General features: G+C 36.7%; 3 protein-coding genes across 5 annotated transcripts; all 3 read right to left on the bottom strand.

The window, feature by feature from the left end:
- Positions 1 to 3,517: 3,517 nt before the first annotated feature.
- Positions 3,518 to 73,696, bottom strand: LOC147076981 (colorectal mutant cancer protein). 3 transcript variants are annotated; one of them, XM_085940594.1, is made up of 19 exons: positions 73,007 to 73,696; positions 70,709 to 70,840; positions 69,309 to 69,412; positions 68,507 to 68,619; positions 33,201 to 33,314; positions 32,365 to 32,518; positions 30,621 to 30,727; positions 28,764 to 28,966; positions 28,492 to 28,649; positions 27,002 to 27,126; positions 11,624 to 11,796; positions 9,781 to 9,910; positions 9,268 to 9,431; positions 8,712 to 8,839; positions 7,560 to 7,672; positions 6,404 to 6,481; positions 5,754 to 5,870; positions 4,857 to 4,924; positions 3,518 to 3,901 (listed from the first exon to the last, which is right to left on the bottom strand). In XM_085940594.1, the coding sequence occupies exons 1-19, from the start codon at positions 73,120 to 73,122 to the stop codon at positions 3,772 to 3,774; spliced, it is 2,427 nt and encodes an 808-aa protein (XP_085796720.1). In that variant the 5' UTR covers positions 73,123 to 73,696; the 3' UTR covers positions 3,518 to 3,771. The 3 variants fall into 3 exon arrangements, with proteins under 3 accessions (XP_085796720.1, XP_085796718.1, XP_085796719.1); XM_085940592.1 differs by lacking the exons at positions 68,507 to 68,619; positions 69,309 to 69,412; positions 70,709 to 70,840; positions 73,007 to 73,696 and adding an exon at positions 34,541 to 35,763; XM_085940593.1 differs by lacking the exons at positions 68,507 to 68,619; positions 69,309 to 69,412; positions 70,709 to 70,840; positions 73,007 to 73,696 and adding an exon at positions 34,541 to 35,763 and having other exon boundaries at positions 3,638 to 3,901; positions 27,002 to 27,120.
- Positions 73,697 to 76,392: 2,696 nt separating this feature from the next.
- On the bottom strand, positions 76,393 to 99,941 carry Ude (Uracil-DNA degrading factor). The gene is made up of 5 exons (XM_085940596.1): positions 99,900 to 99,941; positions 83,553 to 83,743; positions 81,423 to 81,794; positions 80,287 to 80,600; positions 76,393 to 78,401 (listed from the first exon to the last, which is right to left on the bottom strand). Exons 2-5 carry the CDS (start codon positions 83,707 to 83,709, stop codon positions 78,114 to 78,116), a joined length of 1,131 nt encoding a protein of 376 aa, XP_085796722.1. The 5' UTR covers positions 83,710 to 83,743; positions 99,900 to 99,941; the 3' UTR covers positions 76,393 to 78,113.
- Positions 99,942 to 121,084: 21,143 nt separating this feature from the next.
- On the bottom strand, positions 121,085 to 131,702 carry LOC147076983 (uncharacterized). Its single transcript, XM_085940589.1, has 2 exons — positions 131,569 to 131,702; positions 121,085 to 129,228 (listed from the first exon to the last, which is right to left on the bottom strand). Exon 2 carries the CDS (start codon positions 129,102 to 129,104, stop codon positions 127,818 to 127,820), a length of 1,287 nt encoding a protein of 428 aa, XP_085796715.1. The 5' UTR covers positions 129,105 to 129,228; positions 131,569 to 131,702; the 3' UTR covers positions 121,085 to 127,817.
- Positions 131,703 to 137,279: the final 5,577 nt, after the last annotated feature.

The raw sequence follows: 137,279 nt of genomic DNA on the forward strand, positions 1-137,279 counted from the left end.
ATTTTTAATTTTTGTCTCCACATGTCCCTTTCTGCCATGGGTACTTCAAATTCGGTTAAAGCACATTTGAGTGCGTGGTAACATCGATCTTGGGTAACTGTTTCTGAGACATTCTCAGTCATTTACCATAAGCTCAGCCAATTATAATACATTTGTTCAAATTGATCAATGACAATGGGAGAGAGTAGTTCGATCAATGTCAGTCATGATACTATCGATAGTAGAATCAAGCATTCTGAAATTGGACATGCCCGATTTAGAAAAAAAGTACATAAAGAAGAAGAATATGTATTTCTTTTACTATTGCCTGTGTCTTCGGTGTTTGTCTCCCCTTTGTTTTATTAACATAGACAGCAAATGTTTAATATATCGTCAGACTATCTTGTATATCTCGTAAATTCAGACGTATAAACCATCAAATTTTTGTTTTAAATTGAATGTCGAAATTTTAAAAATGATTTAAACGTAATATGAAAAATTGTTCCGTTGTATAAACACAGGCTACAAGATATTTGTGATTAAACTTTTTGAGCATTTTCGATCCAAATAAGATTATAAGGGCCGCCACAGAGAGGAGGTTTGTTTTTACGAGAAATGGATGTCAGCCACTTGCTCAACCAATCAGGTCCACACACTAACTCAAACAATATGTGTATTTTGTCAGACCGAGGATTCGAACTTGGGACCTACGACATTATAAGCTGACGCGTAAGCTACTCGGCCATGTATTATAATATATACATACACACATAGGTAGATATCTGAGATATAGGACCACAAAGGCCTAACCATTAAAATATGTGTTTTGAGTTAACCCCGGTTTCGATATTTATTACTTTATCATTTCATAGTAACAAATTGCGTTATTGCTATATTATTGTAGATAGGTCCCTGTGATTTTAAGCCCCCGATATTCGATAATAACAAAATGGGATTTACATGTTTCACAAGATAAACTGACGATATTTCATTTTATAATATATTACAATATGTTTCTTTTGAGCTCTTTCTGCGACATGCACGTTTCGATGCCGCGATGGATTGTTCTCAATTTTTTAATCTGACGGCACGGGAATAAGTTGGACGTGTCGTCGAGCAATAGAGAAATAATACATTCACACAGCGGACACCAAAACCCGGTGGAGAGAAAAACTAGTACAAGGAATAATAAAATTATATGGAGGAATTCAACAAGCAAGCACGCATAAAATTCATTACAACAATTTTTTAAAAAAGAATTGTAAAAAAAGATATATTTACAATAAAAATAATTAGAAATTAAAATAAATAAGTATAAAAGAAAAACAATTCTAATATTATTAGAGAATTTAAAATTTAACACAAATCAATTTGTATTTTGTACATCATTTTAATTGTTTACATTATGCATAATATAGTATAATATATAATATCTTGAAGATTATGTTGAACTAGCAAACTGCGGTGTATGGGTTTGATTCCCAGTAGAATTGTAGACAAAACATCATTTTTGTCAAACCGAGATATGTAATCGGCTTCAAACGATACGCATGCAGTCGACGTGACGACAATAATTCATTCCAAAACCACCTCAATGTACCGCGGATTTGTATTGACTATTTAAATTTTCATTACTTGCATATTTGAAACCGGTTCTATGCCTTCAGCGAGTTTTCTCGCTCTGAGGCCGTGATTGACTGTGTTTGGAAATTTGTACGTATGCAGTTCGCCGTATCACACTTCACCGTGAAATGTAGTATCAAAAATATATGGCCGTATATTTAAGACTGCCCAACCTCTGTGGGTCGTATAGTACTGAGGTTAAAATTCATGTCTAAATAAAACACGGTTCTTATCGGTTTACAGGAAGCCAGCGGTAAACAAATTTTGAAAATAGGCGATATACTGGATTATTTGTTAGGTTATCATTCTTTAATTCATTAATTTTGCCAAAATCGGTCAATTAATGTTCATATTGAATCTAATAAAATTGGAGACCATATAATATACGGACATCTCTTTCCGATAGAAAGCTCACGGCGAACTGTGCTACGGTGAAATGTTTTACGTATGATTTACATGTAACCGATCACGGTCATCGATCGATCATGACAGGCCGCACATACAAATCTCGCGAGTTATCTCGTCCGACTTTAAACTCAAATTACTAGTCACTGTCAAATGATTTGCATAATTTAAAAAATTAAACACACAGTGGACATGTGTTTGAATAATTATGAAATACTAAGCCACAAATTATCGGTATTACAGCGATTGTAGTAAGAACTTCGCTCTATATTCAACGTGTGTCGTTAAAAATCTGCAGCCTGTCAGATACTGCCATAGTAATATCGTGAGGCATAGAAAAGAAAAACGACTGCCTTTTGCCGGCATCTTTTACACATTTGTGTAAATGCATTTAAACAAAATTTAGCAGCCGTTTCCAAAATAATAAAGTGGTCTCATGCGAGTCGAATTACGGACGATGCTGTGCTCTCTCTTCTAATTAAATAACTAAGCAAGGGTATGCGGTAAATTATGGCAGCAAACTGAGGACCTGAAGATTAACGGGACCGTTTATCGAGTTGAGCAAATCGACTTCAAAGTTTGATATCCATAATTACAAAATAACCAACATTACAGCAGATGAGGAAAAAAAACTGAACGAGGCATTTTGTATTGAGTTTATGTAATGACCGCTGCAAGAAGATGGCAAAATAATCCACTGGATCAAAATCACCCATCCTTGATCAATTATTTTGAACGCACATTGCGGTCCGAGCAAGACGGTCGTGGCCGGCTACCGTCACCACTGGCCTGACACTGAGAGCGTACACGCTGGGACCCGAAAGATCCCACGATGGCCGAGCGACTATTGAGTTCATTTATAATGTTGCGGGTCCCAAGATCGAAAGCCGTGTCTGGCAAATTAATATTTGTGTTTGAACCAAATAGTTTAGTAGCTAACATTCATTTCTCGTAAAAAAAAAAAAGAAATCTGTTAATACATCCTCCAATCTGTTGAGACCCATAATAATGTGATCTTCTTAGAATCGGACATGGTTAAATATAAACCAAATAATATATTATATTATGTAATGATTCCAGTTCTATTTAATTTAAGGTGTCACATGAAAGTGTCACATTTTTTTACGAACAACAACTTTACGAATGATATAATTCTTATTTCATATGGTCACAAGGTTTCACAACCGTACATCTTATCGTAGAAATCTGCGTACAACCGGTGTAGTTGCACGGACATACAAACCAAAATATTTATAAACACGTATTCAACGCATGATATACTTTTTACTCGTAAGTCACTTATACCTCGCTAATCCTCAGTTCCTCAATTAATACTCTATCAAGGTAACATTGCTGCTATGAAGCGACTGATTTATCATCCACGAAATCCAAAATGGCAGCGGATACGTCGTGATATGTTTCACGTATTTCTCCATGTCGTAAATAATTCGTCGACTCAAAATCGGCTGTCGAAATATAATTTTCTGTTTTGCCGGACACGGCCGTTTTTGATTGCGTGGATTAAAAATGTGGCACTCTGCGATAGCATTTCTTAAATTAAAATAAAAACAACCGACTGGCATAGTGATCTATCCTGCCAAACGAAAGACATACTGTCAAGCTGTCTCTTTCACGTGTTACCAAATTCAAGCGGGTATATCCTACGGTGAAACCACAAGACGTTTCATCCACGCGTTATAGATCGACGTGCCAGCGATGAAATTTCGTGTAGCGTATTGAGAACCATTTCTTAAAAAATAATAATCAATTAGCGTTTGAGAGGGAGCGATCGCCGGTCGAGTCGTTCTTTGCGGAAGTTTGGGAGACGTTCAGGTTGGGGTTCGAGTCTTGGCTCGCGGACACTTCCTTCTCGATCGCCAGAGGGGGGGTGTTCCTGTGACGACAGACAAACAGAATGCTGTTAGCCATTTTAAAACACATGCAAATATCATCAAGTAAACTGAAGATTGTGACTCGGATAATTTGGTCGTCTGACAGCCTTCTCCATCCTTGTTGGTATTCTTCATCAAACTGAGCACTGTCAGTGGAAAAGCCGTCGCATTCTTGATTTGGTTCTGTCATCTGGAGAAAGCAAATAAGGAAGAGTTAATCTTGAATTTTGAATTAGTCTCTGATTATGGGACTCGCAGGTTCATTTAGATTCCAAACATCTGTCTCTAGCTGACCAGTCTCATCTGGCCCATGTGCTGTATGAAGGTCAAAAATTAAGAATTTGGAGTATCATTAGGACCTATGTTTGAATAATCTGTAAAATTTGTTGGAAAGGTATGACACATTATGTCATTACGATTCTCAGTCTTTTCTCATTCTAGAAATCGATAATCCATACACATAACATAATATTACAGTGAAATCCCGATTCTAGTTTTCTTCATGGGGAGCATTTTAGTTGCGACTTATAAAAATTCGTGATACAAGATCCGAGGCAAGCCTGAGCGCCGACCGACCTGTGCAAACAAAGCGACGCGACCGAAAGGTCTGTATGTATCATAAATAATTCTACGAAAGTGAAATGAAAAATATTCAACAAAAACGGTCAATCGAGATAATATTTGTGACGGGACCATAATATTTAGATGATAGATCGAGGTAAACGATAAATCGGGGAACGGTTAATGCACATTGGCTTTCAAAAATGAACGATCCGTGCGGGAAAACGATTTATGGGAGAACAGTAGATTGGGGTTCCACTGTACATATTTTAATGCCATTAAAAAGTATTACATATTGTAAGCATCGTTGTTTTTGGACAGTGTGCACTTATTTTTATTGGATCTCCAAAGCCTACATCCACCCTTCACCACTGGAGTATGTATAGTATTACTCACCTATTATGCGGTCCGCACCTCGGACATGACCTGCGCATATCATCCGCGTTTTCATTGCCTCGACCAGCCTGCAAATATGCAAAATATTTTAACGATAACTGCTAACACTTGCTTTACCTGACGGCTTAGCCACAGCAGAGATTGTAACCAAATCGGAATCGGCGAGCGGAATTGCGGAAACAGAAAACATGGTTAATTCCGCCGTGTCCTGCGATACATTATATAAAAAAGGCCACACTACAATAACCATATAAAAGGGCAACAGATCGTAGATCGTAACGTGTTGATGTTGACAATAGTTTAAATCGCAGGCCAGATAGATGTTCATTGCACAAACTGTCTGGACATGGGGAATGGATGTAGGAACATTATCGGATAGACTCCACCAGATATAATATACATTAATTTGTATGATTCCCATGGCATCATTAAAATTAAACTTTGTAAACAAAAGCTGGCCACAATTGGTCTCTATGGCGACCAGGTCGGACGGTCCAATGGGTCCAACAGTTTTGAGCAGCTCTCCAATTCCATACACATTTCAGGATATTCCCATAGAATGTGGTTTGCACCCAGTATTTCTCCGCATGTCCATGTTGAACAGGTAACATGACCACGCTCATAGAGCCTGCCAGCGAAGCCACCATGTCTACAGTCAAGAATAATTAACTGATGTAATGGTCCGGAGTCAAAGTGGTTATCTCCATTTGATATTTGTAAAAAAGTGTGTATGCCTTTAGTGGAGGCATACCATTATTTTTTGATAGGTCTTTAACACCGCATCCAGCATCATTAGATGGAAATGTGGAGATGAAATCCTCGCATTAGAGGAACATTGTAGATGCGCCGCATACCTGTATGAGTACAATAGTATATTACAGCACCGTGTCGACTGACCTGGTGAACCGAAGCCATTAGTCTCTGCAGCCTTGTCTTGAGGGTATTCTCCCGCGCCAGCGCTTCCAAAAGCCTCCGCTCGCTCTCCCCTTCCTCTCCGCCACTTGAGCTATTCGTCTGCAATTATCAAAATAGTTGGAGAACAATGATTTCAATATTGAATGCTCAATCTGCAAACCAACATCATGTCAAAATCACGTAATTTTGTTTTTAGCCGTTGGCACTATGTATTTTCTAAAAGAATGTTGTCTATTTATGGTTTGCAGGTTGGATTCTGTTCAAAATATTATCTATGGATGTCATGTTGCAAGTAATTTTAATGTACGCATACGTAGAAAAATGTTAAAATTAATTGCGTTTAGCTATTTCAAAATACTATTACATTAGAGTTGGCACTCTCCATCATTGAATTTATAGAGATATTGATCGTTCAAAATATTTTGCAAAATGACGAAACCATAGACTAAATTTGTCGCCGCGATAGCGTGACAGTAGACGACATGCACCTCAATTTGATCAGAACTTAACTGTCAACACAGAAAATATTAAAATTTCCAGTCATCGATTCAACCATTACAAAAAGGTTCTGCAATCGTATAATTGATCCAAAAATTAACTTCGGAAAAAGAAGAAGAAAGAATATGGTGTACCTGTCTAGAACCAGGAGGTCTTATGGCCCTCAGCCTGGCGCGCAATTCTGCTCTCTCTTCTCTCAGACTCATCACCTCCTGAAATTTCATAATGTTGTTAACTCATGTATTAACCTAGTTCCTTTACATAACCCCTGTGGTTCAACCTTGTAGCAATGCTGCGTCAAACATTTGCTGCCAAACTCCATTTAACAATTTCTCTGCTATAAGAATGTCAACCGGTGGCGAAGGGCGGAGGTAGGCTGTGGAGATTCGACATACATATAGCACACTACACCTTAGTCAGTCCTACTTATGTTTTCATTGAACTAAGAATACAAATTGCAGATAGTGTTGGGTTAGTTTTTAAATTCAATTAAAGTCTGCCTAAACCGAACCATAATAGTTTAGGTATGCTATGGGCGTTCTGACAAAAATAGTGCACACCTTTTCAGTCATAATTATTTGTTTTCGTTGAATTAAGAATACATAATATTTTAGATGGAATTAGTTAGTTTTTTTTAAATTCATTATGCCCTGCTTATACCAAACCATTATCGATAAAAAATATTCTTCTATCTATAAAATATCTAAAATTCTGTATGATTTAACGGTATAATTTTAGATATTTTATAGATAGACGAATATTTTTAGACTATTATCTACTAATGCTTTTGGATTGGGCAGGGTTTAATTGAATTTTAAAAACTGACAAACACTATCTGCATTTTGTATTCTTAGTTCAATGAAAACAAATAAGTATGACCGATAAAGTTTAGTGTGCACTATTTATGTCGGATCTTAACAGCCTACCTCCACCCTTCGCCACTGCTGTGCAATGACTCTACTGCGTGACTGTAAGATGAAACTTCGCATCAGTTTAAAGCGCGGGGATTCGCATACTATCTTTCTCTAACTCATGCGGCGGGTCGTGAATGATGCAATACGTATCAAGTGACACGATGAGGTCACACGGTCTTCCTCGTGATATGAATTTGAAAACTTCACAGTCACATAAGCCGATTTAAGGAAATAAAAATACAAATGGTTAATGCCCCTTCAAAATCACTTTGTACATTTTCACGACTCAATTCTGTTCATATGGTCCGATCGACGCGTTAGGTATGCCCGATCTAATATATTGAACAGACGGCAACAAATGGCGAGTTGTGGTTACCTGCATGAGAACGGCTGTCTCCATGTCCAGTCTCCGGGCGTCAACGGGGTCCAGACACTTGGGCCTGTCGTAGCAATTCCTCGACAAACCGCCGTCTTCCCCGCAATCCTCTTCTGCGGAAACAAACAGAAAAAACCATGCAATGAGAGTTTATACCAAAGCTAAAGGCATTGGGAATAAAACCTTCTCTACTAGATGGAATCTGAATATGTTGATAAGCCTAAAAACATCAAGGGCAATCAAGGGACATCTCAAGGCAACTCTTTGTACTGTTGGTATTACGTGGGAAATCAGATCATATTATGTTTTTGGACGATTTTAAATTTAAGTAAAACGTTTGTAAATTCTCAGCAAACTAAAATTTAAAAACATTCCTGATTTCCACAGAATATCAACCTTAAGGCCCGTCCTGTTCACACAGCGACGATTCGTCTTTTTTCCAGTATCGTGATTTATAAAGTATTTTTTATTTTAAGTGGCTTAAGAACTTCTACGAGTAAGTTCACACACGTCTACAGCTTTACGAATCGTGAAAAATAATGAATCCGTCCGAATGTGACATACGGTTTTCTCAAGAAATTGCAAATGCGGAATAAGGTAAAAAGACGGTTCCGTCATTGAAAACATATGGAGATATATTATGATCGAGCTCACACTATTTGTTTTTTTGCGATACCTCTTTCGTCGTGTGTTTGTGTCCGATTTTCTCAAATCCTTTTCCAGATCAGGGGGTCTATTCTATACTTATCAACCGCTAAAGTGATAAATACGACGGCTAACTAGGGTAGGTTTGTATCAAAGTATTAGCACTTATTGTAACAATTACAATAAGTTGGTTATAATTGTTGCAATAAGTGCTATATTTTAACAGCACCTCTCTTGTTGATCTTGCCCCGATCTTGTACGAGGTCAACAGAGTCTTCGTTTTCTGTCTGACTTATAGAATGTTGGTTTTTTTCATCATGCACTTCTCGGCCACCTGTAAATGGTGCGTGATTGCGTGCGCCTTCCGATTGTAGCGACATAATCAAGAAAGTGAACGAAGCAATAAGATCAACGGAGGAAAGGAGCCTGTAATTTAAGTGATCACTTTCGTTAGTAATGAAGCAAAATGTTGGCTCATCTCCTTATTAATTCCACAGAAGTACTCACCTTGCAGTGGCCACGGCGCCGGGTGTGCCCCCGACGCGGCTATGGTCCGCTCCCTCTTGAGCCGGGAAACGTGACCGCGCAGTCTTTCCTCTTCGTCAGCTGTCCAACCTCCGACGGCCGAGTTACCACTGGATAATATAATTTAACTTTTATCAGTAATCAAAATTTTGAGCAGAATATAAGATGGGACATTGCCCACAAGTACAGAATAATCTTGAACTTAATTGAATTTCTATCACCATGTTGATTAATTTTTTTCACCACCTGTATACCGTGGCGTAACGAATATTGGGTGCACTTCAAAGTTGTGCACACTAACATAACGTCTAAGATTTATCTCTTTTAAACGACCGTCTCTTGAATGTGTCTTTCTGTTTTACAGCCTTTGTGAGTGATTCATTCATAATCATTAATTTAAATAGCGGTGAATAAGCAAAGAGGTGTGATGAGAAAGATTGGGGCATTTATAATGACACAAACATCTCTCCGATAAGTTTCAGGTCTAAGCCCCAAATTTACCGTTATTGATCAATGCACGATGTATTAACCTACTGACCTGTTGGCAGTGTGATAGAGCATGACGTCAGCCCAGGGCCCGGGACCGGCCTGCGCCCCGGGCCGAAGTGGCCCCGACGCCTCACACTCCAGCCGTCCCAGTAGCTGGCGGGCCACGCGTTCTGACGCGTTACGCAGCTTTGCCGAATGCGACGCGCTCGACTCCTGAAATTCAATAAAAATGCATTCTCTCAGGCATCTGTTTCAGTCCATTTCTGCCCATAACTGCTTCCATAGAGTTGTGAACGCTTATGCAGGCGCTCCATTGTCGAGCCATAAGTCCTAGGACAATAAGTTGTCCGATTTGTCTATGCTCTGCTACTGACCAACGGACGATCGACAATCGAGTGCTTTTTTTGTGAGTGAGAATTTGTTATCTAGCACTGTTCTTCTTTCAAATTCGATTTCTAGACTACTCTCGCCATTAATGGACGGTCGCAGATACTAAAAATTGTTGATCTCGTAAAAACTCTATAACCGACTTGATCAAGTCAGCGTCAGTATGCATTGTTACCTGCTGGTGGGTCGACGTCTCGGCCAAAGCGAGCAGCACGTCGTAGGCCTCCACGGCTCGATCGGTGGCGGCCAAGGCCACCCGCAAGGCTCCCGCCTCTGCAGAGCACTGCGCGCACGCCAGAGACAATCTGTAACTCCAACAAGACACCGTGTCACTAATTACACTTGTAAGTCTGAAAACCTAAGTGAAAAATCTCTACACATTAACTAAACTTTTAAAAGTTGTCAAAATACAGTTCAAGTCGAATGTATTTTGGACGTGGTCACGATAAGTGAAATTTTGCAATCAATGTGGTATTTGAAAAACAAAACATTTTAAATTATGAGTCGCTTAGTCACTAAACCCGCTCTGGTGGTTTTTAACTGTTTTGTGCATTTACGATAATGTTGATACTAGTAGTGGTGATGTTTGTATAGCGATTGAAACGTATCCTAAAAATCATGGTTTGAATCATGACGTCTGATTGGTCGGCTATGTAGAGCGGATTTAGTAACATGTTATTTAGCTTTAGAGCGGTTTTGGCGGCTCAAGTCAATATTAATTTAGATTTTTTGAAGAAACGGCGGAATTTATAACTCGCACCTCGATAGGCTGATAGACCATGCGATATAGTGGCCAACCTTTTGCATACCATGCGCCAATTTTTTTCACAGACGAGTTAAGATGCGCCATACAACTCAAGCACCTTTTCTACCTTCTTACGTTCACGGTTGGGGTTGGAAAATAGGGATAGGGGTAGGATCTGTTTCGCTTAGGGGAGGAAAAGGAATAACTCAATCACGCAATTAAATTAATTAATTTATGCCAGTTCAAAAAACACACGTTTATTGGAGCACCAATCTACAAATAGTCAGAAATGATCTCTTGGACGAGAGTGTGATCGCTGTCGTAGACCCCGCTGATGGTGCTACAGCTGCCGGAGAGTCTCGTTTGGTTAATATTATAACTTTGGACCACAGTTGTTAGGTGTGATAATAGAGAGAGAGAGCTCGGAGCGGGATGGAGCACTGAGAGCTTATGAGCGTTAGGATTTCGCTAGTCTTTCAATGTTCAGTGTTAAATTTGTTACTGAGAGCAGCAGAGAATTCTTCAAATTTGAATCAGTTATTGGCGACCTTGTTTTGCTTTTAATCAATGTCATGGATGAAAATGCTTGTTCACATCCGTATGTCGAACCAAAGCGACATATATAACTTTTTGCAAATTTTTTTAGCTCTGTGAAATGTTCACAGGGTAATGAACGCCGGAAATTAATTATGTCGGAAGCGTTTTGATCTGGAAAGAGTTCATCAAATTTAATTTTCAATAATGAATTTGTTTTTAAATCAATCAGTTCCATTTGTATGTTACTAGGCATCTCCATTACATTTTTTGTTCACTGAGTGAAAATGGGTTTATAAATGCGAGCATGCAGTTTTCTTCTTTATCAAAATCATGAAAATGACCCTTGCAATATCTTGATTTTTTCACTGTCAAAGCTGTCCACGAACTGATGGGTAAGAAGGCTGTATGACTTAAACTGAGAGCACTCAGGTGTTGAAAATATGAAGATGTATTCGGTTATGACGCCAAAAGAATAAGTAGGCGCAAAGATGCAATGAGCCACGGTTTGGCCACCACTGATATAGCACATATGTACAATCAAAACTAATTTTATTGAAAAATCGCCCAGAGCGGGTTTGGCAGTTAAGCGAGTTATATGAAAACACTTGCACGACAAAAACAATATTATTAATAATCAATCGCGATATAACAACCTGTATTCCTGTTGATAGAAGTGAAAACACAATCACATATTACCCCTCTTAACAGAGAATATTGTAATATGTTGGAATGTCACCTGTCCGCGTGTTCCTTGGACTCCCTGAGGGTTGCGGACAGTAGCGTGTTGTCGGCCTCCAACCGGTCAATTGTGGCGGCCAATCTCTCCGCCGTGTCGCCGTCCCCGTCCTCCTGCCGGCTCCCGAGAGCGCCGCGCAGCGACAGGTGCTCTGCCACCGCACTGCTGAACACCTGCAAAACAAACAACGATCTGTTTATAAGAAGAAAGAACCATCGTGACCAACTATCACAAAAATGGTGCACACTTTTTCAGTCATACTTAATAATTCAAATGAATAATTCACAAGACTTTGAGAATGTAACATTCAATAATATATTGAGCATACATAACTTGAAAACACTTCAGACATATACCAACTAGAAAACTGGTTATACGGGTTCAAATCTCGTCGAGGTTTGTATTTTTTTTCAAATATGACTTTTTTTAGTGGGTATAGGTATATCTTAAGTTATTTATGTTCAATATTTTGTTGAATTAAGAATACATATTACAGATGGCGTTGGTTACTTATTTTAAATTCATTTATCTCCGCCTATTTTATAGACCGATGAATATTGTTTGACTATTATCTATTATGGCTCGGTTTACGCAAGGTTTTAAAAACTAACCAACAGCATCTGTAAATTGTAGTATTATTTCAATGAAAACGAATACGTTTGACTGACAAAGTTTAGTGTGCATTATTTATGTTGGATCTTAAAAACTTACCTCCACCCTTCAGCACTATGCCAGTATTTTGATGGAATTATATTTTGTTTGATTGATAAGATGTATGTTATCAAAGACAGTGCTATCTCGTGTTTCCTATTAAAATACACAAATTGATTGGACTTTGTAATATTAATCAATTTCGTCTTATCTGATTTATTTTTTAATAACATGATAATGCTATCATTTATGAGATAAAAAATAAGTTTTTTTTTTTAAACAATGTTTATTTAGCGTTCAAAATTCTCCATTTAATCTGTGAAGGTGTGTGTTACAAAATATTTACCACTGAACCATGGAACCACCTGTGGTTAGGAAGATAACCTTTCCAAATATTGATGGTAAGTTTTAGTGTAATTAACGTGCCGAGGATTAAACTTTAAATTACCACATTAGCGCGAGGATCCTTGTTGTAGTAGGGCCAGAGTGCTCTCATCAATATTATGTTACACACAAATTTTTCTTTCGATTACAAGAGAAGCGATTGGTCAGATTTTTTTTATTACTTTGGGCAGTGTCTGTCAATCTTTTTTACCTGACGGCACAATGATGTTCGGGAATTTGTTTCGTGGCACACCAAATAAAAACATTATTAACCTTTTCTGTACTGAACGTACATACCTAGTCTGTATTCTATAAACTGGCGTACACGTCACACGGAAAGCATCGTGCCATCGCGTTCGACTGTTGCAAGTTTTTAATGGGAGGTAACGAGATGGATGCTGAAGCGGGGGGGAAACCGGCACGGCAGCTTATAGAAGACAGACTCTATGTCATATGGACTTACTTAATAAATACACAATGTGTCGTTTGTACCGCCAGTTGTGCACAAAAACACGTTTAAAAACGTCAGTGTTTCCACAAAACTTCACGCGAACATTTTATGAAATACACAAACACAGACCGATGACACAAACTGCACAATTGCAGATAGGTATAAAACAAGTAAACGCACCGAAGAATTTCCGTAATAATGTTGTTATTTATTAAATATGCAATTTTCTTTTTGCAAGTAATGATTTAAAAACACATGGGAAAGAAATAGACTATAAAATCACAGTATTCAACCTGCAAAATATGATACCTCAATGAAAAATGTACCAGTTATTGAAAGAGGAATCCTCTTTGTTTATTCTAAATAGTGTGATAACTCTGCAATAACGACACACGTCGAATGTAGAGTGAAACTCTTAGCCAGCTCGCACATTTACACTCGTCTCATCTGCAACGTGTCGAATACGTCGATGTGACATCATCGTATTCACAGAACACACGTTGCCAAATGGAGCTCCGCACATTGGTGGAATGCGTTTTTTTAGTTTGATAAAAACACGCCGATAAAATGACGCCGCAAATTTTCAAAATGCAATAAAATTGGTCTTTGTGGCGACCAGGTTGGACTGCCTGATGAGCCCAACAGCTGGTTGAACCGACTTGAGCAGCTCTTCCCTTTCCGTACACATTTTAGGACATTCCCAGAGGATGTGGTTTGCATCCTGTATTTCTTCACTGCATGGACAAGTATGTTGAACGGGTAACTAGACCAAGCTTAAAGAGCCTGCCTGCGAAGCCACTATGTCCAGTCTAGAATCGACTGGTGTAATGATCTGGAGTCAAAGCAGTTATCTCCATTCACCATTTGATATTTGAAAAAATATATATGTATGCCTGCCTTTGGTGGAGGCATCCTATTTTTTCTGGTAGGTCTTTAACGCCGCATCCAGCCTCATTAGACAGATCGTCCGCTTCCTCATGAATAGTTTTACACTATCGAGGCGGCGTAAGATGAAAGTCACCGACATCCTTCCAACAATTAGTGCATTCGCTATTTCTAATGGACCATTAATGTAACCAATATTTCCCGGTTTCTCATTTCGTTAAACATAATCACTGTTTCTTCTACGGATATACAATGTTTGTGCGCAGGACAGACTTTCAACGTTATGGGCAGTTATGATTTATGGCCATGTCGGTGTCGAGACGAATTTCAGTGTGCATTGGGCCTTAAACACGTCTTGTTAAGACTAAAAGTTGAATATTTCTTATAAGGTTACCGACTTGAGGATCCGAGGTGCCTTTAGAGGCACCCATTATAACACCTATTATTGATGAAGTTTTTTTGTGTTTCAGACTCAAACAAAGAAGATTCAAACGACTGGCTGCAATGGGTAATAAGCGGCAAAGAAAGTTTTGTCGGCCTGGAAACATACCGACCGACAGAAACATTGAGTATTCAATGCACAGATGGTCCGCTTAGATTGAAAAATATCACTGCAAGCGATAATCTTCATATGGCTAGAATAGTAAAACATCCCTATTTCAAAACCTCTCCAGAAGACCCACTTCAAATAGGTGTGGATCTGTTTGAATACACCTTACAACACCGCGAACGTCTCGATGAAAAAGATTATGACATGGTCTTAAATCATTATCGATTGTACTTGAAGAATACAGGACTGAACGGAGGAAACATATTTTTGGCAGAGACTGAAGCAAATTTCCATATGAAATCGACGGTTAATCCATTGTCGAAGAAGTGGATCAACGCCTCAGCCAGTACCGATACACAAACTGATTTAAAGAGTGTTGAAACAAAATATACATTTAATGAAAACGGGAAAGCGAATGAAATCATAAAATCAACTGTCATACATATTGAAGGTGTGCCCTCCTCAAGCGATACCTACCTAAGAAAATGTTGGCTTCAGTGTGTTGAATTTATGAGAGTAATTAATGAAAAGTGTGCAGCCAAAAAAGTGTACCTAGTTGTATTTTCTTTGTATTTTGTGATTATACTTGTTATATACAATTAAAAATCGAATTACGAGACTTAAAACTTTATAGCTTATATAAACTATATAGGCACCCACACCAAAAAGTAAGTAGCACTTTGAAATTTATCAGTGCACCTAGCGTGAAAAAAAAAAAAATTGAGTACAGGGCAACAATTATTTATCGATAAGTAATATTATGTTGGTTGTCATGAACTGACTATTCTTATGCTGCGATTAATCGCCACCCACATTGAGATGCATGTCACGGTGCTTGTCGCCTGCTGTCACGGGCTGTCAGACTGATGCTCCCATCCCGTAGCACATTTTGAACCTTTAAACGAACATTATCAGTCGGCAAAATCTGCCATAAAACAAGAATTAGTGCACTTCCCGTTGAACTGCACTGCATCGGCACCTGCATGATTCAATGAACGACAATTGAACGTTTTTATCATATTCCACATGCCAACACTTTTCGTCTGTCACGTCACACTGTCAGACTGACGTTCTTTTTTGTTTTTAGCAGTTGGCACTATGTAGTTTCTATGAGAATGTTGTCTATTATCTATGGTCTGCAGGTTGTGTTCTATTATCTATGAATGTCATGCCACATGTATTTTAACGTACGCACACGTAGAAACTGTTAAAATTAGCATGAATAATTAATAATAATTCAAATTACTATTACATTATAGTTGGCACTTTTCATCAGTGTCATTATTCAGTGAATTTACGAGATGGTGCACGTTCAAAATATTCTGCGAAATGACGAAATCATAGACATTTTTATCGCCGTGAGTTCACGTGATAGTCTGCGACATACACCTCAATGTGCATCGCGCTTTGCATTGTGATTCACGTCACATGATGTCACATGCTGGCACGGCGACAAATTTAGTCTACGGTTTCGTCATTCCGCAGAATATTTTGAATGATCACTATCTCTTTAAGTTCAATTATTGAAAGTGCCAACTCTAATGTATTAGTATTTTGAATTATTAATCATTATTCATGGTAGGTAATTTCAATTACACATTGTATTCTTAGTTCAATGAAAACAAATACGCTTGACTGACAAAGTTTAGTGTGCATAATTTATGTCGGGTCTTAAGGCTATACCTCAGTTGAGGCATGGTCTAAAAAGATCGTGGCTACGCGATGCGCGGATTGCGGATCGCAGGTGCAAATGACGCATGCCGACCGAAATATAATTGTCATATAAATCCAACATGCGTCCATTTAATGTTGTTTATTGTTCTATTAGTAACAATAATAATATATTCATTGACATGTTTTCTTTTTAAAGTAAATGGGTAACGTTTCTAGTCATCTTTACACGATTTAAGAATTAATACCCCTGTCGCCATCACGAAACAAATTGATGTATTGACACCTCGACGTTTGCTCTCAGACTGCCAGCGAGTCCAAAATTTCATCGCACTTATAGTTGAAAATTATTTGCCGTTTCACTGAAGTATCGTCTTAACAGCCAACCTTCATCCTTCGCCACTGATAGATTGAGCAAGTGGCTATCGTCCATTTCTCGTAAAATCTCTTAATAAAAACCTCTACCTACTCTGCGAAGGCACATATTAGATCTTATTAGGATCGGGCATGTCAAAGTATACACTAATCAATGTCTCTTGGAATATGCAGAAAGCAATATTGATATAATATCGAGAGAATATCATTATGAGTTACGAAAGTAACGATCGGCAACTGACCAATTGTGTAGCATACGGCAGGTCATTGATAAATGTTATGAAGTTGACATTAGTTTTAATCTCTTCCGGCCAAAATCGTTCACCTTGACAATGGCAAGATACGAACTTGCCTGCAGTTGACGGTAAAAAGCTCCAGCAATCTTCATAAGAGTCGGTTCAGATCTGTGCGGCCGATTATTTCTCCAAATAAGAATGTTTAACACGGCATAGAACTGGTTGTTTTTCCCTTTTCGCTCTGAATAATTGGGTAGTAGAGAGTATTAATTCGTTGTTGACATCTTTTATCAATTTTTTATTATCTGATTATATTAAAATGACGATATTGTTATCATAACAATGCCAGATAAAATAATATATTATTAGACATGAGATTCTTCAATAATCACAATTGAATGTGTAAAGGAGTTGTATTGAGAAATTGTATAAAGGGGCACCTCAGGGGATATATTTCAAAATATTTTCAAGAAACGACGTCACGGTGAGTTTGAGTGCAATTGTATTTCATTTGCAAATCATTCTGGAGCCAGATGTCATGGAAGTCGCATCCACAGTCAGAACTGTTCTTTTTCTTCATGGCGCTACAACCGTATATGGGAGTAGGCCTCCTACAGCACCAGCCGCTTCCTTCCAGTTTAGGACGCCCTAAATCCAACTCTACACTATGTCTCAATCTTGTACGAGGTCGACCAAAGCATCGTTTGCCTTCCGGTTTCCGGACACGGGCCGCCGTATCCCGATTTGATGGACTGTAGCTACTGTACTGCTTTTGTAACTGAATCTCCATCCCGAGTTCTGAACCTTTTTGATCCATGCATGCAATCTTGCAATTTGTACGATAGTACGTGTTTTTGTTATGGCCGCGATAATACGTACTGTCAGCAGTAAATCCGTGCATGTGTAAGCGGGGTATATAATCATAGAGTTGTGTGTGAATATCACGTTTCTGTTTCAGACCCCCTGCAAAGATGCACACCGGCAGTAATCATCAAAGATGGCTGATGACATGATCGTTTCATTATTGACAGATTCCGGTGACGCATCCTGCAGTACCAATACACGCAGTGACTTAAAACGTATCGACGCAGAATATTGTTATATATTTAACGAATACAATGCAGATAATAATACAACCTACATAGACGATGAAACTCAGGACGAGACTTCTTTGGAAGACATCTGCGAAAACGACGAGTTGCGACAGCGCATTAAAGAATTAATAACGCAGCACAGAAAAACATTGGATACAAGGTCACTGCAATTCATCAACGATACATTCTCCATAGGGCCCATTGACGTCTCGGACAATACCTATCCAGACAATACCTTAGAAATGATTAAAGCACATAATGAATACTCGGAGAGTACCGATTCAGAGAGTGACTCAGATACTATTGAAACGGAAAATGAAGAAAATGATACAAAAAATAAAGAAGATTCAATCGTCGCAAATAATGAAATTCAGGACAAGAGTTTCTTTGGCCATATCGGTAAGAACAGACTGTTGCGACAGCGCTTTGAAGAGCACGGCTATTCACCAGATTTCTTTCCAAAAAGAGTGAAAATACAATCATTGCATTTCAGAGATGAGATATTCTCAATATATCCCGTTGACGGAGCGTACACTGCCGATACGCAAAGCGACACAATTGGCAATGCAAAGAAATATACATTCCAAGAATACGGAAAAGAAAATGAAATCGTGCAATCGACCATCATACATATCGATCATGAAACCGTACAATCGAACATCGTGCATACAGAACAGGGTGTGATTTTTTCAGACAAAACCTTCGGAAACAACCAGCTGCGACAGCGTATTAAAGAACACAGTGATTCATCTGATATCTTTACAAAATTACACAGTAAAAAATTGAAAATGAGATCAATGAAATTCATGGTCGATTCGATATCGGTAGAGCCTCTCGATGACTCGGACGGTGCACAGAGTAACTCAAACAGTATCAATAGAGAAAACGGGAAAAAAAATAAAATCACAAAACCGACTATCATAAATATTGAGGGTGCGCCTTCCTCAAGCGATACCTGCCTAAGAAAATATTGGCTTCGATGCATTGGAATTTGTTTACGTAAAAAAAATTATCTAGCCGTACTTTTTTTGTATGGCGTAATTGCATTTGTGTGTTTCAAATAAAACGCGAATCACGAGACAAATCAGATTTCTTGTCCATTCAACAAACTATTGAAAGATTTGAGAATGTAACATTCTTTATTGAATATTGAATTTATACATTATTTGAAAATATCTCAAGAGAAATATATATGGGGGGTCCTCGTTATCCAAGGGTAAGCGAATCCGCTAAAACCGGGACTAAAATGGATTTAATTGTGACACGTGTAGAAAAGAAAAAGATGTGAAAGCAAGATGGAAATAGCGTAGGAGTGTGGGATTGAAAGTGACAGTTGACGACTGTGAGTTATTACGCTTGTGTTTTTTATGTGTTTTAATAGTTCACGTTGAATGTAGAGCAAAGCTCTTACTACAATCGCTGCAATACCAATAGTTTGTGGCTTAGTATTTCATAATTAGTACTGTGTTTAATTTTTTTAGATTATGCAAATCAATTGACAGTGGCTAGTACTTTGAGTTTCAAGGGACGGGATAACTTGCGAAATTTGTATATGCTGCCTGCCGATCATGACCTCATAGAGCGAGAAAACTCGCTGAAGGCATAGAACTGGTTTTAAAAAACATAATTTTACGCTTCGGGTGACATACTTAACTCAAAACTGCCTTTTTGAGGGTTGATGACGTGACTTATGCCTGAACGGTGACGATATCTGATGTTTAAAAATCGATTTTAAATAACAAAGTTATCGAGAAAATAATTACAAGATAAAAAGAACTTTTTATATACAACGTTTTTAAATTTTCTGTTGAATTATTATGCTCAAACTGTGTACTTGATATGAAGTAAATAAAAAACAAACAAACAAACAAATATAGAATACTGAAATGTCATTTTGACATTTCATTTTGATTTCCATAGTAACGCACGTATATATTAATAATTTAGCTGCTAGGACCACCTCGCAACCAATAATGGTATCAAAATAACTTTTCATACAAAACAGAATTATCTAAAAATGAATTCAATTCTACTTAAAGATGGCTAAAAGTATTAAAAAAATGCATTGGCATCGTGTTCTAATATATTCTAAAAGTTTCAAATGTTTAGGCTAGTTGGGGAGTTAGTTAAAAATCGATTGCAAGATTTATACTGGACAAACAACCAACGGACAAACAAGAATACGAGCTAATAAAAACGTTGTAATAAAATATTATGAGTGTTCAGTATTGATTGTTATTATACTGAAAATGCAATATAACATTTTCTTTTATTCAACGAATAAGACAATATTTGAGAATGTAACATTCTATATACTGAACATAGTTAAATTTGAAAACATCTCATGAATGACGTCGGGTAACAAGAAATTAATTGATACCTATCTAAATATATATATAACGCAATTTGATAAGCATTTCATGTAACAACTACTAGTTAAAACCGTCATAATTAACCCATTGCAGACAGAATTAATTTTTCAGGAACACTTAAAAAGGCACACTGATTACTAAAATTGATATAACTCATGTATTATTCATTCAATTCAAATAAATCTTTTAAATATTTATAGATTTTGAATTTTTCTATTAAGTAGTTACATTTTAAGTAAACTTTGTGTATAAGTGGAATGAAAAAAACATGTCAAATATAGTTTTTTTGGTATTTTTAGCCATTTTTTTATACAAAATGACATAAAAAGTCCATAATAGAAGTAAATAATAAAAGGAAGATAAACTAAAACTGGAGCAGCTAAATATAATACTCTTCAAGATATTTAGAAGATGGAGGGCCATTTTATGTTTATTACTGTCTCAAACACCTCATACCTAGCGAACTGATCATTATTTTGACAAATTTAAATAAAAATTTGATTTTATAAATCAAATATTTCTTAAAAAATATATTGGACTGTATATAACTAACATCATAAAATGCTACATCTATTATTAAGGAATTTCAACTTAAAAAATAATCAAAATATGATTAAAATTTTTGATTTTCATCATGGTCTGCGTCCTGTAACACCGGCCAAATTGACGCCGATAGGGCGCGATGGGTTAAGTACAATGCATCCTGGCGCGAATCCAGCAGATACAGGTTCAAGTCCCATCGGGTGTCATATTTTTTCTACTAAATGATATTTTCTAGTGTAAATTATGTTATTATATATGGAGTAAATAAAAATTGGAAATTTATATCTATACTAGCTGACCCGGCAAACTTCGTACCGCCTCAGAATCAATAATCTTGTGTTAACTTATTAGCTGAATTAATATATAAATGTGATCATAATCATAATCATAAAATCATAATCAATAAATGTGCAAAAATCATATCAAAATGAAAAGTATTTTAATTATATTGAACTGTACACACTGTACACACACGATGACCACGTGGATTAAGCGCCGGTCTATAGTGTCGAGGGTCCCATGTTCGAATCCTGGGTCTGGTAAGTTCACATATTGTAATTCAATTTCAATTCAATGATGACTACCGAGCCAACCTTCAGTCGTAAATTGTGCGGTGGCAAGCCAGGCAGATCCAATGAGTTTAAAAATTCAGTTGGATAGTTGGTTGCTTCGTCTTCGTTTGCTACACAGTCGATAGATTTGAAGGAATGCAGTGGACCAACGATTTCATTTTGAATTGTGAAGTTTAAGTGATCCACATCTTTGTTCTTTACCGCAAGAATGCTCGTTCACTCAACCAATTGTCATGTTTGTGATTAGCAATGATGTTCGGTAACACTTTGTTGATGAGTTCATCCTTAGTTGAGACGAAATTGGAAAAATTCAGCGGAAACGAAATCAATCCGCTCGATTCATCGACAGGAACACGGCCGTTACCGATAGTCAGCAATTGCTTGGAAAAATCTTCGGCAGATGGATCGTTTAGCAATGCAACTCGCATGTTTGTCGTCAGCTGAAGTGTCTTAACATAGTACCACAGAGCCGATGATTTGAGGCAAGTATTTATTTCATCAGCAGCGGTCGATCTTGGAATGACTGGTAGTGTTTGGCGAAAATCGCCAGATAGTAGAATCATTGCGCCTCCAAAACTTCTTGAGTCATTGCGCAGATCTTTCATAGTTCGATTGAGTGCTTTCAATGCGCGTTTGTGCGCCATTTTGCATCCATCCCAGGTGATGATTTTACTTGCTAACAAAACTTTGGCCATTACTGAGTGTTTCGCAATGTTGCATGTCGGTTGTTCAGTCGGCAATTTCAACGTTGAATGAGGCGTTCGGCATCCTTCTAACAACGTGGCCGCTATCCCAGAAGAAGCAACTGCTACAGCATTTTTGGATCTCGCACGAACAGTAGCCAAAATAAATGACATGAGGAATGTCTTCCCAGTTCCATCGGGCACATCGAGGAAAAATAAGCCACCATTTCCATCATCAATTGCCTTCATTAACGTATCGTACACTTCCTTCTGTCGTTCGAACTGATTGGTTCAATGCATCTCGATCATATTCACGATCACGTTCCAATTCTCGATTGAAAGCGTCGTTCATTCCACGATGTGGCGTTGGCATTCCTAACTTGACTAAAAAACTGCCGCACATGAGGTAACACATGTATTCGATCAAAAGCAAAGCCTGGTTATGTGTCTCCTCATTCTCCTCGAGATCGGGATTCCCTGAACTGACACAAATTCGATGTAGGTGGATTCGATGGGAAGCATGTCGAAATAATGATATCAAATAATGTGCGTATCTGACTTGGAGATGCAGAAACAATTGCTTCAGCGATTGTCAAATCCCAATGAGTATCGTTTTCAATCAAATTGAGCTGTTGACATGAAACACGAAATGTTGGGCACACTACACCATACACCATTGACAGTTAGACATTTCGACTATCATTCTTTCTTTTGTTTGTTTGTTTCTTCTTTATTGTTACTGTCATGTATCAGAGATGGCGTTGTATACGGATTTAAATGTTTTGTGATTTTCTTTTGTTTTTGAATGCGCGAGCTCCATCGTTTAAATTCATCGATATCAATCAAAAGCCGTTCGATACAAAATGTATGACAAAATTAATTGTCTTCATAATTTTTTTCCCGTGAAATTTTCCGATGTTTTAATAGTTATTCTGCTATTCGGGGCTGAGACAAATCCAACAATGCAAAGATCGTAAAAATCGGTCCAGCCGTTCTCGAGTTATAAATAGTGTAACTAACCCGACTTTCTTTTATATATATAGATATTATATTTCTCACCGTGTAATCATAACCGTTTAATTCTGAATAAAGTTTACTTCACTCTATCAACTATTGTTTCATTAATTAATTCTTCACCCGCCTATTCATGTTCTGGCTTCCTAAAACTAGAATTGGCACCCATATCCCATTAAACTATACTCGTACATTTGATACCTTTCGTTAACATTGAATTCAGTTTATCAAATTTACTTCAAGCTATATAACTTCTTTCATACTGTACATCAATGGTCGCCAACCTTTTTATCGCCGCGGACCGGTCAACGTTTGGTAATTTTACCGCGGCCCGCTGAGGGGGGGACGTTGATTGTTTATATTTTAGATTGTTTTGATTTAATAATTTTAATTTAATTGTATTTAAACATGCCTTCAAAATAAAATACAGTTACACCAAAAAATTAATATAAAGTGATTTAACATTTTAACTCAATAGAACGCTAAATCAATGAGAACCCTGAGCTTGTTTCTTTGCAAGGAGACGGTTCCATCTGGGGGTAATAGGAGACAATAACACCCGAAGTGTGTTGCTCATGTCCAGTTTATTCCGTTGTTTTGTTTTGGTTGCTGTCATTGCAGAAAACCCCGCTTCACAGAGATAGGATGTCGGAAATGGCAATAGGGATTTAAATGCTGTGGTGGTAATGTCAGGGTATTCAGCCATGACTTTAATCTAGAACACCGGCAGAGTTGTTGTCTCGAACGTAGTTTCAAGGCTGCCATCATCTCTCTCCAGCAGTTGATCTTCTTGCACAGACATGCTAGATTCGCCTGGTTTGTTGACAAATGGGTCGTGGATCCATTCCTTACCAGGAAAGTTGCACAAACCAGAGAGAAATACACCATACTAAATAAAATGGAAATAATTTAATGTTCCTTGGGCGGCCCGGTATCATTTGATCCACGGACCGAGGGTTGGGGACCACCGCTGTACATCACCAAACACTCGGCCGAGTTCAGAATGATGCATTCATTGACAACAAAGATGTTGAAAATAAACCTGCTCTATAGAGATAGAGCCTAAATGTATGAAATTGAAACAAAAAAGGGACTGGAAGGAGCTGTCAAATAATATCGAGTGATTAATTTTTTTTTTCCGACCATGTCCGATCCTAATAAGATCATATGGGCCTCCACATATTGTTTTTACGAGAAATGGATGTTAGCCACTTGCTCAACCTATTAGGCCAATACTCTGACTCATACACAAATTGAGAAACAATATGTGTATTTGTAGGATTCGAACTTGGGACGACGCTATAGGCAGACGCAAGCCGCGCGGCCATCGTGGGTATATTAGTGACATAATATTTGTTTGACTACATACTGCAATCGCAATGAGATGACTAATAAAATAATTGTAGGTTATGTTGATATCTTTGATGTTTCAATACAATATTTTGGGGTTCGGGTGTATACACTACCACGAACACACCCGAATTCGACCGACATGACTACCAACCTAAATTTTCACCGTATTACGAATTTACCAATTATTGGAGTATAGTCAATAGCCGCCGATAACCGCCTTGTGTATGGAATGCCTTACGTGTTAACTTGGACCAATGAAAATAATGGAAACATGCTAAAATGCTAACTATTAAGAATAGCTGCACTGATACACTTGTTAAGTTAGCAACAAGTGACTTCACATTGCAGGTTCATTCGTAGAGTACTTCACACTACTCTTATGACATCTATTTACCAATTTGCACGGTGCGCAAAAAGACAATCTGTCACAATGTGTAGATATGCAACCAATAAAACTACACTTTGGCATTATTATTTAGCTGAAAAATCATCTAAAATTTGTGTAAAACTGTTTATAACTGCACTCGAGTAAGTAATCACAATGGACATAAGAAATGTCCGCCATAGCGTGTGTCATAAAATCGGAATGTCTATATTTGTACACCGACCTAACTAGGGAATCCAATCCCGAGCCAAAATTCTGATCCCGGGATTTCGGGATTACAATTTGACAATCCCGGGATCCCGGGACTGGTCCCGGGATTGGCATTTTTTCCATTGTTAATATAAAATGTTTATATTTACAAATAACATTGATAAAATCGGTCAAAAATAAATCTAGTATAATTAATTTATACTATTTAAGATATTTATTGTTAATATTGTATACATTCAATCTTGGAAATACACAAGTTTAATGAAGTAAATAATATTGTAATATAAATAATAATGTGAATTTAATATGAGATTGCTGTTTCTGATAGTAAAGACATAATGAATGGATTAGCGAGATTTAAAATAGTAAAGCAAATAATCATGGCGTACTTATGGCCTTTCCGCATCATAAATCTAATTTTTCGACCATGTCCGATCCTAATAGGATCATATGGGCCTCCACAGAGTAGAGGTTTATATTATCAGATTTTGTTTTTTTTTTACGAGAAATGGCTGTCAGCCACTTGCTCAACCTGCAAAATCTAATTAGTCAGCCAAATATGAAACTGCCGTAAAAGTATGATATCATGGTGGAATTACTTTGTTAAAAGTGCGAAGCATTGTTTTTTTCCAATCTTTCTCATTTTTAATAATTCATGTGAAAAAATAAAATGAATCCGCAACCTACACATGGGTCTAAATCAAACTTCATTCAAACTCAGTTTATTTCTAATATAGTTATTTTTTTATTAAAAGTATTTTTTCTGTTTTATTTTCGCTTTTATTTTATTCTCCATAAAATTGATAAAAAAAAATCGATCCCGAAATCCCGGGATTATGTTTATCAATCCCGGGATTCATAGGTATCGAAAATAGCTCGGGATCCCGGGATCCCTAGACCTAACCATGCTTCATGTTTATGCTAAATAATTTCAAATGTCAACAGAAAAAGACTCCTATTTATATTTCAAATTCTTTGGTTACAACACTTCAAAAAAACATAAAATGCAGTTTCAGTTGGTACTAATAATCTAGGATTCCAAGAACGGAAGGAAAAATACAGTCACGAACATTCATTTTTTAAAATGGTTTTCTTTACAGCAACGGGTCATCTTCAGCATCATCGGAGTGTCTGATAAGAACGCTATGAGGATTAATACCTTGCCCGCCATGCCACCAACAACCCAAAAACCATCAATAGGTTTCTTCTAGCAAGCGCTGCGGACACTTTTCTAACACTCGGCGCACGCATAATGCACAATATCGAGATGTGACACCTATCATTCCTCTGGGAATGTCCTAAAATGTATACGGAAAGGGTAGAGCTGCTCAGGTCGGTCTGGTTGCCGCCAAGGCCAATTTGGTTGCATTTAGAAAATTTGCGGCGTCATACTGCGAACACGGCTATTGTTCAGCAGTTTTGTATGTATTAGCTTTTGACAATTCCACATGCTGCTCTCTCCCATGGGTACTCTTAACTTGAAGTCATGTAAATCTAGTCAAAGCACATTCGAGTGCATGGCGACCACAGTTTTGCGGCCAGTCCTGAGACATTGAGTCATAAAAAAAAATGATTCTTCACATGTGTTTACTGCACAACCCATAGCCGTCCATACCTTTTATTGCAACTGTTTCCCAACCTTTTTATAGTCGAAACCCTGTTTAATAATAGTCGAGCACAATATGAAGTGATATATCTTTTAAAATACATCAAATGAAAATCATCGTTAGCTATTATTGAATGTCTACTTTTACATAAAAGTCCAATCATTTCAAAAATTAATCCTCATCCTATTTTAATCCTTTTTTATACAATAGAAAATTTTGGAAACCATTTAATTACTAGGAATTGCAGTGGTCACCTGAGACCCATTTGCCGAATTGCTAATGCAGATTGTAAATGAACAGTGATAGCGTTTGCAAGGAGAATATACTGGGCGTGTGACTCACCCCCTCTTGGCAGATGTCTTTTCCCGTCAGACGGGCGTCCTCGTGGGTCCGCCTCAGTCGCACCCTGGAAGCCATCTTGCTCTGTGGAGACGAGCTGCCTATCATTGCGCCGCTGCCCACTACTCCTTCGAACAAAACAACAGTCAATTGCATGACAGAACTGCGGAGAGAAAAGATTCATAAACACTTTTACTTTCGAGTTCAATCAAATAAACCTGAACAAATTGGCGTGAGTTTTTTTTTGTTTTTGACCATGTCAGATCCTAGTAAGATCATATGAGCCTCCACAGAGTGTTGTTTTTATGAGAAATGGATGTCAGCCACTTGCTCAACCTATTAGGTCCATACTCTGACTCAGACACAAATTGAAAAACATACTGTGTACTTGCCAAACCCAGGATTCGAACCTGGGACCCACAACGTTATAAACCGAAGCTTAAGCCGCTCGGCCATCGCGCAGGGTCTGACTGTCCAAATATGTATTGCTATGCTTTTCATTACACACAATGTAACCTTTCGACTGCGGGTTTTTATTTTATTAAGTAAAAATAATATAATTTGAAGCTCCTAGTTTCAAAACCCCCAAAAACGATTTTAGGTAGTTTTGAGAAAAACTCGTATCTAACTTTATGTATTTGTTATTTAATTTGTACATTGTACGTTCACAAGAGTATTTTGGGTTATCCATTTTAGGGGTATGTATATGAAAAGCACACCCAACCATTTCAGCTGCTATTTGAAATTTATCCTAATTTTTGATCATACGTATTGACGGATTAAAAGTTCAATCTTTGGCCATCATATAGGTAACAAAAATATCCATCTAAATACATATCCAACTCAAAGAATTTAAACAAACGGTTTAAAGGGTACTAACCAGCGAAACTAGGCGCTTCATAAATAAGCACGTATATATTCTTTTCAAGATCACAACAGGCCATGAGTCCCAATGACATTAGTGCAGTGAAACAGTAGTGTATTTAGTAATAGAAGTGAAACAATCACAAAGCCTTTGAGAAAATCACATAAATACATTGTGACCTCAGCGAGAATCGAAACCAGGAAGGCCAACGCTTTACGCATTGTACAACAAAGAGCTACGAATTGGGATTTTATTTCAAGGGAGTGGAGTGGTAAATGATAACAAATTCAAACACAGTTGAAAGAAATCTCACCGAACATATTTTTTTTACATAAACAGAAGCTTATTCACTGATGGAAGGGGGGCGAAGAGTGTCGTTGAACGTTTCTCTAGCCTTTAAACAAAATAAATCATCAAAAATTTTACTGTCCATCCCACAGTCGACTACAAAAAAAAAAAAACTAGGGCAGTCAGGCAAGTTGACCCTCTGCGATTAGAAAGGCGTCAGTCAATTTTGAGTCGAACTTTGCTTGTTCCAAAAATTGCATTGCGTTAGTAACAACATTTACATACACTTTGATATTATATACGGAAGATAACAGTGTAAAAGGGAGCAGTGAATACATACCTCTTGTCCTGGGAGATCTGTGCACACTGCGGACCCTGTTCTGGGAGTGATGAGTCGCTCCGTCGCACGCCTCGTCGTCCGCGCTGGCCGCCGTCACGTCACCCTCGCACGATGCCCGTGGAGACGCCCTTCGCCGCCGTCTGCCACTGGAGTAACCCCTGCACGCACCATACGTGATAATGATATACATACATATCAAAATATACAAACTGTTTGATTGCAGTCTACCAAAAGTCTGGAGTATGAAGAAAAGAATTAGATTCATTACAAACCTTCGGTCGATCTCGAGTGTGTCGTCCTCCAGCGAAGTGGAATCGAAGTTATTGTTCGCGCAGTTGGTGTTATTGGTCGCGCGGTGGACTCTAGGAGAGTCGGCCGACGCCAGGCTTCTGCCCTCGTGTCTCCTCGGCAGGAATTCACCACCGCCCGGGATGGGCAGGGCTGCGGGACTCGACGGGCTTTGCAGTTCCATATCCTGGAACAACAACGTTTGATTACACCAGCAGCATTATTATTCACATTTTCCCGCGAGTGTTCCAAAATATCATCGGTATTTTGTAAAAAGGACGAATTAATCAAAATGCTATTTTACAGGAGTTTTAACTTTTGACATTAATTTATTAATTACCTGTGGATGATAAATGTCTAACAAGTTTATAATAAAGCTTAGAAAGAATACTGCCTTTATGATAGGCTTTATAATACAATCGAACTCGGTTATTACTATCTCGGACATAGCGAGATCTCGGATGTAATGAGAAAACATTCGTGACATTTGGTTTACGATTTTCTCCATACATTTATTCACTGTTATAACGAGCAACTTATCGGATATACCGAGCTAAAATACTGTTAATGTGTCGATCGTTTAAAAACATTTCGACCCTACGCAATAAAATCCGATCGGACAGGATGCCGCTGGGGACGGATTACGTTTATGACACTAGTTAAGTGTCTAATTATTGTTTTTGCCGACAATAATGAAAAAGTATCCACGCACATGGTTGAAAAATCCAATGTTTGTGAAGTCCGTAGGTACCTACCAGCGTTCATTACAATAAACAACTTCTTTTGTAGTTTATGAAGGGCATGCTTGTTTCGGAGGTTTTTACATATTTTGCCTTTTAAAATATTATACAGTCGAACTTGGTTATTACGAGGAAGATGGGACCGACTGAATTTGCTCCTTATAAGCGGTACTCGTTACATCAGAGAATAGGTATTTTTAAATGAGCAGTCACATCACAAAAAAGTCGAAAATAAAAAATCTGAAAACCATCGTAAAAATCCCCGAAACAAGCATGGCATTCATAAACTACAAAAGAAGTTTTTTATTGTAATGAAGTGCTGCGCTACCGGCGCGTACCTACTGACTTCACAAAGCTTGGATTTTTTACATGCAATTTCAACCAAATGCGTGGATAATTTTTCAATGTTGTCGGCGAAAACACCAATTAGGTACTTAAGACACTTAACTAGTGTCATAAACGTAATCCGATCCCGGCGGCATCGGTCTAGTTAACTGCTCGGTCAGATTTTATTGCTTAGGTTCGAAAATGTTGTTTTTAAACGATCGAAACATTAACAGTTTTGCTCGGTAGGTATACCCGAGAAGTAGCTCGTTATATACGTAAATAAATGTATGGAGAAAATCATAAACTAAAATATCAACGAATGTTTCCTCATTATATCTGAGATCTCGCTATTTCCATGATCGTAATAACCAAGTTCGACTGTATAATATAAAATAGGAATTCATGGTCTTAGATACATATTTGCAATAATGTAATAACCCAATGACGTTTCGTATTCTCTAGTGCGCATGAGCATTACAAAAAGTCATAATTAATTTGTTAGAATGCGCATGCGCATGTATAAGAGAAGTTGTGCAACTAATATACTCTGTTACAACATCAGTGGATCTTCCCGCGATACGTTACCGTGGCATAGATTCAAAATGCGTTAAGTAACCAAAGTGATAACTACTCGCGAATCACAGCGCGATTGGAATAAAGACGCAGAGGTAAATTGAAGGCTCAATAAATATTGTACCAGTCAATACTACAGACTCATTTAATCCTCAGCATCTCAATTATAGTACGGTTGGCAAAGGTTTGTAGTGTTCAAACCTGATGATCTTGGAGAGATGCGGTCTCGTCGGCGTCTCCCGGCGAGGTGGTCTGTTCACTGCCCGCACCGCCCGTCACTGAGTTTTCACGGCACGACGTCTCCAGCTCTGAAAAATGACACACATCAATAATCTTGATCGGTGGGCATTAATTTGTTTTATGGTTAGACCAAATTGTGATTGCAGTCATTCTTAGTCCCCACCTACTCAAAGACCAGATGATGAGCAAATACGAGTCATAAGACGACCGTGATTGCGAATAAGGCAGTTAGCTCAAATGATATGCAGCAAGCGGACATGGGCAAGTATGTTATAACTTTACCGTCGCTACCTTCAGTCACTTCAAGATAGCCGTCACGCGTGAGTAAGCTCAAGAACGAACTGGTACATGTTGCCCCACCACATTATACAAAGTGATTCAAAAGTAAACTCAAAACATATCTGTTCGACCTTCTTACGCTAAATCTGATACAGTTTGAGCAAACGTCGTGTCTATAACATCCATCCTGAACTTATCATCATCATTCATCACCCTCATATAATATCATCCATCCAAAAGTGTATCGTCCGTTTACCAGTGTGTGAGCGCGTGAACACCGAACCAGTTCCAGTGCGCGCCAGCCCTCTTAACATCAAAAGTCAGTGCCTGGTGTTATCGTGTACCCCCCCCCAGATATGTAAACCACCAATCCACCATATATACAGTCCACTGCTAAAAGCGCCACCAATTTATTTACAATATAAAATATGTCAGTCTAGACTAGGCTGACTAGTGCTAAATACTGATTCGAAGCTAAACTTTTCTTCAACATTTTGAAATTGAAGGGCTCTTAGGTAAATTTTGCCCTTAACCCTTGCCCCATTTTATTCACCATGCCAATTTTCATAATTTTAAACATAGCCACTGGATTATAATACAAATGAGCCGATCAATAAACAGTCTCAAATGTTTGACGAAATATCAAGAATGCTTTAAGCCTATGCGAAATAAAGGACTACCTATCCTAGACGATAAATCAACGGTTGAAACACTAAAGAGGCGATTACATTATGATCACGTCACGTGCTGTCACGTGAAAAATTTTGTCTATAATTTCGTCATACCGTAGAATATTTAGAACGATCACTATCTATATAAATTTAATGATGGAGAGTGCCAACTCTAATGTTTTATAATTTTGTATTATTATTCATTATTCATGGTAATTTCAATTAATTTTAAGTTTCTACATGTGCGTATGCTAAAATTACTTGCGATATAGCACCCGTAGATAATATTTTGAACAAAATCCAACCAGCAGACCATAGATAATAGACATAAACACCAGACACAGATAATAATTTAAAAGAAAATCAACAGAGAAAACCACTAAAAACAAAGAACACGCGATTTTGACATGAGTCGAAAATGTGTAGGACTGCAGAAAATAGAAAAAAAAATTCACTGACTAGTATAATGTAGATGTGATGTAGCGTGATATACGTGAGGTGACCTCATTGTTGTTCTGGCGATTTTGCTGATGTTGCTGACAATATTCGTTTAAAGGTTCAAAATGTGCTACGGGATGGGAACATATTTTAAATAGATACCAAGAAAAACGACTTTATACATTTTTTTCACGTAGCGGCAGCTTACTGTGACAGCACGTAACGCGATGATAATGTATTTGAAGCATAACTTAAATCTCATACAACGAATGAATCTACAATGCCGAATGAGTCAAGTAACTGCGACTCGACCGTACCTGATTCATCCTCTCTCAGTTCAGGAATGGCGGACCTGTCGCGAGCGGCTCCGGCCCTCCGCAGCTCGGCAATGACCCCGTGCAACTCGGTCAGCCGTTCTTCTGACGCTCTGCCCTGCGATGCCAGACAAGACCTGAGCCTCGAGCATTCGTTCTACAAAGAAAATCAATCGATCACTATCGCAACCTTTGAAGAAAAATGATAGATTGAATTGAAGGAATATTAATTATTTACATAAACCGACAAAAAACACGGTGTAAACCTGAATACTGAAGATACAAGATACATGAGAGTGAGCAAGTTGCGTAGATACGGTAATCAGATTACAGAAATACACATTCAATTCCCGGTTGTTATATTTTAATTTCTTGCGATTTCTTTCATTTATTATGTTCAATCCTAAGATCAGATGGACCTCCACCGAGTGGTGGTTGTTATTAACAGATTTCTAGCCACTTGCTCAACCTATTAGGTCCATACCACAGAGCAGATTAATAAATAGAATTCCGATAGGCTATACCCCAACCCTATTGCTCTACTGCTCCGTGGTCCTGCTCCGAGTGCCCACACCAAGCTCCGCTTCAACGCACTGGTCAGAATGACAGAGAGTGTTTAAGTTTATCCCATATTCTTCCACACTCGAGACCGGTTGCCTCTTACTCCACACTCATTTCAGTTCCCATTATTTCCAAGTTTCCTGGTCCTTATTCTGACTCCAAGCACATGTGTATCTACCAGACCCAGGATTCGAGCCTGGGACCTACGGCATTATATGCAGATGCGTAAGTAGCTCGGTCAGTATAGGCATTAAAAATGAGAAACTGGAGATAAATACCTGAGCCGTGCAGAGGGCGTCTCTGGCTGAATCTCTATCTCGCTGCGCTGCGTGCAACCTGGCCGAAAGCTCCAACACTTCGTTTTTCAGAGAAGATACCGCCGCAAGATGCAACTGGAAAAAATAATACATTTTATCAATATTACGATGTTCATCGAAAATCTCATCATGTTGCCAATGAAGAGACGCTACGTTGAGGAATAAACCAACATAACCACTGATAACTGCCTGTCATTGTCTTGGCACATATGCAAGAAAGCTGGACACTTTGAAGGTAAGTTCTCTAATAAGCGTCATGGTCACATAATGGGTAAATGAGAAATTAATGGAAACGGGTTTCAAATTTTGGTGCAACCGCAAGATGTTCAATAATTGATTTGACTGACCCAAGGTAACTTTATTCCTCGTCGTGTCTTTGTACTTGCCGCTCACATATAGATAAAGCATGAGGCTCAGAAATGGTACGCACGGTGCCTCCAGAGACACGTGACCGGCAGATACAAACGCAGCCAACCACCCGTGGTGATGCCCACCTATCAGTTGTTGCGACATGTTGCACTAACTGACGGTGTCATACGTGAAAATCTCTTTACATTAATTGTTCGGCAGTTTTGAATTCATCATCATCATCACGACAACCCGGTGTGGGTCTTGGCCTCCTCCAACAGCTCCCTCCACCTGTCCCTATCCAGTGTGGCCGCTTTCCAATTCGGTACCCCCAGAATACGGCAGTCACTGACAGCTCCATCCAACCAGCGAATCTTTGGTCTGCCTCTTCTTCTACGCCCTATTGGATTGCTGGACTACACATATTGTTTTGCAATTTGTGTATGGGTCAGAGTATGGACCTAATAGGTTGAGCAAGTGGCTGACATCCATTTCTCGTAAAAACAAAATCTGTTAATACAAACCTCCACCCTGTGGAGGCCCATATGATCCTATTAGGATCGGACATGGTTGAAGAGAAGAAAAGAGTATAGACGTATCCTCAAAATTGACGGACTGGTTGACAAATGTTGACGTTCTCAAAACAAATGGGAAATGACCGAGAAAATCTGCCTAGTATAACTACAGTACCTCGGCCACATTACGTGGAGACAAAAGTACAGCATTTACCAACATCCAAGGAAAGTTCAATGGTAAATGTAGCAGAGGACGATGTCGCATTTCATTGTGCAGCTGCTCCAGAGGATAAGAAGATGATAGAGCAAAGATCGTCGTGATAGAAGATAACCTCCATCAGGAGATGGCGCGATTAGAAGAAGATGGTTTATTGGCAAGGGTGTATTTGATGAATGAAAGGATATTTGGAAAGGAGCACATGTGTCTGTAAATCTTACATATTGCCCCTCCCCGGGCTGCGGTGGGCTGGTGACGGGCGGTGGCTGCAGAACACCAGCGTGAACATCACGCACTCCATTCCCTCCGGCGCCGTTTCCGTTCCCTCCGCCCGGACAGCACAGGTACCAGCTGCCGCTCCTCGTGACTCCCACGTTGCCGGGGTCCGGCTCGTCGTACCACCTGCAGGGCAGCTCCCCGTCGGAGGTCGTGTTGTTCGGACCGTTACCGATGATAAAATCCCCATTTCTCGCGCTCCTGTCGGGCATCGGGAAAGTCCCGGCCGTCGAATACGAGCTGACCCTCGGCTCGTCGTAAGTCACCGAGTCGCGGTGATGATTCTGATGTTTCTTCCTCGTCCTCACATTAAAGTCGATTTCGTCTTCTAGATCAAGATTTTTACCTAAATACGCTTTCGATCTATCGGCCAGAGCGACAGGACAGTGTCTCTGTTGGTAGATGGCCGTGGAGAGAAGAGGAGAATTTATCCCGTTGTCTTCGAAGGACGCGAAGAATCCGTCGACTTCCGGCAGACAGTCATCCTTCTCGAACGCGTCGACGAATTTACCTTTCTTCAATACGTCCAGTTCATCGTTGTCAGCCGTAATATGCTGATCTTCCTTCATGAGGTCGTGAGGTTTCTTCACGTCGCCCGAACCGTCATCCACATCACCGCGAGGAATTGAATCGTCAACGGCGAACACACTGACGATTCTCCCGGCTCGCTTATTGGACAAGTCGTCTCCGAGATCGAGCCTGAACCCGTGTCCCTGAGCGTTGAACATAACCTCATTTTGATCGCACTTTATTATTTCCCTGTCGTTATTCTTGACCAGATCGAAGTCAAGATCGCTTTCTCCATCACTGTTGCCGTTTCTGACCGGGACGTCGACGGCAATATTCCTCCTGGCGCCTTCATAGGTGTTGGTCCTGCGTCGCGGTCTGCAGTTTTCCAACGCCTGATTGGAGGCGTCCTCGTCGCGTCGGTTCGTGCTGTGTCTCCTGTGGACCCCGGGGACCTGTTGGCCCTTGTTGAGGTCGCCGTAGTAGTAGGGGCCCCGGGCCGCGGCGGGCCCCGACATCAGGGGGCCCGGCCCCCTTTTGCGGAGGCTCGATTGGATAACGTTCACTTCTTACTAAACTATCGAGCCGCGTGCGAAATAACGGCAACCGTTTGAAAGGTCACATGGTTTCTTTATGTTATAATACAGCTTCTCAAGTTGGATTGGCCGATTATTTTTTTATTATTTATTTTTGTTTATAAATAAATAATACGACTGATTCATGGTGACAATTTAGTATTCAAAAATATCCTAAATTATATCGAAAGAAAATATAAACATTAGTAAAATATGGGGTCCCGACAAAACCGCCCGGACATTGCCGGCAAAACAATTTTTATTTTTGAAACGTTTTTATTAGGTCGTATTCTTATTTGTCCGGTGGCTGTTTGTCCCGTACAAATCTTGCAATCGATTTTTAACTAACTTCCCGACTAGCTAGACATTTGAAACTTTTAGAATATATCAGAACACGATTTTTTAATACTTTTTTTTAGCCATCTTTAAGTAGAATTGAATTATTTTTTAGTTAATTCTGTTTTGTATGAAAAGTTATTTCGATACCATTATTGTTTGCTAGGGGGTCCTAGCAACTAAATTATTAATAATATATACGTGCGTTACTATGGAAATCAATATGGAATGACATTTGACACAGCGAAATAAACTTTTGTTAGTCATAAGTACGTATTTATTTTTATTGAACTAAGACTACGATTTGTTTACAGATGTTATTGGTTAGTTTTTAAAAAGTATATTTTCGGCGATACGACAAAATTGTGCACACTTTTTCATTCATACTTATTTGTTTTCGTTGGATTAAGAATAGATACATATTACACATATTGTTGATTCATTTTTTTAAAAAATCATTAAGCCCTGCCGAAACCAAACTATAATAGATAAATAATATTATTCTTCTATAAAATATTCAAAGTTATGTATGATTTAATTACATAATTTGAGATATTTTATAGATATACCAGTATTTTTTAAGTTTTATCGATTATGGCTTGGTGTTTTCGCAGGGTTTAATTGAATTTGAAAAACTAACCAACACTATCTGTAAATAATTGTAGTCTTATTTCAATGCAAGCGTACGACTGTTTAGTGTGCACTATTTATGGCGGATCTTAACAGCCTACCTCCACCCTTCGCCACTGCAATATAACTGAAGGATGGACACTATCGGATTAGGATTAAACACGTATTATCGGCAAATTAAAAAAAATGCACTTGTTTGATAGATTGGATATTTTTATAAAATGAGTGTCAGTGTATAAACCAAGAGCAGTTGTCAGAACGAAGGACAAAGTTAGAATGACGTATTCTTGACACGTGTCTAAGTTTATCCCATATTCTTCCACACTCGAGATCGGTTGCCTGTTACTCCACACCCGTTGAGTATTTCAGTTCCCATTAATTCTGTGTTGCCTGTGACAAATAGAAGTTTTTTACTAGACTTCGTAGAAATGATTTAGGTATATTATACTGTTAAAAATGGAAAAATGTTTGATGTGAATCACGATAATATAAAATACATGGCGCCGTCAAACGGAACAGTTTGAAAACCACTGGATTAATCCACTATGTAACAATGTTGGGTTTCACAGAATATACGGTGGGTTGCCTGCCTATCTATTTGTCAAAAGAGATACCGACCGCTTGCGTAAGATAAGATATAAATAATAAATTCAGTTTCGCGCCTTTTTCACTCGGAACACCCGCCATTTTGAGCGCTGCATTTCCGCCGGATGTCGCCTTATATTAAAATGGCTTCCTGTTCACGCTTATAATAAATCGACACGGGGAATCCGTACAAGGGATGAGAGCAAATGAAATATTATATCATAATAAATTAGATATTTTTTAAGATAATCGTATGAGTTTATGATTTAATTTAAACTTTAAACAGAGCTTCACGACCGGTATATCACAACACAACAGGTGCCACACGCTGCTCGCCGTGTCAACATATACACAGATGGCCGTATATCATTAAAATCAAATTCATGTCTTCAAAAACTACCGGAATACATAAGACAGAAAAAAATAAGTAGGTGGGTAAGTAAATAAAATTAGAAACACGATCATATCGCATATTATATTTATTAATGGATTTAAGTTTTGTACTATTCCATTTGAGTCGTTTTTTGCGGCCCGGGTTTCGCCTTTCGTCATCTTCAGGCACCGTGTACACTCACCAAAAGGCAAATACACACGGGCAGGTAGATAGGTACACGTCACTAACATAATGATTCGACCAGTGCGTATTTACCTTTTGGTGAGTGTACAGTGATTGAAGATGCCGAAAGGCGAATCCCGGGTCGCAAAAAACGACTCAAATGGAATAGTACAAAACTTAAATCCATTAATAAATATAATATGAGAATTTTCTGAATATACTTTATGTTTCGACTATTTATTTAAATTGATCCATGTACTATCTATATATACTGTACGAAAACATTTTCTTGGCTACGTGTTAAAACTTTGAACTAACATGTTCCGCCCATTTTTAACCGCAATTCCATTATAAGCTCCTTCCCATTTAGTAAACAAAAGCGCCTGGAAACGTAGCCAAGAAGATGTTTTCGTACAGTAGTGAAAACATTCCTCAATTTTACATAAGGAGTTTTAGCTTTAGGTCCAAATATATCAGGATCCATTTTGATGGACTTGATCCATAATCATTGTGAACCACCCATATATCTAAATTATTTTTTCATACAATTGAACATTATTAAATTGTGGTTTGGTTTAGGCAGGGTGTAATTGATTTTTAAAAACTAACCAACACCATCTGTAAATAATTGTAGTCTTATTTCAATGAAAACAAATACGTACGACTGACATAGTTTAGTGTGCACTATTTATGGCGGATATTTACAGCCTACCTCCACCCTTCGCCACTGCTGTATTTAATATTGTCAATCTCACACGGTAACCCAAGGTGATATCACCGGAACGGACGAAATTTATTAGCTTCGTAAACGGAAGGTTAAAAAAACACATAATAAGTAGGTATCGTGTATTTTTACAGTACGTACGTCGTTAGCATCGCTATAATATTATGACTTCGTGAATACTGTACAGCAGGGATCGCAAACCTTTTTACGTACGCATGCCAAAATTTCCCAAATATTATTTTCCGACTGTCTGACGTACCGAGCAGTTTTTTTATGGGAAAAATAGTTTTTAAAAATCCTATTTAAAAATGACGATGTTCTAGATACCACTCACAGAAAATAGCACGCATATAGCTCTATCACTTTTTTCAATTACGCCATACATTTCGGTAGACAAATTTTGATACTGTCTGCCAGAATTACTACTACTAGCTTTGTTTCTTATTTGGTGCAGCCATTTTTTATGGGTATAAATGAAATTGTTTGTTAGTGTATTAATTAGTTTGGTTCAAATTGACACCAGAATTGCTCCGATCAGATCAGGCATTCTCTCGCTACATTGGTCTCAAGAATTGTAAATCGATCAAAATTAAATGTTCGCGGCACGGCATCCCCGCCGCCTCATGAGGTTAATGCGATAATATTATGTACTTATATACATGACGCATCAAGCCTTAAGACCGACATAATATGCAATTATATATTTACATTAAACGTAATGCTTATTCATGAAGAGTATTTGCCTGCTATTTTTTACAACGTTTTTATTAGGTCGTATTCTTATTTGTCCGGTACAAATCTTGCAATCGATTTTTAACGAACTTCCCGACTAGCTAGACATTTGAAACTTTTAGAATATATCAGAACACGATGCCAATGCATTTTTTTTAAATACTTTTAGCCATCTTCAAGTAGAATTGAATTCATTTTCAGTTAATTCTGTTTTGTATGAAAAGTTATTTCGACACCATTATTGGTTGCTAGGGGGGTCTGGGGTCCTAGTAACTAAATTATTAATATATACGTGCGTTACTATGGAAATCAATATGACATGTCAAAATGACATTTCAGTATTATTTCTATCAAGTACAATTTTTTTTTGATCGTTTAAGCTAGTCAAGTCAAGTTTATGTGATTAAACAGAAAATTTTAAAACGTTGTATACAAAAAGTTCTTTTTATTTTGTAATTATTATACAATGCGATCTGTCATTTATTATTATCATAGATATTTTTTCTCATCAAACGCGTGCCATGCAAAATCATCTCGCGTACCATAGGTTCGCCACCACTGCTGTACAGTGTCAATACATTTGACATAATATTTTATATTCTGTAGTCTCGAGTCTTATCTTAATTGTTTAGCATTTCCTGAGAGCAACATGTTCTTATTTTACCTTATAAACGCTAGTATTTATTTAGTCTGATTAAAATAATCTTACTCGACAATTTTCGTCACAAGGGCCCTTTATCTGCATTAAAATCTTTATTTTTTTGTACATAGGCCTTTAGGCGTAAAACTCACTTAACGCAGCGAGTGGGGCGCTCGCGCAAAATTCCACAAGTAGCGCGTAAATCATCGAAAATACAACGTAATCAAATACGCCAGCGCACACTGGATTTGACGACGCATTGTGCCCGCCTGCCCCATGAGTCACCGTCGTGTGGCTTCTCAGCGGCACGAATTAACGAAAATACAACGTAGTCCATTTATTGAACACGGCAAGCAAAATCACGCTGCTGGAAGCGTCGTCGATAGACGGGCGAGAAGCCATTATTCAATAACAGTGAACTTATTGTTTAGTTATTGCGTGTCCGATATTTTGCTGGTAGAATGATGTCATCGTGAATATTAATTACAAGCCCCGAGAAATAATATAATATTTTTATTGCTTTGTTATGAGAGACGCTGATAATAATAATTATTTTGTGCTTCTTGGGCCCGTTATTACATAGGTGAAGGGTAATGCGCGGGTGGGAGGGAGCCTACCCAGTAGTGAGTGCACCGAGCGCCGCTTTGGTGGGCTTTATGCCTTACACATTTTAAAATTATTAATCACACATAGTGCCTTTTTCGGTACAAGTATTTTACCACGTTTTTCTTAGCTCGTATTCTTGTTTGTCCGGTGGTTGTTTATCTAGTACACATCTTGCAATCGATTTTTTAACTGACTTCCCGACTAGCTAGACATTTGAAACTTTTAGAATATATCAGAACACGATGCCAATGCATTCTCTTAATACTTTTAGTCATATTTAAGTAGAATTGAATTCATTTTCAGTTAATTCTGTTTTGTATGAAAAGTTATTTCGGAAGAAATCCGTAATCCAATCCACTATTATAGGTTGCTAAAGAGGTGGTCCCAGCAACTAAATTATTAATATATACGTGCGTTACTATGGAAATTAAAATGACATTTCAGTATCCTATATTTGTTTGTTTGTTGCAAAATAGCAAAAAAAAATGATTTGTTGACAATTATTGCCTTATTTGTCCTAAATTATTAATAAGTACATAGAATTGTCAAGATTATATCATTGAACAGAAAATTTAAAAACGTGGTATGTAAAAAGTTCTTTTTATCTTGTAAGTAATTATTTTAATTTTAAATCAAATTAGGTATTACTTAATTACTAACCAACGTCACGGATCACTCCAAGATATTTTTGTATTGTAACTTACTTGAACTTGCTAATAATTTTTAATTAACTATTTTTTTTATTCAACGAATAATTAACAAGATTTAAAAATGTAAAAACAATTAGTGTTACGAATAAAAAGCGAATGTGACATATTAGGCCTTTTAAAATACCTACTTTATTGTATTGATTTACTATATAAGGTAGAGTTAAGAGTGTTCGTTGTCAGTGTGTGTTTGCCTTTGGTGAGTTTACACGACGCCTGAAGATGCAGAAAGGCGAAACCCGGGTCGCGAGAAACGACTTAAATGGAATAGTACAGAGCTTGAATCCATTAGAATTTAAATTCAAATTCCATCAAGTACCTTCGGTCGAAAGTATTAATATTATTATAAAGATTATTTGAAAGACAGTTTTCTTTCTAAGCTATATTTGTAAACTCGTCAGACATTTACAATCATCCACAGGTAATTAATAAACAAATGCCAAAAGTTAAAAACCCTCCTCCTGTAAAATAGCATTTTGGTTAATTCGCCCTTTTTACAAAACAACGACAATATACATACTGGCAACATCGTGTAGATATTGTTACCTTCTTGTTCTTACGTTTAATTGAAGATTAGTTTACAAAATACACAACTGACCATTATTTTCTTTCGTAAATTGTGATTTCATTTTATGGATTTTTTTGCCTATAATGCACACAGATTGAAAAAAATGCGATGACACGCCTTACCACTATATGGAAGGATCGGGGAATTTCGATTGCCACAAAAATGATGCTTGTGCAAACATTAGTGTTCTCGATATTTCTATACGGAGTCGAGTCGTGGACCCTGAAGGCAAGAGAACGGAAGGCAATTGATGCCTTTGAGATGTGGTGATGGCGCCGAATGCTTTGCATTTCTTGGACGGAACACAGGACGAACCAGTCAATCACCCAGAGACTGAAGGTAAAGGAACGGCTCTCGACGATATGTCTGAGAAGAATTCTGCAGTTTTTTTGGACATATTGTCAGGCGCGGACCGGACAACCTGGAGAGACTGGTAGTTTTGGGTAGCCTCCAGGGAAGGCGAAGCAGAGGAAGAGCGTCTGCGCGATGGAGCGACCAAGTGAAAGAGCTGACTGGGGGCACCATCCATTCTGCCCTGAGAGAAGCAGAAGATCGAGAAGGTGGGAAAGTCTTGGTCGCTCAAAGGATGGCGAAATTTAAATGTTGTGACGTTGCAGACGTCACCAACGGGCTAATTAACAATCATAATTAGTGGAGAGGTTTTTCTCTCGCGGGCAACACTAAAATCCTGCGGTTGGCACTTCAAGCTTCCGGGTTGGATGAGTGGTGGGGGGATCGATGTCAGGCGATCGAATTTTGTTTGGATCTCCTTCCTTTTCTGGTTGACCCTTGGGAACGAGAGGACGTTGGGAGGAGCTATTCCCGCTTGGCAATTTGCCAAGCGGCTGTAAATACATTTCAATTTAATTTTTTTAGTATTAATTAATTTTAAGTTTTTGTTTTAATTATAACCTCACTCACATGTGGATATTTTGGTTTAAGTTTAAGTTAGTTGCTGAGAACTTATTGTGTTAAAATTTTAGTTTGCAGACGCTGATATTGTGTCTTTTGTATAACGTAAATATTTATGTATTATAACATCGTCGTTTGTGAACGGTGGTGATTTTTCTATGGCATCATGTCGCCATTTTTGTACCATTGACTTTTAATTACATTTTCTTTAAATACAGTGAGGTTAAACTATCACGGTGTTTCATTTAATTTAATTGTATCCCATAATATTATGTTTTTTTATGTTCTTTTCTTTCATAGAAAAGGCTTTGGCGTCCAATAGAGTCAAGTTTTCAGTGCTCGCAATTAACTCCTGCAGCGGTATGGTAAACGTTATCCATCGAATACCAATTGATTTCGATGGTCCTTTCCGTAACAGGATTGGAATTCATCAGAGAGATAGTGTGGAAACCCAGTACCCTGAGCTAGCGGTGCCTGTTATCCACATAGCTTGGATAACAGTGTTAAATGGTGGTCGGATGTTATTTTTCATTTAACAATGTGGTCACGATCCTCAGCCATGAGTGCACGACCAAGAAGAAGAAGAGAGTAGAGAAAAAAATTACGAACAAAAACACATTCATAACTCAAAACTGTAAAAATGTCACAAGTGCCCTTTTGATTTTGAGAGGACGATAATATTATGTAGGTATCTAAATAAGTACTTTAAAAACCTTGATTTCAATTTTAACTGCATTGTAAAATTGTGTTACGTAAAAAAATACAGTATTTGGTGCGAATGCATGAGATTTGATAATGTTACAGAGAAGTTAATGGGACAATAGTTCGAAATAACATGCTTTCCCTCTATACTAGCGAATTCAGATAGTAATCAGGGGGGTGGGCACACAATTTGAAAACGCAACTCATACATACAAACACCAGTGGCGGAACTGCATTGCGCAAGTGATTCTAAAGACATTTTAATCTAAAGAAAAATAGTCAGGTATCAAAAGTCATTTTATACCATGTGAAAATCGTTCTGCATTTCTAACCAATCAGGAAGCTCTATTTCCCCATTAGTATGCTGTGTGTCTTCAGCTTTAAGCGTCAATTACATTGAGCTACTTTACGAGCTGTTTGTTGGCGAATTTAATAGCGGGCGATTCAGCTACTGCGATTATGATGATGGCACACAAAATTTTCCATTCGCTGAGAAGCCACAAGCCAGCGACTATTTTGACAGAACGTAGTTCGTTTTTTACCGGGAGGTTGCTACTGCGCTCTACTGCGCAGACGCAGTAGGCCCACACGCCGGCGTGTAGTGTGTAAAGTTGGCCGGCTTTCAACTTTTCTTGGTAGAGTGTTCACAATCTGCTTGTTAGCTTGTTCGATGATTACACTGGGCGACTTTACAGGCAGATTGTAAATTCGCCAACAAACAGCTCGTAAAGTAGCTCAATGTAATTGACGCTTTAGGAGTATTATACTATAGGTATATACATATTTTAAAAAAATCGACTCACTCATTAATATTGAAGGGAGTTCAATACCCTTTTGCTCAACAGTGCTCTGGTGGTTGTTTGCGATTATCTCGAAACTCGATTTTTTGAATATTTGTGCTATGACTCTTTTTCTGACCATAATAGGATCATATGGGCCTCCACGGAGTGGAGGTTTGTATTACTTAACAGATTTTGTTTTTACGAGAAATGGATGTCAGCCACTTGCTCAACATATTAGGCCCAACTCTGACTCATACACGATTTTTATTGAAAAACAATATGACGTGTATTTGCCAGATTCGAATCTGGGACCCAAAACACTATAGGCCGACGCTTAAGCCGCGCGGCCATCGCGGGTTTATGACTTTAGGCAACTCTATTAATCTTCTTTTTTTCAGTACTTTGCACTCCCATCAAATTCTACCACGAAATCCACCGGCCACCACTGCTTGTCACGATACTCACAATAAATCAGGAAATGACGATACCCAATAGTTGGTTACGCCCCTTGCAAACAATGGGGCCATTTTATTGGAAGGAGGCCACGGAATCGGGTGCACGCTTCGCCCGACTTCTTGGAGCGTCTTGGGAATGGAGCGCGATCGATCCGCGGCGCCCTTGACCGCTATCCAACGCGCGAAGCCTTTAGCAGAGCTACTTACATGGACTTGCCACAAACACGGCGGCGATAAGACCCCCTATGCATTTACGAGTCTAGCAACACTGAGATAGGTAATCATCTAAACGTTACCCCACGGAACAGATAATAAATAGAATTCCGATAGGCTATATTCCAGTGGCGAGGGGTGGTGGTAGGACTGGTAGAATGTTAAGATTCGACATAAATAGTGCACACTAAACTTTTTCAATCATACTTATTTATTTTCACTGAACTATACAATATGTGGATGGTGCTGGTGAGTTTTAAAAAAATCAATTAAACCATGCCAAAACCAAACCATAATAGTTTATGTATGCTATGCACCGCGATTTCCTAACTATCGACTCGTGTGGCACCAGACGACATGACGTAATTGTGACGTCAGCCAATACACGCTCGAGGCATGCCGCCCAGCGCACAGTGCTCACCATAGATATTAATACGATGAAACACCTATATGTGTATGGTGACAATGAATAGCGCCACTGTCTGCGTAGCGTTATTTTCTCGAATGCTATTATCACTCCGGTAGTACGTCACAATGATGTCATATGACGTCATGTCGACCGGGCAGCTGGCACTCGCAAGTTCTAACATAGGGGGCATGGGCGATCCGACAAAAATAGTGCACACTTTTTCAGTCATATTTTTTATATTATGTTCTCGTTGAATTGAATCTACATATTACAGATGGTATTACTTAGTTTATTTTTTAAATTCATTAAGCCCTGCCTACGGTGGCCGCGCGGCATAAGCGTTGGACTACAAAGCCGTGGGTCCCAGGTTCGAATCCTGGGTCTGGCAAGTACAAAAATTGTTTTTCAATTTGTGTGTGTCAGGGTATGGACCTAATAGGTTGAGCAAGTGGCTGACATCCATTTCTCGTAAAAAACAAAATCTGTCAATACAAACCTCCACTCTGTGGAGGCCCATATGATCCTATCAGGATCGGACATGGTCGAAAAAAAAAAAAAAAAAAAAAAAAAAACAAACCATCATCGATTAAAATATTCTTCTATCTAAGAAATATTCAAAATTATGTATATTTTAATTGGATAATTTTAGATATTTTATAGATAAATGAATATTTTTTTACTATTATCTACTATGGCTTGGATTATGCAGGGTTTAATTGAATTTTAAAAACTAACAAACGCCATCAACTCATTGCAGTCTTAGGGCGCAGACACACGTCCACTGCAATACCGTGTGTCTGTACCTTAGTTTAATGAAAGCAAATTTGTTTGACTGACAAAGTTTGGTTGTGCACTATTTATGTCGGATCTTAACAGCCTACCCCCACCCTTCGCCAAAGCTATATTCAATACTCTACATTTTGATGCAGGGTTTTGAATGTGTGAGTGTCCTACGAAAATAAAACACGCATTATGCACGTGCAAAAGTGTGTGTATTGCACACAATGAGAGAGTAGTTTGTCAGTATTCGACGTATGACGTATGTTTATCCCGGATTTTGGCTTACTCGAGATCGGTTACCTGATACTCCTTACCAGTTAGGTATTTCAGTTCCCATTATTTCTGAGTTCCCTGTTTTACCCATTTCTCAATCTTATCGTATTTAGTGACTCAAAACCGCACTGGCAAAGCACATTGGCAAGGATCTGATGGTCCTGCCCGGCACCATTTTTTTTCAAACATATTTTCTAATATGTATCTACATAATTATTATAGAAATAACATAATTTTGAAAAACCTCAGAAACACACATATGTATTAGAAATTAGAAATTAGAAATTCACTTTCCGGACGAGTGATTTGGCCTTTAAGCTAAATACGTGGCTAGCGCCCAGACGACTGTTACAATTAAGCAGTAGCGAAGGGTGAAGTTAGGCTGTATCCGCCATAAATAATGCACATTAATCTTTATTAGTCATACGCATTTGTTTTTATTGAACTGTAGCCTTATTTCAATGAAAACTAATAGGTATGCCTGACAAAGGTTACTGTGTACTATTTAATGCGGATCTTAACAGCCTACCTCCACCCTTCGCCGCTGCAATTAACTTAGTAATGTCATTTACCTTAATTGATCACAAAGCAGATTGCGAATCTGTATGGCGAAATTTGAAGAAGGTACCTACCTCAGTTTGAACGTAAATATAAGAAATAATTCGAATGAATCATAGACGGATCAATAGCTCATTTTTTCTAATATGTATGTTTCTGAGGCTTTTCCAAATTATATAGTCTACAATAAAGAATCAAACATTCTTAAAGCTTCGTGTATATTCAATATTAAATAAAAAAAAAATATAACATAGTATTTAATTAGTATGTTTAAGACTTTATGAGGCGTTTCCATATTATATGTCAATTATTACAAATTGGCTGTTGTAGAACACCCATTTTTAGAACGACAATTTGAAAACCACTGTCGAAACAGACCTGTTAATTACAATGTGCCACTTTACTTGAAAAAATGTGCAATCATAAGATGACCATAATAGTATGGGCCTTTACAGAGTGGATGTTGTATTAAATTGACATATTTTTGTTTTCATGAGACGTGGATGTTAGCCACTTGCTCAACCTATTCCACGTCCATACTCTGGTCCAAGCACACACTGAAAAATAAGATGTGAATTTGCCGGAACCGAGATTCGAGACCCACGGCCATATTGGGCGTCGAATGAAAAATGTTACCATTACAAAAAAATAACTTAACTTCGGACAGGATAAGTACGGCAAAAAATGAGACAAGGGTGGGTTTGAAAACACCACAATTTATAAATGAATTAATAATCAACATGGCTGCGACAGAAAAAGGACAACAACACCTCCATTCGCCGAATGCATAGTTGATGTGATTGAATTCGGCTACAGTTCGCTATATAGAGAACAGTGGCGAAGGGTGGATGTAGGCTGTTAATTTCCGACATAAATAGTGCACACAAAACTTCGTCAGTCATATAAGTCATACGTATTTGTTTTCATTTAAGTAGGTACTACAAATTGCAGATTTTGTTGGTTAGTTTTTAAAATTCAATTAAACCCTGCACAAACCAAGCTATGATAGATAACACTCAAAAATATACATATATATATAGGTTTAAAAGAATACTATTTTATGTAACAAAAATACATAACGGCCCACATGCTCAGCGTACGTCAAAATGAAGATTTTATGCTATTTTCAGAGCATGATCCTGGACATTCCTTAAACGTTGTAGATAATCTATTTATATAATTTTGAAGCGTTATTATATTTTATATTTATTTTAAACATTTGATGACTGCATAAAGTATTTTTATTACATAAAATAGTATTCTTTTAAACCTCTCGCTCTAATGTTTTAGAATATAGTCATATTTCAGTACATAAATGTGCAGTGGTGTTAAGATTTTTTACATTTATTAATTTTTAAACGCATTTATAAAACCATCAGTATAATTTATATCGACATGAATATAGTGAAATATTTACGATAAAAAATTATATTGATAATCTCTGTGATCCCAAATTTGACAAGAATTAGGCATTTTATTATTCAAAAAATGGGGAAGATTTACACATTTGAAGATAATTCTAAAGACACTGATTATAAGCTATGTCTTTGACCATTCAAGTTTGATAAACATCCCACGAATAATGATTGTTTTATAATTTAAATATATATTTAAGTATAAAGTAATAAAAATACTTTATGCAGTTATCAAATGTTTATAATAAATATAAAGGATAATAAGGCTTCAAAATTATGTAAATAGACTATCTACAACGTTTAATGAATGTCCAGGATCATGCTTTGAAAATACAATAAAAGCTCAATTTTGACCTACGCGGCGCACGTCCCCCCTCAATGGATTTTAAAAAAACTAACCAAAACCATTATTTGTAATAAGTATTCTTAATTCGGCGAAAACAAAGCTAAGTATGACTGAAAAGGTGTGCACTTTTTTTGTCGGATCGCCCATAGCATACCCAGACTATGATGATTGATTTAGGCAGGGTTTAATTGAATTTTAAAAACTAACCAGCATCATTTGCAATTTGTATCTATTAATAGTTCAATCAAAACAATAATAAGTATTACTGAAAGTGTTGTACTGTCGGATCTTAAGTGCCTACCTCCACTCCTCGCCACTGATAGAGAAAGTGCTAGCGTTAATTTTAAGCTAAGGTCTGCCGACGTTTCGAATGCATACAACAGCTCTCTCTTAGATAGTATTCTTAAAATTATTCTGCAGTTTGATGTCAGATAAAAAAGTAGTAACAACTCCAGAAAGCGCGCGAACTTTAGTGACAAGTCAACGTCAGTTTGACTTCCTCCGGAGCCAGTCCAGAGTACCGACAGCGGCGATTTTATTTGACGCAGATGGTGTAATCGATTTGTCAGAAGACTTAAAGAGAGGCCTTGAAACAACACAAACATCGACTTCGTCAAACCAACCCACCCCGCACCACACTCGGTCTTAATAATTGAGCGTATCACAAGGCCCTACGTTTAGATGTGAAGCATCAGCAGTTTTTACTCCTGAGAATATCTCAAGACTGAGATCGCTACGCACTCAAGTATGGTTCGACTGAATTTACAAAGACTTTTTAATTAAAAGTGCCCATGGAAGAGAGGAGCACGTGAAGAAATATTCACATCCACAATAAGACGCTGCATTTTTTCAAACGAAACAAAATTGGCCTTTGTGGCGACCAGGTTGGACGGCCCGATTGGCCCAACACTAAACTTGTCACGGGTCGAACTGACTTGAGCATCTTTTCCCTTTCGGAGCAAATTCTCGAACATTTCGAGATGATGTGGTATGCATCCTGTAGTTCTCCTCCACGTAGACATGTTGGTCGGAAACAGTTCAAAGCAGTCATACAATTATTAAATTATATAAAAATCTCCCGTACCACAGTTCACCGTGAGCTGTGAACAGATGGCCGTATCGCAGTCTCGAAAGGATTTGATGAGCGGTGTCAAAATTAATCTAACCATCCCGTGATACTCAAGTTATCGCCAAAATTAAGGTTACATGTAAATTGTACGTAAAACATTTCACCGTGGCACAGTTCGCCGTGAGCTTTCTTATCGGAAAGAGATGGCCGTATACTATACGGTCTCTAATTTTATGAGATTCAATATGAAAATTAATTCAATATTCATAGCTGATTTTGGCAAAGTTCATGAATTCAAGAATGAAAACCTAACCAAACATAACCTAACAAATAATCCAGTATATCGGCTATTTTCAAAAACTGTTTGCTGCTGGCTTCATGTAAAGTGTAAACCGACGAGAGCCGTATTTATTTAGACATGAATTTTATGTCAGTAGGTACTATACGACCCAAAGAGGTTGTACGGTCTTTAATATACGGCCATATATTTCCGATATAACATTTCATGGTGAAGTGTGATACGGCGAACTGCATACGTACAAGTTTCCGGACACGCAAAATTAAACCAAAGATAGTAGGTAGGTACCTCAAATAGAAACGGACTGCACACATAGCTCGAAGAGGTGAAACTCGCTGGACAAATCTTGCCATCCATTAGTATCCAATAGATAATTATAAAACATTTGTAAAGGTAGCATGGCCCCCACAAGGGGGGGGAGCTGACAGGGATCTAGCCTGGGGGCCCGAGCTCAGGAGGGACCCGGCGTGACAACTCGACCAAATAAGTGATAAACACAATTATCACAAATTTGCTCTAATAGCAAAAAAATGGCGCTATTCTCCTTCAATAATGTTATTATTTTAAATTATGTGTTGGACGATGCAATTTTTAATTGTGTATCGATACCCGACAACTCCATAATTCAAATGGATGTAGGTGCATATTGAAATACACAAAAAATACTTGCTATATTATTAATTTTACCGCAAACACCATTTGGAAGACGCTACTGTAGAGCATCACACTCCCTTTATCCTTAGAGATAGGTAGGGGGCCCTCCAAAGATCCTAGCCTGGGTCCCGCTTCAGGATGTGGGGGCCATGAAAGGTAGATATAAGTTCTGAGGAAGTACGTAATAATGCAATGTAAATAACTGAAATGAGTGGAATTAGCTTGTAGATGTATTCAGCAGTGGAGAAAACTCAAGCTGATGTTAACGTAATCACAAAACACAATGGATTCGGCGTGTGCCCCGTGCGAAGAACGGGCGCGACGTATTGTACTGCATAATAGAGAGTGTACCGTATGGATTCGCTGAATAAAGAAGGACTTCATGAAAATGTAATATGAATCGGTCAAGGGTGGGCGAATCGATACCCCTTCGACAAATATGTGGAAATTGTACCCTCCCACAGTGTGTATAGGTACATATACCTAGTGTTGGCTTGTATGTACCTAACTAGAAAAAAAAATAACCGAATGTGGATACTAGAACAGAACAGGCCAATATACCTACACAATATTATGTCATACAAAACAATATTATTTGAAACTGCATATGGTTCGATATTATGATGTCTCAATCCATTTCTATGGTGGTTTCGTTTCTGGACGATTTGTGGACGAACAAAAATACCTAACGGATATGGAGTGACATGCAACCGATCTCGAGTGTGGAAGAATATGGGATAAACTTAAACACGTGTCAAGAATACGTTATTCTAAGCTTGTCCTTCGTTATGAGAACTGCTCTCGGTTTTTATGCACTTTAGCTACGTATTTTTTTCGACTTATACGAGGTATAAATGAGAACTCTGCCATTCTGGATAGTGTTGACTTGTGTGTCCCTGATAACCATCTTAGAAATAGGGAGCACCAGTTGTTTAGTTCCCCAAGGTGCAGAACCAACCTGGCCCTGGTGATGCCAATTGGGAGGGCGATAACTATGTTCAACCAAATTCCTTCGGGTGTTGATATATTCCACATGCGTGAGGGTGAGTTTAGGTGGACGCTATTTTATAAATTATTAAACTAGGGTCTCGTTAATAAACTCGTTGTACTTCTATGAACTTCTACAATATGTATAATTGTTTTTTCACTATATTGCAGCGATGTTACCAGACCGATTTACACGCTACACGGCTCAACTCAGGCAATACATTGTGCTTCAACGAATTCTTTAAGACGGTACTTCAGTGAAACGGCAAATAATTTTCAACTACAGGGGCCTTATGTTGTAACTTGCGAGTTGAAGTCGCCCGGTCGACATAACGTCATATGACATCATTGTGACGTACTACCGGAGTGATAATAGCATTCGAGAAATTAACGCTACTCAAATACTGGCGTTATTCATTGTCCCCATACACAAATAAGTGTTTCAGCATAATAATACCTATAGTGAGCCGTGTGCTTGGGCAGCTCGCCTCGATGCGCGTATTGAGCTTACATCACAATGACGTCATGTCGTCGGGTGACTTCATGTCACAAGTTATAACATAGGGCACCAGGTGTGACGAAATTTCGGACTGGCTGGTAATCAGAGAGCGAAAGTCGAGCTGTGAATAGGTCAATTTGTTTTGTGATGACGACGGGGGAATTAACTCTTAAATCGTGTAAAGATGACTAAAAAACGTTACCCATTTACATGAAAAAGAAAACATGTCAATGAATATATCATTATTATTAGTGATAGAGTAATAAATATAACATTAAATGGACGCATGATGACAAATTATGTTTTGTTCTGCACGCGTCATTTGCACAATCTTCGCGTCGCACAGTCACGATCGTTTTAGACCGTGCCCCAGCTGAAGTATAGCCTTAATTCCCAAATTTTATAATTAAACTGCCGTTCTTAATCGATCTAAAAAAAAGCATATGTTATTAACGCAGTACTAAGGTTGCTCACCCATTTATAATCGTTTTCAACTCTAGTTATCATGACTGGCACAAACATGCTTCCTAAGAAATAAACCAACTGTTCAAATAAAAAAAAACATAGGTAGGTATAAGTAACTTCTTTGATAAGTAACCTACCTACCTATGTAGGTAACTATCATTTACATCAGTGCTCCGCAACCGGTGTGCCGCGAGACGACGCTAGGTGTGCCGCGGTGCATCGCTTCAAAAAAAAAAAACACAAATAATTTTGTATACTATACAATATTTTTTTTATACTACTTACTAATGCTTCAAATACACTATATGACGATCGGTCACATATATGTCGAAAAACCCGTTTCTTATGTTGGCGTCCTGTGTCACAGGGTGTCACAGAGTGTAAATACGATGTCATAGCTGTCATACAATATGTATGTATAAATGTCGGAATGCAGTGACGTCCCTAGACAAAATGCCGCCCCATTATTGTATAAAATATTTTTTATCATCCGTGTTCGTTTCGTTTCTGGTCACCAAGGACGTCGAAGGGAAACGGAAGTAAACTAGACATCACGAACCAATACAGCCCTGTTAAACGTTTTATGTTAATTAATGCATTTTGTTTCCAACCAGTGAGCTGATTTTTTTGAATGAAAGATATTTTCGTTATTTAGTACTCAGTTTAGGTAGCTATTTATATATATCGCTCATGAGAAAACAATACCTCGTATGCCACAAAACACGAGATGAAGGAAACTCTTTCTAGCCACTATCAAGGCGTAAAAATTCTTAATTTTTTGTATATCACAACTACGAAAAATACGTAATAAATTTGATGGAATCATAGAGAATATTCATATTTTTTCATCTCATCCACAAAAAGTGTCATGTGGCATACGAGGTATTGCTTTCTCATGAGCGATATACCAAAAGATTCTCCTCGATTTGTCGCCCTTCGAGTAACTGCCGCCCCCAAGCGACGCTCAATCTGCCTACCCCCACGGACGTCACTGTCGGAATGGCATAGATTTGATCATAGACACTAAAACGCTCTTAGCATATATGTGCCCGATCGTCATATAGTCTATTTGAACCTTTAATAGCCAAATTTGCGTATATGTCTTGTAATATATTTGAGAATGAAAATATATTGACGTGCTCTGATAAATTAGAAGGAGTTAAGATCTCTGCAAATGTACCAAAGGACCTACCAGACCACCATTGAAAACAAATAATTAATTTTGGATCCGTCTCAAAAACATTCAACTTTTCTGTGAAAGAAATTTAATCATTACTTTTAATACGACTGTATTCGAACCCCTTTTGCAACCAATGCCAAAAATTTTGTAGAAGCGCTTCCGCTATAAATTCGAAGGGAATTGAGAAACGACGGGATGCTAAAACTGAATTTCGCCGATGTTCCGTTGGGAGATTCGGATTTCCGACAAGGCTATCGTAGTTCAGCTCCCATTTTCTACGACATATCTAGTAGTTTTTATATTGATAATACAAATACATGGAAATATGTACTTATATTCAGTTTTTCGTCGTGTGTTATGTTGTTTGTATATTTAATTATTCATCAAATAAAAAAACATAAATTAATGTAATTTTGGTGCATGATCCCCACAAGGGGGGGCTGACAGGACTCTAACCTGGGGACCCAGGCTCAGGGGGGGGGGGGCGGCGTGGCAGGTCAACAGATAAGTGATATAAAAAGAAATTAAAAATGTGCCGCAATAGTAAAAAAAGTCGCCATACTTAACAAATAATTATTATTCTTAGACCGACAACTAACCATAATTCGAATGGATGTATTAATAAATACAAAAAAAATGCTAAGCATACAGTCAATACCATTAATTTTCCGTCGATCACCATTTAAAAATCACTATTTTAGAGTATGTGGGGGTCCATGTTTTGGAGTATGAATTGTTTTACGTGTGGTATGGCGCGGTATTTTGGGAAGACCTTTAGTGTGCCGTGGGTGAGAAAAGGTTGCGGAGCACTGATTTACATTATAGTGCAAAACATATTTACTAATACAACAATATTAAGTAAACTTACCTAACTGATATCTCTGCATTACTAAGATATAAAATACGTCACCAGTGAAAAATTCCTATCTATGTATTAAACGTTTTTATTAGCTCGTTTTCTTGTTTGTCCGGTGGTTGTTTGTTCAGTACAAATCTTGCATTCGATTTTTAACTAACTTCCCGACTAGCTAGATATTTGAAACTTTTAGAATACATCAGAACACGATGTCAATGCATTTTTTATTAATACGTTTAGCCATCTTTAAGCAGAATTGAATTCATTTTCAGTTAATTCTGTTTTGTATGGAAAGTTATTTCAGAAAAATCCGTAAAAAGTAAAATACTATTATTGGTTGCTAAGAGGGTGGTCCTAGCAACTAAATTATAAATATATACGTGCGTTACTATGGAAGTCAAAATGAAATGTCAAAATGACATTTCAGTATTCTATATTTTGTTTGTTTGATTGTTTTTTATTTACTTCATATCAAGGACAAGTTTGAGCATATTAAGCATAATAGTTCAACAGAAAATTTAAAAACGTTGTATATAAAAAGTTCTTTTTATCTTGCAATTATTTGATATTATGTTTATTTTATATACAATGACAACTTGATTTTAACCGTATGGTCCCAATATTGAAGCTTGATTTTATATAATTAAAAAGGATTTCAAGTTATACACATTTATATTTTTATAAAAATCGATGTTTTTTAAAATAAATATAAAAAAATATTTAAACTATGAATTAGTTAAAAGTATATTAATGACATTATAGAAACTACTTATGTTAGTTTTATGTATTTGTTTTTATTGAACCAAAACTACAATTTATAGATGGTGTTGGTAACTTTTTAAAAATCAATTAAGCGCTTCCTAAACCAAACCATAATAGTTGTGGTATGTTATGGGCGATCCGATAAACTAGTGCACACTTTTTCAGTCATACTAAACTTATCGTTGAATTAAGAATACATCTTGCAGATGGTGTTGGTTGATTTTTTTAAATGCATTAAGCCGTGCCTATACCAAACCATAATCGATAAAAAAATATTCTTCTATCTATAAAATATTCAAAATTATGTATGGTTTAAATGGCATAATTTTTGATATTTTATAGATAGAAGAATATTTTTTAATATACCTAATCTATTATGGTTTGGTTAGGCAGGGTTTAATTGAATTTTAAAAACTAACCAACACAACCTGTAAATTGTAGTCTTAATTCAATGAAAACAAATATGTATGACTGACAAAGTTTAGTGTGCACTATTTATGACAAATCTTAACAGCCTACCTCCACCCTTCGCCACTGTTCAAGGCCAACAGCCGCCGTTCAGAATTCATCTCTTTGGATACACCGCTGGATAGAGCCGTCCGATTTGGGCATGTGAGTGAATATTCATTTAAGTCAGTGATACACAACATTTTCAGTAGGATCCAATGTAACTTAATGATTTTCTAATAATTGTTCGCAGGCCGCAGTGTACACGTTAGCAGCGAGGATAATAATGATATTATTCTAACCAGCGCATCTATTCTATACACAAGGCTGCTATCGAGGGTAGCTAATTATATTTATGTAATGAGGCGGTCAATTGTTACAATAAATTATCCGCCTGAACCAGTGGTTCTCACGTGAAATTTAACTGTGGCCGCACAATTGACATTGAGAGTTCCATGGAAACGTCTGGTGGCCGCAACAAATTTAACTTTTTCTGTGATTGAAAAAATAAAGCTAAATTTTATTAAAGTAAAAAAAAGTAAATAAAAATTACTAAAAAATCAATTTATTTATAGACAAGTCCATTTAATAAAAGACATTTTAACATTTTAGTACTTACATATCTATTTATTTAAAAATAATGCAAATGGAAATTCTTCAATACTCCTTTTTTTCCAATGCGAGCCGCATGGCTGCTTCTAAGTTTACATTACTGTCAACTGGCTTAGATATTTGTTTTTTATGAAGTGCATTCAATGACATTAATATGGACAAAGCATCTGGAAAAATAAATGACGCTCACTTTTTTGTCGGGTCTGCCGAATGGCATAATTCATATATTAATATCAATATCGCTCGCTCAAATGATCATTGACACTAGAAACACTGTTCTAATGCCATTACAATAAAGGTGATATTGCTATAAATTCCCGTCTAATAAAATACGTCATGTGCGAATGTCGCTATGCGCGAATTTACTTGCTAGCATCTGTACTGAGTGCGCTGTCCATTAATAATGTCATTGAGTGCATTACACTGAATGATCTTTCACAGTATACTGTAGTAGGAAAAATCGTATAAAGTAGTAGGATCATTTGAGCGTGGAAAGAAATTTAAGACAAGTCATGTGTCACAAGTCACCAATTTCATAATTTTATAAATAAATTTTTGAAATATTATTCTGTAAAGCGCTGGTGGCCCGCACACGAGAACCACTGTCCTAGACCGTCTTGGAGACGCCGTGCAGAAGGCATAATCGGTCGCATATTTCGCTTGGTCTGTTGGCCGCAAATGATGGCATGGAGTGCCCCCCGCGACGCGGGGTTGTGTGCCACTGATTTAAGTATACGAATTATTATGCTTAGTATGTACGTGGGTGGGCTTCTAAATTGCGCTAAAACTACCAAACACACACACACATTAAATTAACAACCATTGTGTGACAAAAATAAAATTCGCATGCCCATCTAAGTAGGTGTATATTCATTGGGATTACCTATTAGTTAATTTTAAAAAATTTAAAAGACTATTGAATGATGATTACTCTAATAGTAAGTATTTATTGTATTCAATGCCTTGTGATATAGGTATAAAAAGGCTATACCTCAGCTGAGGCATGGTCTAAAAAGATCGTGACCAGGCGATGCGCGGATTGCGGGTCGCGGGTGCAAATGACGCAAACCGAACGAAATATAATTTATTATAAAAGTTCAACATGCGTCCTTTTTATGTTATGTTTATTATTATATTCGTAATAATATCTAATAGTATATTCATTGATATGTTTTCTTTTTCAATTACATGCGGAACGTTTTTTAGTCATCTTTACACGATTTAAGAATATTTTCATCCGACTCCATCACAAAAGAAATTGACGTGCGAACAGGTCGACTAAATCTCTCCGAATGGCAACGCGCCACAAAATTTCGTTCCACATGGTGTTGAAAATTATTTGCCGTTTCACTTATGTACGCTCTTCAAGTATTTTTACGAAATATAATAGGTATAGGTCATAGCCCCCACAAAGGGGGGGCTGGCAGGGCTCTAGCCTAGAGGCCCGGCGTGGCGAGTCGACCAAATAAAGTGATATAAACACACATCACAAATTCTCTCTAATATAAAAAAATCGCCTGCGGCGCTATTATTCCTCAATATTGCTATTATTTAAAATTACGTGGTTGTAGCAATTAATTTTTAATTGTGTATCGATACTCGACAACTCCATAATTCAAATGGATGTCTTAAAATATACAAAAAAATATTAAGTACATACATTAATTATATCGCGTACACCATTTGGTTCACATACTGTAGAGCGTCACATTGCCTTTATCTTTAGCGATAGGTAGGGAGGTCGGCCAAAGATCTTAGCCTGGGGGCCCGCTTCAGGATGTGGGGGCCATGATATAGGTACATAACGCCCGCGATGTAGCTATGAAGGATAGTGTCCACTATAGAAGCCGTGATCGCGGATTCGAGTCCCACGTCTGACAAATACAAGCGTCTCAATGCTATACGGCAGTGGCGAACGGTGGAGGTAGGCTGTTACGATCCGACATAAAATAGTACACATTAAACTTTGTTAGTCATACGTATTTGTTTTTATTGAACGAAGTCTACAATTATTTATACAGATGGTGCTGGTTAGTTTTTAAAATTCAATTAAACCCTGCCTAACCACACCATAATAATTTTGGTAATTTTAAGCTATACGACAAATTTGTGCACACTTTTTCATTCATACTTCGTTTGATTAAGAATACTATCACACATATTGTTGGTGCATTTTTTTTAAATTCATTAAGCCCTGCCTGAACCAAATTTCTACATAAAAACCAACCTTCTATGGTATGGAAGTATGGACGCTAAACCAAGAGATGTCACGGAGACTTGAAGCTTTCGAGATGTGGCTGTATAGACGCATCCTCAAAATTCCTTGGACTGACCGGGTGACAAATGTTGAAGTTCTCAATCGAATGGGGAAGGACCGAGAAGTTCTACGTAGTATCAAAACCAGGAAACTACAACACCTCGGCCACATTACGAGAGGACAAAATTACAGCATTCCCCAACTTGCCATTCAAGGAAAGATCAATGGGAAGTGTAGCAGAGGACGGCGCCGCATTTCGTGGCTTAAGAACCTCCGTGATTGGTACGGGTGCAGCTTCACCGAACTGTTCCGGGTAGCAGACGACAAAGATAAGATCGCCTTGATGGTGGCCGACCTCCGCTAGGGGATGGCACAATAATAAGAAGAAACCAAATTATAATATATTTTATTCTATCTATAAAATATCCAAAGTTATGTATGATTTAATTGCAATCACAACTCTGGGGGGGGGCTCACAGTGCATTCATAGCTCTTGAAAGAAAATGGTCAGTAAGTAGGTACCTAATTTACTTTCGTATTTTAGTATGTTAACTGTTCATTTTAGATATTTTATAGATAGACGAGTGTTTTTTGACTATTGTCCATTATGGCTTGTTTTCGCAGGGTTCAATTTAATTTTAAAAACTAACCAACACCATCCACCATCTGTAAATTGTAGTTTTATTTCAATGAAAACAAATACGTATAACTGAAAAAGTTTAATTTTATTTATTCCCAAATGGTTTTCCATGGTAGGTATTTGTATTCTTCAATAAATCCACTTGAGTAATAAAATTTTCGAATATCGCCACACAATAATCAAAATTTAAATTATACCTACCAACAATCACATACCTATTTTAAAATGTTAATATTTTTAAACTAAAATAGCGCAGCAGGCGACTTTTTTACGATTTTTACGATTAAAACGAATTTGTGATTTTTTCTTATGTGTCTTATGTGTGTTTATCTTACTCATAAGGTAGACGCGCCCCCCCAGGAGAGCTCTGTCAGCTCCCTCCTTGTGGGGCTCATGCTCTCAATTCTTTCGTTTTCAGTTTCAATTTAAATCGTTTTCTGCTGCATCTTTTAAATAAGGGATTCTTTGACATTTTTAGAAGAATATCTTTATTAAATAATATTACGAAGCAATGTTTAATATAAAAACTATCGTTGATTACTGTAAATAATATGTATATTATCATGTATTTATAGCCTAAATATGGTAAAACTACAATATTATAGTAAGATTCTAATTGGAATTTAGATGCAAGTAGTATTAATGTGTCGACTGAATCGGTAGTTAAATACAAGGGGGTGAGGAATCAATTAATTTAATTAATTGTTTTTCTGCGTAATAATGAATGAAAAGGGACATTTTAAAAGTGTTTTAAACGGATAAATAAACAGTTATAAAGTAAATGAAACATTGAAGCGCTGTATGCAGCAATGCACTAAAATAGGCCAAATAATTAGTCATACGTCAGAATCCGATAATGTCATGAACATTTTGAAATCGAATCTTCCGCACTAAATAATGCGACCCAATTTTCGTCAGATCAATCCGAAAACGCATCTAAAAAATAACACAAGCCGTGCATTGAGGGGCCGTGATTATTTTTAAAACACAGAATGCACGCATATTTCACTCGACTGCGCCGGATTGCGTTAAAAACTAAACATTCGTACGGCCTCCTAGCCGCACTGACACTTGACACGGAACATTTTTACACTCACTTTAAACAGGGAATTTGTAAATAAAGCTGCGTAAAAAATACACAAAATCACAGAGAAAACACCGAATTATCGATCGGAAGCATTGTCAGTTAGCGGCGAGCTATTTTTAACACATTATTAATTCGTCAATGTATTGACATAATAAAAATGTCAGCTATGTGTAATATATTTTGATTTAATTTCGAAAATCGAACACGGCCGGCGAGAATCAATCGCGATAATCAAACCGGCCAGTGACAGTTTATTATTTTATTTATTTTGTGAATTATTTATAAATAAAAAACCTCTTTATAGATTATTTTCATTCTGTAACTGCGTTTTGGAATCGAAAGTGGGGGGCGACGTGTTTATGTAGAGCGCGGCGGTGCGTTTTGTGATTCAAAGGCACTAGAGACGACTGAGTCGTTTTCGAAAAATGATTCGAACGAAACGATTCGTTCGTTCAGTTCATAAAAGATACAACAAAACGTGCGTTGTTTCCGCGCACGGAGAAGATATAGGTGAATCATTCTACAGTGGCACCATAGGCGATATGCATGTGTATTGGAATTATTAGCTGCAATGCTATCAAACAATACCACTACAACTGCAAGCCACTTTGACAGTGCACATGGTGCCACTGTATACTAATTTACCAATACGTACCACTTAACAATGCTGATTAAAGAACAAATTAATAATTTAAAACATTTTAAAATACGACAAAATCACAAATACGTACCAACAAAAGCAATGAAAAAATTTATTATACTTTTTCTTAAAATAATCAATTCGTTTATCAATAATCAAGAAAGTTAATTTCACTTGTTTGGAATACTCCAATATATTTTAAATTTATATTATTGGTTGTTTTTACTTCCTCGCATAGCATACATAATAATAATAACCCTCAAACGTTTTGACAATTTTTAACGGATTTCGGTCTCATATTTTGTTACTTACCTGCGCCAAAAGAAATTTTACTTGCAAAATTATATTGTAATCTCACGTTGATTTAGTAATATACACGTAGATAGCGTAAAACAATGAATTAATTACATTTTATTAATACATTACGACAGATTTAATATGCAGCATACATGTCTGTGTTAAACACTGACTCATTTTGTATACTTACTCATGATATAATTGTAAAGGTTTTTTTTATATTACGAACTTATAGTCTGTGTAAAAAGAGAGATTTGCCAGTTTTTTTCTCATGAATGAAGCATGTGGGTCTCCACGGAATGAAAGATATGGTATTTATGCTTTAAGGAAAATGGGTTTTAGCAATCGGCATAAGATTTAAAAATACAACTTTTCGCCGTAATAAAATTAAGTAGTGTCGCTAGTTTCATGATATAATTTCACAATACAATAATATAAAGAAATACAATTGAATACATTAAAAGGTGTTTCTATTAGATATTTTCCGTAGCTCAGTGTTCTTGTTAAAATTAGCCTTTCTACAGTAGAGTGCTCCATGTGAGCCATAAAAAGAATCCGTGATTCAGTGACATGACTCCATAAATTCGCTACCCCATCTCTAGTGGTGTTGTAATGCGCAAAGAATGAAGTGAAGTTAGTTACGGGTGGTTCGCAGGGCGATCGACTCGGATGTGCAGCGGAAATGTACGAAGAAATCCGGAAATGACCGAATTGGCGCGAACATAAGCTATCGACAACATTTTTAATGCAATTTCGTTTGGATGAACACGGAAAAATGATTCTGATAGATAAAAACCGTACACGAGAAAATGATATCGCACACGTGTTACAAATTAACATGCACCTACTTTGGCCTAGAGCGTAGTCTTTAAATAAATACGAAACCGTGGGTCGCAAGATCGAACCCGCGGCTGGTTAAAAAACGTGGGTTATTTTTTTCAATGGTTTCAAGGGCCCGATGGGTTGGGCCACCGCCATCTTTTGATTAATAAAGCCTGAGCATAACTTTTTGCACAAGCAACAAGTGGTCCACTTTTCAGCTGTCAAAATCAGATCCCAGATTGCTTGACATATTGATTCGCCCTTTCTCGTTTCAAATTGAATTAAGTACTTATAAAAATTCTCAAATCAAATATATTAACTATCAGTGGTATTAATAAATAATATACATTCCTGTTATTCATCAGCAATGTGAAGTTAGACTAGTCCACACAAAAACCGGTGGTTATTTCGATTTCCAAAAAATATGTAGCATTGATCTATGCATTACATTTGTAGGTGTGTTAATGCTAGTGTATTATTTATCATGTAACTTATCTATTCAAATCAAACCATTTCCTGTGTGAACACGACAGACGCGTCAGTATGAGCACTCTATAGAACAATGATAGGCAATGACAGTTCATAAATATACAACAACGGGAGGGGTGGAAAAAGTAGGACCAGTCGTTGTGAATGTATCGGCTTTCTACTTGAGTCGGCAATGATTGGGCGAATGACTAACAACTACTTATGTCTCGTAAAAATGGTATGTCTTCATTCTGCGGAGGCCCATATGGTCCGCCATGGATCGATCACAGTAGTTTACTTTTTACATAAAAAAACAACACGGTTTGAACTATGTAAAGCGCTCAAAATGGTAAATTTTACGAACCGGAGCGTTAATTTTTTCGAAAATATTTACATAGTAATGTATATTTTTAAAAATAAGTGTAGGTGTTAGGTTTTTTGTGATATGGCCTATCTAGATCAATCGGTCAAAATATTTTTTCAACGAGACGGAGCAATAATTTTGGAGATTTCATGAACCGGAACAGCGCTCCGGTCTATTCCGAGCCCTGACTCTGTGTAGACACTTTTTCGCATAGCAAGCGAGTAATGAAAATAACTAAATATAAATCTTTTCAAATACGTATTGATGGGTATGGGTTTACGTAGGGTGTTGATTTATACTTTTCCACTTATTAAAAACACAGATTCAGGGACATTAAGTAGGTATTACGTAAGTATACTTCGCTTGACAAGTCACAATTAATCATTCATAACATTTGTAAACGCACGCTTTGACGCAAAAAGGTGGCAAATCGTATTTAGAGGCGACGCTCAAGGGTAGGTTACCGACTGACCGTATCTACTCTAGATCTTTGTCTGCCCAGAAACAGATAACGGTAGGTATCTTTCTTTTTGTTTGTTTCGCTGTGCATCCTGGTCTAGCCTTGACTCATTTACATTTACAATAATATATATTATATACAATATATTACAATACATATATTACAATAATATATCTATAATAATATCATTATATTCCCAACTCTGTCGATTGGAGGATTTTTGATAGGGGATTTAGGCATTATGATATTTGGTATCAGTATATATTATGTTATATTTTTTCGGTAAACTAATGTTTAACCAGAAGCACCTAGGCGTGACACTTATCATTAGGTCTAGTTGAGACCAATATACATAATATTATGCTCATAAATAATTTATCTAAACGTGTGTTAACTATTGCCACTGCACAAATTCACAATCATTAATTGTTTCAAAACTCAACACATGAAAACATAACTATTAAATTGAATGCAATATGGACAGTCAAATCGTAGACAGACAAATCGTAGAAATTTGACAAATGCCGGTGTTTACTTTTGTATTAAATATGTGCAATTATTGCATATACAAAAAGTGAGCTCATATTATTGGAGGATTTGTTTACTGTTTCATCGGAAGCAGCGATACGTGGAATACCATGAGACTCAGTGACGTCCCGTGGGGGCAGGCAGATTGAGCGTCGCTTGGGGGCGGCAGTTACTCGAGGGGCGGCAAATTGAGGAGAATTATTAGATATCATTAAAAAATTGAGCTCACTGGTTGGAAACGAAAAATGTATTAATTAACAGAAAAGGTTTAACTTTCACAGGACTGTAACTTTTTTGTCGAGTTCGCGATGTCTAGTTTACTTTCCTTGTCCTTGGACATCACATCCTTTATGACCAGCAATGACACATGCAGATTTGCGAATTATATTTGAATTATAGGTAGGTACATACTTATTTAATTAATTTATCAAAAAATATATTTGCCAGTCATTCGCGAGTTTTGAAAGTTGTCAGGTGTATTTTTAAATGTATCTGAAACAGTGGACTCGCAAGATTATCTATTGAAGTAGGATGGCATTTAAATTAGATTGTGTGGTATATTTATTTTGTTAATAAGGTATCCATACAACCCATTTCTTAGATATTTTAGTCATGAAAGGATGATTAAAAAATACTGTATAAAAAATGGGGTGGCATTTTGGCCCTGCCTAGGGGCGGCATTTTGTCTAGGGACGTCACTGCATGAGAGTGGAGTGTTTTTTTTTATTAAAGCGGGAAAACTGACGTGTACGGCCTGAGTGGATAGCGTTCGGCGGGGCGTGCAACTCAAACGTATAACCGTATAAACGTATAACAAAAAAAGACATTTTCTACTAACATTTCATACACAGTTATACGTTTGAGTTGCGCACGCCGCTCACGCCCCGCCGAACGCTGTCCACCCAGGCCGTACACGTCAGTTTTCCCGCTGAGGTGAGGTGTAGAGTTATACTAGAGTTGTACTACATTTGATTTGTTATCAATGTTTGCAAGTATGGACAAGAATTGAGTTTTAAAACTTTTAAACAAATAACTGTGCATGTACATTTGTATAGCGGCAAAAGTTTACAGCAAGCATTGTATAGTTTGCATGCGAGCATAATTTATATTTATGTTTGGACTAAACAAGAGAGGACGAATGTCATTTTCGTTTGAATGCATTTCGTCGAGTGGAATTCGTAGGAATAGACTTCCAATTAGGTAGAGCGCTTAATTTCAAGACATCCGGTTAAAACGTGTAGTAATAGACAGAAACGACCAAATTTATTTATTTATTATCACAGCGATAGAGATTTAAATTATTGTGAAAATGTTCACAACCAAAAGGTTGGCAATCTTACGCATTACAGAGACGCGAAAGGCCGAAGGTCAAAGCGTGCCCGAACGATAGCGGATTCGTTCGAAGTTCGCCGAACTATTCCGGAAACGTCCGAACTAATCCATAGGGGCCGAGGCACTAAAATTACGCGGCAAAAACCATAAATAATGATATTTTTAGAATGGGAGGAAGAGATAAAATAAAATTTATATGGGACACAGGCGATCGCATTCAGTTTTAAATATTATTTTATGGATACATAAAATTGCATTTTAAAAGAGTAATATTTTATTATCAACAACCTAGCTTGTACTTCCTGCTTTTAGGTTCGCCAGGGTTTTTCTTTAGAATTTCTATTTCTACTGTTCCATATCGCAACTTTTCATGTACCCTACAGTGAAACCCCGATTCTACGGTTTTCAAGGGACCCTAAAAAACGATAAATGCGGAATATATAAAAAAAAATCGGTATAAGTACTTATGAACGCGTGTTAGAAGTTATACTTCGTTGGCGTAACAAAACAAATAATTATTGTATTGGCCCAAAACTCAACTTTCCCATAGGTACAGCTGTTATAATCAATTCAGAAATGCCCATGATGAATTAATAAAAAATCAAATTTTATTGGCATGTTATTATGATTATATTCATTTCGGTCTCAAGGGTATTTTATCGATATAATATTATGTATGTGAATAAATCATATTATTGCAGAATGTACTTACTTTGGAAGAAAAAAATCTCAAAACCTGTGTTTGAAAAATTTAGCAAACCGCTATTTCGACCATCTTTGCTTAAAAAGATGACTGTACAACTATTTTCGTTAATAATAATTTAATACAAATCAAATGTAAAACATAGCCTATTTAATGGTTTAACTGAAACGTGATATTGGTTTTTGTGATAAAACATAATAATTATTATTGTCTTCAATTATTATAAACCAACCGCTAATAAATAAATTGACATGGGATATACCTAGGTACGACAAATATTTTCGAATCAAAATTTTTTCAATGTGAAATGTTGTATCGGAAATATGTGGCCGTATAAAACGGTCCAACCTCTTTAAGTCGTATAGTACTGACTTAAATTCATGTCTAAATAAAACACGGTCGTTGTCGGTTTACAGGAAGCCAGCAGCAAACAAATTTTGAAAATAGCCGATATACTGGATTATTTGTTAGGTTAGGTTAGGTTTTCATTCTTGAATTCATGAATTTTGCCAAAACCCGTCATGAAAAATGAATTAATGTTCATATTGAATCTAATAAAATTGGAGACCGTATAGTATACGGTCATCTCTTTGCGATAGAAAGCTCACGGCAAACTGCGCTACGGTGAAATGTTTTACGTACAATTTACATGTAACACTCAGACATATTGTCGAGAGCCATTCCTTTATCTGCGGATGATTGACTTGTTCGTCATTTGTGTTCTGTCCACGAAAACATGAAACATTTAGCGCCAACACCACACTGCTCCCTTGCCTTCAGGATCCATGACTCGACACCGTATAAAAATATTTTTTTTCCGACCATGTCCGATCCTAATAGGATCATATGAGCCTCCACAGAGTAGAGGTTTGTATTAACAGATTTTGTTTTTTACGAGAAATGGATGTCAGCCATTTGCTCAACCTATTAGGTCCATACCCTGACTCACACACAAATTGAAAAACAATATGTGTACTTGCCAGACCCAGGATTCGAACCTGAGACCCACGGCATGATAGTCCAACGCTTAAGCCATGCGACCACCATGGGTGTAAAAATATGGAGAACACTAATACCACAAGCATCATTTTTGTGGCCGCGATCCTTCCATATAGTGGTAATATATGTCATCGTATTTTTCGCAACCCGTGTGCGCCTTCTTATCTCTGCTTCACATCCGCCTTTTCCACTAATGGTCGATTACAGATATACAACCTCGTCCACTGCTTCTAGGCTTTGGAGTATAATTTGCTGCTGTTAGAAGGTTAGCCCGATCGACAACCAATGAAAAAAATAATGAATTTTTTTTGCACAATCTGATTTTCCCAGTTACGATATCAGTCAATTCTTTTCAAAAGCCAAATACCAACAGAGAGTCGGAAAAAACTGAGTGCATTTTGATCGCTGCATTTGCATGTTTTGAAGTTTCATAATTTTTAGGCATCATTGGTAAATCACCTTGCATTTGTTCAAGACCGTAGCCTTACCAGTTTCTTTCATCCTAGAATGAGGCAGATTCCTGTCTTAAGGTTCATTTAGACGAGTCACTGCAGGCGTTCATTTCTTGTTTACACGTGTCACCGAAAGTGAAATACTCAATTCATTCCAAAATGGCGTCTAGTGAAATTGCGCTGCAGGTTGGAATTCAAACAATTTGTGATTCTTATATGAATGCAGGAATTTCATCGAGAGAAAGAGGAATAGGAAAAAGAGTCGTTGGTGGATAAAACCATAGACTAATATACTAATATACATGGGTAATTTGACTTAATATCATGGGGAATATGATGACAGTACTCAGGGATGTAGTGCATATGCGCAGCATTTTTGTAATCATCCGCAGTGATGAAAAAATGATTAAAAAGTAGAACCAGTTGAACTTCATTCATTTTTGATTCTGGATGATCACTTTCGATGATTCCTCCACGTCAAAAGTGAATCATGTGAACGGGGCTTTATTGAGAATATTGTCTTCGATCATTACTCAATTGTACATATTATCAGGCAAGTCCAATGCGTCGATCACGGGACTTATTTTGGTTGATCATACCATAGGCCCATAAGAAATGAGTTGTGAAAATGTAAAACGTGTGTACCTATTCTACATCCACTTGTAATATTATAATATAATTTTATTAAGGTTTTGGAGGGAAAGTATTAACTATTATTACTTTCCTTAACCAACTTACTTGAAAACCGTTTTAAAATTAACCATGAGGGAGCCTACATGACCTCGATGTATCACATGATTCGAATTGAATCACTCACGGTCTGCTGAAAGAGTGAGAAAAAGAGACAATATAAATCTCCACGCTTTAAACTGAGGCGTAGTTTCCCCTTACCGTCAGGCAGTAGGCTCTTTGCACAGTGGGAGAATAGTTTGACAATTAGTACAACGAGTGGGCAAAAAAAATCAAAACCGTGATCTCAACAACTATGATAATTATGATTAATTAATTCTGTGTTTACTTACAGTACTGGCCAGCTCGGCCATGGCGTCGGTTGCCGCCGGAGGCTTTGAAGGCTTGCTCGGTTCGGGACTGAGATCTCTGGCGCCGGAATCCCACTCCCATAGTTCTTGCTTGGCTATGGAAAAAAAAATCTTTTGTAATACAACAACGAAAACACACATAAAAATTAATTATTGCATACATTGACATTATGTGAAACTAATTACGATTTAACAAAACAATCAATAACAGGGCAATGTTGCCATTTTTTAATAACTCAACATTTGTAAATCCGCTGGATAGACTAGCTCACAAAGTTCGGTGGATGTACGTGGCAGCAAAGAACTAAAGACCGAGAAGAGTGAGGAGAGCTAGGGGAAGCCTTCATCCAGCAGTGGATCGACCCCAGCTGATGATGATGAACTAGCAAATATCAACATTCTCATACGTCTTCTCCCCATCTCACTATCTCCATCTCTCCGTCAAAAACTAGCGTGGCCATCGTGGGTGTCCTTACATGTACTTTATTTATTTGTTTGCAAAATATATTACCCTGTATTTTTATTTCAATATTGTTAACACTTATCTTTTATGTCATGAACGCTTTGAATTTATTTAAATTTGAATTCTGTCTTTGAGACCCTAGTGATTGAAAAGTTGAATGTCGCTTTAGCCATCCCCATTCGAATAACAAACTCTCTGTGATTTGCACTCCAAGATCGCTAATCAACGGTAAATCTAGACCAGGACAAGACAAACTAGTACATTGCACAAAACGTTGGTTTTCTTGATTGAAAAAGTAATGCTTCATTGGTATAAACTTACTGAAACTGTTGCCACTATTGTTGCTGGCTGTTGCAGGAAGGTCTTGAGAGGATCCCCCTCCACTGTGGCCTGCATCAGCCTCCTTCAGGGCCGCTATCTCGCATCTGCAAGGAATACACAATTATCAAGGGTGCATCAGTACAATATAATTATAGAGTTCATAGATGGCTACACCACTTACTACGAATACACTAATATTGCAAGCTTTTTGACACAGAACAGATTAATAAATAGAAATGTAAAATCCATCGTCATTGACTAAGGTTTTGAAGCAGGGTGCTTTATGATGGCCAGCCCATAAAACTCACGTATAACAAAGCGTGCTGGCTGCCCTCATTATTGGATGCATGTTACATTTACATGACAAACTTTAATGCATATTACTATCATACATACATAACTATTGAAAATATATTCTTTGACGTATGTCTATGTTTATCCCATATTTTTCCACACTAGATATCCGAAGCCTGTTATCTACACCCGATAGGGTAAGCCAGTTCCCATTGATTTTGTGTGCCCGGTGCTTTTTGACCTATGTTGAAGACTTTCTATTAAATAAAATAATTTATTAAATAAATACAATATTCACTTATTCTAGATAGTTTAATAATAACCGTGACAGGTTTCGTCCAATTCAATGGGACATTGTCAACAGATACAAAATATACATAAGTAATTTGAAAATAGAAAATAATTTCATTTTACATTTTTATCAGGTCGTATTCTTATTTGTCCGGTGGTTGTTTATCCAGTACAAATCTTGCAATCGATTTTTAACTAACTTCCCGACTAGCTAGACATTTGAAACTTTTAGAATATATCAGAACACGATGCCAATGCATTCTTTTAATACTTTTAGCCATCTTTAAGTAGAATTGAATTCATTTTCAGTTAATTCTATTTTGTATGAAAAGTTATTTCGGAAGAAATCCGTAATACAATCCACTATTACTGGTTGCTAGGGGTCTGGGGTCCTAGCAACTAAATTATTAACATATACGTGCGTTACTATGGAAATCAATATGAAATGTCAAAATGACATTGATCGATGATCGTTTAAGCTAGTCAAGTCAAGTTTATATGATTCAACAGAAAATTTAAAAACGTATATAAAAAGTTCTTTTTATCTTGTAATTATTTCTTTTGACAACACAATACAAAACCAAAGAAGGAAGCGCTAACATATATTTGAAACAAGAAAATTAAGGATTAATAAATATTGTTGAAATGAGTCTTTGACAATACATAATTTGTTTTCTTTGATGATACGAAATACAAATCAAAAATATTTGCATTGAATGGGACTTGAACCCACAGCTATCGCAATCTGGGTGGTTCTACATTAGTCATCCATTCAGCCACAATAATTGTTTGCATATTGAATGTATTTTTCTTACCGCAGTGCCCGTCTTCTGCTGAGGAAGTCCTTATAGGAGACTCTCCCGCTGCGATCAGCTCCCAGTTCACTCAGCAACTCTTGTACGCATTGCCCCAGTTCCAACTCCCGGCAGACTGTCTCCAGATCTGAACTGAATATGGAAATATTATATTATTGATTAATTTGATAAAACGCAATATTCCACTTTTATTATTTAATAAATTTGGACCGGTTTCAACGGGACATTTTCAACTGAATTTTATTAAATTAATCAATAATACAATGCAGTTCCACCATGAATTCACAGTTAACACAATAAAAGAAAAAAATGAAAATATTAACCACAATGTATACCTATTTGGCTGTAACCAAAATCAGTGTTTTAAACAACGATTATAGTTAAGCTATTGTACTTGTAGGTAGATTAATAGCGCCTGTACACGTGCATAGATTTACTGGCAGCACTAGTGAGTATTTTAACTATTGTCACAATAACTGTTTACACGTAATTTACGACTATCTCTCCAATTCATTCTTTAAGGTGATTCATCAGTGAAACGGCAAATAATTTTCAACCATAGGCGCGACGAAATTTTGCACTCGCTCTCATTCGGAGAGAGAATGTAGAGCTGGAAACACGTCACTTTGTTTCGTGATAGCGACGGGCGTATTAATTCTTAAATCGTGTAAAGATGACTAAAAACGTTACCCATTTACTTTAAAAAGAAAACATGTCAATGAATATATTACTATTGTTACTAATAAAACAATCAACAGAACATAAAATGGACGTATGTTGGATTTGAGTATATGACAAATTAAATTTTGTTCGGCATGCGTCATTTGCACCCGCGACCCGCAATCCGCGCATCGCCTAACCACGATCTTTTTAGACCGTGCCTCAACTGAGGTACAATCTTGACACAATGTATACCTATTTGGCTATAACCAAAATCTGTGTTTTAAAATATGATTATAGTTTAACTATTGTACTTGTTGGTAGATTAATAGCGCCTGTACACGTGCATGGATTTACTGGCAGCAATAGTGAGTATTTTAACTATCGTGACAATAACTGTTTATACGTAAAAGTGCTAACTGTCTCTCCAATTCATTCTTTAGGAGTGAACAAGACACGATGTTGTCATTTTTTGGTACTATTTCGTACTATTTGACAGATAGTGAAAATCGGTCAACCTGAAAATTCGTTCGTAGTTCGTTTTTTTGCCGGCAGGTTCGCCACTATCGTTCTATTGCGCAGGCACAGATTGAAAAAATCCTACTGTCGCATGAAAATTCAGAAGCTTCCAAACTTTTTGATTCATGCATGCGATCTTGCCAACTGCAGGATAATATATGTTTCTGAGAGAGTACTGTACTTAAATAAATGTACAGGTACCTACATCATATTTTAGTAGCACTATTCATGAAAAATCTATATTATAATTTGAAGAATATATTTGAATGTTTGTATGTTTGTACGTCCTTCGGTTTTTCTTTATACAAATCCACACGCGCATTCAGATTTCAACAAAATTTGGACAGTAGACGGAGACCGACGAGCCGGAGTGCGTGGTCGGGGTCTCGAATTTCAGATTTAACCCGTTGCACCCCGGGGACAGTTTTACAGTTTTTGCGGAACAGGTCCTTGAAACGTGGAAGTTAATGCTGCAACCCCCATTTTTTATTGAAAATGTCACTAGAATGTGTACATTTAAAAAATATTGGCGTTTATTTCAACTCAATCGGAGGTCAAATGGCAAAGTTAGATGCAAATTATTGTGTTATTAGAATCGGTAATCGGCAGGTTGGTGCGGGGGACGCAGTGCTGCCACATTAGATGGGAATGCTTCACTCACGGACAATAATTATAGTATGTAGCAGCATCAAGAGGAGTCGTATAAATCTATATATTTTGGCACCAAATGGAAAAGCCACAAATATTGTATATCAAAAAGCCCTAGAGTGATGGATTGGATATTTATATTATGGATGGGTATTTATATTATATAGAAAAGCCTTAAAATAATAAATTAAATATGTACTACTTTTTAAGATATTTAAATGCAAAAAAAATCTCTAAAATTATATTTTTTTACTTTTTAAAATCCTTTGCACTCGTTAGAATTTTTATTTTCAAATTTAATATTAAACCATTCCACTCCCGGGCAGTGCCGGGTGATTTTGCTAGTTATGTATAAATGTGTCTATATAAATAATAAATAACTTAAATAAAATATTTCAAATGTGAGTTAGAATAGTTCTGCATTCAGCTGACGGAGTGATTTCATTGTATTATTATCAATTGCCAAATTACCTGTCAATATAGCCGTCTCCATTGTAATCGCATGCCTGGAAAAGCTTCCTGACCCTCTCCTCATCAGCCACCGAGCTCGTCTCGCTGAGAGAATCGTCGAAAGGCATGCCAGACATGATCAATCCAAAAGAGCACACATAACCTAAAAATACTTCAAACACCGAGACTATCACTATATTCAACCAAAATCCGATCGATGCACACTTAAAGCACTGCTGAGTGCCATTTAGCGATAAAAAACTTTAACGACTCTCGGTTTTAAAAGCCATTGTTGTCTAAAATTAGGCCGGCATCTCACACCCCTCTGGGTTAATCGATGTTTATAATGACACAATGTTTTTATTGCTTTTTATTTAAGACAATGTTGCGTCAAATATTACTAAATCAACGAAAAAATTACTAAATAACATCAATCATTCACTGTTTAATAACAAATCCAATTGTTTTTATTGTACAAATCGTTCACAATATCTAAAAAAGTTTTCAAATATTTACACTTTCCATAATATCTACTTAATTAACAGTCTTGTGATGTAAAATAGTGTTTTTTATGAATAATAATGCACGATTATAAAATTAGGCTTATTTTAGGAATACTTATAAAGGCCGGCTCGTTATTTTATGCTATTTTTTGTAAGCTTTCGGATCGTTTGGGTATATTTTTTATTGTTTACATTCACCGATGTCATTGACAGTTTGGCGGCCATGTTGTTTTTGTGATTGATAGAATGGTGCTGCCATACAAATGAATATTTATTATTTACAAAAAACCTTCAATCGACGAATAATTTCTATTACATCATGATTCCATGTAAATTTATCAAAAAATGTCTACTTCTTGTGCCATTCACCAGGGCAAACTTAAATTTATCGTCTGCTGGCTGACACGGTAAACCTCCACTTATAGCAATCATGAAGATTCGTAAAAAATAGCGTCTTCCTCTGCCATATAATGAACTCCAGGGTTGTATATTTTTAAAGATTTTTTGCATTTTTAAATATATCCACTCTAATTGTCTCCTTTTGTGATAGCCAAGTAAAATGCGACCTTCGCCATATCGAATAAAATAGTCACTTTTATTAGCCAGGAAACACTAACAATAATTATAAAATAAAATTCTATTCGTGAAATAGCACCGCAGGCGACTTTTTTTACTACTAGAGCGAATTTGTATTCGTATGTCAGTCAACCCACCACGCCGGGCCCCCAGGCTAGAGCCCTGTCAGCTCCCCTCCCTTGTGGGGGCCATGATATTAACTGACACCTCCTGAGTCTGTCTCCCACCTGCGCTATCTCGTAAAAACCAATTTGTCACAAATTTTGGGTAACGATCCCCAAGGTCCATTCACCCTCATTTGAACTGAATTTTGTTTGAAGTCAGTTCCGGCTTCCCTGTCGAACTAAGACAATAATACGTTCTTCACTAAATACTTTTTTCCCACACACGCGCTGTGTAGATAATCAAAGAAATATTATACTCATCTTTGTTATTTCTATTGTGTTTCAATAAACCAGTTTAAAAAACAACATCCCTCTCTCCTGCGATTTCAATCTGTATTAGTCCAAATGCGTGGATACTTTTTCAATATTATTGTCGGCGAAAACACCAAATTAGGTAGGTACCTGACACTTAACCAGACGTGTCATGAACGTAATCCGATCCCGGCGGCATCCTGTCTGGTCTTTTTGGTGGTGATTTTATTGCTTTTGATACACCCCTGTTACAGGCGGGCTTCTCCCGGTGTAAAATAATCATTTAGTAGCTATAAGTCGAAACGTAACCCTGACCTCTAGAAACGGCTTCATAAAACATCTAATCTGATTCCTTGCTCAACCACGTAAGTATTTTTTATTCATAAGTAAAGGCCTTCGTCCGGTGTGTGAAGATCACATATTGGGCGGAGGTGCAATTAAGATACATTTAATTTAATTTAAAAAGTATAAATGATGATGGATGAAAGAGATAATTTTAAGACTAAATATAAGTATTCATATAATAAATTTTGCCGCGCTTGTCGGCAACGTCCAAATTTCCACGCGCCTGCGCCGGGGTGGTCCTCGTGATTCGTCAAATCAAAAAACATCATGCGATAAAATTTGGCCAATCACGAGAGTCCTTTTTGTAGAATGGCGTGGGTACGCGAAGTTTGAAAAAGAAAAAAAAGTTAGTGAGCGTCCCTTTTTCAACATGTACGGACCTGCGAAACTTATTGTTAAAACAAAATATGTAAACGTTTAAAGAAAATGTAAAATATAAGAAGACCACGTTACGAGCACGAAAGACCGTGTTTTATTTACACTCCAATCGTTAATATCTTTTTTTTTGAATCCGGGGTTCGATGGACAGCTGAGCTAGCCGCTGGAACCCCGGGTATCTCACTTTGACACATTAACTCATTTAGTACTGACACCGTGACTGGCGCGTTGGTTGGCCATAAGATATAATTAACATGATATTTAAATATGGTAATTAAATATTCATTAACGGGTCGACAGTGATTGTGTTTACAGTTTTAAGAAATATTTTGACGGTATATCCGATAAGTAGCTTGTTATAAAAGTGAATATATGTATGGAGAAAATCATAAACTAAAATGTCTACGAATGTTTCCTCGTTACATCCGAGATCTCACTATATCCGTGAGTAATCAACAAGATCGACTGTAGTATATTTTCTGAAATTTAAATTGTCACGGGGAATTTTATGAAAACATAATGAAAATGTTTTTAAAACCCCAACCGCCCACCATGATAGCTGGAACGCCCACTAGTGGGCGGTAGGGACAGGTTGACTACCCCTGTTTTAGAGGGTTACAGTATTTGGCTGGAATATTTTTTGTCCAAGTTACAAATGGCTTAAAAAATAGTTTTGAATTAATTTTGGGATTTATGATTGTTGGCCAGTTCGTGTAGGTGTACATGCAATAATTCCATTGCCATCAAAATGTCACTTCAATGAAAAGTGAGGGTTACCTACTCCAATTGGCCTGTACAGTGACGACATAGTATTAACATCATGACCCCCACAAGGGGGGGCTGACAGGGCTCTAGCCTGGGGGCCCGGCGAGGCGAGTCGACCAGATAAGTGGGGTAAACACACATCACAAATTTGATTTAATAGTAAAAAAAGTCTCCTGAAAATTATGTGGTTGTACGATACAGTTTTTAATTATGTATCAATACTCGACAACTCCATAATTCAAATGGATGTATTATAATATACAAAAAAACACTAAATATACACATTAATTTTACCGTGTACACCATTTGGAAAACGCTACTGTAGAGCGTCACACTGCCTTTATCCTTAGCGATAGGTAGGGGGGCCCGCTTCACGATGTGGGGACCATGATTGACATATTATAAAATAATGCAACAATCAGAATGAACGTTATCTTTGTGTATATTATTTATTTTAGTAGATAAAAATTTTATTATTTCAAAACAAAACAATAATGAAACATGTAACAATGGAAAAATATTGACTTACATACAGTAGGTAATTTAATTCGCATTCTCCTTAAGTACTATAGAGGTAAAATGTACCATATTATGATTTTCTTATAAGGGTACTTGCGTATTATGCAGTCCAAGAAATTTCAGTGTTTTTTTGTGCGGTCCGACTTAATAAACCTGCCACATGGCAACACATACAAGCTACCAACTGCAAACACTTTAAACATAAATTCGACAAATAGTAATATGTCATACCAACATAACAAGGCATCTGATGTAACTAAACAATTTTATTGGTAGAGCGTAGAAACCGTGGATGCATAGTTTTTTTTTGTTCCAAGATGCCTTTGTGGATACCTCGCATTAACTATCGAGGTTTCTTCAAGGACTTTGGCACGCAAACTACTCTACTTGATGCTAGTCAAATGAAAATTGTGCCGGCTGAGAAATATGCTTTATTGAAAACTATTCTACCCGCATCGGGTATTGCTAATTTGAATTCGGCCAGGGCCTATGAAACCGCCTTGTAAACACCCTGGTAAATTCTTTGTAATGCAAGGTTTTTAGATCTCGCATCATTATTCTGGGTTTTTTTCAGTGTATTTATACAGAACAAGCATCTAATTCCTTGGCCAAACGGCCAACAACCATTACTCATAAAAAACTGTTAACATAACCTACACTCTGTGGAGGCTTAATTATATTCTCCGCTTATGATGATAAATAAAGAAATTCCAATAATTGGTGGGATGCATTAGTCTGCTTTTTTCCACACAATTTCTAACATTTTGGATACAAACGAGACATAGCTACCATCATTCCCTGTTCTGACTGCTTTCAGCTGATACGGCAGCTATCTAGGGTAGTTTTCTATCGAAGTATTAGCACTTATTGTAACAATTACAATAGGTTATTTGTAATTGTTACAATAAATGCTATGTTTTAACAGCACCTCTTTTGGCTGTGGTAAATTTTAGAGTGAGATAGACAGTTTTGACTGTTTAGACGGCTAACTTATTGTAATTATTGTTACAATAAGTATTAATACTTCATTACAAACCTACCATAGATAGCTGCCGTAGTGGCCGAAAGCCGTCTTGTGTATAGAATAGATGCGCAGAAATGACGTTGTGTGATAATATTTTTTATATGACCGTTCAGCAAATAGAGGGAAGGAAGTGATGTCATTTACGATTTCGACTCCACGTGTAATGCCTGCAATAAGGTAAAAGCAGTATGCTAATTTTGGAAAGCAGACAAATCTATTAAGAGTGCCTGGGGTTATTTGAATTTTCAAATATCAGAGCTTCAAGGTGAAACCTCTGATTTACTTGTTCAGTTGAGTTAGTTTTTGTTTTTTTTTCAGTCGATTTTTGACATTTCAGTTTCTGCAGTTGGTACTGTGTCTATGTTGCCATGTAGCATGTTATGAAAATATACCGAAATTAATCGGGCAGCATAATGCACCGGTACTTTTATAAATTATAAACAATTTACGAGGTACACGTTGATAATTCATACATAACAGCGTTCTACAAAGAGAAAATTATTATCAGTTAAACTGACATTAGATTTGCTTAATTTTATAATTGGTACATTCCGTTTAATACAAAATGAATCATTGAAAATAGTCAAGTCTTATTGATTTGTCTACTTCTTCTTCTTAGTAGGCGTCTCGTCTTCCGAATCGGATTCTGATGAAGACTTGGAATCGCTCTCGCTGTGTTTCCTTTTTCTCTTGGACTCTGCCTCTTTGTTCATCTTGTCTCCATTTGCCGAGGATTTGGTGTCTTCTTTCATCTCGACGTCACCGCCATTCTCTTCCTTGACCTTCAGTTTCTTGAGCCTGTGATCTTCGACGCTGTACGCCCACATTATCAGCTTCAGATGATCGCTGGAAGGGTTGCCGTTGTCGTCAAACAGTTTTGAGTCGCCGACCTAAAAGAATAAATTCAAATAATTAATAACTACAGACGTACAGCGTGAACAAGGCATAGCTCTCACTCATTGTGTAAAATCAAAGTGAGCTGGATTAGGCCGATGGTGCTGTCATATTCGACAATTCTCTTAAAGGCATTCATGACACGATAAAATTGACAAGGTGCATAACAACCTGACTCGCATTGTCCTGAAAACCATTGCAGAGGAAACTAACAACACGTTGTACCTGATTGTACAATCTCCGGTGATTGTATAGGGCAGGCATGTCCAACGCGTTGTTTGGTCAATTGCATTATAGGAATTAAGTCATGAAAATGTAAAACGCATGTAGGTACATTCAGTTGTAATATAGTATGAATACGTGTATTAATTAAGGCGCTAAGTACCAAAAACAAAAAAACTGACATTTTTATAGAAAAGTGTTCTACATACTAACGCCAATAACTTCAACTATGGTCTAAGTGCCTCAAGCAAGTCAAAAAAATACAGCAAAATATTTAAACTTGTCGCTGTTGTAAGTCCGTTGGCCTGTTTTATTTATAATGGTGTAAATAGCACTACAGTGGTCAACCTCATTCAATATAAAATGGCTGACGATGGTGTGTTGATACTTTCGAGTTCTTAATACCTAAAATTATAGAAGCTGCCGTGATTGCTTCACACTGTAAAACCACATTTTTCAAAAGGTCTGGTTCATGAAATTTTACTGCAATGACTCGATATTTTGTAACTACAGGCAATACTACTTTTTGGTACTTAGAGCCTTAATTAATACACGTATTCATATTATTTCATTGAGATGAGAAGGGGAAACCATTCAACACTAACCTCAGCAACCTACCTCCCAGTGGCGATGGGTAGAGGTAGGCTGTTAAGATCGGCCATAAATAGTGCACACTTCTCAATTCTCAAAAAATACTTGTCCATTTATAAAATATCCAAAATTCTGCCATTAAATCACACATTATTTTGGATATTTTATAGATAGAATGATATATTATTTTATCTATTATGGTTTGGGTAGGGTTTAATTGATTTTAAAAAACCTACAAATATCATGTGTAATAAACGAAAAGAAATAAGCATGACTGAAAAATTGTGCACTATTTTGTCGAATCGCCCATAGGAGACCAAAACCATTACGGTTTGGTTTAGGCAGGTTTTAATTGATTTTTAAAAACTAACTAACACCATCTGTAAATAATTGTAGTCTTAGTTCAATGAAAATAAAAACATATGACTGACAAAGTTTAGTGTGCACTATTTATGTTGGATCTCAACAGCCTAACCCCACCCTTCGCACAGTGCTACCTCCAACCTTTGGCACTGGTATGTGATAACTGCTCCCAATTTTTTAATTACTTCATATCGAGGGTATACTGACAGAAAGCATTAACTCATTAAAACAAGTTCTGAGATAATTGCAAAACGGACTTTAATTTTTTTTTCAAAGCGTTGTCCCATGTAGTTTTTTTTATGATTTAAAAACATTTTTTCTACATTATAAAGACTACCCTTTATGGAAAACACAATATACGACATGTTACAAGTCCTGTATTTTGTATACACAGAACGCATTAGGTCATTATCATGCTTTCTATCAGAATAAAAAAATAACAATATAATTTAATAATGTTTCTATTTTCTCGCCATTATATCCTATGCCTTTGTGCGTTTTACCAGGACGTAGAACGTAAAATTGTATACATTTTGGCATTTAAAACAGAAAAACGGCAAAAACTGAAATAATGCGTTCTGTCAGTATACCCTCGATATACTAATATAATCCTCAGTAGGTACCTCGATTGTTATATTATAATGACTCTTGTTATAAATGAGTATTTCTCCAGTAAAAGTAAAAATATGACAATTAAAATAATACCTTTTTCTTCAGTCCTTCCAGCTCTTTATTCCTCACAATGTCCCACGAAATTCCGTCGGATGTCTTGTCGACAACGGTCCTAAGCTTCTTGTATTCTCCATGGACAGTCTTGTAAGCCGCAATGAAATTATCGCAGCGGGATCCGAACGAGAGGTTTCTCTGCTTGGCGAGCGCTGCGCAGGACTCCACCACGGACAGCGGAAGGTACGACATATTCTTTTTTGACATGTTCATTTTGTCAAAGTCGTCCAAGAAATTTTCGAACACTTCCATCGCGTCCTTGATGCATTGAACCTTGTCTTTGTCCCTTGTACCTAAAAACAACGAAACCAAAGAGTAATATTATCATTTCTTGACATTTGCTACAAGGATTGAAGTCAATTGGGATGGGACTTGTACCCACAACCATTGCAATCCAGGCGTTAAGCTTTAGTGGTTAATCTAATAATATCATTCGTAATTTATAAATTATCTTGCATAATATGTTTTGTCTTTTTTTTTCGATTTATCTGTAACCCATGAGCGTAAACATAATAAATATACATAATTTGAAAACACCTCAGATATATACCTACTAGAAAAAAAAAATACGACTTCCGACGGGACTGTGCCAACGTGCTATACCAATTATGCTACGGGCGTCCTACATAATTACGATGAAGTGATGTAAACGTGTGTGGGGGAGAAAGAGACAGGGAAAAGATGTATTAAATGGGGTATGGTGAAAGATACACGTAACTGCAAAATCTAGATTTGAAAAATAAGCTAAACACGAAAATAAAGCAATCGTTTATTTTAATCAGGCCGTGAAAGAAAACAAATGATGGGATACTCTCATAAAAGTTTGAGATGACTGAGAATGATGACAGGCGGCACTACCACCTTGTATTTTTCTGGTATATACACCGAATGAGTTGAATAGACCCTGTTTTTAGGAATTTATGGGATTTTAGGACAGATGTAGGACTAAGCCACATCCAAGAACGTTGACAGATAGCACTGTCACCTGATAAATTTTTATCTAGTTCCATATAAATATCTTCCAGCCATTTGTTGAAAAGGCCTGCAAGTGTTCTAACCCCACAAAGGATATACTCCGATTGAGGACCAACTATAATAAGAATGTAATAACTCACATGTCAAAACCCGCTTGGCTCTGCCCACCAGTCCTTTGACGGCCAGCTTCTGGTAATCGGGATCGCGCCCATCCAGCAGTTTGATGGTCTCCAATGCCTTATCTTTATCCTTGAAGCCCAGTCCTTGGACGGAATCGGACGGAGCGTCATCTTTGGACTTTTCTTTTTCCTTCTCTTTTCTATCGTCGCTCTTGTCTTCGCCCTCGCTGCTGGAAGACTTCTTTCTTTCTTTTTCTTTCTTGGAGGAAGAAGAGGACGATGACGATTTCGAGCCGGATTTGGGAGGATTGTCTTTCTCGTAGTTCTGCAGCCAGTCCTCGAACACGGCCATTGCTTCTTTGATGTTCTTTAGTTTGTCTTCTGCTTTTGTTACTGTGGAAAATGAAAAAAGAAAGCGTGTAAATCCCAATAGAATAGCAAAAATCCCAGAATCTTGGTTACTGAATGAAAATATACATATTTTTCCAACAATAACTTGCTTTTCCCTCCACCAACCGTTATGCAGGTGTATATGGTGGTGTAACTAACGTTAGGGGCTCTTCAAAGTTGTGTCGAAAATGTTGCAGGAGTAACTTCCCAAGACCTTGGTCGGCATGCACTAGAGCAGGGATGGCGAACCTATAGTACGCGAGATGATTTTTGCATCATGCATGCATTTGCATGGGTCGGCCCTTAGTTTTTATGCGACACACATAATATTATCGCCCTGACCTCAACAGGCGGCGGGGGTAACCGCACTGCAACCCTCTCATTTTGACTGATTTGCAATCATTTTACAATGCTTGAGACCACTGTAGCGAGTTCTGGAGTCACTTTGTGCGTAAAGAACCAACCCAAGTAATACTCAAGGACTCGATATTTATAAATTTTGAACTTTTTTAATGGAATTGGTACAGCTATTTTATCATTATGAAAAACTGCTCGGCACGTTGAGACAGTCAAAAAGTAATAATTGGGAAATTTTGGCACGCGTACGTAAAAAGGTTCGCCAACCCTGCACTAGAGTGAGTGTGTTTCCTACTTCTATAACTGACAATAATAATAATAGTTACCGTAAAAAAAGGATAAAAATTACTTTTCAAGAGACTAAATAAAGTCTATATACGCCCACGATGGCCGAGTAGCTAACGCGTCGGCTAATGTCGTGCAGGTTCGAACCCTGGATCTGGCACACATATAGTTTTTTTAATATGTGTTTAGAGTCAGAGTATGGACCTAATAGATTAAACAAAGTGGCTAACATCCATTTCTCGTAAAAACAAAAATCTGTTAATACAAACCTCCACTCTGCGGAGGCCAATGAGGTTTAATTTTTTCGCTGCGCTTATAATGACATTCTCACAAACGAAAATCGTACATTGCCCACCTTCAGTTTTGGCAAACCCGATAAAAAATCTCATTGGGTGAAAACCATTCCATAATAATCAGTCAATCCCTCATTGGCTACATACCATTTAATACGAATACGAACTATCAGATAATGTGTATGCATCAAATTTATGTGAATTTAGCTAAACGCTTATCCAATATGGTCAATCAATGGTGGAGACCCATATGATTTTCTTAAGATCGAACATGAAGTGTAATGTTTGCCAGTAAACAAACAAAGAATGGTAAAGTGAAACCAAATATAATATTTACTAATTCACAAAATATAAAAGAGAGAACGCTCCATCAGCTTGGCCTAATACTAATAGAATCTCCGACTTGTATATGTGGCGAAATTGCTTGATGTCAATCATATTCCTCTGAGAGTATCCCCATGTCAATTAAAACGGGAGAGTTTCTCAAGTCGGTCCGATTCTCAGTTGGACTGGTCGGCCATTACAACTTGGTATCTATGGGGAAAATTTCTCAGTTTTTAAAAAGTTTGCGCCATTTTACAGCGAGCGAAAAGGTCTTTTCTCATCGAGGATCAATCGTAAGGTCTTGGGAAATTACTCCTGGGACACTCAGTACAATTTTTGGTGTCGTAACGTTCGATAGACTACGCATATGTCCATATAACGGGTGTGGAGTTTTGGCATGTGGTGGAGGAAAAGCAAGTACTACCAACCTAATAAACACACACATCAGCTATTCTCATATAATATATTCCTTACAAAAGTAATAGATTATATTGTTGCTTACGTGTAAGAACTCTTTTGGCTCTGCCGAGTAACCCTCGCACCGTTAGTCTCTGGTACGATTGGTCGTGGCTCTTCAACAGCTCTATGGTCTCCAACGCCTTCGCCTTGTCTTTGAAACCAAAGCCGGTGTCTTCCTTTTTCTCTGATTCTTTACCCATTTTTAAGATGTATTAGGATGACTTATTCTAAATTCTGAAACAAATAGAAAACACAATTATCAATAAGCGTCGAGACAATCTAATTGGTACCTGAATCATAGCTGTATTTAAAGTGAGTTAAAATTTTATCCCTACTAATACAAGTGCTAATTGATACATTATAGTTGATATATTTTTACGGATAACCAGACCCGTTCCAATGGGAGAAATCACAAAGAGACGTCCCCTTCCCAATTAAAATATACACTCATATTTTTTCACGTAAGGGCAAACCATGGCGTTTTAGTGTAAATCAGAATATTGCATACGAAAATCATGCCATCTCTCAGTGTCTAAAGGTCGACCTCGTAGACCAGTGCGTAAGGCGCTTCCGGGGCCCCGAGTTCGATTATCGGTGAGGTCACAATATATTATACCTGGGTGTATGTGATGGTTTCGCTTATATGACGAATATTGCAAGCCGTATCCTCTGGGAATATCCTAAAATGTGTACGGAAAGAGAAGAGCTGCCCATTCTGTTCAACCAGCTGTCGGGCCCATTGGAACGTTTGACCTAGTTACCACAAAGGCCAATTTTGTTGCATTAAGAAAATTTGCGACGTCATATTGCCAACGTGAAAATCTCTTCACTTAAGATTGTTTGGCAGTTTTATTAATTACTACGATTTTTAATATTGTCTCTACGTGTGCTCCTCTGTCCCATGGGTACTCATAACTAAGTCATGAAAATTCAGTCAAAGCATATTTGAGTGCATGGCGACCTCAGTCTCGGGTAACTGCTCCTGAGATATTACGTCATAAAAAAAATGATGCTTCACATCAAACGTAGGGTATCGTGATACGTCCGATTAAGACTGGGTGTGGTTTAGTGGTGCCATTAACTTCAATGTTTTTCTTATATTATTAAATACTGTTTCACTACACTGCTGTCATTGGGCCTAGTGTTAAAATATTGTATCTATATATAAAATAGATAGTTTTTTTACCACTCCTTAAGTGTTTATTACGAATGACTGTGAGTATGCCGTTGTGAAGGGTTTTGGTAACCAAGATATTAATAATTAAAGTTAAGTGAAAAAAAAATGGATATTTCGCCGCCCTTTAAATTCGGCGCCCTCGCGCAATGCACATTTTGCACATATAGAAAAGGCGGACCTGTTAATGACTCATTTCCGGCTATCGCAACAATAATTATTGTAATCTGTAAAAGTTCAAGGAGTCATTGAAATTAGGTGAGATCATTGTGATTTATTTTATTTTGAATTGGTTTTTAATGTTATTGATTTTTATTATTCCATCAAACTTTCACGTTTATACCTAGGAAACGAAAAAGAATAATAAAATTATTGTCGAAGACAGTCGCGTCCCTAGGCAAAGTGCCGCCCTTAAGCAAGCTAGGCTAAGTTGGTTACATGTAAATTGTACGTAAAACATTTCACCGTGACACAGTTCGCCGTGAGATTTCTTCTCGGAAAAAGATGACCGTATGCTACTATACGGTCTCCAATGTTATTAAGAGCGTACTTCAGTGAAACGGCAAATAATTTTCAACAGTAGGTGCGACGAAATTTCTCACACGTCGCCAATCGGAGACCGACGGTCGAGGTGTGCGCATGTCGATTTGTTTTGTCATGGCGTCGGATGAAAATATTCTTAAATCGTGTAAAGATGACTAAAAAACTTTACGTATGTACTTAAAAAAGAAAATATGACAATGAATATACTATTATTATTAGTAATATAACAATAAAAATAACATTAAATGGACGCATGTTTGATTTTTATGACAAATTATTATATTTCGTTCGACACGTGTCATTTGCACAAACCGCGCATCGCCTAGCCACGATCTTTTTAGACCAAGCCTGAATTATAGCCTCAATATGAACAATAATTCAATTTCCATAGCTTATTTTGGCAAAATTCATGAATTCAAGAATGAAAACCTAACCTAACAAAATAATCCAGTCGGCTATTTTCAAAATTTATTTGCTGCTTGCTTCCTGTAAAGTGTAATGTAAAGTGTAAAATGACAAGAACCGTGTTTTATTTAGACCTGATTTTATGTCAGTACTATACGACCCAAAGAGTTTGGACGGTCTTTAATATACGGCCATATATTTCCGATACAACATTTCACGGTGAAGTGTGATACGGCGAACTGCATACGTGCAAGTTTCCGGACACGAGGTTAGGTTATCTTAACAGACTAATACACCATAAATCTTTAAATTGACATATACACCATTAGGACATTTCCACGAAACCTACTCTCAAACAATGGCGGTTTTAGACAGGTTTGGAGCCACTTTTGCCAAAATGTTACCTATGTGATAAACCGGCCATTATAGCAGTCGCGAGGGGTGGAGGTAGGCTGTTAAGATTCCACATAAATAGTGCACACTAAACTATGACAGTTGCACTTATTTGTTTTTATTGAACTACTAATCTAATGGTGTTAGTTAGTTTTTAATCCCAATGCATTCTATTAAAATCAAGAAAGACGTGTTAACTGTGCAAATAATTATTGTAGATAACCGCCTTGTTATGGAATTGCTCTGAGTGATATCCATGTTATTTTAGAGCAATAAAAATAACGGACACTCATTAGGTGCCGCGTTAACTATAAGCCTTGCTAAAACTACTTAGGTGCATATTATTGCAATTAAGAAGTTAGTTAAAAATCGATTGCAAGATTTGTACCGGATAAATAGCCACCAGACAAATAAGAACACGAGCTAAGAAAAACGTTGTAAAAATATTCTTCTATCTACAAAAATATGTAAAATTAGGTATGTACAGTTTAATGGCATAATTTTAAATAGATATTTTATAGATAAACGAATATTTTTTGATTATTATCTAGTATCTATGACCTTGGGCAGAACACGTCATTGTAGTCTTAGTTCAATAAAAATAAATACCTACGTTTAACTGAAAAAGTCTAGTGTCCACTATTTATGTCAGGTCTTAAGAGCATACATCAGTGAAACGGCAAATAGTTTTCAACAATAGGTGGAACAACATTTCGCAGTCGTTGCCAATCGGAGAGCGTTAATCGAGTTGTGAGCACGTCAATTTGTTTTGCGATGGCGTCGGAGGAATATATTCTTAAATCGTTTAAAGATGACTAAAAAACGTGACGCATTTACTAGAAAAAGAAAACATGTCAGTGAATATATTATTATTACTAATATGACAATATACATAACATTAAATAGACGCATGTTGAATTTTTATGACAACTTAGGCCCGTTTCAGACGGGACACTGGTGTCGCGCTCGATATAATATAGGAGGCCTTTGTATTCGAATAAACGGGCCATTGTACGAGTATTATGTTTATAAACGCCCCAGAGCTAATGAGTCAATGCATAATTTCGCGTTATAAATTAGAACATAAAACTGGCTGCGGTAATAAAAACAAGTGCATCGGCGGCTTGAGAATGAAACATAATACGAAGTCCCCTTTATTCGAATACAAAGGCCTCCTTATTATATACGAGCGCGACACCGGTGTCCCGTCTGAAACGGGCCTTATGTTTTGTTCCGCATGCGTCGTTTGCATAATCTGCGCATCGTGTAGTCACGATCTTTTTAGACCATGCCTCAGCTGAAGTATAGCCTTAACAGCCTACCTCCACCCTTCGCAACTGTTGCCTGCCCCCGCGGAACTGCGTCTCAATAATCAGAGGTGACAATGACGATAAATAAACGATCCAGAATAATATTTTTGGTTTACATTCAATACCTATTTTAAAGCAAATTTCCCACGGCTGAATTTACAGTCAATTTAAGTTTGAGATATGTGGATACTTTGTGGTAGTTCCTAACGAGATAAAATCGCCGGTTGATAGGTCACGCATAGTTTAGCATAATCGATTAACGTTATTTCTGAACTAGCCGAAATGGACTTCTGAATCCGGCGCGATTGTCAAAATTTTACTCCATGGGAGCCTTTCTATAAATAATTAATACGATCACCGCCGAATATGGCCCTCACATCTTGAAGCGGGCTCCCCAAGCGAGGATCTTTGGCGGGCCCTCCTACCCATCGCTAGAGTTAAAGGCGGCTAATAGGATCATTGACATATTGTATTTCAATTTGTGTGTGAGTCAGGGTATGGACCTAATAGGTTGAGCAAGTGGCTGACATCCATTTCTCGTAAAAAATAAAATCTGTTAATACAAACCTCTACTCTGTGGAGGCCAATATGATCGTATTAGGATTGGACATGGTCGAAAAAAAATACGATCATTATGGGCCTCCACTGAGTGGAGGTTTGTATTAACAGGTTTTGTTTTTACGAGAATGGATGTCAGCCACTTGTTCAACCTATTAGGTCCATACTCTGACTCATAAACAAATTGAAAAACAATATATTGCGTACTTGCCAGATCCAGGTTCGAACCTGGGACCCACGACGCTATAGGCCGACACTTAAGCCGCGCGACCATAGCGCATACACTTTACGTTTACAGGATCGTTTTCTAAATGTTGTTTCAGGTAAAAAAAATAGGTGTATTTATAGCGACATTTTTGCATTGTTGAATAAATCCACTTGTCGAATATCGACACAGTTCTCAAAAATTGCATCACATAACTAGACATTTTAAGATGTTAAGACCCTACAAATAAAATAGCGCCGCAGGCGACTTTTTTCCCATTATGGAAAATTTGTGATGTGTGTTTACACAACTCACTTATCAGGTCGATCCGTCACACCGGGCCCCCAGGCTAGAACCCTGTTAGCCCCCCCCCTTGTGGGGGCCATGATCACCACATTTCTCCATTGAGAAATTGTAAAAACACACAGTTTTGTTATAACCATATCATAATTAAATGGAGTACCTATTACTTTGTGTATGTCAAACAGTTCTCTCAACTAGTTATCCCCTCTACTCTCGCAATTCTAGGACACACAATACCTATGACTACTGGAAAACAGGTGGCACTTATAAATAATTGATGCATCTGGGACAGGGAACACAAAATTAATGGGAACTGAAATACTTAACAGGTGTGGAATAACAGGTAACTGATCTCGAGTGTGGAAGAAATAGGATAAACATAAACACGTGTCACGAATACGTCATTCTAAACTTTTCCTTCGTTCTGATAACTACTTTCGGTTAATGCACCGACGCTTATTCAATATTGGTGTATTCGAAGGTTGCAACACACACTATTGCATGTAGGTATATAATGTGTACCTACTTCATTTTCATAGGACACTCACACATTCAAAACTCTGCGTCAAAATGTTGTGTATTAGGGTATAGCATATCTGAATTATATTAATCAGTCGGTTCTGTGATCTGGGCATTCAATGTTTGCTTTTTTGATATGTTGCAATGCGGCATAGGTATCTAAAATACATGGACATACCACAGACGTCACTGATTTTAGAATTGATCAGTGTTTTTTTTCTGTGAAATCGAAAACTTATATTATTAAATAGAATAGATAGATATATATAGAATTTTGTAAAATTTAACAATTTTATAGTTAGTTTATTTGGAGGGTGCCTTTAAATTTTTCTGACGAATCGATTACCTCATTTGCATGGAAGGAAAGCACCGTTGAGCACTATGCATAATGCAGTTTCTTTATAGTAGTTATAATCTTTTTTTATTGTATTAATAAATAATAATAGTACAAAACGTAAATCAATTAGAATTTAAATTCAAACTCCATCAAGTACCCTCGGTCGATAGTATTGATGATGGTACATAATAGGCTCAACAATAGGTAATTTTCAAAACGCTTTCGATATAAAACAGTCCAGCTCCAAAAGAAGCAATAGTGGGAAAATAAATGTAGGTACGAGGGTGGGTCAATAATTCCTTAGAAAAAAGCATTAAAACAGTTTTGATTTTTGTATTTTTTTTTATTTCTCAACATAATCTCCTTGGAGCTCAATACACTTGGTTAGACGTTTCTCAATTTTTTTTAAACCGTCAGAAAAATAAGTTTTCGGAAGGTCCTCAAAATAAGCATTTGTCCGATCGATGACTTCTTCATTTGAAAAAAAACGTTGTCCACTTAGCCATTTTTTTAAGTTTGGGAAAAGGAAAAAGTCACTGGGGGCTAAATCTGGCGAATACGGTGGGTGGTCGACCAATTCGAACTTCAATTCTTCAATTTTAGCCATTGATCGTAAACATGTGTGAACACGGGCATTGTCCTGATGAAAGAGGATTTTTTTCCTGTTTAAATGAGGCCGTTTTTCTTCAATTTTGTTTTTTAGCTGGTCCAATAAAGATGCATAATAATCCCCTGTTATTGTTTTTCCTTTTTCCAAATAGTCAACGAAAATAATTCCACGTGCATCCCAAAATACAGTAGCCATAACCTTACCAGCTGATTTTACGGTTTTCGCCTTCTTTGGACATGGTTCGCCTTTCGCAATCCACTGCTTTGACTGTTCTTTCGTCTCGGGAGTATAGTGGTGTATCCATGTTTCATCTACAGTCACAAAGCGACGAAAAAATTCATCCGGATCGCGTTGCATGAGCGACAACAGGGCTTTAGAGGCCACCACCCTATTGCGTTTTTTGTCGACTGTGAGCAAACGCGGCACCCATCTTGCAGAAATCTTTTTCATGCCCAATTTGTCATGTAAAATAGAAATGACGCTACCTTTTGAGATCCCTGTAACCTCAATTATCTCACTCAACTTTAATCTTCGGTCACTTAACACCATATCGTGGATTTTATTGATCATTTCTGGTGTAGTCACCTCTACAGGACGTCCTGAGCGTGGTTCATCCTTTGTTGATGTACGACCACGTTTAAATTCATTTAACCAGTTATAAATAGTTGCAAGTGAAGGAGCAGATATGCCGTGAACTAAATCCAACTCATTTTTTATTTCCTTTGCTGTTAACCCTTTTATATTAAAATGTTTAATAACAGCTCTCAACTCAATTTTCTCCATTTTCCATTTTTCCATTTTCCACAAGCAAATTTTTTTTTTAAATGTACGAGAAACACACAACAACCCGACCAATCTGATTGAAACTTCGCAGCATACTGAATCGGTAGTGCCGCTGCATGAAAACAAACCGCTTACAGTACTAGTCGCGCCACCTGTCGGCTTTTCTAAGGACTTATTGACCCACCCTCGTATAATGCAATATTATGTACTGATTTTATATTGATTTATTTACCCTTGTACGCCACTGTAATGAAAGATAAATACTCTCGCAGCAGGGTGCAGTTTCAAAAAAAAGGCGTTTATGAATCCCCTTGAAAACTGTGTTTTCTCTGTCCAGATGTTTGGACAGCATCGTCGAGATATCGACGCAAGTGAAACGCAAGCGGCCCGGAAACGAAACGCATTCGACCCGCAAACGATGTTTGGCGGATGAATCCGAAACTTCGCTTTGCCGTCTGCGCGCAGCCTTAGGAAAATCATGACGCGAGAGAGGTTAATTTGACATTATACGACTGGACTAAAAATAGATATTAAAAAAAGAAATATTATTAGGATATAGTCACAGTTTGAGAAGGCGTGGTATGTTTCTAATTCGATAGGAATGATGTCATTCTCAAAACGTATGGCTGACGTGATCATTATGCCTACATAAACATGACATAAGTCGGTATTCCTTACATATTATTACATGACAATATCTACTTATATACTTATATGCATATTATATACCTACGCACGTTGGTTCCATTTGCGTGAGTCGATTGTTGGAGTTTTCACAGGTATGCGAACCGGTTGTTGATAAATTAGAATTTTATAATCATTTAGATATAATTGGTATTTAGGTGGTACTGCAGTATTTAATTTGAGCCTGCATCATTCGTATGATTTAGGGCATTTAGACAATCCGCTCACGTGAAAAGTCAAAAAAGACGAGACTGAAACTCCAGTATCTAGCTAATGTATGTCAATGGCGGCTCGCTGACGTCAGTCTCTCAGTTTCAAAACGGTCGCGAAGAGACGCGACATACTAGTCTCACAGTCTCTCAGTTGCCAGTCATCCATTAAACAGTGGTACCAATATCAGTAGATTCGATGAAAAATCATATTTTATTACCAAAATTGGTAGCACTGAACTAAGCAAGCAACAACAAATCAAGACTTCAAAAGTTAAAGATGGGCGAACCGATTTTTAATTTAAAATACCTATGTGGCAGATGTTGAGAAATCTGTACTATCTATATAATTACGGGCTGCCAGAATATTCCCGTAAAGATATTACGGGAAAAACTTAGAATGAAGTAGGAAAGACAATGGATTTGACAGTTTGAGGTTATGAGATTATTAGGTTTCAGTAGCGCCGTGTGCGAAGCATCAGTCACTGGCCAGTTTATGAGTTCCATCATCAACCACTTCGTCAGATTTTAGTTTCTCCGTGAACGGATGGCCTTAGTTCAGCTCATAATGCAAGAAAGGTAGACGCCAGCACAAGCGTGGTCAAAAGAAGATTCTCAACCTCCGTACGTAGTTCAATGTCCAAGGCTTTGCTGATCTGATCCCACTGGACATGGTGGCTTCGCCGGCAGGCTCTATGAGCTTGGTCTTGCTACCCGTTCAACATATTTTCAATGTGACATGACAGAGAAAATACTGGATGCAAACCACATCCTCTGGGAATGTGCTAAAATGTGTACGCAAAGGGAAGAGCTGATCAAGTCGGTTCAACCAAGCTATTGTACACATCGGACCGTCTGACCCGATCGCCAGAAAAATTAGTAAGTATAGGAAAGAGATAGGTACTTTGTTGTTTTTACTATATAATGATAATGATACTTAGAATTTATGGTTTTAATTGTATGTGAGTCCTTCGGCCCCTTAAATTCGCTACTGTTAGTATCACAGAACAGATTAATAAATAGAATTCCGATAAGCTATATCCCAATACACTACATTTTTACACAGGGTTTTGAATATGTGAATGTGCTACGAAAATGAACCACACATTATAGACGTGAGATAGAGTTTGTTATACACCAATATTGAATGAGCGTCAGTGAACAAAACGAGAACAGTGTTGTCAGAACGAATGCGAACCCGTATTCTTGACATATGTTCAAGTTTATCGTTTATCCCATATTCTTCTACACTCGAGATCGGTTGCCTACTTCTACACACATAGGTATTTCAGTTCCCATTATTGCTGAGTTCCTTGTCATTATAATATACAACGTTTTGAGACAATCCAAGCATTTTTTTTCAGTAAACTTGGTTACTTGTTTACCTATATGGCAGATTGCTATAATTATCAATGGCAGTTGGTACCTAACACTGAATACGACTATAGTTACGCCTCTGACTGAGACATGCTCGCGTCATCGGTGAAAAAAGAAAATTCTAAAGAGCGCATCAACATAAGCCGACTGCGAAGTGAGTTATTTGCGTAACAAACATTAATAAATGGCTTCCCTCTCACTTCAAATTGATTTTACAATAGATACACTCGTTTTTTGCATTTGTGTAAACACATTGCGAGAAAATAACAACATTGACCTAATATTATATTATTGGTGTTAAATTTGATGGAATTGGAATTATATTTATGTTTGTTAAACAGGTAATTTGTTACACTTTAGGAAAGAAAGAAAAAACAAAAAGTATAATGTAAATTTAATTTTTTAAACCAGTTCCAATCGGTAGAGGTATAAATAACGTGTGACCAAACGTCCCGTTTTAAGAGAGAGAGCAGCCCATAGAAACAATTTAAAAAAAAATGAGCGAAAAATCAAATAATCGATAGAAAAAACACCGGTAGAAAGGGTCTTTTCATCTATTGCAGCGATACTCAACATGCGGCCCTTTAAGCTTTTATGTGCGGCCCGAAACACATTTATTATCAGGAATTTCGTATATCTTGAGATTCGTTTCGACTTTGACGCACAGGATCTGGTATAAGAGTGTTGCTATTGCACACGATTAATTTAAAAAACACGCATAATTTTTTAAATCTCAAAAATGTTTTTTAAAAAAGGGGGGATTTCATGATTTTTTTCGTCACACCAGTAGTGATGCGGCCCGCGTTACTTTAGAAATATATGTATTTGGCCCGAAGAAAAAAAAGGTTGAGTATCATTGGTCTAAGGTCTTTTCTCTTATTTAAGAAAAATACAGTTGCAAGTCGCAGTTATAATTACCAAAGTAAATTTTAAGAAGTCCTGTCAAGAATTTCATTCTAATTTGAAATCAAAATTGAAATATACTTCGTTCTTCAGAAAAATATAAGACCTCGATAAGATTTATTTATTTTAACATATTCATTCCCGTTCTTTTCATTAATAAATAAAAAAAACTATAAAGAAATATGCGTTTTTTGAATACACATACTAGGTACCTATTACCAATTCCGTGAAATGTTGTATCGGAAATAATATATGGCCGTATATTCAGGACTCGACATGGAACGGAACGCACCGGAGCGCCGTTCCGGCTCGTGAAATTTGTAAAATTATCGCTCCGTCTCGTGGAAAAAATATGTTGACCACCTGAGCTAGATAGGCCATAGAATAGAAAATCTGACACATTTATTTTTATAAAATACACATACGATTTGATGACTATGTAAATATCTTCAGAAAATTTGTCGAGCGCTCCGGTTCGTAAAATTTTCCATTTCGAGCGCTGTATATATTTAAGACCGTACAACCTCTTTGGGTCGTATAATAACTGATGTAAAATTCATGTCTAAATAAAACACGGTTCTTGTCGTTTTACACTTTACAGGAAGCCAGCAGCAAACAAATTTTGAAAATCGCCGATATACCTACTTGATTATTTGTTAGGTTAGGTTTTCATTCTTGAATAATTCATGAATTTTGCCAAAATCAGCTATGAAAATTGGATTAATGTTCATAGTGAATCTAATAAAATTGGAGACTGTTTAGTATACGGTCAACTCTTTCCGATAAAAAGCTCACGGCCAACAGTGCTACGGTGAAATATTTTACGTACATTTACATGTAACCATGAAATGCGGTGCCTAAATGACAGTTATCCCGGGGTCCAATAATTGTTCTGGCGTCCAATCAATAGTGCCAAATCGTTAATAATACTCTTTGGTGGAGTCTAGGGAACCTAACCTAAGTATAGTAGAGAACGTATAGTACCTATACGATCATCTCTTTCCGATAGAAACATGGCAGCAAAATGTGCCACGGTGAATACATAGCTGCTGTAGTCAGAAAATGTTAAAAAAAAAAATATCAATGATTTTGTGACAAAAACGTAGAGGAATATTTTAGCATGTTGATTCGGTAAGCAGTTCTGATATAGTATCGTAATGTTCAATACAGTGATGAACCCTAGGCAAAGAGCCGCCCTTAGACAGACATATAATGCCTCCCCTTTCATTTTACCACGTTTTTATTAGCTCGTATTCTTGTTTGTACGGTACAGATTTTTTCTTGTGCAGTACAAATTTTTTCTTGTTTGTCCAAGATTTTTAAATAACTTCCTGACTAGCTATACATTTGAAACTTTTAGAATATTTCAGAACACGACGACAATGCATTCGTTTAATACTTTTGGCCATCTTTAAGCAGAATTGAATTTATTTTCAGTTAATTCTGTTTTGTAGGTATGTTTCGGAAAAAAATCGTTAAAAGTAATATTTACTACTCACTATTATTGATTGCTAAGGGGGTCGTAGCAACTAAATTATTAATATACACGTGCGTTACTGTGGAAATCAATATGAAATGCCAAAATGGCATTTCTGTATTCTATAATATTTATTCAGTATTTCTATCAAGTACAATACAAAGTTTTTTATTAATACTTTATATAAAAAGTTCTTTTTATCTTGTAATTATTAAGTCTCAAATCACTGTTTATTAGGTGCATACTATCTTACTATCTTAAACTGGCAAATGCAACAAAAACCTTGAAAAAAATTACGTACTTACCTATAGGTATAAATATAGAAGCAGGTAACCGATGTCGAGTAAGGAATAATCCGGGATAAACAAGAATACGCCATACGTCGAATACTGACAACTGCTCTCGGTTTATGCATTGCCGCGAATTTAATATTGGTGTATTATACACACTATTGCACGTGCATAATGCGTGTTTCATTTTCGTAGGACACTCACACATTCAAAACCCTGCATCAAAATGTACCTAGTGTATTGAATATTGCCTATCCAGTGACGCCCCTAGACAAAATGCCGCCACATTTTTTTATACAGTATCTACTTTTTATCATCCTTTCTTGACTCCAATATCTAAGAAATGTGTTGTATGGATACGTTACCAACAAGATATATACCACTAAATCGAATTTAAATGCCATCTCTGCTCCAATAGACAATATTGCGAGTCTACGGTTTCAGATAGGTATCTACATTTAAAAATACACTTGACAACTTCCAAAACTCGCGAGTGACTGAAACCATATTTGGATAAATTTTAAATTAGGTGTGCACGTGTCATTGCTGTTCACCAAGAACGTGACGTCCAAGGACGACGGAAGTAAACTAGACATCGTGAAACCGACACAAAATCCTGTTAAAACTTTTATAGTAGGTAGGTACATAATTAATACATTTTGTTTCCAATCAGTGAGCTGATTTTTGTAATGGAAAGATATTTCCTGTATTACTAAGTTTAGGTACGAGTAGCTATTTCTATACTTATATACCTAGTAATTTTCCTCGATTTGCCGCCCTTTGGGTAACTGCCGCGCCCAAGCGACGCTCAATCTGCCTACCCTCACGGGACGTCACGTGCCTATCGGAATTATATATTATTATCTGTTCTGTATTATCTACCAATGAGTTAATCATTTCTACGAAACCTAGAGCGCGATGCAGAAACAAGGCCTAACTTAAAGACGCCAATTTTGGCGACCTACGTTTAGTGAGAATACAGAAAACCATATAGGTATTATTCTTAGTAGAATGCCCAAGTGGGAGAGAGAGAAAACGTGTGACGTGTTGTGCATATTATTCTTGAGAAAACAGCACTATGCATTACGCTTTTACTGTGAAGCAGCGATGGTTTTATGTAGGTACGTATAGGTCTGAGACAGCGCCATTGTGATTTATTTAAACTAAAATGTAGGTAATTTCTAAAGATAGTATTCATGCCTTAATTTGATGCCCCTAAGCAACCTATGGCCTGCCTACCCCTACGGGACGTCATTGGTCCAGTAAATATAAAGGCTTTTTTCAAGTAAATTATCCGTATAATATAGATATTGTTTAGCAAAATTCACGGGTGAAAATCATCCCTCAAAACACTCAACTTGTGAGAAGTACGTAAGTAGGTATATATTTTTATAATTTCAATATTTATTTTAATCACTTTATAGCTGGTTTTAACCCTTGGGTTTTTGGAAGCCCCCTTTTAAATTTTATGATGAATCGGATGTGTCATTTGCCGCTTTGCGTACAAGAAACGCGCCGCTGCACCATGGCGGCGACTACCCTTGGCGCGGCCCTGCTTGCCTCACACCGGTTGAGAAGCTCTGCTCTGGCCTGTATACCTATATTTTTTTTATTATCTCCACACAATCATGGTCAAAACAAAACAAAACACGACGAATTATTATATCTCACATCCGCTTCAGAACTGATATAATATAAAATTTATATTATATCAGTAATATCGCAATCGTAAATGGGTGCATTTCCGGATAAGTCCAACCTTTTTTTACACTGGCTACACAATCCGACGTAGATCTTGACCGCCGGGTTTCGTTTGACAATTACGAGAATTAATCGTATTTAGATACCTATTCACATTTCACTAAATATACAGTAACAGAGCGACCTTCCAATATGCCTGAAGCGTAAAGTGTTCAACCAATATGTGCTACCAGTGCTAACGTATGCTTGCGTAAAATTGAGAGTTGCGTAACTACGTAAATAACGCGTAAGGACCGCAGAAGAAACCAATGGATAAGAAAGCAAACAAGAGTGAGAGATGTGATAGAGGTCACCAAATTGATGAAATGGCGGTGGGCGGGACACATCGCACGGCCGGACACCATGGGCCGCCCCAAAACCCGCTGGATTGACGAACTTATCAGGTTTGGTGGAAGTACGTGGCAGAGAAAAACAAGGAACAGAGAACGCAAACTCGGAGTTATGCGGTTCTTTATCCAACATTTCAGACCCAGTTCCATGGCCCCCACATCCTGAAGCAGGCCCCCAGACTAGAATCTATGGCGGGCCCTCCTACCCATCGGTAAAGATAAAGACAATGTGTGGCGTTTTCCAAATGGTGTACGCGGTAAAATTTATGTGTATAGGTATATAGTGTTTTTTTCGCATATTTTAATACATCCATCTGAATTATGGAGTTGTCGAATATCGATACACAATTTAAAATTGTGTCGTACAACCACATAAGTTAAATATTAACATTATTGAAGAAATATACCGCCGCAGGCGACTTTTTTTAAGGCTATGCTTATATAATATAAAATATCGTGACTAGGCGATGCGTGGATTGTGCAAATGACGCGTGCCGAACGAAATATAATTTGTCATAAAAATTCAACATGCGCCATTTGATGTTATGTTTATGCGTAACGTTTTTAGTCATCTTTACACGATTTAAGAATATATTCTTCCGACGCCATCACAAAACAAATTGATGTGCTCACACCTCGACTGTCGGTCTCCGATTGGCGACAAGTGCGAAATTTCGTCTCAACCACTGTTGGAAATTATTTGCCGTTTCATTTATGTATGTTCTTAATATTAGAGAGATTTTGCGATGTGTGTTTATATCACTTACCTGGTCGACTCGCCACGCCGGGCCCTTCCTGAGCCCGGGCCTCCAGGCTAGAGCCCTGTTCCACCAGAAAACCACATGACAATAATTGCAAGCTTGACAGAAGGTCTCATCTCAATTGAAAAGGGCTTACAATTTTTAGAAAACATACGACTCCAACGAAGAACGCTACAATTCAACGAATTAACGGCATCGTCTGCTTCACTGAAAATCGCCACAGCTCTCAAAAGTTATAATATTCGTTATTTCGTTTGCCGCCCCTAAGCAACGCATGGCCTGCCTAACCGCACGGGACGTCACTGATTCTACAACGCGTCCACCCAAGCTTTTGGTCCGAATTATTTATCTGCTACATCAGAATGCTGTCAATATATTTAACAAAATTAACGTAGGTATGACATGTTGGGAACCACTCTTAATATTAATTGATAAAATCGTTTGTGAATGTGTTGTTTCACTTGGTATTCATCGCATAATATTATTATGAAATTGTATTCATGATAGGTATTATACGACACGTGTTTTGTTTACATTGTTAACTTTATCAAGCATGAATACCAATATCAATGAAGTACCTACCTATGTAGAAATGTTTAAAAAATAATGATTTTTAATATTTTATTTTTACAACATTAATTTTATTACTTCAGACCTAGATTATAATATGTAGATCGTTATAATATGAACTCTAAAAGACTTAATTATCTTAATGAAAAATATCGTCAGAAACGAGCATTATCAGGCTATTTTACGAGAATGATTGTTAAACATTCAAGAGATCACATAGCCCAGACCGAGGGCGTCAACACAAAATAATAATAATAAAAAAAATTACATGGCATATTATTAAAAAATATAAGATACTTATTTCGAAATTTTTTAATGAAACAAGATTTCAACCCAGAGCCCTGCGTCAGATGATTTCTGATTATAACAATCTATTGCAGTGGTCGACTACCTATATTATGAGATTGCATAAAAAGAAAGTACACAAAAATGACGTCGTAGTGTACAAATAAAAATTCATAACCAACCTGCACTCTATATTATTACATCACGACAACGAAAATAGACGATTCTAATAGCAACACCGGATGCACAACACGTGTTTCGTCGTTGTCAATAATTTAAAAATAGTATCCACTTTGTATTTGCCATGTAAAATATTTTTTTCGTTACCTACCTATTATGACAACAGTAATATAATATACGTATTTTTATTGTAATATCTGATATTGTGTAAGGAGAAACGTAATTACATTAAAATTAGGTAAATTTGATAAATCATTACATTCAATTTTATTATTATTACCTACCTAGATGCCGGCATAATCATATTTTGAGGTTATGTCATGCCATCGTGACCATTGCAAAATATAAAACTGTCAGGTTTATTTATAGAACAAACATAGGTAGGTAAATATAAAATAACTATGTATACGTATTGATCGCTTACCTTGTTATCAAATTCAGCTATTTTGATAGAATTCTCCGCGATGTAGGTAAGATAATAATTATTATTCACAACACTTCGCTTTTAATAATTATATTTATTATATTATTATTAAATTAAATTGATAGGTAGGTAATATTGTAGGTAATACTTTTATTATTATTATTTTAATGACAACACTTTCTATCACTAACTTAAAATTCAAATTAGGAACAATTCGATGTTTGACATTAAAAAGGGCGGCTATTATTAATATTTAAAATAATATTTCCGTTCGGCACATGCCCGGATTAATTTTATTTCCAATGGCGGAGAGTGAATTCACAGCGAATTAGAATTTTTCCACAGAGCGACCGTTCGAGGTTGCGCCTGTTCGCTAAGTGAAAATCAAAAATTTTGAACCGTGAACGGAGAGGGAAATATTTTTTTAGCGTTTCGATAGAATTATTTCTGTACTGACGAAAATCTAAACATTTTTTTTTCGCGGCGATTCCGATTTAAATAAATAATTCGAGAGGTAGGATACTGTAAGTACAATAATTATTAATATTGGGCTGCGTCTACGATAATATTACCGAATACCGCCGAACAATCGTTCACGTTGTGACTAGAGCAGTGGTTCTCAGTGACGTCCCGCAGGGGTAGGCAGATTGAGCGTCGCTTGGGGGCAGCAGTTACTGGAAGGGCGGCAAATCGAGGAGAGCCATTAGGCATATATAGAAATAGGTACCTTAACTTAGTAATATCGGAAATATCTTTCCTTAAAAAAATTCAACCCACTGGTTGGAGACAAAATTTATTAATTAACATAAAACGTGAGAGCCACTGGGGAGGTTGTGATCGAGAAACAAACTTTCCGAATTTTCACTAATTCTCAATTCTCAAGAAATCATGAACGAAATTCTCGAGAAATTATCATTAAGGCTAGGTATACCTACCTCAGTTGAAGCATGGTCTAAAAAGATCGTGGCTAGGCGATGCGCGGATTGCGGGTTCCGTGTGCAAATGACCCATGCCGACTGAAATATAATTTGTCATATAAATCCAACATTCGTCCATTTAATGTTCTGTTTATTGTTATATTAGTAACAATAATAATATATTCATTGACATGTTTTATTTTTAATGTAAATGGGTAACGTTTTTAGTCATCTTTATACGATTTAAGAATTAATACCCCTGTCGCCATCACGAAACAAATTTACGTATTGACACCTCGACGTTTGCTCTCAGACTGCCAGCGAGTCCAAAATTTCGTCGCGCCTATAGTTGCCGTTTTACTGAAGTATCGCCTTAAGATAAGCTGCCGACTGCAACTGGAATTTAAAAATGTAATTGTATTGTAACTATTTCTCAAGAAACTTTGAAGATTTCTCTGTAAAAAAGGCCTTGACATTGATTCTAAAGGGAATTTATTAAACATCACAGTTTAAAAAAATATTATTTTTGTAATAATGTCGATGTCTCGCGATTTCTCGAGAAATCGAAAATCGAATAATTATTCTCGAGAAATGAAAAAAAGTCGAGAAATCACAAGCTCTACTTGTGACCGCAAAGTTTGCTTACACATAATATGCGCGGGTTAATGTGTTTATTGTATGTGATTATGCACTATCGCTGACAATATTTAAATCGCGCTTGTTGTATCGACTTGTTCTCTTTTGGTACCCCTTCCACCATCTCTAGAGCACCGAAATAGGGGCACGTAATTTTAAAATACCTACGTATTAAATAGGAAACACAGAAATTATGTGAAGTGAGTTGCCTTCTGCGTGAGGCTGAAACAAGGCTTAATTCTCGAGTGTGGAAAAATATGGGATACCTACACTTAAAAACGTGGGAAAGAATGTGTTATGTTCAATAATATTGTTATGTCCGTATTATAACATGCGTTAAAGTTTGTTATGTATACGAAACGCACATACAATATTGGTAATATTTGATGACATACCAGAAACTTTGTATTTCTCTGGTTTTATGGCCTGACCGTAATGGAGTCATAAAATCAAATCTGCATTTTCAAAGTCTTGGTCCATGGCGACTGACTGTCTATTTCATTTTTATATTATCAATCTGTTCTGTGCTACGTTGGTACATACCATTTACAATAAACATATTGCGGTACAGAAATTAATAGTGCTTGTACACGTACATGGATTTACAGGCACCAATAGTATGTAAATTAAACTATTGCGATGTACTGTTTACAGTGTTTACACGCAAATCTTCTGACTATCTCGCCTATATAATTTTTCAAGCATAATCGATACGTGTTGTTGACGTGTGGTGCTATAGACAGATTTTACAAATTCTTGCTCTATGGTGACTGGCTTCACATTTCTATTGATGTATTTGTGCTGTGGTATTTATATTATGGCACACCTGACTATGGCCATGCAGTTCAAAATTTAATAGTAACATCGCTATACACCTAAGTACCTAAATATTTAAACTAGGTCACTAGCTCAAAGGATTTGGTCTTCGCTACATTCAGGTGAAGACCTACATGGTTTGAGTTCTCAACGAGACTGTCCACGGTGATCACCAATCAATACAATGATGACGACGTCATCAGCAAACTCCGAACCACAAACTCTTTCTTCGCATGATTCGGTTTAGGTATTCATCCTGTGGCAGGTGTATCCTTATAAAAACCATCACTATTAAAACGATGGTGTACGCACTCAGCCTACTTAAAGCCACGTGGATGTTATACGCATGCGTGCTACCAGTGCTCCTGTACCTATCTCTGTGACGTAACATATTAGGTCTTGACTTGTTTGAGAATCGATGTCACATCTTAGTGATATAATAAAATGATTTGATTAATGAATAAATTTAATCTATTTGCATGAAAGGGTTGATAGTCTAATTAGGTCAGGCGCACACAAAGAAAAATGGGTAACTGGAGGGGGTAGGGTTAACAAAATCTAGTAGAAGCCACTGACTTATATAAATGAGTGTTTCACAAGCATAGTGAACCGAGTCCATTCTGGTTATTTTTGAGTAAGCTAGGTTCAAACATAATATTCGAGTATTTCTAATTCTGTAAGGGGTATGATTATAATTTATTATTAAGTGTTATTTTGAGTACATTTAAGTTAATACCTACTCAAATATTATGTTTGAACCTAGCTTACTCAAAAACAACCAGAATGCACTTGGTTTACTATGGTTGCAAAATACTCATATTTACCATTAGATTCTAATCGCTTCAACCGCGGAATACCGCAATTTTCCAAGTAGGTACATTTCGTATACCCAGACACTCAAGTGACACTTAACTAAAGTGATGTTCACCTACGAGTTATCGCGAGCAGTCGCATCCACAAGTGATCATCAAAAATGCACGTGGCTCAACGATTTTTTAATGTTGTATACTTAGATAATTCTTTAAACTGGGATATCGAAACTTTCTGACGAATTGACAGCAGCCATCGCTGAGAGACAAGTATGGAGGCCCCCTTGTAATATTTTAAAACTAAGAACTTTCCACTTCATAGAAAACCGACACTGTTTCCTAAAGTTGTAATGATCGTATACGTTCTTTCGTTCGCCGCCCTTTATAATGTGAGGCCCCTGTGCAACGCATGACCAGCTTACCCGCAGGGGACTCATATTGAAATTCCACGAACTTTGCCCAGAATCCCGGAATTACATTTTCTATGCACTTGTATCAAGTGACCCACCTAAAATTACGTTGTGATCGAACGTTAAATAATATCTAACTGTCTATATATTATAACATAGTAATAATCATATAACCACATAAAAAGTAGATCAATGTCGAAGTGAAAGTATCTATAAAAATAAATGAATGTGTAAGTAATATTTTTGTTTTTATAGCTTAGTATTCTTCCACGCGGATGATGTCACCATGTTTATACACTGAGGCCATTTACAGTTTAAAAACTCGTTGTTCTAAATGCATACTTCATTAAAATCAATGAAGATATCCTAATAATTGTAATTCTTTATTTTAAGTATATTTCCCACCCCTATCAGGCGGATTCAGTGACGTCCCCATTAATTTTTAGTTTCAAATTGTCTTAAAAATTGTGACAGGCATAAATATGTACGCATTCTATTATTTATTTTCGGCTATCTAAATTGGGTTCCGTGCGTATCTATTATAAATACTTACACGAGACTGCTATCGGCCGCTTTCGGCAGCTATCGAGGGTAGTTTTTCATATGTTTGTATCTAACCACTTTCTAACAATTACAATAAGTTAGTTGTAATTGTTACAATAAGTGCTATATTGGGTGTGATAAATTTTAGAGCGAGACAGTTTTGACTATTTAGACGGCTAACTTATTGTAACAATTATAATACTTCGATACAAACATGAAAAACTACCCTCGATAGCTGCCGATAGCAGTCTTGTATATAGAATAGATATGCGTATAAATAGAAAATGATATAACCATGGCCTCCAAATAACCATCCTGAGGCGGCCCCCCTACCTATCACTAAGGTTAAGGGCAGTGTGATGTTCTACAGTAGTGTTCCCTAAATGGTATTATATTGAACTCAGGATTTCACAAGATAAAATTAAGGGCATTACGTGTATTTTTAGTATTTTTAAATAAATCCACTCGAATTAAGTGTGAAGATCCTTCTTTTTATTTGTTTGGCAATTTTATATTAGCTTTTGTTACTAACGACAATTTTTACTCTTGCTCTATATGTGAGGAGCCCATGGGTACTGTTAACTTAATGTCATGTAAATTCAGTCAAAGCACACTTGGGTGTATGCTGACTTAATTCTTGGGTAACTGCTCCTGGGACATTCCCAGGCGCAACAGACTACTGATGCTTCACATTCATAGGGTCCAGTGATATACCCGATTAAAAACGAGTGTGCTGTGTTAGTTTGTAGGGGTCAATGTTAGTGTTCCTCTGTGGTGTGAACCCACTGACGTCCCATGGGGGTAGGCAGGTTATACTTTGCATAGAAGCTGCACATTACAAGGGCAGCGAATAATATAACAAATATAAATATTACAAGTTTTGAGAGCAGTGTCGATTTTCTGTAAAGCATATGATGCGGTCGGTTCGTTATAAAGTATCTACATCTTAGATTAAAAAATAATAGAAGCATAAAAAATCCTGACAACATAACTAGTGTTGTATTCAGTATTGTAATAGGTACATGTAATATATTGTAATGGCGATTTATCGCTCAAGCAAAATTTTCACATGAGGTGCCTCCAAACCTGTCAAGGTCACAAACCTCCACGGTTGAAGAGTAGGTATCGTGGAAATGCTCTAATTATCGTTTGTTTGTGTGTAGGTTTATCAATATAAAGGTTTTTGGTGTATCCTAACAAATTTGCAGACAATTCGAAACTAAAAATGAAAGGGGATGGCATTATAACTCTGCTTAAGGGCGGCACTTTGCCTAGGGACGTCACTATGCCCCCCACAAGGGGGACGCTCACAGGGCTCTAGCCTGGGGGTCAGGGCTTAGGGCGGGGCTTAGAGTGGCGGTTAAGTGAGATAAACACACACCAGACATTTTCTGTAACAGTAAAAAAATCACCTGCATCGCTATTGCACAGGTAGAATTCTATTTTATAATTATTTTTAGTGTCTTTCCTGACTAATAAAAATAACAATTTATCCAATATGGCGAAGGGTCGCATGTCACGTGGCTATCACAAAAGGGGGTTGCGATCAGTGCTTCATAATATTATTATTATGCCAAGTGCCGACAATAATTAAAGTGGTTTTATTTAAAACTACCAAAAAATCGCTAAAATTACATTAGGTAAACACAATTTATTTTTACACGTAACCTTGGAGTTCCGCGGAATACCATTTGAGGAACACTTCTGTACATTACTGTAGAATATTATACTGTCCTTAATCTTAAAGATATGTTGGTGGGGGGCACCAAGCATCATGGCCTGGGGGCCCGCTTCAGGATGTGGGGGCTATGGACGTCACCATGTGAACTGACTTATCAACGCTGCCCGTAAGCTCCAAAAATATTTAATAAAATGTACGATAGCACACTACGTTTTGCGAGTGCCTTTCTGTGTCAAAAACCGAAGTGTTTCGTAAAAATTATAAGCCCAACATACTGCTAATCATTGGACATTTGGATTTTGTTCTCAAACATTTTATTATTTTGTTGTATTTTTACTTTTATTTCGGAAGTGATATTTAGGAATGCTGTCTTATAAAAATGAACATGACGTCATCTAAATTATCATCATCATCAGTAATGTTACCTATTATTATCCGTTACGAACTGGTAAACTAGTTAGGTGAAAATAACCAGTATTTTTTACGTGAATAAAAATACACGATGGGCGTGCGTACTGTTTTAATGAAACGGGCCAGATTGTGATCTTCAGTAGTGAAGATACTAATGGCGCGGGGTGGTAAGATTCAGTGACGTTCCGTGGGGGTAGGCAGATTGAGCGTCGCTTGGGGGCGGCAGTTACTCGAAGGGCGGCAAATCGAGGAGAAATAGCGACCAAAACTTAATAACGGAAATATCTTTCGATTAAAAATTCAGCTTACTGATTGGAAACATAATTTATTAATTAACATAAAACGTTGAACAGGACTGTATTTTTTTTGTTGGGTTCGCGATGTCTAGTTTACTTCCGTTTCCCTTCGGCGTCCTTGGTGACCATAAACGACTCGAGCAGATTTGCGAATAATTACTGTCTATATTTTAAATTTTGTTAGTAATTTATCCATACAACACATTTCTTAGATATTGGAGTCATGAAAGGATGATAAAAAATACTGTGTAAAGAATGAGGCGGCATTTTGGTGCTGCCTAGGGGCGGCATTCTGTCTAGGAACGTCACTGGTAAGATTTGACATAAATTGTGCACTCAACTATGTCAGTCATGCTTATTTGTTTTCATTGAACTGAATACAATAAATTTGCAGATGGTGCTGGTTAGTTTTTAAAATTAAATTGAGGGGTATAAAAGCAAAGGCAGCTTTCTCCACAACACTGTTATGGAGAAAAAGCTAATAAAGTAATTTAAGACAGATAAGTTTATTGCAGAACTTTTTGTTTTTTTTATTCAAAAAATGATAATCCGTATAATAAACTAACACCAACATAAAATACCGTTTAAATATCTATGATAATATAATATATATTTGATGGCCCAAACATTGTCACCTAATCTTTACCCCGGCGGCTTTATAAAACTCGTAACTAAAATCCCTTGGAAAATCGTCAAATTATCTTTCTATTTTCAGTTTAAGTCCTCGCCTGTGTATGCACTGGTGTACACTAGGTGGGAAGAAATTGAAACAAGTATGCGAGGTGACGAATGGAGTCAATAGATTAAGTAAATATTTAAATTGTTTAATTATGTTTACCAATAATACGGTATGTACCTAGCACGTAAGTTTTAAATAAAGAAATATCTTAATAATAAATATGTATACTGGTATGTGAGGAAGATGTAAAATTGTTATACTATAAAGGAGATGAATGCCGGAGTAAATGAGAATTGAGATAAATAAATGTAAGCGAGGATTAAAATATAATAATATGTATAGCAAAATTACCGAAGAGGGTTACTATTAAACTCAGTAGTTTTGTTTTGTATAATTAAATTCAGTAGCTGCATTTTATAATTTAAAATAAATAACGTGTTTAAATAAAATCTGTAAATTTAAAATAATACACGCACTGCACTGCGTATTCTGTCAATCACTCGATATGCGTGAATCGGGACTATTTTGATAGTGTGTGTGCACCGCTCACACCGATTCTAAACAAAGAGACAATTTTCGGCGGGAGATATGTTTTTATAATTTGGAAATTGAAATAACTTCTTAAATACTAAACTTTCTACATAGCTTTTTTCCGTAATTATGCTTTAAATAATTTTACCTAATTGTTTATAGATTAGAATAAGAGTTTATAACAAATTAAATGTTAAGGAATAATACGCGCGATCGCACTGCTAATTAGGTGGTGCCTCTGAAGGGGGACAGGCTTTAAAAAATAGGTCTTCTCCCGAAATAGAAGTAGTGTGATCAGTTCGATTCTGTCCTTCTAATAAGGTAGTAATGTAGTACGATTTCGCTCTTCTAACAAGATAGTTGAGTTCGATTCGGCTCCTATAGGATTATAGTATAAAACCCACGCTCCTTTATGGCGTGCCAGTTAATAACTAAATAAGTAAAAATTATCAATTGAATATTAAAAAATAAGTTCCTAAATAAATAATCCTTTTTATATAAAGTTAAAAATTAGATGTATAAACCCTGAAATGTTTTAAATGATAAAAACCGTGTTATAACAAAATAAATAAATAAACAGATTTTAATATTTTCTTTAAGACTTTAATTCACATTGTATACATTTCCAAAAAAAACTATAAACATTTAATAACCACCCTATGGTACGTGCACTAACAAGTGAGCTAGCCAGATTTGTGTCGTGCTATTGAGGGTGTGTTATTTTGGCGCCCAACGTGGGGCTGAGGAAGTGCATGGCTTCTTCCGGAACCATGACCTGATAAAACACAAATATTAAAAAAATCATTTTTTTTTAATATATAATAATAATAAATGTGTATAAATGCTAACGCGCTCCAAGACTCGCACCATGGCCAAAAATAATTCGGAGGACCCCAACCTTTTGGAGGAGGAGGTGCTGACTCTTATTTCAAAATTAGGAACTGTTCCGCTATCACTGGACATCAGACCATCGAGCTTCTAAATGAAGGAGACCAGTTACGAGTGGGCCAATCTGGCTGGTCCGATTTCGAAGGATTTATGGAGATTGGAGGAAGGGGATTCTTAAGTGGCAGACCTCGAATGCCTTGCGAGTGTGGAACCCGGCCGTGCCAAATCTGCAGGAACGGGTACTACGAGTATTACACGTGCCCGGACTATCCACCCTGGAGAAGGAACCAGGAAGCATCAAGACGAGAAGACCAGTCACAACAATGAGGAGACGACGCAGCGCCTGGTCACCGCCTCCGAGTCAAGGTTAGGAGCCCGGACGCTGCTGATGTCTCCCCACATGACGGCGATACGTTTGAGAACTTTCTTCCAAAGTCTACTAGTGTAAAGTGTCATAGTAACTTTCTTAAAAAGCCTGTGAAGTTAAGTGGTATTTTAGAAAATAGAAACAATACTTCGACGGACAATGCCAATACCTATTTTAAAAATAATAAAGTAAATTTAAAAGAAAGAAATGTAAAATCACAGGCATTGCTCGCCGACGTTTGTTTAAATAATAAGTTACTTAAAGATAAAAATATTAATAAGTGTGAAAGGTTGAATGAATGTAGAATGTCAGAAAAAAATGGTGTACGTGACTTCCACGATGCGGCCGTTGGAGAGAATTCCCACAGAAAAACAGTAAGTTATTGTTTAAATACCGAGACTGAGCTAATAAAATTAGAAAAACCATCTCATATTATGGCGCGTAAAAATTTTGAAACGCCTTACGAAACTGTAAACAAATATTCTCTTTGTCCTACACAGAATATAAAAATGTCTTATGCAAAGTTGAATAAATACTTTAAGTATAATCCTTTGAAAACCTTTCAGGTAATAAATTCTAATAAAATAGATGTATATAAAAATTGTTATGTCCATAATAAATGTGGAAATATTCAAGATAACAAGACTACAAACAAAACATCGAAAATGTCATCGTTCGATAAATCAACGCATAAAAATGTTACGCATCTAGATATTAGTGGCGGGTCATCGCGTGAAATGCGTGACTTACGAAATATTACAAGTCGAGAACAATTAAATTTGTCTTTGTATATGACGCCATATAGCTATTAAATATAAAAATAAAACAATTACGTTACCATCGGCTGGTTTCAAGAAAAGGATAATAAAATAACATAACGTGCTTGACATTATTCTAGAATGATGCAACGGCATCTGATATAGATAATATCGTCACCGTTCAGGCAAAAGTCACCAACCCTGAAAATGGCAGTTTTGAGTTGAGTATGTCACCCCAAGCGTAAAATTATGTTCTTTAAGATGCAAAACTCACCTCGGTACATTAGTTAGTAAAATTTTGCTTAAATCCGAATTATTTGTTTTTCACTAAATGACTTTCGATAAAATCTTAACAAGCAAAAGTCATTATAGGTGAATAGACATTATTGACTCTATAAAAAAAAATCCTTCATTATAAATATACAAGCAAAAGTCACTATACTATGGATGGTGAGTTTTACTGATGCTTCTTTTGGCTAACATTGTTCAGATTATTAACAAGCAAAAGTCACCAAACCATAATTTGAGCTACCTTGCCTCCGTTAAAACCGTCCAGATGTTTTAATTAGCATCAAAAAGTAAAAGTACCTTAAAGAAATTATTAAGAAGATATGAGAAAATAATTTAATGTAGATAAAACCATAAAAACATTAAAATCTGATTTTTCCTGCATTTTCAAACTTTCAAATTGCGATATCTCAAAACTATGTTTTTAGGGTTGGTGACTTTTGCCTGAACGGTGACGATATTATAATCTAATATAATAGCAGTGTTGGTACATATTGAGAAAATTGACAGTGGCGTACATGTAAAGAATATAGGAAATAAAAGTGTGAAATATAAGAATTTCCAAAGACGAGGCCAGGGGCGAATTCGGGCCTTGACCCTCGTTGGTCGGGGCCTCATAAAATTATATGGAAGGTAGGTCGGGTATCGTACTACGTATTGCGTCGGGGCAGACCTTTTAAGTTCCACGTGGACCACTTACGCAAGTATTACCCGCCGATTGTACCAGAACTGGAGCATATTAATACCGATGAAGAAGAAGAGGAAGATAACACGGAGGCACCGAACACATCCCTTCAGGAAGTACCTGATACTCAGGACATCGTTACAAGACGAGACACGACCACTGAACACGACATAGCGCAGGGAACTGTACACTCCACGCCTGCGTCGCCGTATCGTGACGAGTCTACAAATGATTTGTCCCTGGGACATGATGATGCAACTGGAAGGACATGTGAAGCGTCGACGTCAAAAAGTGACAAAGTAGTGAGAAATTGGAAAAGAATCGGGACTCCAGAAACGTCCTCGGAATCTTGTGGGGAAGAGGGGCAGGTAACCGGGTTCGAAACCGGGACAACTAACCATAATCTCTCCTTGACAAAGGTACCTGACGTAGAAGGATTGACTGACGATGATATACCGCTTAGTGAGGTGAAAATTGCCTTAGACGCCTCTCGCCAGAGGACAACCACTGTACCGACGGGTACAGTCCCTCATGACACAACACTTATTCACCCAGTGAAAAGATGAGCTCGACGTGGACAAAAGACGCGACCGACGCTCAAAAAGAAATAAAATAAAATAAAAAGAAAACTAAAAACGATTGATATTCTAGACATCAATACGAAAAACATATACCCAGCAAAACTCAATGATCTCGCACAACGACGTCTTGAGTGGATGACTGGAAAATAAAATAAATATACCTAGCACACTCAATAATCCCGCACAACGGCGTTTTGAGGAGATGACTAGAAGTAAACAATTAACAAAATAAAATGAATAACGAAAGTAAGTTCTAACGCTTTTGACAACGTAACCAATTACGTCATATCTGCGAAAGTGTAAAGATGAAACGGTAATAAGGTAAACAAAAAAAAAAAGATGGTAATAAAGAGAATTGTTGAACGAAAATTTTAATAAATAAGGTTTTAAACATGTAAGCATTAAAATATACACTGAACGAATTATTGAGGAATCGGGAATATGGCTGAGAAATCAGGGTGAACGTACAAATCGCTGAAAGGGGGGACATTTTGTTTTGCCGATCCCTACACCCGCTCTTTAACTGGTGCCTACACTTTCTAAATTCTGACGGTTTGTACAAGTCGCCTGATCAAAAAAAAATAACCGGCTTAACAAAAACATATAACCAGATTCCACAATAACCTATCAGGATTGTAGGCTAATACAAGTCTTTTAAGTTACTTTAAAGTTTGAATCGTATAACTAATAAAATGTAAATGTATGCACCTTAACATGTATTGACGATCGTCCAAAGGACAAAGTACGTGGCCGTGAGATTGGGATCGACGTTTGTGCATCAAAAATTAGGGGCGAATTAACACCAACATAAAATACCGTTTAAATATCTATGATAATATAATATATATTTGATGGCCCAAACATTGTCACCTAATCTTTACCCCGGCGGCTTTATAAAACTCGTAACTAAAATCCCTTGGAAAATCGTCAAATTATCTTTCTATTTTCAGTTTAAGTCCTCGCCTGTGTATGCACTGGTGTACACTAGGTGGGAAGAAATTGAAACAAGTATGCGAGGTGACGAATGGAGTCAATAGATTAAGTAAATATTTAAATTGTTTAATTATGTTTACCAATAATACGGTATGTACCTAGCACGTAAGTTTTAAATAAAGAAATATCTTAATAATAAATATGTATACTGGTATGTGAGGAAGATGTAAAATTGTTATACTATAAAGGAGATGAATGCCGGAGTAAATGAGAATTGAGATAAATAAATGTAAGCGAGGATTAAAATATAATAATATGTATAGCAAAATTACCGAAGAGGGTTACTATTAAACTCAGTAGTTTTGTTTTGTATAATTAAATTCAGTAGCTGCATTTTATAATTTAAAATAAATAACGTGTTTAAATAAAATCTGTAAATTTAAAATAATACACGCACTGCACTGCGTATTCTGTCAATCACTCGATATGCGTGAATCGGGACTATTTTGATAGTGTGTGTGCACCGCTCACACCGATTCTAAACAAAGAGACAATTTTCGGCGGGAGATATGTTTTTATAATTTGGAAATTGAAATAACTTCTTAAATACTTAACTTTCTACATAGCTTTTTTCCGTAATTATGTTTTAAATAATTTTACCTAATTGTTTATAGATTAGAATAAGAGTTTATAACAAATTAAATGTTAAGGAATAATACGCGCGATCGCACTGCTAATTAGGTGGTGCCTCTGAAGGGGGACAGGCTTTAAAAAATAGGTCTTCTCCCGAAATAGAAGTAGTGTGATCAGTTCGATTCTGTCCTTCTAATAAGGTAGTAATGTAGTACGATTTCGCTCTTCTAACAAGATAGTTGAGTTCGATTCGGCTCCTATAGGATTATAGTATAAAACCCACGCTCCTTTATGGCGTGCCAGTTAATAACTAAATAAGTAAAAATTATCAATTGAATATTAAAAAATAAGTTCCTAAATAAATAATCCTTTTTATATAAAGTTAAAAATTAGATGTATAAACCCTGAAATGTTTTAAATGATAAAAACCGTGTTATAGCAAAATAAATAAATAAACAGATTTTAATATTTTCTTTAAGACTTTAATTCACATTGTATACATTTCCAAAAAAAACTATAAACATTTAATAACCACCCTATGGTACGTGCACTAACAAGTGAGCTAGCCAGATTTGTGTCGTGCTATTGAGGGTGTGTTAAAACCCAATTTACACCCACTGTGGCCGCGCGCCTTAAGCGTTGGACTATCACGCCGTGGGTCTCAGGTTCGAATCCTGTGTCTGGCAAGTACACATATCGTTTTTCAATTTGTGTGTGAGTCAGGGCATGGACCTAATAGGTTGAGAAAGTGGCTGACATCCATTTCTCGTAAAAAACAAAATCTGTTAATACAAACCTCTACTCTGTGGAGGCCCATATGATTCTATTAGGATCGGACATGGTCGAAAAAAAAATCAGTAATTTCGCTACACTTTATTATTATTTTAATAATAAAAGTCAAGATTGCTGGTTTTGCGTGTAACTAATTGAAAGTTTGCTGTGTTTGCTCTCAAATAGTACACCGAGCGGCCATTTTGTCATGTAATTTTCTAATGTGAATTTTTGAAGGAATTTTTGTCTGAAAAAATACAACGCCTCGAATAATATTGTTTTACCATGTGCATAGTGAGCAGCTCTATATTTCTGCATTCATAGGTTATTTTGCCAATTTTTCCAAGATTATAGCCTTTGCTTCTATACCCAAATCATAATAGTGGCGATCCGATAAAATAGTGCATACTTTTTCAGTCACACTTAGGTACAGTAAAAACGAAACAATGATGCGGTTCGTCGATTGTATGCGTAATTGCGTACGTATAAGTACGAATACGCGGTCATCGGCTGCCAGGTATTTATTACGACTCCCCATACGCACGCACACTATCGACCATCCGCATAATTGTTTCGTTTTTACTGTACCTAGGTATTTGTTTACGTTCAATTAAGACGGTACTTCAGTGAAACAGCAAATAGGTGCGACGAAATTTTGGACTGGCTGGCAGTCGGAGAGCGAAAGTCGAGCTGTGAACACGTCAATTTGTTTTGTGATTGCGACGGGGGAATTAATTCTTAAATCGTGTAAAGATGACTAAAAAACATTACTCATTTACTTGAAAAAGAAAACATGTCAATGAATATAAGTATTATTATTATTAGTAATAGAACAATAAACATAACATTAAATGGACGCATGTTGACTTTTTATGACAAATTATGTTTTGTTCTGCACACGTCATTTGCACAATCTTCGCGTTGCGTAGTCACGATCGTAAAGTCGGCCCCCATATTAATTGTTATATTTTTCTTGAAATGTCATAGTTCTGTTTGGTCACCGTTCTGTTTATTCATGTTCTGTTATATACATGGCCCCTACAAGGGGGCTGACAGGGCTTTAGCCTGGGGGCACGTGCTTAAGAGGGACCCGGCGTGGTGGTGGGCAAACCAGTTAAGTGAGATCACACATCACAAAGTTGATATAACAGGAAAAAAGTCGCCTGCGGAGTTATTTCACTAGTAGAACTTTATTTTATAATTATTTTTAGCGTGTTTCCCGACTAATAAAAACCACTATTTATCCAATATGGCGAAGGGTCACATATAACTTTGCTACCACAAAAGGGGGGTCGTGATCAGTTGTTCATCAAACATTATTATGACGCTGGGTGCTGACAATTCAGTGGATTTATTTAAAATCAAACATCGCTAATCATATTATACGGAAACGGAATTCCATTTATTTTACATGGAACCTTGGAGTTCCGCGGAATACCATTTGGGGATGGGGGCTCGCCAAAGATTCAAACCTTGGGGCCCTCTTCAGGATGTGGGGGCCATGAAATACATAATACAGCTCTTCCTATACCAAACCATAATCGATAAAAAATATTCTTCTATCTATAAATATTTAAAATTTCAAATCATTTTAGCTATTTTATAAATAAACGAATATTTTTTGACAATATTTCTACTATGGCTTGGCAGGTTTAATGAATTTTAAAAACTAACAAACATTGTCTACACATTCTAGTCTTATATGTCGGATCTCAACAGCCTACCTCCACCCTCCACTGGAAGATATGACCGGATACAGCGCCATCCTTCGAACAACCAAAATAAAATAAAAATACCAGTAGGTAGGTACCTATTATTAAACAATCTAGCAAGACTATTCTAAATAGGTAATCAACACGGTAAAACGTAAAATTTGTAATGTCCACAATATGTTTCCGTTTATTTATTGCTCTAAACTAACACGGATAACACTCGGAGAAATTCCATAAACAAGGCGGTTATCTACAGTGACATCCCTAGATAGTGTGCCGCCCCTAACCAGCGCCAAAATGCCTCCTCATTTTTTATACAGTATTTTTATCATCCTTTGAAGCGTTCAATATCTAAGAAATGTGTTGTATGGTTACTAACAAAATATCAAACTAATTATTCGCAAATCTGCACGTGTCGTTTCTGGTCACCAAGGACGTCGAAGGAAGTAAACTAGATATCGCGAACCCGACAAAACCAGTGAGCTCATTTTTTAATGTAAAGATATTTTCGTTATTACATACTAAATTTAGGTAGCTATTTCTATATATTCCAAATAATTTTCCTCGATTTGCCGCCCTTCGAGTAACTGCCGCCCCAAGCGACGCTCAATCTGCCTGCCCCCACGGGACATCACTGGTTATCTACAATAATAATAATTATTAGCAAAGTTAACACGTCTTATTTGTTTTTAATAGGATGCATTGGAATCAAATAAAACATCGTGTTTACTGTGTTACACAACGGCATTATTTGGCACGTGCGGTCAACGTGATCATGGGCGACCGTGTTAAAAAATATCACGCCTACAATATTAATTAACTTCCTGGGATAATTGACTGCCCGAATACTGTGACATAATATCAAATTTATCACTTTTTCAACACTGCTGGAACATACTTTTCTTCTGAAGGCGTTATCCTATTTGCTGTATATTATTTTAATAGCTAATATTACTAGGTGGAAGTAGGAGCGCACACAAGGGGGTAGGTTTTCGGATCTGGACCGCCCCCAGAAATGGAAAAAATATAAATTATTTAAGAGGACGTTCTACAGAATTGGCCTTGAGAATTGAAAATATGATTTTTTAACATGTGGTCCATAATATCTGGTCTACTAGTTAATATAAAAAGGTCGTGTGAAAGTTGTTTGTGTCAATAAATTTGCTCTATGACTGATCAGACTCATATTTCACATTTATTTCATCAGGGCTGTCGAAGACATAAATCATAAATAATTATAATTTTAAATTTTTATTTATAATATGTATTATTTAAGTTTTGTGCATCTAATGCCGGGTCCACACTGGCAACAAGTTAAGTTGCTGGCAACCTCGTTAGATTTTACGATAATTATGATGATTATCGTAAAATTTCTTAAGCAATTATGGTAAGCATCGTAAAATTTAATGAGGTTGCCAGCAACTTGTTGCCAGTGTAGAAATGGCTTAATATCCACTGTGGTTCACGTAGTGGCATGGACCTGGGGTTAACTAATTCAGGAAGTCAACACCCATGATAGAATTTTTTCCAGTTTTGGTTGCATTATACCTATTCCAAAACTCTTCTTTAAAATTCGTTTCCGATTTTATAAATGGAAATTTCTCGGTGTACATAGTAAACAAACCTACGAATAAAAAAAGACAAGAAGGAACATACTGATTCATCGCAGTAAAATCTGGCAATCAAATTCGCCATTTTGAAAAGCGACGATTTTGCGTAAACAAATATCACGTGGTCTGTACGTGTGCGGCGAATTTCGAATGTGTTTGTAATTTTGTGTATTTTATGTTTGTGTATCACGCATTGTCGGCCATATTTGCCGGCTGATTGCCGTGATTTGTACACATCTTCCTTCCTGTCTTTTGTTATTCGTAGAAACAAACAGTATTTTTTATTAGTTATATGAAGTTGGCATTGAATTTTTTATAAAATAATACACAATTAAAAGATTTTGAAATAGAAAAAAACACATTTCCAAGCTTTCAGCCGTGCTCACTCATGCATGTCATTCGTCATTTAGATAAGTATATACACATTTTGATGTTATCTTTGCAAAGTGCGAATGTAATGTTTTCAAATAATTGATATGGATTAATTATACCATCGTATTATTTTCTCGAAATCATAAACATACTATAATAGTATTTGAGTATCAACCTATGTTCAATTTGAATTGGGTTATAATACTAATATACCCGTATATATATCAATAGTATGTTTGCTACAAAATCCACCCAAGTTATCAGTACGTACTTGCACAGGTTTGATTAAAAACTATGATGAAATTAACATTTTAAAAATATTAATGCTTAATATTATTTTGACAGCCCTGTTTTCTGATCGGCTTCATCTCGCAGGTGTTCATAAAATAATAATAATGCTCCGCGCGGCAGACAATATCAGTAATAATAATAATGTTCTTGAAATAAAATCTCCGATGATTAGTGCTTTTTGCGAAAAGATCGATTTAAATTAACGTAGTTACGACGCCGAGGTCCTTTTCATACTGAATTATATTTGAATGTCGAGCTCTTCAGCGGCCCCTTAAGCGTCGGCCTATAGCGTCGTAGGTCCCAGGTTCGGATTCTGGGTCTGGCAAGTACACATATTGTTTTTCAATTTGTGTGCAGTGCAGGGTACGAAATGGAACGGAACGCACCGGAGCGCCGTTCCGGCTCGTGAAATTTTTAAAATTATCGCTTCGTCTCGTGTAAAAAATATGTTGACCGTCTGAGCTAGATAGGCCATATAATAGAAAATATGACACACTTATTTTTATAAAATACACATACGATTTCATAACTATGTAAATATCTTCAGAAAATTTGTCGAGCGCTCCGGTTCGTAAACTTTTTCATTTCGAGCGCTGGTGCAGTGACGTCCCTAGACAAAATGCCGCCCCTGGGCAGCGCCAAAATGTCGCCCCATTTCTTTATACAGTATTTTGTATCGACCGTGCACGGGTATCTATGAATGCTGAATTATTTAATGGAAAGACATTTTCGTTATTACTAAGTTTAGGTAGCTATTTATATATTAACCAAATGATTCTCCTCGATTTGCCGTCCCCAAGCGACGCTCAATCTGCCCACACCCACGGGACGTCACTGTGTGTATGAGTCAGAGTATGGACCTAATAGGTTGAGCAAGTGGCTGACATCCATTTCTCGTAAAAACAAAAATTAGGATCGGACATGGTTGAAAGAAGAAGAATTACTTCTTATTTTTCGTTAGGACCACATGGCTGAGGATCAGGAACTGGATGATTTGCTTCTCAACGGACTGACCCGACTCCTCTCGGTATTCTATGACACGCAAGGCCTTTGTCAGTGGAAGGGTGTGTCGTTTATGAATAATTATTAGTGTAATTATGTAGGTACGACATCACAATAAATAACGTTTTCTTTAATACCCAGATGCGGCATATCTTAAAGACATGACGGCGAGGACGATACAAACGGACACTAATGATCCTAATAATAATAATTATGACCGCTAAGTCATGCACATTTGATAATCACTTGTGGATGCGACGGCTCGCAATACCTCGTAGATGAACACCCTTAGGTCAGATGTGTATCGCTAAACTCAAAGTGTCCGGGTATGGTGAATGTACCTGGAAAAGTTTGCTATTCCGTGGGCAGGGGTAATGGCATTTGCTAGTTTTTGTTAACCCTGCCCCCTCCCGCAAACTTAAAAATAATAAAAATCGTGTGACGTCATATGAAGACGGACGGAAGGTGGGTGAAAATACGTAAATGCCAAATCTATATTTGAAAAATATGCTAGACATGAAAATAAAGAATTGTTTATTTCAATCGGGAAAGAAAACAAATGACAGGATACTTTTATAATTGTTTGACAGATGTTGCTGACAGGTGGCACTCTCACCTAGTATGTTTTTCTAGTCAATACAATAATTATTAATTGTTATGAAGCACTTATAATATGGAAGTACACTGAATGAGTTGAATAGACCGTATTTTAAGGATTTATAAAACAACGTAGGTGGAATTTATCTGAAGTGATTTGATTAATTGCTGAAACAAATTGGTATTGCCAATGACAGGTTAGTTCTGCTTCTAAGATAGTTTATCATGGATAGACAGGTCAATATTACCGAGGATGGCAGAGTTCACATTTGTATCCCGTATGCCGGAAAAAGTACGTAGCCAAATATAGATATCTTCTGACTTCGACAAATTCCACTTGTGTGAAGCAAAATTAAATGAACCAAAGAGTTTTACCATCAATACTTACATAGACAAAAATATATAAATTAAAAACTAACCAGCACCATCTGTAAATTGGATTCTTAGTTCAATGAAAGCAAATAAGTATGACTGACAAAGTTTAGTGTGCACTATTTATATCGGATCTCTACAGCCTACATCCACCCTTCGTTGCTGATACCTGGTATCAATATGACAGTCCCACAGAACAGATTAATAAATAGAATTCAGATAGGCTATACCCCAATACCTACACTACATTTTGAAGCAGGGTTTTGAATGTGTGAGTATCCTACGAAAATGAAACACATTATAGACATTCAATAGTGTGTTGCAACCTTTAAATACATCAATATTGAATGAGCGTCAGTGGATAAACAGAGAGCAGTTGTCAGAACTAAGGAGTGACGTATTCTTGACACGTGTTTAAGTTTACCCCATATTCTTCCACTCTCGAGATCGGTTGCCTGTTGGGCCTTTCGCTCGTGGAAAAATTAGAATCCGACAAACTGATTGCTGATGGAACTCATAAACTGACCAAGGACTGATGCTTTGCACACGGCCATACTGAAACCTAACAATCTCATTGTCTTTCCTACTTCATTCCAAGCTTTTACCGTCATATTATCTTTACGGGAATATTCTGGCAGCCCATAATTATACAGGGTATTTCTCAACTTCTGCCACAAATTCTAAATTAAAAATCGCTAATTTCGCCCATCGTTAACTTTTCACATCTTGACTTGTTATTGCTTGTTCAGTGCTACCAATTTCGGTATGAAAATAATATGACTTTTCATCGAATCTACTGATATTGGCACGACTGTTTTATGGGGGACTGGAAACTGAGAGACTAGCATATTGCGTCTCTTCACTTTAGTTGCGAACTTTTTGATTTGAGATTCCAGTCAGGCCGTGAGCGAGCGGCCATTGAAAAACATTAGCTACCTAAATACTGGCTGAAATTTTAGTTTCGTCGTTTTTGAGTATTCTCATGAGCGGAAGGCCATTAGGTATTTCAGTTCCCATAAATTCTGTATTCCCTAGACAACCCCGTTGGTCACTCACTTTCAGGTTTCTGGTAACCATAATCGCCAGAGACCGCTAGACCACAGGTTCCCAACCTTTTTCGAGTGGCGACCCCTTTCTATAAAAACCATGTGACCCGCGACCCCGATGCAATTGAAAATGGCATTTTTAATAAGGTACCTAATTAAAAAAACGAAAATATTTTTTTTTAGTATAATTTTAATTTTAATTATGTTTAATAATTAATTCAATTCGATGGTTGAAAATGCATGTTATTAACCAGCCTCAAAATTCGCGGGTGAGTTTGCCAACCTCATGTCATTCTCAACTTTTAATATATATGTTCATTTGAAAATCCACTCTCGCAGAGATATGTAGACACAAATGGAACTAAAATTCGAAAGGCAAGCATCGTCACATTTGGGTATGAATGATACATACCACACCAGAATAATTGTGTGAGCAATTTCCCTTTGAGGTCACGACCCATAGATTGAGAACCCGTGCACTAGAGAGTGTGTGAGAGGCTTTAAAATAAAACAAATTGTTTTTTTTTTTTTTAATATAATATTGGTATATTTTTATTAAAAACTAATGAGTTATTCAGTATAAAATTAATATTATATAAATAGTAGTTATGTATCGCTTATATACTAGTTGTTAGGTACCTAAAGTCTGTTATTATTTATATAAACATGTATATAAATTAACAGTTAATTGATACCCAGGTAAAGATATTTTTAGGAAAAATACATATAACTTAATATCATATATAATGGAAACATTATTTCTGTTTATTTATATTCGGTAAAAATCCACTGAAGTCTGGAACCTCGCATCGGTCCATACTAACAGTGAACTGATTGGTTGCAGACACAGAGGTGATAAAACAGAGTCAGCATTTTATAATACGAGGTGTCTATTACCAAAAACTAATACGTTCCTAATTTAATATTTTTAGTATACAACATTATTCGGCAGTGGCGAAGGGTGGAGGTAGGCTGTTAAGATCCGACATAAATAGTGCGCACTAAATTTAGTCAGTCAAACGTATTTGTTTTCATTGAATAAATACTACAATGTGTAGATATTGTTTGTTAGTTTTTAAAATTCAATTAAACCCTGCCTAATCCAAGCCATAGTAGATAATAGTATTATGCCATTAAAACACATAATTTTAGACATTTTATAGATAGAAGAATTGGTTCGGCAGGGCTTAATGAATTTATAAAAAATAACCAACACCATCTGTATGTAATTATTAGTATTCTTAATTCAACGAAAACAAATATGTATGATTGAAAAAGTGTGCATTATTTTTGTCCGATCGCCCATAGCATACTTCAACTATTACAATTTCTATATTTAGATGTTCCTTTACAAAAAACCTTCTTCCATAGATAAATGTATGAAATTAAAACAAAAAAGAACCTCTGGTCCACCGATTAAGTTAACTACAAGTGACTTCGCATTACAGGTTCATTTGCAAGGAGTATAAAAATGGTAAAGCATCATGATGAGTAGATAAGCAGCCAATAATACTACACATCAGCATTATAGCGCCTGTACACGTGCATGGATTTACTGGCAGCAATAGTGCGTATTTTAAACTATCGTGGCAATAACCTATTTACACGTAAAAGTACTGACTGTCTCTCCAATCTCATTCTTCAAGAGTAAGCGAGACGCAATGTTGTCATTTTACAGGTAGTCAAAATCGGTTAACTCCAAAATGAGTATAGTTCTTTTTTTTTGCCGGCAGGTTCGCCAGTATCGTTCTACTGCGCAGGCGCAGATGGAAAACATCCCTACTGTCGCAGGAAAATTCAGAAGCTTCCAAACTTTTTTGATTCATGCATGCAAGCTTGCAACTGCAGGATAATACATGTTTACCCATACATTTTCTTGTTATGGCCGCGATAATACTACTGTCAACAGTAAATCGAAGCAAGTGTAAACAGGGTATTATCATTTAGTTGAAAAATCTTGTAAAATGTGTGTCAAGACATCTTTAACCGCATTTGAATAAGTAATCACAAATAAAAAAAATGGCTGCCGTAGTGAGTAAGAAAATAAAATTGCAATGTTCCGAGCGATGATAATATTTGTAGAGTTTACCGTCTTAACCAACCTTCATTAGTTTACTAAACAATTTCAAATGTCATAGAAGTAACGTTATAAGGCTCCTTCTATTTATAGTATAAACTCTTTGGTCTGAACGGGTTTCGGTAATAGACGCCTCATATCCAGATATACAAGAAATTGGCACTGGAGGTCTTGGTCGTAGGTGTGGATTGTCAACAGTGGTGTTTTGGTTTAAAAATTATTGCCAAGTCGAAGAATAATAACAAATTCCTCTGGTATCTGCCTCTTACATATTATTACAGATGACAGTGGCAAAGGGTGGATGTAGGCTGTTAAGATCCGACATAAATAGTGCATACTAAACTTTGCCAGTCATACGTATTTGTCTTCATTGAACTAACAATACATATTGCGGATGGTATTGGTTAGTTATTAAAATTCAATTAAGCCCTGCCTAAACCAAATCATAATAGATATCTAAAATCATGCCATTAAATCATACATAATTTTAGATAATTTTTATCTATTATGGTTTGGTCTAGGCAGGGTTTTATCGAACTTTAAAAATTACCTGCAATTTGTATTCTTTTACCCCGTTTACACGTGCATGGATTTACTGCTGACGGTACGTATTATCGCGGCCATAACAAGAAAATACATGTGTAAACAGGTATTATCGTGCAAGTTGCAAAGCAGAAGCTTCTGAATTTTCACGCAATAATGGTTAATTACATGGCGGTGCCCATGCGCAGTAGAACGATAGCGGCGAACCTGCCGGAAGAAATATGAACTAAACTGCATAGAATATGTTGACGTCTACCGAATATCTACGAACATGTCCGAGCCTGTTTGAATCTGTCAAATAGCACCATACGATGATAACATAGCGTCTCACAAGAATGAGATTGGAGGCAGCACTTTTGCGTGTAAACAGTTATTATCGCGATATTTTAAAATACACACTATTGTATATAGGCATATAGTGTACAGGCGCTATAAGTTCAATGAAAGCAAATAAGTATGACTGACAAAGAGTGCATTATTTTTGTCAGTCTATCTCTACTATTATGATTTGCTTTAGACAGGGTTTCATTGAATTTTAAAAACTAACAAATACCTTCTACAATTTTTATTAGTTCAATGAAAACAAATAAGAACGACTAACAAAGTTTAGAGTGCACTATTGACGTCTAATCTCCACAGCCTACATCCACCCTTCGCCGCTGCTTTAAATAATCAACGGGATCTTTCTCTTTTACACCTTCAACTTATACTTAACGTATGATACAATATTATTTCATTTATATAACAATCAGAAGGCATTTTTTGGTAATCATTTCACGATACTCTCCAATTCAGGTATCTTTGTCCATCTGTCGGTTAACGACCCATCAATCTATCAGTGACGAAGACTCCATACCAGAAGCGGAGGGTGCTTATTGAAGATTGGTAGGCTATTTAACAGAAAGTTCTAGAACATTTACATGACTTCAATTTGAATTTGGTTCATATTCACTATTTCACTGAACAAAAAATATTGTAATTTACCCTTTTACAACAGATATTTCACGGAGAAAAAACAACAGGCACTAAAACAGATCCATAACTGCGATTCGAACTTAGGTTGGAAAGTTTTAATGTCACGATAATTGAACTTTTTGACAGTGAGACCATTTAAAATAGAGTCCAGCGTGGCTAAATGAATGTATATCGACACCTCCTACGTATAAAGCCGTAACTGTAACGTATAAATTCTGTCAACAGTGGCAACCGTCTTTTGTTGTTAATTTTTTGCAGTTGCCGCTGTCACACACGCTGTCGCCACAGGTTCAAAGTTATACTGATAGACAAAGTAACCTGTTCCGAGAAGTACGTATAGTAATAATTATTAAATATTATATTTTATACAATAAATAATTTCATAATTGGTACAATTCATTTATTAATATTAACATTATTATACTATAGTAACACAATCAAAAAACAAAGGACTGATCGATATATATCAGCCATTTAATTCAAGACAGCACAGTTTCGCAAGCAACCAACTGAAGCAGTCGATAAAAAACCAGATAGAGTTGTGCTGCGTTCGAACGTGTTAATTTTTGTAATCCAAAGTTGATCAACTTGTAAATTCAATTGAACGAAGATGAGTTCCTGTCTATTTTGCCGATTCAACGGTAAAAGTGCTTTTAAACAATCAGTTTTGCTATCCAATCAGTCTCCGTCGAGCTGTCCGTTAAACTGATTTGGATTTTCTATCAGTAATCGAATCCATTTTTAGAGTTGCCAGTCAAATTGACAAAGTAAATTAGTATATTGTCATATTTTTAACACCACTTTTCTAATTTTGATTTGCATTACACCAACCAATATGTTTTCTCAAAGCCTGGCTGTTTGTGATTGTTCAAAATTACTAACAAACCACCTTGTACGAAAAAGCAAGGACATGGTTATTAATAATTCTAAAAAAAAAAAAAAATGTTTAGAAAGTAATTATTATAAAAATAATATTCATTTTTAGTGGGTAAAAACTATGTAAACGTATAACGCTGACTCCGAACTGACCTGGCAACTGAAACCTCGACTGAACAGACTAAAGAACTGACGTTTAAAAGGACCTTAAATCATCGTTCGAGCCAACTAGTTGCCTGAAGTAACCGAGGCGATCAACAACTCGACTTGAATCTATACGTGGGAACGTTCTTTACGATTGCTTATTGAATATTCAACAAAAAATCGCCACATGAGAATGCGGCAACGAGCACAACATTCAATAGTATAATTATTTTTAAAATCTTGTATTATTGTAACAATGATGGGGGAGCGAACACAACTTTTCACAATGCAAAGTGAACAATTTAGACAACACGTTGTGTTTAAATGACGATGATTAATTATTACGTGCACCGAAAACAAGTGAACGTCACATGACGGCAATATCACAACTCGGCTCACAACCGTAGACGAATTTAAATGTTTAAAATATTCACAACTACTGAATTATTCCTTTATAGCGCCGGCTAGACGCTCATGCTTAACCACAAGCTTACCTGCGCAAACCACTTTGTATCGAGAGGCCTGTGAGTGTGGACGGGAAAACTGTAGCTCGCAAAAACCGAAAAGTGCAGGCAAGTCGCTGCCGTCTAGCCGGCGCTTATCAAATGGTTTCCCTATCAAAATTTTCATAGCAGTTCCAGTGTAGTAATTTGTATGAAAATTTGTAGACGATCGGCTACGTAACTCCATAACACTGCTTTATTGTACGAATAGCGAAATGCCGATTTTACGTGCATGGAATTCACGTTTTCTCAGTAAATTCTACATTTCAATTTCTTTTATCTTTTTATAATAATCGACAGTGGTGAAGGGTGGAGGTTGGCTGTTAAGATCTGAACATTATCACCCATACATATTTGTTTTCATTGAACTAAGACTACAAATTGTAGATAGAGTTGGTTAGTTTCTAAAATTCAATTAAACCCTGCGTAAACCAAGCCATAATAGATAATAGTCATTTAACTAACTAATCCAAAATCATGCCATTAGTTAATCATAATATCTTATAGATATAAGAATATTGTTTGGTTTAGACAGGGCTTGATGCATTTAATTTTTTTTTCTGTATTATGTATTTTTAATTCAACGAAAACAAATAATTATGACTGAAAAAGTATGCACTATTTTTGTCGGATCGCTTATAGCATACTATTATGGTTTGATATAGGCAGGGTATAATTGATTTTTAAAAATGAACCAACACTATCTGCAATTTGTATTCTTAGTTCAATGAAAACAAATAAGTATGATTGTCAAAGTTTAGTGTGCACTGTTTATTTGTAGGATTTTAACAGTCTACCCTTTGCCACTGATGTTCGATCGAGGCCAATATGGGCCTCCACCAAGCGGAGGTTGTATCACTCAACAGATTTTTGTTTATACGAGAAATGTATGTTAGCCACTTGCTCAACCTATCAGGCTCATACTCTGGATTCGCCATCGTGGGCGCAATTAATTTAATGGATCCATTAACAGTTGTCATTCGATAAAAACTACTTAAACAACTAATTCACAATGTTTCAATAATAAATAACAATATTTAAAATAACTTAAATCGACGAACAAATTATCTTAATAATAATTTTAACAATTCCTTCATTGATTTTAAAAATCAGTCACAAAAGACACTGTCGTAAAAATAAGGCCATATCACCATTCGGCACTATATCACCCCACACTTGGGACATTCATTCACTTGGGATTAGAAAATCACCAACGAAAGAATCAACGTTCAGTAGGGCAAGGGAATCCTTCATCATAATATGCAACATTTTCCCGTTAAAGAAATACTCATTACGCAAAGCAATCCTCAATCGTAACAGGGTATGGAGTACACCTTCCGAATCGGTAATCGATGTCCAGACCTCTAGCCACATATATTTAAATTTATTTCAATATTATCTAAAATTACTATACTGCCATATAATATAATAATATACATATCCGCGGCTAGTGTCTGGAAAATTGTACATGTACAGTTAGCCATATCACAGTTCACAAAGAGATTTTGTATCAGAAACTGACGGCTGTATAGCATTTTGATCAAATTCAAAAAACAAAACAAGGTAACTAAATTAGAATTACAATCATATTGTTTTAGTGCTAACAACGCGACTGGCGGTTTGCAGTAGTTGGCCATTAGATATAATTAACATGATATTTAAATGTGGTAATTAACTGGTCAGCAGTGAATGAAGCAAGTAGGTGCTCCTAAGTATTAAATTGAATCTAATAAAATTGGAACATTACTGTCTGCAATGCTCCACGAACAACGCGTCATTTATTGATCTAAACGCTAAACGGCCATCTCTTTCCGGGATAGCAGCTCACAGTAAACTGTCATACGGCGAAATATAATATGAAGAATTTAATTTGGAAGCGGCTTCGGACAGACCTGGATGGAGGCAGATTCTGGCGGAAGCAAAGGCCACATAGGGTTGTAGCGGAAGAAAGAAGAAGATTTATGAGTTTTACAAGAATTCTCTTAAATATAAATGCAATCGATGTAACGGCATATAATTCATAACTCTCTCAAAGTAACAGTGAATTGCTTGATCCATAAATGCATAATTTTCTGATACCTATAAAATGATTCATGAGAGGATTACAATCTGATTAGGATGACTATCTTGATCACGCGTTAAAAAATCATTGGTTCATAAAACATCTAACTACCGTTACTGGACCCTGAGGAATCAGGACTGCCAACTGTAGGATTGCAAGTCCCGCAGCTCCTTGAACGTTCTTCAAGATAGAACACTTTACGACGCAAGTATTCGAGGGCTTCTTCCTTCTGTCGTATCTGGTCTCTTAAGGCTCCCACGGTGTCCTCTAGAACGCCAAAAAGCGCCTGGGCCTCAGGTTCCGAATCGCCAACGGCCGGGGGCGGCTCGTCCAAGCAGAAGAATTCTCTCACACACGTGTCGTTCGGCAGCGCTTTCATCACGGCGTTGACAAACGCCTGCAAGCCGCGTGCACGATTGTCCAAAAACGCAGGATCGAAGTTGTCTTTGAACAGACGTTTTTCAGGCAGCGGAAACAGTATATTTCTACGTGATTTTAGCTTCGAATGCAGACGTACGAAATCCGTGTAACGCCTGAAGACCAGCCACGATAATGCGGTACGAGGGTCGTCGACGCGCAGTTTATAAATCGTAAATCTGGCACGTTCTTCCATTACTTCGTAACCGATTATTGGAATCAGTGGTGGATTTCTTGATAACGGTTGGGGAGCTGGGCTTCGTATCGGTTGTCCAGGCAGAGAATTCAACGGCTGTATATTTGGACGTTGCATATTCGGATTCGGTACAGTCTGAACATTTGGAACGATTTGAATATTTGAATTCGGAACTGTTCGAATATTCGGATTTGGAACAGTTTGAATATTAGAATCGGAAATTGTTCTAATATTTGAATTCGGAACAATTTGAACACTCGTTGACCTCATCTGTTTTAAATTCTCTGCGTCATTTCTAATGGCCGAATTATCTACACTGTTTGTAGGAAGTTTAATATTATCCTGATTTATAATTTTTACTTGAACATTGTTTATATTTGAAACATTATCGTTCATTTGTTTTGTCTCAGTCGAATTTAACATTGCCGTATTGGTCACATTGGCATTATTGTTGATTGCATCATTTTTATTGGCCGAATTATCCAGTATCACATTTTTTGTATCACTATTGGAAGAAACATCGATTTTTAAAATACTATCGGAAGACGCATTGCTATCGTTTAAATTCGTCGAATTGTTTTCTTTGTCTATACTGGAAAACGTCGAGTCGGTGACATCAGACTTTTGTAGGCTTGCATTTGCGGAGGCATTGTCTTGTTTATTGTCTATGACACCCAGTGTCGCCATGACGACAGATTCATTCAGTATAATATTACTGTTAACTACGTCGATTCCACTGCATTTCTCCTTATCAGAAATATTGATTTTTTCATCCATCTTAGAATATAATTAATATTTTTTTTTCTATACTAAAATATAGAAAGACATTGTAAATTAATCTAATAATTTAATTTTGATAAAGCAACGATCAGCAATGTAGAATCAGTCAGTACCCGGTCATCTGAAACAAAAATGAAACGCAATAGTTAAAAATCAATTGAACAAAGAAAACGTTTCCTCATTACATCATTATAATTATTACGGTAGGTATTATGACATCGTTATTATCAGCCGAGATTGGTACATTTAAATTTTTAATGATTAACCCACGGTTACTGAGTCATCATCATAGACCAAGGTTCAACACAAAATATTGTAATATTACCTAATACTATTGTCCGAAGGTACTTAATAGAATTTGAATTTAAATTCTAATGGATTTAAGTTTTGTACTATTTCATTTGAGTCATTTTTGCGACCCGGGTTTCACCCTTCGGCATCTTCAGGCACTATGTGCACTCACCAAAAGGCAAATACACACTGACAATGAATACTCTAACTTATACCTATAGCAAATTAATACAATAAAGTAGGTAAAAACAAGTCAAGTATCACAATAAAAAATATAACAAGCAAATTATGAATACCTAGTTGAAGTGTTTGTAAAAAAATCGGTTTGTGTACTTATGTACGCACGTTAGAAGTTATACTTCTTTGGCGTAACAAAACAAAAACAAAACTTGTGATAAACTAGATTCTTTGACTAGCTCTTAATTATCTTGTTTAATTACACACTCAAGAAAAAGGACCGCTTATTGGAACGCCGTTGGTTTATTTCCATACACTTTAACTTATATTACTAAATTACTTATATAATCGTTTCTCGTTGTTTTTATTTTTAAAGTACCAACTGTCACTCTGACGTTTAATCGTTGGTTTACGTAAGGAATTGCAAATGGCCGACAATAATAAATTCGCTGCCTAGGCAATGGAACAATTCTAAACTATAATATTATACTGTAAAATCGTCACGATTGCAGTATCATACTGTGGCATAAAGGTAGTGCGTTCGGCTGATAACCGAACAACCGGTGGTTCGAATCCAATCGAGTGCGTTTTTTTTCGTGTGAAAAAATAAATTATGTGCTACATGTCACACACCAAAAATACACTCTGATCTGATTTCCCAAATGCGCCAAAAGAAGTATAACTTCAAAAACCCCTACCTTATCACTAATAATACACTCGATAAGCGTATAATAAATCGTCTAATCGTTTAAACACCAATAAAAACAGCATTACACGCTTGTTTCCCGTAGCGGTAGGTTACTGTGACGTCACGTGATAGTAAGCGACATGCATCTCAATATATCTCGCACTTAAAACGCTTATAACTTCTTAAATACTGTCTACAACTCATTTTGGTTATAGTGCCGCAGATGACCGCATGACCATTTATCATTTTTTTGGCAGAAACAGAAACAGTCCAATGAAGACAATTATATCGTCTCTGTTCTGGCAGAACACACTAACTGGAGAATACTAGTTTTGAGTAATTTGACTCTGAAGCTTTTAAAATGTTTGAAATGGTCTATCATGTGAGTTTATTAAGTAATCGTAAAAAGGATGACTATAAAATAAAGACTGTTTGTTTATTAAGAAGGTTTCCAGACGGTAAAGTTTGAAATAAGGAACAATTTGGTATAACTAACTCAATATGTCATTTTTTCGAATTAGTGTCTTCTGCCAGAACAGTGACGATATTAAATCCCTTTTTCTGTCGGCGAAGAAGCTTTTCGATCCAATAATTGTTAATTTAAAGTTTGATATTTTCATACATTTCGATGCATCATTATCACACACTAAGGTTGGGTTAGGTTAAGTTAGGTAGGGGTTGGTTAGGTTAGGTTGGGTTTGGTCTAAAAAGAAAGTTATAAAAGTCATCTGCGACACCAATACCCTCATTTTATATTTATATTATGTCACGTGTACTCCTATTAATATCCAGCACCTCAAAAATTATTAGCCTCTATCAATAATAATATTATCTGCAAAATCTTGGTGTGCAAGAATAACTTCAAATGCAATTATTGCTAACACAGTTTATAAATGGCAATTTTCTGCGCGATACAAAAAAACGCCGGCTTTCCTAATGACTATTGACTACCCAAGGCGTTATTTACCGTTGGGCATTAAAACAAAACACAAAAACCAGCCAACTGTAGTAAATAATCACTAATTACCTTTACTCTGTGATCGTTCGGCACAGAAAAAAAACAACAAAGAATACGGAAAATACACGAAATCACACAAAATACACGCAATGTTGTATTGAGAAGTAGAAGTACGTGAACTAATAAACAAATTTACGTCACTTTAGAGTTGTTTGTAGTGAAATAATTCGATAAAAACTCGTGTAGAATGAATGACGGGCAAGGTTAGTGGGTACTGCAAATTAGTGGAGCGAATCGAATGAAGCTCATAATGTCGCTATATATTGATAGTTTTCAACGATAAATACCTTAAAATAACAATCGGCCATTTATTATGTTCTTCTTTATCCAATTCGTGTTGTTTAAATTAAATTTCGTGATGATTAAATTTAATTGCCAGATTAAAGATAAAAGTGACTCGCCACAACAAACGACTTCACGCACACATATGATTGTGCTGTGTTGCCAGATGGTGGAATATTCTATTATTTAAAAAATATTATATTTTAGTAAAACAACTCCAAGAGATGAATCAACTCATATTTTTTGGAGCTCACTGTGATAACTATATACCTACCTACCTACCTAAAATGAGCTTGTCTCTCAGTGAGTAATATTTCATACAAACTGGCATTCGGTTTACTTTTAAGTTTCTTATAGGTATATTGCAATAAAAAAACATTTATCTCCAGCATATTGTATCGCACAACTTATTACATAATATGAGAATATACCCGTTGGTTTAAATTTTGAGAATATAAATAATCTAAATAAAAAAATAATGGGTTGTCTTTTATACGTCATGGCTGTGGATTACCTTAAAAATTTCCATAATACTCAGTATTCTTACGTAAACTTACTTAACTTAAATTACGGCTTACGCTGGCAATACCACAAGACGACAACCTTGTTTTGACACAGACTGACAGCCAATAATATTTTCTGTGTTAATATTATTATTATCGTCTCATCAATTAATAATATTCAAATAATTAAAGCAAACAAAATATATTTGAATTAAACGTTGTCAATTATAGTGGTGTGACCTATCAAATTTTATTTAACGATGTTGAAATTAAGCGAAGCTTTCATCTTCAATGCATATTGAAAATGTTGAATTAATATTCAGTTGCATCTTTTTATTGACTAAAAGACTTTATAATATTATATTATACCATGAAAGTCATATGTAAACAGACAAGAAATATATTTTCTAGACCAAATTCGAACAATACAGTTGATTTAAAGTCACTTTAACGTTTAACCTAAAAAAAAGTATTGACATTTGGTTTTTTGATAAAACTGGTGTTAGGAAAACAACATTCGAAATTCAAAATAACGGTATTAAGTATTACTATGGAGAATTACAGTGGAAATGAAAATAATATGAAAAGTGATACAGATGTTACCAGTGTTAATAAAATATGTGATACTAGAGAATGTGTTACAATGGAAGATATCTCAGATCAAAATAATGTAAGTATCATTGAATATAATAGACTAAAGGAAGATGTTCAGAATGAAATATCTGAAGATAACGACAAAATGAAGAGGCATGAAGATATGCCAATGAAGGATGTTGAAAATTTTGATGAAAGTCTCGCAGATAAAAGCAATATAGTAAATAAAGACATTGGGATAAACAAAGAAATTTCTGTTGATAAGGATGTCATTTGCAGTGGTGACAAAGATAATATGGTAGAAGTAACTATTTTTTGTTTGGATGAAAATGAAGATATTGAATCAAATGACCGTGACAGTAATAATTTACATCAGGTTTTTATAGATGGAGGTGTTCAACTTGACACGGAGAGTATAAATTCCGAACAAGACAGAGTTGTCGAAACAGATGACATCGATATGTCCGTAGAAGAGACTGGAAAAAATACAGAAAACAGAATAAAGGCTCGTAAGAGTAAGAGGCTCTCTCTTGCGAGTTTGAAAATAAAAATGAATTTGAAAAAACAACTGAAAGTCGGCCTTACAAAAAGAAAATATATGCAAATGAAAAAAACAATTGAAACCATCGATTTGAGTTTGGAAAATGATAATAAAACAGAAGCACCGTTGGCGAGTAAAATAAATAAACAGAAGAGATTTAAATGTCATCTCTGTTCTCACACTAATCATCATGAGGGCAGGTTTCACAGGCATGTCCAGATGCATTTTAGGAACGACCCGAATCTGTGTTCGTGCGGGGTGAAATTCGCCACCTCCGACGAGTTAACAAAGCACAAGCAATCGGCGCACAGTAATCGGGTGATGAGCTTAGATGACAGAGTCAATTTGAAGCGGCGGCTGATCGAGGCGGCTAAATTGTCCATGGACCCGTTGAGCACTCGGAAAGAAACTAAACGAGTAAAGAGAATTAGGAAGAAACGTCAGAAGTTTGCCGTAGTGGAGAGTCGGAAAGATTTGAAGATGCATTCTAAATATAAACTGAAAAAAGTGACAATCGAATTGGAAGCCATGAGTAAAACTATTATGATGCATTTGCAGAAAAATAAAGGACGTATAACGGAAAAGATTGTTAACGATATTAAAGAGAAAGAAAGTTTTAATAGATTGCACACTGGGAAAAAAGTAGATATGAAGAAATTTTTAGATAGAAAAAATATCGGTTCGAAGAAATTCTCCGAGAGAAATCCGAAAGTTTGCGAATGCGGTGATAAATTTACTTCTAAAATTAAATACAAGGAACATTACAGAACGGTGCATACCAGAGTTATTAAAAGACAAAAATCTGAACTTACTAAAATGGTGTACGAAGCAATAAAAAAGGCGAAATCCGGAGGATATGTCGAAGATGCAAAACTGCAGATATTTGATCCGAAGATGGCGGATTTGTTAAAGTCTGGCGTATTGGATGGCGGGTTATTAGTGTCGGGCGTCAAAATCGCTACGACTGACGGTAAAACTATACAAGTGGAATTGGACGGGAGCGATTGGCTGAATCAATCAAACCCGAATGCAGACCCCGATTCGAATCCTTTACTATCTTACAATTCCAAAGTTTTAAAAGTGACACAGATACAAGATACGGAATACGAATACGACGCTTGGAACATTCGCAAATTTAGTTTTGCCAACACGCTAAAAAGTACGAATTGCAATTTGGGTAATATGATAATACGTCTCGGTCAATTGAGGCGGATACGGGGTCCCGTCATCCAGAAGCCTCGGGTGATGCCGCCCCCGCTTAATACCGTAACGATAAAAAAGCAAGAAAATTATGCACGTAATGATTTTAAATTGAAAACGTGCCGCGTGCCTATCACTTTGAACGACGGCGAAAAAGTTATAAGAGCTATCTGCAGTTTGACGAGGGTTTCTCCGCAAGACATGCCGAAGTTGATCAAGAAGAATAATAAGAAAACCGCCACCATCAAGAAGGTCAAGACGAAGCTGGTCATTCAGAGGATCACTTCTAATGAGGCGGAACGTAGGAAGGTTTATTTGAAGATGTCTCACTTTATGAAGGCCGCAGAGCAGCAGCCGAATAAAATTAATATTATCGATTCCTCGCAGATTCTCTTCGATCCTGTTAATCAGCAATATATTCTGTTGCAGGAGACGTAATAAGCTTTATTTAAATTAAGGCTCGATAACATTGAGCTACTTTACAAGCTGCTTGTTGGCAAAATTAAAAGCGTGCGAGTCAGCTAGTGCGATTGTGATGATGACACACAAAACTTTCCATTCGCTGAGAAGCCACAAGCCAGTGACTATTTTGACAGAACGTAGTTCGTTTTTTTACCGGGAGGTTGTTACTGCGCAGACGCAGTAGGCCCACACGCGTGTAGCGTTATTATTTAGTTGAAAAATCATGAAAAACTTGTTTAAAATCGTTTTGAGTATGTAATTGTAATGAACATAAAAAATGGCCACAGTTGCATGTAATAAAATTGAAATGGCAACTGAGCGATCTATATATTCATGCACTTATGATTGAATAATTTCAAACACAAAACAACTTAAACAAAACGTAAAAATGATGTAAACAATAAAAATGTGACCGTAATGTTGGCGCCAAACCGGAGAATGACTTATATCTTGCGCCCACACTGGTTAAAGTAGAACCTGCTCCATTGTATAAAGTTGGTTTGTACGCCACAGCCGTATCTACAAAGAAGGAATGCGCATAATATGCATCAGCACTTACCTGGCAGATGTATTTTATAAAATAATTGGGCTTCTACCCTCGGCTACTGCTGGATCATCATCTTCATCTATCGACTACCCTCTCAACAAGCTGTGTCCGGCCCATCACCATTCTAGGGTTTTGCCATATTTAATAAGGTACATTGTATATTCTCTATATGTATACTCTACGTCTTCTAAATATAATTTATAAAAAACTAATAAACTGAGTTAGTTTGTATCATCATCAGCCTGAATCTATCTACTGCTTGATGAAGACCTCTCTAAGCTGATTCCATTTCTCTCAGTCCTGTGCGTTGCGCTGCCATGTACTTCCGCAGAACGTAATCATTTCATCGATCGAGTGGCCTCATCAATTTTTTTGTATTATGTTTTAATTTGTTTATGTCATTATTATTAATTTAACTGACGTTTACGTTGTAAAACTCAATTATAATGATACAAAGTTATTTTTGTTAATTCTACTTTAATTGGGTCATTTACTGACTCGACTGTTCTGAAGATAGGTTTATAGTGCGAAACAGCTATAAATGTCATTATTGTTTTGATTGAAACACTAATTTTTACTATGTCGACTGTCCAAACAACATTTAATTTGATAATATTATTTGCAAGTTGTTGGTTTCTTTTATTTATTCCATGTTATACCCAACATGGCACGTTGCGCTACTCTAAGTTTTTAGATTCCTCTTTGTACATTAAGGTTCCATGTTTCACATGCTATTGTGAGCGCTGATAGCACACATTGGGAGTTCACTTTTGAAGATAGTATTCATGTGCACTATGCCAGTTTAGGTCTGCGAGCAATCTTAACGTTCATACCTCCGTTAATCCACATCTGTTGTCCAAGATAGACGTAGATGTTGACCCGTTCAATTTGAGTGCCATTGATGAGGATAGCGTTTGGTTCATCAGAGAAGTTTGTCATTACGTTTCGTCAGCTGAATGCAGAACTATTCTAACTCACATTTGAAATATTTTGCAGAAGAGTTTTTTGAAACAGCCTACTTCAGTTATTTATTATTTATATGGACAAGTGTATGCACCATTTTTTTCATCAATAATCCTACTAAAATATGATGCATCCATTTATCCATAAAGATAATAAATAATTTCAGTAAGTTGTTTCAAAAAACTCTCCTCAAAAATTTTAAATGTAAGTTAGAATAGTTCTGCATTCAGCTGACATTTTCCTTTAAATCTACTTTGTGACTTTCATTTGTAAGCTTCTGCATCCTGTCCTGGAAATCTTTCAGTCAGTTCAACAATGTCGTCTGCAAAACGGTGATAATTAACGCAAAACCAAAATGTCTCCAGATAGTGATGGATTAGTGAGATTCTACCGTACTTATCTACTGATTGAATAAAAATATTGTAAAAACTTTGCATATAAAAGAAATAAAAACTATTGAAATTGTTATTTTTATGCGCTCATGATGGCCGAGCAGCTAAAGCGTCAGCCTATAACATTATTGGTCCCAGGTTCGAATACTGGATCTGGCAAATACATGTATTGTTTTTAAATTTGTGTTTGGAGCCACAATATGACTCTACTAGTTTGTACAAGTGGCTAATATCCATTTCTCGTAAAAAAAACAAAAATCTGTTAATACAAACCTGTGGAGGCCCATATGATCTTATTAGGATCGGACATGGTGAGTGTTACCAGTATAACAACACATACAGTCGTTTGATTCGAAAATTGGACTGCCTTCAAAATTTGTAATACTGAATGCTTATAAGATTTCTTCATTTGAATGAATTTAGAACTACGCTCTTTACAGTATAAAAAGTATTGAATGATATGTCAAATGTTAGCATGTGGCGCCCTCACTCAGCGGATAACTTATATTGGTGG

Source organism: Rhyacophila brunnea, unplaced genomic scaffold (assembly GCF_057557595.1).
Source record: "Rhyacophila brunnea isolate RB1 unplaced genomic scaffold, BYU_Rbru_1.0 scaffold_13, whole genome shotgun sequence".
In the NCBI taxonomy this organism is placed as follows: domain Eukaryota; kingdom Metazoa; phylum Arthropoda; class Insecta; order Trichoptera; family Rhyacophilidae; genus Rhyacophila; species Rhyacophila brunnea.

Bases quoted from the DNA above. Each gene is read 5' to 3' on its own strand.
- LOC147076981 (XM_085940592.1), bottom strand. From the start codon at position 35,620: ATGTCGGGGCCCGCCGCGGCCCGGGGCCCCTACTACTACGGCGACCTC. The intron at 32,519-33,200 runs GTATTTATCTCC...TTTTCTTTGTAG, and splicing joins ACGCCCTCTGCACGGCTCAG to AACGAATGCTCGAGGCTCAG. The intron at 9,911-11,623 runs GTGACATTCCAA...TTGGAGTTACAG, and splicing joins TCCAAGGAACACGCGGACAG to ATTGTCTCTGGCGTGCGCGC.
- Ude (XM_085940596.1), bottom strand. From the start codon at position 83,709: ATGGGTAAAGAATCAGAGAAAAAGGAAGACACCGGCTTTGGTTTCAAA. The intron at 80,601-81,422 runs GTGAGTTATTAC...CGTTGTTTTTAG, and splicing joins AGCCAAGCGGGTTTTGACAT to GTACAAGGGACAAAGACAAG. The intron at 78,402-80,286 runs GTATTATTTTAA...TTATTCTTTTAG, and splicing joins TGGAAGGACTGAAGAAAAAG to GTCGGCGACTCAAAACTGTT.
- LOC147076983 (XM_085940589.1), bottom strand. From the start codon at position 129,104: ATGGATGAAAAAATCAATATTTCTGATAAGGAGAAATGCAGTGGAATC.